At 40.9% G+C, this 144,179-nt stretch overlaps 8 protein-coding genes across 21 annotated transcripts in view; 3 read left to right on the top strand and 5 right to left on the bottom strand.

Annotated features, from left to right (window-relative positions):
- Positions 1-2,718: 2,718 nt before the first annotated feature.
- LOC117496914 (beta-microseminoprotein J1-like) lies at positions 2,719-3,853 on the bottom strand. Its single transcript, XM_034148767.1, has 4 exons — positions 3,757-3,853; positions 3,284-3,365; positions 3,086-3,191; positions 2,719-2,999 (listed from the first exon to the last, which is right to left on the bottom strand). The coding sequence occupies exons 1-4, from the start codon at positions 3,757-3,759 to the stop codon at positions 2,870-2,872; spliced, it is 321 nt and encodes a 106-aa protein (XP_034004658.1). The 5' UTR covers positions 3,760-3,853; the 3' UTR covers positions 2,719-2,869.
- Positions 3,854-7,224: 3,371 nt separating this feature from the next.
- Positions 7,225-32,340, top strand: antxr1a (ANTXR cell adhesion molecule 1a). The gene is made up of 18 exons (XM_034148724.1): positions 7,225-7,657; positions 10,533-10,604; positions 10,684-10,755; positions 11,278-11,359; positions 11,512-11,545; positions 12,168-12,247; positions 12,882-12,950; positions 13,547-13,627; positions 14,814-14,874; positions 16,073-16,171; positions 19,800-19,869; positions 19,986-20,064; positions 20,788-20,883; positions 23,754-23,795; positions 24,652-24,747; positions 25,829-25,996; positions 27,132-27,212; positions 30,680-32,340. The coding sequence occupies exons 1-18, from the start codon at positions 7,500-7,502 to the stop codon at positions 31,091-31,093; spliced, it is 1,854 nt and encodes a 617-aa protein (XP_034004615.1). The 5' UTR covers positions 7,225-7,499; the 3' UTR covers positions 31,094-32,340.
- A 2,530-nt stretch (positions 32,341-34,870) lies between these two features.
- LOC117496878 (glutamine--fructose-6-phosphate aminotransferase [isomerizing] 1) lies at positions 34,871-54,595 on the bottom strand. Its single transcript, XM_034148722.1, has 19 exons — positions 54,518-54,595; positions 52,298-52,405; positions 51,684-51,791; positions 51,461-51,586; positions 51,281-51,339; positions 51,070-51,204; positions 50,920-50,981; positions 50,757-50,836; positions 50,569-50,677; positions 50,242-50,405; positions 47,329-47,424; positions 46,832-46,929; positions 46,527-46,647; positions 45,990-46,147; positions 42,758-42,872; positions 41,072-41,199; positions 40,485-40,652; positions 39,434-39,595; positions 34,871-36,584 (listed from the first exon to the last, which is right to left on the bottom strand). The coding sequence occupies exons 1-19, from the start codon at positions 54,522-54,524 to the stop codon at positions 36,540-36,542; spliced, it is 2,049 nt and encodes a 682-aa protein (XP_034004613.1). The 5' UTR covers positions 54,525-54,595; the 3' UTR covers positions 34,871-36,539.
- A 418-nt stretch (positions 54,596-55,013) lies between these two features.
- Positions 55,014-58,818, bottom strand: nfu1 (NFU1 iron-sulfur cluster scaffold homolog (S. cerevisiae)). Its single transcript, XM_034148754.1, has 8 exons — positions 58,715-58,818; positions 57,546-57,646; positions 57,316-57,451; positions 56,666-56,732; positions 56,452-56,569; positions 56,287-56,350; positions 55,613-55,787; positions 55,014-55,381 (listed from the first exon to the last, which is right to left on the bottom strand). Exons 1-8 carry the CDS (start codon positions 58,771-58,773, stop codon positions 55,343-55,345), a joined length of 759 nt encoding a protein of 252 aa, XP_034004645.1. The 5' UTR covers positions 58,774-58,818; the 3' UTR covers positions 55,014-55,342.
- A 15-nt stretch (positions 58,819-58,833) lies between these two features.
- On the top strand, positions 58,834-63,398 carry cunh9orf78 (chromosome unknown C9orf78 homolog). Its single transcript, XM_034148751.1, has 9 exons — positions 58,834-59,005; positions 59,678-59,737; positions 59,833-59,884; positions 59,994-60,064; positions 60,206-60,283; positions 61,110-61,307; positions 61,415-61,551; positions 62,638-62,742; positions 62,877-63,398. The coding sequence occupies exons 1-9, from the start codon at positions 58,929-58,931 to the stop codon at positions 62,972-62,974; spliced, it is 876 nt and encodes a 291-aa protein (XP_034004642.1). The 5' UTR covers positions 58,834-58,928; the 3' UTR covers positions 62,975-63,398.
- A 207-nt stretch (positions 63,399-63,605) lies between these two features.
- Positions 63,606-66,864, bottom strand: med22 (mediator complex subunit 22). Of its 2 annotated transcripts, XM_034148756.1 has the most exons (5): positions 66,761-66,864; positions 66,425-66,581; positions 66,018-66,098; positions 65,178-65,386; positions 63,606-63,927 (listed from the first exon to the last, which is right to left on the bottom strand). In XM_034148756.1, the coding sequence occupies exons 2-5, from the start codon at positions 66,545-66,547 to the stop codon at positions 63,735-63,737; spliced, it is 606 nt and encodes a 201-aa protein (XP_034004647.1). In that variant the 5' UTR covers positions 66,548-66,581; positions 66,761-66,864; the 3' UTR covers positions 63,606-63,734. The 2 variants fall into 2 exon arrangements, with proteins under 2 accessions (XP_034004647.1, XP_034004648.1); XM_034148757.1 differs by lacking the exon at positions 63,606-63,927 and having other exon boundaries at positions 64,279-65,386.
- Positions 66,865-68,031: 1,167 nt separating this feature from the next.
- On the bottom strand, positions 68,032-99,039 carry LOC117496870 (AP2-associated protein kinase 1-like). 13 transcript variants are annotated; one of them, XM_034148704.1, is made up of 22 exons: positions 98,217-99,039; positions 93,136-93,254; positions 92,502-92,610; positions 91,859-92,001; positions 91,602-91,723; positions 91,434-91,515; positions 90,707-90,839; positions 90,477-90,580; positions 89,932-90,011; positions 89,144-89,307; positions 84,707-84,888; positions 82,516-82,725; positions 81,765-81,952; positions 81,276-81,469; positions 81,108-81,176; positions 80,763-80,852; positions 77,570-77,674; positions 76,819-76,914; positions 76,000-76,167; positions 75,569-75,658; positions 74,842-74,941; positions 70,402-70,546 (listed from the first exon to the last, which is right to left on the bottom strand). In XM_034148704.1, exons 1-21 carry the CDS (start codon positions 98,374-98,376, stop codon positions 74,847-74,849), a joined length of 2,703 nt encoding a protein of 900 aa, XP_034004595.1. In that variant the 5' UTR covers positions 98,377-99,039; the 3' UTR covers positions 70,402-70,546; positions 74,842-74,846. The 13 variants fall into 13 exon arrangements, with proteins under 13 accessions (XP_034004584.1, XP_034004585.1, XP_034004588.1 ...); XM_034148693.1 differs by lacking the exon at positions 74,842-74,941 and having other exon boundaries at positions 68,032-70,546; XM_034148694.1 differs by lacking the exon at positions 74,842-74,941 and having other exon boundaries at positions 68,032-70,546; positions 82,522-82,725.
- A 43,053-nt stretch (positions 99,040-142,092) lies between these two features.
- Positions 142,093-144,179, top strand: part of adrb3a (adrenoceptor beta 3a) — a 13,289-nt gene continuing 11,202 nt past the window's right edge. Inside the window, exon 1 of the mRNA XM_034148734.1 lies at positions 142,093-143,922. Within this exon, the coding sequence (XP_034004625.1) occupies positions 142,625-143,922 (1,298 nt within the window). The 5' untranslated portion in view covers positions 142,093-142,624. The remainder of the gene's footprint in view (positions 143,923-144,179) is intronic.

Here is a 144,179-nt window from a genome sequence, read left to right as displayed (position 1 = left end):
TGGTGTATATCTTGGCATATAATGTTGTGTGCTACTGTTGGTGTTTTCAGCTAGCTGGCTACATAATGTTGTAACTGTCAGCTAGGCTATACCTTTCTAATTTCTTTGCAACAGACGTTTTCCACTTCGGTAGGCATCATGGCGCAGTTTCCACAAGTGCACCTAAATAACAACAGTTGTAGATACAGTTCGGTTAGTTAGCGTATAACATATACGGCTGTACCGACGCCATTGTAAAACTGATGTTCCGCTCAGAGCCGAAAAAAGCACTGTGTTAGACATGGGGGGAGCCTATCTGGTGGTTGACTAATCAGAACAGAGTGGCCGAGCTGACCAATCGGAGCACACTGGGCTCACAGGGAGGGGGGGGCAGGAGCTCCAACAAGCCGTTTAGGACAGAGAGTGAATACACATAGGCCTACTATACAGAGATGCTGTATGAGAAACCAATGTGAGTTTGGAAAATTGCACAGTATAAATCTATTTTAGTATACCTCAACAATGGAATTATCATCAGTAGAAATGGCCATGACATGGGACCTTTAAAGGTGGGGTAGGTCATTTTGGAGAAACCAGCTCGAGTGCGCTAGAATTTGAAAATACTGAGTAGGGCGACAGGACGCTTGTCGACGGCAAAACATCTATCGACATTTATCGACATCTATCGACATCTATCGACGGCCGAAATCGGCTTAGTGTGTCAGGGGCTTTAAATGTAACCTAGCTGCTGCTGGCCACGCCCCTTTAGAGCTGCTGCTGGCCACGCCCCTTTCCGCATGCAAGCAGTAAGCTCTCTGAAGAGAAGAGTGTCTACTCTACTGACAGAGACTCAGCTAAATGCTGCCGTGGTGACACGCCATATTATGTTTCAAACCACATCAAGCATTATTTCTGAAACGTTGCCAGGAGTTCAATGTAAAGCCAGTCCACATTTCAGTAATAACGTCAAGACCGCAGCAATCAGCTCCGTTGTACCCCCGTTTTAGAGATGTGGGTAAGGAGGAAAAGAGAGAGGGTTGTATTTTCTGACACTTTGTGAGTCTCCTTACACACCGGGGACACATATTTATATATAAAATACATTAAAAAGTGCCTTTTGCATAATAGGTACCTTTTAAAATAAATGTGACTACAAATTGTGCCACTACACCGTGCTGTGATATTTTAAAACAACTGGAATGAAGTTCAGCACAAGTCCTATCAGGAAAAGTGTCTCGTACTCTCTCATTCACAATGTCTCCCTCACTCACTCGCCCTTTCATTCAATAAGCACATGTGTTTCTCTCCCTCAGCTAAACCAGTCAGACTTGCCTCATCTCCCACAAGCCAATCCCAGCGCATCCGGCAAACTTTTAAATCTGCTCTCTTCTCCCCTGTCTGCTGTCATTTCAGGTGAATTGATGCAGCCCTCCTCCACCCCGTTAACCTCCAGTTCATCAGATCCAGGGCCCAGGTCAAGCCCAGAAGCCCCCCCATCACTCAAGATCTTCAATGTTCCCTCCAGCTCCTCACCACCACCAGTGTCTATACCCAGGGGGGGTTCACCTTTCCTAGTCGGCTTCTCCTCCCATCTAAATCCATCACATTAAGATGGGGTCTAATCGCCAAAGATTATATATTTTACACTTCGTACACATAAATAAATAGGTTTACGAGCAAATGTTGGTGAGTTGAATATTTAAATTAAGCTTTAAACATCACGTTTCTTTGTATAAACACTCATTCACAAGCTGAGTTCATTTTCAGAAGTGTTTTTGTTTCAAATGTGTAACTTGTATTTTTCCTCAATTACATGTGTTGTCCTTTTCTGGCACTATAGTGAGTTTTTGATATTGCTGTATTGAAGAATGCCTGTGTTTTATTTTTTGGTGCGTGCGTTTACATATTCAACATATGTTGTTTCATGACTAAGAAACATCCTTCCACATTGAACATTTGACAGTAAAGGCAGAGCACAGATCAGCCCAGCTACAGCGTATTAGTTCTTCCTCGAGACAAAAAAAATCCCAAAGATTGTCCCAGTTTCTAAGGTCAGGTTAATATATTTCAATCTCTCAATCAAACAATACTCCTGCCAGAGAGGAATTACATATGCATGTCTCTCTGTGCTTTCCCCAATAAATAACAACATACTTTTGCCCCACTGCATCACTACAATACTGCGCCATAAATTGGACACAGTAGATCTTTGTTTAATAGATATGATACGTTCACTTGATATGATTCATTATATAAACTTTAGTCATTTTGACAACAATGACATGGCATTTATACCATAAAATGATTCATTAATATCTATTCATCACTTTTATTTACTCGTAAACATCACATTTTATAACAACTACCTTTACCTCCATGATTTAGGCTATATTTTAACCTTTAACCCACAAAAACAGCTACCAACAAACAGAATTGTACTCTGAAATCAACTCACCATAGTGGCAGTCAAACTTGTCCCGTTTGAATAGTGGTCAGGAGAGATGTTAGAAACTAAACTGTGTTTTGAATGCTGTTGACTTTTATAATGTGTGTCTGCAGGGACCTTTGAAACCGAATTAGAGGAGGATGGTCATCGTTCGAAGAAGCCACCGGTCTTAGTGTTTGTTTGAACCCAGCAAATAAATACTGGAACATACAGAGTAAAGGTTATAATTCAGATTAGATTTAGGATTTGCTTCTTTCTGAAACAAATGTGCAAAAACAGACAATAAGGAAATAATTTTTGTATTAACTTTTATTCGTTTTATTCTTGTTCGTCTTTACAACAAAAACAGGCAGTGAGTTCTGTTGAGAAGCCAGAGAGGGATTACATCTGCATGTCTCTCCCTCCTCCCCCTAAGAAATCACATCAGACTTTCACACCACTGCATCACTTCGCTACTCCGCCATAAATTGGACACAGTTGAGTCGGGTCGTTCCTCTTGTGCACTATGAATTCACAAGCCACAGAGTCGAAAACTGACACACAGTCTGAATCAAACAGTCTGGGGGTTGAAAACCTGCAAAGACACAGTCAACAGTGGAATATGTAACTACAAAAGTCAAATATAAATACTATCTGAAATAATTTGGCATGTGTACTTACGCAGTGCAACATCCAGTGCAGCTACAGTCGAAACATTCACTGTTTCTCCATGAAGATCCAATTGGATGCCAGGTATTATCACTGAGGTCCTGACAATGGGTCATGCCTATTTGTGGAAAGGAAACGTTTTACACATTTTAAAACAGTTTTGTATTTACTATATATATTCTGTGAGTGTGTGTTTTTCTCTTCTTTTACCTGGTTGTAAGGCCCTAGCGTAACATGAAGCATCTGATCGCGACGCCAAAGCACAAAACAGCAAAGCCAGAGCCAAATATTTCTTCACAGGGAAAAAAGGAACAACGATTTACCATTTGATATCAGCATACTGAATCCACATAATGTATCCTAGCAAGCATTTGGCAAAAATCAGCCAAAAACTTTGGGTAGGTATAGTGTGTTAATATATTCTTTGTTGAATATACAATTCATTTGATATGAGTCATTCTGTAAAATGCTCCCATTTTGATAACCCACAACTTGAGGTCCATGCCACAAAATGATACAAACCCAATGATATCACTTTTATTCAGTAGAAAATATATTTTTTTTTAACATAAAATGTCTTTACCTCCATTATTACCGCTTTACCTTGTTCCATCAGCACAGAAAAACAGCTACAAATAACATCTGTAACCAGAATTTCAGATTGAGTACTAAAATCCACTCACCATGGTGGCAGTTGAAGTTGTCCGGTCTGAATTGTGTTCAGGTAAGAGGAGAAAAGTTAAAATGTGTGTTTGCTTGTATTCTCTGTCTTTTAAACTGTGATCTGCAGAGACCTTTGGAATTAAATAAGAGAGGTTACTGGAGGTCACCACTGTCTGTAGTTAACCCAACAGAAAAAAACACATAGTGACCGTCATTTTCCTGAAAGCCTTGTTAATTTTAAGATTTGACAATCCTAGTTCTTTGTTAACAACTTATTTTACTTGAAGAGGGGAAATATCTAAATTGTTTGGTGGCATTGGGGAAGACGTGTACAACATATTTAAGGGGACAAATGTGATACAAATTCAAATACACAGTTTTTTTACTCATATTATTCATGATTTATGGTGGAGAAATATATATGTGGTTAATGACATAAGCAAAGACAGGTTAGTGGAATATTCAAGTTAAGCTTGAACATCATGTTGCTTTGTATAAACTTTAAAAAATGTTATATTTTCTACTGAATAAAAGTGATATCATTGGGTTTTGTATCATTTTGTGGCATGGACCTCAAGTTGTGGGTTAATGGGAGCAATTTACAGAATGACTCGTATCAGATGAATTGTATATTCAACAAAAAATATCTTAACACACTGTACCTACCCAAAGTTTTTGCCTGCTTTTTGCCAAATGCTTGCTAGGATACATATGTGGATTCAGTATGCTGATATCAAATGGTAAAACGTTGTTCCTTTTTCCCTGTGAAGAAATATTTGGCTCTGGCTTTGCTGTTTTGTGCTTTGGCGTCGCTATCAGATGCTTCATGTTACGCTAAAAGGCCGTCACACCAGGTAAAAGAACAGAAAAACACATACTCACAGAATATTTATAGTAAATACAAAACTGTTTTAAAATGTGTAAAACGTTTCCTTTCCACAAATAGGCATGACCCATTGTCAGGACGACCGTGATAATACCTGGCATCCATTTGGATCTTCATGGAGAAACAGTGAATGTTTCGACAATAACAATAATGTTTTTTATTCAGTTTTCATTTATCTCTGTACTTATATTCTTCCCTTAACGGTGTGTTTGCTGTGTAATTGCAGGTACACAACCCCCACAGAGGTCCCTGAAGACTGTGTGGCAGTTTTGGACACACATGCTTGTGAATACATAGTGCACACAAAGGGAAAATCAAATGGACTGTGCGAAGGAGTGGAGATATGGAAAATGTCTGCCGTCTAAAAACGACTAACCGCGACCCCTCGACTCCTCTGCTGGGCCATGATGTTCGTCCCTTGATTGGCTAGAGATTACTGGAAGTTATGCTTGTTAAAGGCAGCTTAAACAAAACAACATTAAATAAAAGATTATATTGGAGAGCTATAAAAGAACGAATAGTGTCATGTCACACAAACACAGAAACAGAAACACAAACATTTTTAGTTGACAATGGAATTTATATAGTTGTTAATAAATCCGATACAACTTCTGTATGCCATGCTGTCTTGCGTTTAGAATATCGTTTTGCATCTTATTCGACTGTGACAGAGTCTAAAATGTGCTATTTGTATTCTTGGAATAAGAAATGATTGATTTGTGCACATATTTAATATTTACCAGGACTTGTTTCCTGCGCAATTTCAAATGTATTGAGAAGAAACACCACTTCCAAGAAGAACTATCAGCTTGTAAATATGAGTATATAAAAAGCAGCATCATGTAGGTCAGGGGTGTCAAACTCAAGGCCCGGGGGCCAAATCCGGCCCGCGACTTCATTTAATGTGGCCCACAAGAGCTTGCAAAGAATATAATATGTTTATTATATGGTTACATGGCGATTTACAGAAGCACGTTGCCCATACATGGAGCAAAATGCTTCTCAAATTTGACTTTTTCTCAGTTTCCCTTTTTCTCTTCAAAATATGCCTTTTTTTTATTTTGACTTTTTTTCCAGAATGTGCTTTTCTTTTAAAATCATTTTGTGACATTCTCACTGAAGAGACTTGCAATTATTTGACCTAGACTTCTGCTTCCAGACCTAGTTAATTATGAAGTTATTACCCTATCCGATAACAATCCAATGCAGAGGAAATAAAGGTTTTTTAAGAGGCAATAATGTAATATAATACATTATTATATATATATTAAATATTTCTATAAGTATTTTTATATAGTCTTAATGTTACAAACGGCCCTTTTGAGTGCAACCATAATGCGAATGTGGCCCGCGATGAAATTGAGTTTGACACCCCTGATGTAGGTGTAACAGATCATCATGGAGATCATATTTATTTGTTGTTATCTTTTTAGTTCTTTTTTTAATGTACATATGTGCCAAATTTCAACATTTAAATCTTGTGTGTCCAGAAACAGTTTTTATTTGAACTGACTCAAACTTGTTCCTGCAGATAAATGTCATCAGCAGGGGCGGAGCAGAGCAGCAGCCCATAGGATCTCCCTCTGTCATTCTAAGGGACAAATCACAGTAATCACATCAATCACACAGGAGCAAACATTAAAGAAGAGTTAAAGGGTATCTAGTGTGTGTTTGTGTGTGTCCAAGACATTATAATCTTTACAAATATAAGATAAGATAGACCTTTACACAAGGATAATAAGGATACAAATAAGAGTAAAGTCACAGTGTGAATACAAATATCATAAAACAAAGGTAAAACATACAGATATGAGTTAAGATTGTATACATATATATACGTATATGTCTCAGTACTGTACGATACCAGTCACCTCTGTGGAAACATTGGTATAACTGCCTTTTTTAATTTATATTTGAGTGTTGTATGTCTTTTAAAATGGACCTAGAGTCTCTTCAAATAAAGCTGATGATGATGATGATAGAATAGAATTGGGGATGGTCACACATGCAGAGCACACGGCACACACAGTGACATGTGTTCTCTGCATTTAACCCATCCTAGTACCAGGAGTCTAGTACTAGGAGCAGTGGGCAGCTATTGTACAGCCCCCGGGGAGCAATGGGAGTGAGGGGGGAAGGGGGGTGTCCGGTGCCTTGCTCAAGGGCACCACGGCAGGGCAGGAGGTGAACTGGGACCTCTCCAAGTAGCAGTCCACACTCCATAGTCCTACAGCTCCCAGTCCAAGCCCCTACTTACTGAGCCACTGATGATGATACATGTATATGTGCAGGTGCAAGTGAAAGTCATATGTACACAATGCACATCTTGTTAAGATAGTATAAGTAAAGTAATACTACCTTATTAGTATAGTTTTACTATAAGATAGTAAAGGTAGTATTTAGTGCAGTGTACACAGTATTCAGGTTCACTGCGATTGTATTTTTAATGATGTGGTGGTTTAAAAGCAGCCCCCTCTCACCACCAGGCGGCAGGACCAGCCAGTATATTCTGGTGTATTGTCTTTATCAGTCTCTTCCCCTTCTGATAGAGGGAGTGTTAAATACAAAGAGAGGTTTGCAAAGACTCAGGACCTCTCTGTTGCACTGTCTTGTGATTAAGTGTGAGGTGGTGGAGCTCCTCTCATCTTTGTGCACGCTGTGTGATGAGAGGGTCCCAACAACAGCAGAGAGACCCACAACACTCATGATTTCTGTCTCCCCTCCACTTCAACTCATTGCTCAACTTTGGATTACTGCCTCTTTTCATACTGAAGACACCTGTGGAGGATTAAAAGAAGAATCTCAAAGGAGGATTCCCTTTGCAACTTCCTTACATTCACTTGTCTTGGTTTTAGGAGCTTTTCCTCAGCTGGAATAATGCCTTCATGGTGGAGTAGGACCTCCTGGTTGGCAGTGTTGTTTGGTGCTGCGCTGGTTGTTCTTACTGCTGCTAGTGCTGGACCGAACCAGGACCGGAGGCAGGACGGGCCGTCTTCATGCTATGGAAGCTTTGATCTCTACTTTGTTTTGGACAAGTGAGTTCACGGTCACGCTTTACCTGAGTTGCTTAAGAGGGGAAGGATGGATGGGATGGTTTCAGTGCCATTTATGTTAAGGTCTATGACAAACAGCAGTTAATATAGCAGGTTGAATAGGACATGTATTTAACCTCATTGAGTATAACTTGAATATTCCACTCACCTGTTTTTGCTTGTTGCTTAAAAAAGGCACTTAATGCATAAACACATTTGCATTATTCTTGTTGTAGTTCCGGTGCTTCTCCCATCATGGTGACAACAAAATATGACATAATGTCCTTCCTCTTACTGTTGGTTACGCCCCCTGGTGCCATGTCATGCGCGAATATGGATGAATGGACTGAGGATGCATTGCTTTACCTTGATATGCATTTCTGCTTGGCATGTGTCTCTTTGATTAGTGTCCCCCATTCCTCAGTATCCTGCAGGCTGCAGCTGTTTTGGTGTTCATTCTCATTAACAAACATTTTCCACGTGGGCTTTATTTATCCACAAATGCTCGCCATTAAATGCATCTTTTTATCTCCTCATCTTCTTTGAGTCCTCTGTGTATCCGTGAGGGACAGGATGTTTGCCTCCCATCCAAGTTGGATACATTTGTCTTTATTTAGAAACATCCATGTTTATCTTACCTGTTTTTTGGTAATCGCTGAGTTTACTTTCAGCTGTGCATCATGGCCACCTCATCAAAACTACCAGAGTGAACATAAACGGGATCATATTCATAACATGTTGATGATAAGTCTCACTTAATGTGGTCGTTTTTTGCAGTTATTGGGGGATAAATATAATGTATTCGGGTTTAAAACGGCTCGCTGCACCCGCACTGCGAGGGGGACCCAAGTTCCCATCAGCAAACACACGTCGGTTTGCTATCCTGGCTCCAAAATGGTGGAATGAGCTCCCCATTGACATCAGGACAGCAGAAAGCTTACACAGCTTCCGGCGCAGACTAAAAACTCATCTCTTTCGACTCCACTTCGAGCAATAAAATGACTAACAAAGCACTTATATACTAATAAAGGACTGGCTTATCTAAAGCTAGTTGAGTAGCACTTGAAATGTTTTGGCTCGATGAAACCTGATGTACTTATATGATTCTGTTTTCTTCAAGTTTGTATCTTCTTGGTCCAATGCACTTATTGTAAGTCGCTTTGGATAAAAGCGTCAGCTAAATGTAATGTAATGTAATGTAAAACGTCCATGCCCAAATTGAGCTTAACAGGAATGAAAGCCAGTCAAGTGAAAACTGTTTACGGTTCTCAAAAGGGGTCAACATGGTATATGAGCCATGTTTACATGAATTTCCCTGACTAGACATCCAAGATAAAGTACTTAATGCTGCAGATAAATATGCAAACAGCTCCTCTGTCACTGACTCACCCAGGCTGTTGCTTTTGGACTTTAACAGACTGCTCACCTTATGACATTTGTGGTTTGCAAACCTTGCTCAACACAACTTGTTTTCAATCCTTTTTTCCCACCACCAGCCAAAAAGGTTTGCCAACTAGATCAACAACAAATGTCTTATGCAACTCACCATTTTCTTAACTGGAAGATAGGAGTCTGACATTTCCCGCTCTCTTATAACACTCCCTCCAGATATGGTGATGGATTTTCCAGTTGTCCTACATTAAATGTCAGTGCCACCTCCAGGCACACTGCTGTTTTCTCATGGGGGAAATTAGGCAATTGTGTATAATACAGAGTCATTGTGAGCATGAGCCATGTTCTAGCGACACTCATGTATACTACATTTGTGTAGCTCATAGGTAGCTGTTCCTTTAGCTTTCATTTGACTGTCTTTTCTCTTAGTTCGCTCAGCTTCCTTTTAGCAGTGATGTCCTCCAAGTGCCCTCAATGCCCTCTTGCTGTATCCTCCTTATCCCTCTTCCCTCCTCCTTGTCTCTGCACTGCTCTTTCTCTATTACATCCAGATGTTTCAGATTTTCAGCCTGTTTGCTGTGCTGTTTGTGCTTGGACTTGTGTCATGGTGGTAACAATGGAAAAATAGGTGTTTTGTTGCAGGGGGTGTGGAGTTTTTAATTAAAATACATTTTGATAAGCATAAACAACGATTCATGCAAGCTTGCAAACTGTTGTTAATTAACCAGATTCAACTGTATAGTCATTATAAAGTTCTCTCCTCCAAAATGTTTTATCCCCACATCTGTATTTCCTAACAACAACTGAGCAGGATACACATGACTTTGTGTCTCTAAAAATCCAGTAGAAATGTCAAATAAAAGTGTGTGAGACACCACCGGGTCAAATTGGAGATAGCGAAGAGAGAATACAGTGTAAGATGATTTACATCAACACTGATACACCCAGAACCAATAACTACAATCTGGTTTCATTGTAGGTGTGTTATACAGATGTTAACAGTAATCTCAGGAGCAATGCACTACTGCTACTTCTCACATTAAACCAACTGTTTAATGTGAGAAGTAGCCTTAAGAAGTCCAAGAGAGGCAGACCTAGGGGCGCAAGCGTCAGGAGACGATGCAAAGAGATGCAAAATGACGAAAAATGAAAAGTTACGTCATAAAATGGCCACAAGAATACAAAAAACAATTACAAAGAGACGCAAAACATGCTTCATCTAAGGAGAAGCAGTATACCTACAAGGAAACACAGATGTACTAACTTCTAATAGACGTAATTTAATCATTTTAACATATTTTGTAGGCTAAGGGTCTTGCTCCTATGAGGCTTTTATGGCCCTTTAAATGTCTGTGCCCAGGGCCCTGTTGTTCGGTCTATTGACAACAGTCCAACAGCAGCACAGAGAAGAGGTCATGTCACATAAATGCACAGCAGTGGTTGAAACGACATCCTCACATTACTCATTTGGCTTTTCTCTGCCTAGATCTGGGAGTGTGCAGCATCACTGGACAGAAATCTACAACTTTGTTGAACATCTAGCTCATAGATTCATAAGGTAAAAATCCTAATGTTGCCATTGAAAAAGAAATGACCACTGATCTAACAGTATGTGGTTCTCTTCTCCTCGCCTTTAGTCCACAGTTGCGGATGTCCTTCATTGTGTTCTCCACTGAGGGACGGATCCTGATGCGCCTGACAGAAGACAGGTGGGTGCAGATCCTCTCAAAGTAATCCTTTGCTCATGCAGCTGAGAGGAATGAGTGCTATGCCAGATTTGGACACAGTTATAATCCCTCTGAATGTTTATCACCAGGAAGTTTCCAGACAGATACTTTCCCTCCCTGCGATCCCTCTTTAGTGTCGTCGGTCTGGACAACGACTTCATCATGTGGTTTTTGACACTTGGTGGGCAGTTTATGTGTAATCCTTTCTCATCAGAGTGTCACATAACATTTTCACTGGTTCACTGCTTCCCAAGTGTCTCATCCTACAAAGGGTTCATTTCCTGCCTATCTGCGTGACAGCTTCTCAAGCCAATTCAAACCAATACTGTTTCAATTTATTTTACATTGCTGTTTTTTTGTTGCCGCCCTTATGGAAGCTATTATGTTCACAGTTTCTGGATGTGCTCAAAAGTTGTTTCACAATTGAATCTGACAAAATAAACATGTTTAAATAGATAGTATCATCAACAATGTGATTTTCCTTGTCGTCTGTCATTTGATCAGGGATCTCATTCGTCGAGGTCTGGAGGAGCTGTATAACGTTCGTCCAGGAGGAGACACCTTCATGCATGAAGGCATCCTGAGGGTGAGAAGCCGCTGCATATTCTAATTTCTTCTGGCCTCCACTTTAAAACAAACAACACATGGCTAAATGGTTGTTGTGTTAGAGGATCGAGACACACTTGATGCTACGAGATATACAGTCTAATATTTAAAATCTGTTTTCTATTTTCACAGGCCAGTGAGCAGATATATTATGGAAACACTGAAGGTGTGTATTACATACAAAAAGCACAGCACAAAAACTCTCCCCCACACACACACACACACACACACACACACACACACACACACACACACACACACACACACACACACACACACACACACACACACACACACACACACACACACACACACACACACACACACACACACACTCGCCTGAACGCCTCCATTGTTTAATTCCGTAACATAATGACAGCTCTTTGTAACACTCACGCTTCTATTGGAATACAGCTTCAACACACTGTATGTGATAGGCTAAGGGGCGGGACATCTCTAAGCAGTTGACCAATCACAACAGAGCCGGCCAGCTAACCAATCAGAGCAGTCTGGGCTCTGGTTTCAGACAGAGGGTGAAAAGAGGTGCTGCAGCACAGGCAGTATGAGAAAAATATAGAGCTTAAGTGACGATTTTTTTTTCGACTCCTACCTTTATGAATGAATGTGTTTATTCTAAAACTGGAAGCCTTCAGGGATGTAACTCATAAAACAGAAGAGCAAGTAGATTAGGACATACTACAAAATAGCCGCAATCTTAATAAGGTTTTCTGCTAAATAAGATAAGATAACAGTTTGATATTTCAGCAGTGAATTATTTCTGTCTGCAGGTTATCGCACTGCCAGTGTGATCATAGCTCTGACAGATGGAGAGCTGCACGAGGATCTTTTCTACTACGCTGAGAGAGAGGTGAGATTAAGAGAGGCTGAATGGTTCACACAAATTATAACCAGGTGAGGCTGCGCGTGTGATGGACCAGATCAAACACTGACACCCTATACATCACCGCTTTGATCCTCTTACTTCAGTCTTTGAAAACTGGGGTCAGGGCGTCAGATTTATACATCCGAGCCCAGTCGTTCTCCTCACATCTGCACTGGGATCTAAAGATTTATTTCCTCCCCGGACCATTCAGGCTCTGAGGTGTGTGAGAGTCTGAGGCTTTAATCAGCTTTGAGAGCCCTCACACACATGTTGACGGCAGACATATAGTGGGGTGACGTTTCCAGAAGCTGGAAATGTCCACTTTACGGCCGTGGGAGGTCTTACTGAAGCCAGTGTCAGCACCATTAGTCACAGGCATTACAATTTATAAACCTATGATATAGATTGTGTTTTCCGTTTAGCCTTCAGGCATCCGTGTGACATTGGTGTTTTATATATATATATGACGTCTCAATAGTATTATTCACGAATGGTGATGCACAATTTCACTTGCATTTTCCGATTGTTTTGGATGATGTTATGCAATGCAAAAGTGTAATTAAAACCAGGTGCTGAGCTTTTTCCTGTTTTCGCTGTGAATCTGTGTAAAACTTAACAGGCGAACCGTTCTCGAAGCCTGGGTGCCTCGGTTTACTGCGTGGGGGTGAAGGACTTCAATGAGACACAGGTGTGCTTTTTTGTTTTGTTTGAGTCTGTACCTTAATTTATCATGATGTCGAAGCTGTAAGGGAGTTGAATGGTTGGACAAGTGGGAATTTAAAGCTTTGTAAATCAAACCTTTTGAAAAATATTGACCTTAGAAATGATTTTAAACAGTGTTTTAGTGGTGATAAAGTGCCCTACATTACTTAAAGGCCTATTTTTCCCCATTTAAAAAAGCGAATAGGCCACTTATATTAGTCATTACGCTTTATAAAACCATGAGACACTTCAAAGCCTTCAAAACTCAAACTCTCTTCCCAGTGAACGGAAGTCAATGTTTCCAAAAAGGACATTAGCTGCACATCAAATGCTTATATCCACTTTATACAGCATCCTTGTTTTTGGTAGAGTAATGATTACAGTGTGAATCAAGAAGAATTTTCTTTCCTCCATTATGTAGCGTGGGATTGTATTAACTTGTCTTATTACTCTAGGAAATGAGGTAATATCATATGAGCCACTCCTGTTATCAATTATGCTGTAAGCTTAACTAAATCTGTGTGTTGGATAAATAAGGGTGCAGTTGTCTCTTGTGATTGTGATAACTTGTTTCCTCTCCAGCTGGCAAATATTGCTGACAGCAAGGATCATGTCTTCCCCGTAAATGATGGATTTGAAGCCTTGCAAGGGGTGATCGACTCGGTGAGCACTTAGTTATTTTTCTCTAAAATGTTCAAACAGCGCTTGTTGTTGTTGTGTTGACAATATTACCAATAATACCATTGTGGAGTGCTACAAAAGTAATGTCTCTTAGAGGACCACAATAAATCATCTTGCTTTAATGTACTTCATGTAATCGCTCCCATCAGTTTCTCTTTATTATGTCGTCACGCTGATTAGGCAGCAAACAGAAAATAAGACAAAATTGATTTAAATCCAGATAAATGATTTCATCCATGGAGCCCGGCCAGGGACAGACTTTCAGGAAAACCTGCTGCGACTGTGACTATCCTGCTTTTGATCAACGCGGCAGACGTCTATCCAAATATGATCATAGCTTATCTGTATCTCTAAGACGCCAAAAACCTGCTTGTTGTGAGGGTCTGTTTTCACTGTTTGTTGAGCAGGGTCAAAGGTCAGACAGCTCATCTGGATCAGATTTACATCAAACTGAAAGCTGTTATTTCTCATGTATGTGAGTTGAGCAGTGGGTCATAAATCAGACTTCTTAGTACTCTAGGTTACAGTTGGTATGCTCCAGGAGAGCAGTGAGTACACATAAATCTGCAAAAGACAAATGAGAATAGACGGAAACTTCAAGACCAGAGACCCCAGTGTCAAAAGGTTAATTTATAGGCACATAAAGGTCAGAGGTGTGGCTAAAACCAGCCACTCAGCGACACAAATATCCTCCATAACAGTACCAGTATATTATACTCAAATTGAACTGAAGATGTGAGTAAGGACTATATATTTAAAAGTCTTCTTGTCCGTCTGTTATTTGACTGCTGGATGCTGAAATGTGTTGTTCCTGAAGAGTTTAGTACCATCTTGCATAATGGTTAGCCATCTTTCCTGCTTTCTTACATTTATACTGTGTTTTTAAGCATTATTGAGTACTTATTAGCTATGTAGAGGCACTGAAATATGAAGATGGCATCTTGCACTTTAAATAACATGTGTATTTTCTTAACTGTTAACAATTCCACAGAAACATAATTATTTATTTGTGATACATTCAGTGTAGAAGATTGCAAGACAAACACACTAAATAACAATACCAGAATATTATCCTCAAATTGCAATGAATTCACGAGTAAGGACTATATTTTCTTGTCCATCTGAGAATAGCTGGCTACTTACTCAAATGTGTTTTTCCTCTCCTCAGATCCTGAAGAAGTCGTGTATTGAGATCCTGGCTGCAGAGCCCTCTAGTATCTGTGCAGGAGGTAAGACAAAGATGATTGACCATACCCCATTTCATCCTCATTAGGCAACTTAATACATAAATCAAGACAGTAGCACATCATAGTTGACCTTGTATGTTAAATGTTAAAATCTTATGTATCTATGGTAATCTTTCCATTTGCTACAAATTATGCTTGCACATTTGAAACAGGTGATGCAAAACACATAACAAGGAATCATTTTGTGATTTATATGTTGTTATATGAGCAATATATGAAAAAACATTAGCTTTAAAGCCATGTTCAGGCCAATACATGTACAGTATGTAATCCTAAATACAGTAACTTTACTTAAAGTGGACCTATCATGCTATATTTGAATAATATAGTGTAGGACCATACCTATATAAGGCATATTTATACTTTTTTTTTTTCAAAATACCAAACAGATCATGCATTTTAGCCATGACTCATTTCGCTCAATTTGCACTGTTTTTGCAAGGGCTGATTATGTGAGAACAGCACCACCTACAGGCCTGGCATATGTACTACAGCGTCTCCAGCGCTTTCGAACGGCAATGGCCGTGGCTGTCTCCTCCTGATTGGTGGAGTTAGCCGTAGCGCCACCGTCCTGACGTCAGGACAGTGTTCAAATCTGGATCAGTTTTTATCAGATCCGTTGCAGCCCCTTTTTTAGAGATTTGGGTATGGAGGAAAATAGAGAGGGTTGTGTTTTCTGACACTTCATGTATGTATAAAAGACGTACAAAAGTGCATTTTGCATGATAGGTCCCCTTTAAGTTTGGGGTCAAAAAGATCTAGTGATGAAATTCATGTCAGATATCTTGTGAATAAACTCTAATAAAGAAATCACAATTCGTGAGACATAGTTCTGCAGAACAGAACATAACTGTAATATAATGATAATGGCATAATTCTAAACTATGCTGCAGCTTTAGTAGACACGATTAGACATTAATAGATCTGACAATAATAGGTCCCCAGTTTTCAGTTCATGAAGCCAATTGATTAAATCACAATATAATGTTACTGTCAGAGGGTCTTATTACGACATGTGTTGAGCATAATACTCACATGTGTTTGTTTCTCTCTGCCAAGACGACCAGATCTTGTTGAGAGTGTCACATATTGTTCTTACATGATGACATGTTTTCGTGTTAATTTAAACCAGATATCAAGCCAATCAGTAGATGTGTGTGTTTCTCCTGTCTTTCCTCAGAGTCTTTCCAAGTAGTGGTGAGAGGAAATGGGTTTCTACACGCCAGCAACGTCGATAAGGTCCGATGCAGCTTCCGCATCAACGACACCCTTACTAAGAGTGAGTTAGTGAACCATTTCTTAAAAAATATTCCTATTTCATGCACTTTCAATGTCCTACTTTTATATTTGTCAGCTGTAATGTTCATAGTGTACAGATAGTCTTCAAATATATATCTTTCACTATCAATATTATGAATATATTTTAGTCTTTAGTTGTGTTTTTTTCTTCTATTTTGAGATGTTTCTCTTTTCTATTTATGTCTGTTTATGTAATACTCTTGTTTAGATGCTGCTATCCCAAATTGGGATCAAAAGAGTTTATCTTATCTTATCTTAAACTCAATACACATCTACTCTAAGCTAATCACATCAAAAAAGCTGAGCACATGAGTGTGCATCTACATAACATAACCGTTCTTCCCGAAAGTCAAGTCAGCCGCACAGCTGGAATAATCTGGGATCAAACAAACAGGCCTACTCGTGTTACTGGTTGCGTGTTTATGTTATGAACAGCACACGTTTAATTTTACTGCCGGAAACACGAGATAAAGGAGAATAAGTACCACACACGAGGCAGAAGGAGGAAAAGGTTTTTTACTGGTGGCCTACTGTAATAGATGTTAAAACCACTTCCTACCAGGCATGCCACAAGAGCTTTATGAGGTGCTGGTCTAATTACAAAGCACAATATTCACCAGCAACATGTCTGCTGCTCAAAGGGAGAGGTGGCAAACTTGCTTTTATCTTTTCAATCTGACGGCATGTGGGTGCGTCCATGTCTTTATCAGTCTGACTGATATATTGAATTTTATTAGCCTTTTTTTATGCAGGACATTCCTGCTGTCAGCCTTTTTTGCTTCTATCCGAGTGGTCTGTTTGGAGTTTAGTACCATCTTGCATTAGGGTTAACCATATTTCTGCTTTGTCACGTTCATACGGTATTTTGTATGCATGATAGCGCACATGCCGTATGAATTGACTATGAGAAGGAGCTGAAAGTATGACGATTGCATCTTGCAATTGAAATGACATTTTCACAGTATTAATTGTATTATTATTATTACAATTACTCAGAATCAGAATTAGTTTCAAGTGTGATAAATCATCAAACTTCCTGGAGACAAACAGCAGACATGGAAGTAATTTGAGCAAAACTATTTCCTTATGTCAATCCCATTATACTTGTATATTCCAGATTCATTCACTTCTCTAAATTGCTTAAACACAATCCTCTGGAATTTGGTCAGAGAAACTTTAAATGAAAAAAATGTACGCTCGCCTTCAGATAAATTGGCTATAAGGAAACTATTTCTCTTCTCTCTAATACTGTTCATCTTTGCTCTCCCCCTCAAGCCCTCTGCGTATACTTCGCAAATATGGTGAAAAGGTAAAACAGAAGGCAGTAATATGTAAATGCATGTGTTCAGCAGATGAATCGATGTTTGAGTTTGTGTCTCCAGGAAAAAGTAGCAGCAGATACATTCAGGCGGGCTGGGATTTGGCAGGCCCTGTCGTTAGCTAGCCATTGTTTTGTTGACAGATGTTGCCATGGATAATATTTTAAGTTTAAAAATGGGACACAATACTTCAAAGATATAATGCAACATTGCTATTGTTGCTGAATAAAGATAGGAAGATTGGTACCTATCGCAGGCCTGTATGTTAGGTATGAAGCTACAGCCAGCAGCTAGCTAGCTTAGCTTAGCTTAGCTTAGCACAGAGACTAAAAACAAGGGGAAATGGCTAGTTTAGCTCTGTTTAAGCTAGCTGTAAAGACAGACATATATGCATCTTTTTAGCTTAGCAATACCTTGTTTGTTTAATATTCACAAAATTTGAAATGTAAAACATACATTTGGTATATTAACTGGTTTCTGTCTCGCCTTAATAGTTATCCATTCCAGGAAGTATCGCTCCCATCCAGGAAATAGTCAATCATGTGTAAAACCATGTTTAAATGTCTTTTTTTTAACTATAGGATGTTAGTCTGCATAATATGGTCCCTTTGGACAGAGTCAGACTAGCTGTTTGAGTTTTTATGTTTAGCTAACCATCGCAGGGCTGTAGCTTCTTTATTATTTATTTACCGACAGTGGATTAGATATTATCAGCTGGCAAGACAGTGAATAAGCCAAACATTTGTACTTCTCCTTGGGAGTCTGGAAAATGCAAACTCTTCACCAAAGGCAACTGTAAATTGACCTTTGACCCTCTCAATAAATATTCTCGGAGATTGAACATCTGCCATCATTTTAAGCAGTTACTTAAATCAACTAAATGGTTACATTTGTACTCTTGCTACTCGTCTTGTCTACTCCTCACAGTAAAACATGACCTCTCTTTGGGGTAAGAGAGCAAACAGTCCGATAAAACATCCTGACATGAACTCTAGATGGTTTGCCAGCATTTTACCCTCGAGGGGTTTAAACAGTGGAAATGTGCAGAATCAGCTCCCACCAGCGCATTACTGGACTCTGCTGTTGTTTGACTTTTAGAAGACTCTCAGGCCTTTTCGTCATGCTGTACGGCCAGTCTGAGTACAAGGTTGATTCAAAGATGAACTCAGAGTAGGATTATCTAGACAAGTTTTTGGCAGCGCTGATCGCCCAACCCACACCCGTCCACTCCATGCAGCGTTGTGTTTTTAAAGAAGAGCGGTCGAGGCCCATGCGGCTGCTCGTGTTGATTTCCTCAGTTCTGGGGTATGCTCCCCTCCTGCCAGGATAAACAGACAGGCTTGGCCGATGATGTTTGTTGGAGCTGCTTTACTAAAAGCCAGCTGGATAAGGAGACGACTAGATTTCCCTGAAGAATCAAAAGCTGTGGTGGTGTTTCTGAGTGTCATACAGATGTCTTTAGACAGTAGACAACAAAGAAGAAACAAAGAAGAAACAAAGCAGAAACGCCTCTCTGAGAGTGTGTTTATCGAGTTAGTTAGAAATGTGACATCATTTAACTGTAAACTGTTTACTTATTCAATTGCAAGAGAGCTGCAACAAGAGGAGATTGCGTCGTTCCATTAAGGAAGAGTTCATTCAGCCATTCTTCATTTTCTTTTAAAGCTGCACAACAGTGGAACTCAATCCCAGTAACGATTAGAGAACAAAACACCTGCCGTTTATTCAAATCTAATTTAAAAACATGGTTAGTGGAAAATCAGCTCTGTCAACACTGACACAATCTGCACTTTACAACGCTCTGTTTGTACACATGTGCCTTGACCTGTTGCTATCTGTCTGCTTTGTGAATATGTATTTTTGTTTTGTTTTTATGTTTTTATATATGCTTTTATCATTATATAAGCATCTATGTTGAATGTTGTTTTACTGATTGTATTTACCTGTCATTTGAAATGAATTTTTTTTAGGATGACTTTCAACATCTGTCCAGGGACTGCAGATGAAAAATAGCCTGTTGGCTAACTCTGGCACATTTACAGAAATGTTAATCAATGTGCACTGTTCCCTGTCAAATAAATAAATAAAATAATAAAATAAGTTACCAGGCATGTGGCATATGTGGCAATTCTCACTCTATAAACTTACGCTGTATTAGGCTAAACAATGACACACTCTGAGAGGTGATTCAGGTCATGGTTTGCGGTCAAAACGGTTTCAGGAGCTGTTATATGTCAAGGAAAACTACTGAATGTTTTTCTATTTCTTTTCACCCTTCTTTTTCTTTAGTGGTGAAGCCCTTGATTGTGGAAGATACATATCTTCTCTGCACTGCACCAGTACTTCAAGATGAAGGAATGTGAGTATTTTAATATGTGAAAATGTATGCGAGTTCTCATATGACACCAGCTACTCTGTTTTTTCTAAGACACCGCAAACATTACAGTTGAGACATTACTGCTTTTGTTTTTGCAGGGCAGCAAACCTTTATGTCAGTATGAACGAAGGTCTCAGTTTCATCTCCAGTTCGGTCACCATTACCACTGTGGGCTGTGTGAGTAGAATTTAATGTACCAGCTTATAGCTTTGAAGGCATATTATAGTGGGTAATGGTGCATTTAAACTGGTAAAAAAAGCATTAACAAGTAAGGATGCTGTTATCCAATAGTCCTATACTTTCGAAATGATTGGTTATCGGAGGAATACAAAAAAGATTCAACCTGAAACTTTCTGAAACAAATGTATTCTTTTTCTAAACTCTCAGGTTTAAACAGAAAGTTGAATTTTACATTTCATTGTGAATGTTTAAAAATTGTTGACCAATCAAAAAAGCTACAAAGGATTCTGTGTGTGAAAAAGTGTAACCAAAGAGATTTAGCAGTATTGCAAAGTGAGTCGGGTTGTAAGATTTGTACTTAGTCCTTTAGGGAAGTAGTATATTAGTTTCAGAGTTTAAAGATAAGGTTAATTAGATTGCCATACATTTGTTTGCATCCATACAAATGTATCATAAGCAGCTTAGGTTTTTAAGAAAAGAAAAAGGACATGAGACATCAGACTGGTATCTGTATTGGCAGATACTTAACGTTGCAGACGCAAATCAATTTAAGTGTTTCAGTAGAAGCTGAATCACAGTCATTAAGTACTGATTCCATGGAAGATTAAACCAAAACCAAAAGATTTCTTGCCAAAACAAGCATTACGCCTACTGAAGTGGTTGATGTTAATGCTCTGAATGTTGAGAGAGTCTGTGTTGACGTGTCTGTCTCTGTCACAGTCTGATGGGACCATCCTGGCCATAGCGCTGCTCATCCTGATGCTGCTCCTGATCCTGGCTCTCCTCTGGTGGTTCTGGCCTCTCTGCTGCACTGTGGTGAGTTCTCTTAAAGGTCTCCTATTATACTGTTTTTCATCAATATATTATAGGTCTCAGATATATACAAAACATATCTTTGAAGTCTGGCAGTGGCTCAGTCAGTAGGGGCTTGGACTGTGAGCTGTAGGGTCGCCGGTTCAAGTCCCCAAACAGACCTAAATATGGAGTGTGGACTGCTACTTGGAGAGGTCCCAGTTAACCTCCTGGGCCCTGCCGTGGTGCCCTTGAGCAAGGCACTGGACAACCCCCTCCCCCCCCACTCCCATTGCTCCCCGGGCGCTGTACAATAGCTGCCCACTGCTCCTAGTACTAGACTCCTGGTACTAGGATGGGTTAAAAGCAGAGGCCAAATGTCACTGTGTGCTCTGCATGTGTGACCATTAAAGAGGGGTTTCATCCCTCCAATTCTCTATTCTTCTAAGTTTTTGGCTGAAACACCAAACCGATCATTGCAGCATCCCATAATCCCCTCTGTTTCAGCCCTGTTTCAAAAGTGCTGATTCTCTGTCTGTTACTTTAGATGAAAAATAAGAAGCAACTCCCCACGCCCCTCTGAGAGATATTTGGTTAAAAAGAACACAATGGTGCTCTCGGAGGAGATTCAGGTGATAAGGTGGGCGGGGGGTTTCCTTGGTGGGTGATTGGCTAATGGTTACACAAGCCAAAGAATCGTTATGACATCATAAAGTGGCCAAAATCTGATCAGCTCATTTTCAGACAGGTTTTTATATAAATGGATCAGGACAAAAAGTGAGAGAATCTTTTTTCCCTGAAACTTTCAGTGTCTCTTTACACAGTCTTGTACACATGTTTATGTATACAAGATGTGAAAAAGTGGATTTTGCATAATAGGTGACCTTTAAACACCAGTGCACACATGCTGCTCTACAGATATCTTCTGGTCTTCCCTCTATAAAATGAACAGATGTAGATGTAGGTAGCTTCAAACACTTATGGAATGCTTTGTTGCTTGCAGACATTTGGACAGAGAAATGTATTTTCCAGGTTTGTTTTGTATGGCTGACGCCCTCTAAGGCATCTCATTAACCTGAACATCATGACCATGGTGAGAAAGTTACGGTCTGTGTGGGTGAATGGTCTTTTTTAATCCCTGCAGCTGAATTTAGTCCACAGCCAGACGAGGTCAAGGCCATTGTGTGTTTAAGTAATTATGCTGTTGTAGAAATAATTTGTGTTTCCGTAGGTCACAGCCGGTGACCTCCAAGTCTCACCTCTCGGTATTACTGTAGTTTATTCACTGGAGGACTATAACTGGTAAAAAGAAATACTCCATCAGTAATAGTTAGAATTGTCAGCTGGTGATGTGGAAACCAAAGCTTTAAATACCCGGTTTTGGTTGTTACTTTTTGGTCGCAAGATAACTCGTCATAAATAAAAAAGGTTTTATGATTGGTATATTTATGACAGCCATCTGCTCTAGGTAGAGTAAAAAGAGGAAATGCTCGAGGAAAATATATTTGCCAGTATTTAGACAGTGGTCCACCTGCCAGCATCGCAATATCTCACATCGACGCTCGCTGTCAGAATCTGCATTCTCCTTCAAATGAAAAGCTTGGAGTCTCTGCAAGATCCAGTCCAATGTTTCCAGCGCTGGATCGGGAAAGTTGAGAGCTGCCAAACAGAAATGTCCGCTTTTACAACAAGGCTGTTCCTCCCTTTTGCTTTCTTTTTTCATCTATGAAGTTGCAAATTCAAGTCTGTGCGGTGATTCTGTTTAGGAAAGCGATGCGAGGTTACCATGGGGAATAGTCTGGTGTGCCAGGGGTTGGAGAAGCGCAGAGGAAAATCCCAAATAAGAATCAGAATCGCTTAATTTGCCAAGGGCATTTAATGTAAAAGAAACTGTCTCTTTTTATATGATGAAAAACACACGGACAGCTCATGTGAAGAAGGGGAAAGACACAAGAGCATAATGCGGACTAAACTGTATGTTCAAATATAAAGGTTTATGTGATGTTAATCAGCTGCAGACATATGTATTAAGTATAAATAGTAGGCTACTATACAATTTCATGGATAATATTGCTTCTTATAGAACGGAAGAGCAAACAATACAGTATTTATGAGCATGTAACTCTTTCCTTCTCCGAATCAATAACCTCAGGCCAACTGTGCCTTTCTGTGTCAGTGCATCGCTTGTGAAGTAGAGACAGGGTTCATACACTTTTTCACCCATGATTTTCAATGACTTCTCCATGACCTTTACCTAATTTTCCATGATCTTTACCTAATTTTCCATGACCAAAAAAATTACTCTTTCTCAGCGGTACCACTGAAAATGGTTTATTTTAACATGGAACAGGAAAATAAGGTCTGCATATGAAACATGTTGTGCCTATCTAAAACAAATCCAATAGTTGGCTTACTAGCTCCTACAGGCTAAATCAACTAAAATCTCTCACCAGCAAAATACCTCGACAGTTAAATGCCATTTTACGTTTAATTACTATACCATACAGTATTTATTATCATTATAGTATTACTATTTCGGCGATTAGATAAAATATAAAGTATATTTGATGCAACTTTAGTTACATTTCCACGACTTTTCCAAAACTTTGGGGAAAATATTGTTTTCCATAACTTTTCCAGGGCCTGGAATTAGCATTTTGAATTTCCATGACTTTTCCAGGTTTTGAATGACCGTAAGAACCCTGTAGAGAGTAGGAACAAACAACTCCCCAGCCATGTGTTGTTGTGCAACCCTCTTGTTGCACACGTAGGATGTCATAGTTGTGACATGCAGATCCTACGAAAAAAACGTTTGATAGATGTGTGACTTTTCATTGTTTTCTGACGTATCACAATATTCCACCAATGCTATTTTCTTTTCCCCCCCTGCACAGATCATCCATGAACCCCCGCCTCCTGTGGAGGAGGAGAGTTCGGTAGGAGCGCCATCGTCATTGTTTCTTGTGATTCCAGAGAAAAGCTCATTATTAAAGAATTAGACAGCTGCCAATGTTTAGGTTGTGTAAGTCCTCAGTTTATCCGGACATTCGAAACCTCTATGACCATGTGGCGTAATTCCCTTCTTGGCAATAAACTCAGATTTTACTCATTTGGTCATTCATCCAATGTGAGTTAACGCCCTCTTAGAACAACAGTGAAATCCTGACCCTAAATGCTTTTTTCCTATTCATTATGTTGCATGTTTTCAATGCATGTTTTCCAAATCTCTTCCACTGGAGTTCTTTGGACTTTAAATTAAATTAAACTGACGAATAACATCAACACAATCATGTCATTAAAATACATTTTGACTGCTAACACTCACAATGCAATAAGAGTATAAGCTGACATGCAACTGTGGGATGCATCAGACGGCATTTATTTGCACCAAATATAATGAAAATAAGGTTTAACTGGTAAATCTATTCCAAAAGCAGACTGCATGAAAACCGAGGCCTCACAGAGAACTTTCACTATTCATTATGTCTGACATCCTGCTAGATTATGAGTCAGACTGGGTTTAATAAAGTACTAAAACATAACAAGTTGGCTTTGTGATTTCCTCTGATCCGGAAACCAGCACAAAAAGAAGAGATTTGAGTTAAGAGGGGAGAAAGAAGTATTTACTGTTGACCAATTAAAGGGCATTAATAGTAGCTCATATACCCATTCATGTAAAAACAACACATTTCCCTTTTATGGTGCTTTAATTTGAGCTAGCTAGCTAGCCTGTCAAATGGCTTATTTCTAATGATATCATAATAACATGTACTTCCTGTCACTTCTCCACAGGATGATGAAGACTTTGAAGGCCCTAAGAAGAAATGGCCGACGGTGGATGCATCCTACTACGGAGGAAGAGGAGTGGGGGGAATTAAAAGGATGGAGGTGAGATCAAGAAAATCTCATGTATTCAAAAAAGACATTCTGGTGTTATTTCAAAAGGATAGGAACCATAGAAGCGACATGCTGAGATGTTACATGTTTATCATTTGGGTTGCTGAAAGCATCTCTAGAGTTGATTGATTTAAGATCGAAACACTTTCAAAAAGTTTAACGCTTTAAATGAAATTCACTTCACTAATTGCCCTTCACTGAAATGAAGCGTTATCGATATATTTCAAACAGATTCATAATCATACCCATCTTGCTAGGTGTATTAACATTGCCTATAACCGTGATATTTAAGAAGTTAAAAAAAAGTATTGATATCATGTTGATATGCCTAATGTTGTAAAAGTCCTTTTTAAATCAGTTTTAACTTTGGTTAGGGTTACACATTTTCTTTACATACACGTATACATGCAAGCGTAATTAATTATCCAAAAAGAGAAATAGAGCGCACAATCAACAAATATAAAGATGAAGTTGACTAATAGCATTGCTAATTATTTTCAAACAAATGTGCTATAGATATCTCTATCAAATTGTTAGCATGAATAAATTGGCCACGTTAGTTGTTTAGTTAAATCTGATATTGTTACCGCCCTAATTATGAACCCTTTTCCCCCTAAATGTTCACTTACGTACAACATTAGATGTTTTGTATGATACCGTCTGTAGGAGCCACATTTGAAGTATTTTTTCTGTGTTTATTACGGTACATGTTTTTGAGTCACTATAGGTGGTGGGCGTGTCAAAGGATTTGTGTGGTGACGTTTGCGGTTATATCCAGTTGCTTTTACCTGCGCATTTTGTGATAGATGGAGGGGGAGTGAGCTGGAGAAGGACAATTGTTGTTGACCGCACGCACGCACGCACGCACGCATGCACGCATAAAACAATATACATATGGATATGGACTATTGAACTTTTGCTTTAAAAATAAAAGGTCAAACGCATACTGTTGGAAAGACTGAGTTTTTGCGCGTCCACAATGTTTTTCTCTTGTTTAGTCCCTCGCGGCACTTTGTTTGAAAGATGACTGCCGCAATACCGTCATTTGACCCTCCTTATGCTATATGATCAGGTCCGCTGGGGGGAGAAAGGGTCCACCGAAGAAGGAGCAAAGCTGGAAAAGGCCAAAAATGCCAAAGTGAAGATGCCTGATCAGGAGTATGTGGACGCACCGACGCGGGTCCTCAACAACGGCATGCAGAAACCCCCCGGGCCCAGGAAGTGGTACTCACCCATCCAGGTACGAAACCAACAGAAACAGCCAGGAGGAGGATGTGTTTGGTCACATGCTCTTTCAAACGTCCTCGTTGACAACATCTAAAAAGGGCACATACATACAGGATTCAAGATTCAAAGGCTGAATCGTACAGTGGATGAATGAAAAATGATCATATCTTAAGTCTCAGGCTCTTGCTTCAGTACAGCTTGCAATATATTCAAGACATAAAAGGAAGAACAGACAAAGATAGTGCAAGAGAGTAGTGCTAATGCCACAAAGGTGCAAGTGAAGATGCATGGAGAAGTAGATTATGTACACGTACAATTGAACATATAAAACAGAATGGAAAAGGAAATACCGTACACTAGAATTAAGTACGGCTTATTGCAATACTTTGTAAACTTGCGGACTGTAAACTGATATGTGTGCTATCAACAAATGATAAGGACTGATGAGTTTCAACTGCTCAACATTAAAAAAGAAATGGAGGAGGATTTGGGAGATAATTGTTTGAAGAAGTCAGGGAAAGCAGCTCAGCTTACATTTCATTAATCAAAGCATTCATGGTTGTTTAATAGCATTGCTGAGACAAATGGTTTTTTTTCTTCCAGTGTACTGCATGAAGTGAAACATCTGTAACAAATTACTCCATGATAATGTGGCTGAGGATAGAGTTATTAACATGCTGCAGTGGAATTAGCATGAGATGTGTTAAGGTATTAGTGCTAAGGTGACTATTGGCACACAGTCCCATCCTGCAGGACCAGCAGGGGTTAAAGGAGTCGCTGTGAAGCCAGCAGTCAGCGGGGGATTGATAATAGGAACCAGACTCCTGTTGGACTGACCTCCAGGGAGCAGAGCTGCACAGCCAGCAGTTCTGTGAGGGAAAACAGCTGCCCTTATCCTCAAAGTATTTACTGTTGAAAAACTATGAAGAGTCTGCTCACAATGAACTGAAACCCATTGAGTTTGTCACTGTGAAGTGGCTGTAGGAATTGGATAAAATGGGTCATTTCACTGCAGTTAGGTCAGGTTTAGAGCTGTGACCAGGAGAGAAAACAAATCGATTGATAGCAGAAACTGCATCTTAAGAATAAAAGGTCATTTACGATCATTGCATTGGTTTCAAAGTTCGATTTCTTCTCTTTTTCCTTAGAGCAAACTGGATGCATTGTGGGTGCTTTTAAGAAAAGGCTACGACCGTGTGTCTGTAATGAGACCTCACCCGGGTGACAAGGTAAGAACAACTCAAAGCTGCACAATCAAGCATGAAGCGTGCACACTGACGTCAGACCTGGGCTGTGTGTCAGCATTTGGCAACGGACAAGATTATTTTGTATCTGAAAATGTTGAGAAAATGAACCAGCTGTTAGCAATGAATTGTGCACAGCGTAGAGGCTCATGGGAAAACCTGCGGTGAGTTAGGATTTAGACTGAATACAGTGCACTGCAATGTAAAGACGTCTGGGGAAGTCATTATGAAAATGTAATTCTTCACGGGCCAGCTGTAGCGGGGGGGGATAACAACGTGATGACCTGTACAGTTGGCAGCTGACATGAAGTCTGAGACTCTGGGATCTACAAGTCTGAGGGAAGCCTGTATATAATAATCCCTTACCCACAAGCGTTTATGTACTGCTCCATCTTTCCCTGAGTGAGACAGCCATTACCCTCAAAGTCAAAAAAGATTAGCAGAAACTTTCACATGTTTTGCCAACTGTCCATTTCACATATTTCCTAGTTTTTTATACTAAATGTAGTCTGGTTCAATCAATTGTGAATGTACAAACAATCCTAAAAAGCAATGTCAGCTGTTAAACACAGGCCTTTAATAGTTTGGGGAAAAGCTGGTTTTCTATTATTTTCCCACAGCTGAATAGCACACAGCTGCTTTGACACTCAAGAAGTCAAGAAGAGTATATAGCTGAATTGGGAAGGATTAAACTCATGTGGTCATGGCTCAGAGAAGTCATTATCATCGTCAAGTGCTGCGGTTTTAACCCACAGGAACACAGGTAGAGGAGGAATAACACTGCCCCGTTTAACATTTGATTTATTTGAGATACTAACTATGATATTTGAGATACTAACTATGATATAGTGTAGTTTGGCAATGTGCTTTAAACTACGCAATAGATGTAATCACATATGTCTATCTGATGTGATGGTGCAGACAGTGCAAAAGTGACAAGTGATGTGTGATAAGTAAGGGATACACTGACTGTATGCCACAGAATCATACAGTGTTTTAAAGATGTCAGACTTTGTAAGTGTTCATTTTAACGTGTTTCATAAACTAGCAGACAACAACATCTTGTCTAACTAAAATTTGATATGGTACCACAACGTGTTGCGTTACAATAAATATATGTTTGGCTATGATTTAAACTTTGGCATCATTACATTCTCCAAAAGTGCAATGTACAACAGAAGTGGACAGCAGGAAACTACTTGAGACATAACATAAAAAGGACATACATTTGCGCAAGTGATAACATTTAGCAAGTAAAAATTCTAATTAAGTAGACTATGTAAAAAAAAAAAGAATGTTAAATAAAATATTGCTTATTGTAATAATGTATACATATGTGGACTGTAACAGATGTAAGGGCTACAAACAAATGATTTTGTTTGTCGCACGCACGCACGCACGCACGCACGCACGCACGCACGCACACACACACACCTGTTTCATTACAGATGTGATTGCACATGTGTCTCTTGCATTGTCTTCATCACAACATTCATCTACTGCATGTTAACAGTGTCCTAGTGTCCTTTCAGCGTATTAAAGGACATCTGTTTTGCGGACTCCTTTTAGGAATCCTGCCCATTATTGATTTGATACTCACATCTAATCCACTTTGAAGCAGTAATGTATGTTTGGCAATAATATCCTTGTTCTGATATGGTGACAAAAAGATGTTTGCATTACAGTAAATATGAGTTTGGCTAGGATATAAGCTTTGTCATCTTTTCAGATAGATTTAATTATCTCTTGTTTACTTGCCGAACAGTCAGCAAGGCCAGTGTGTCTTGGTTCCAGGTCACATGCAGTTAGTATTTGACATTAAATGCAGAAATGGAGTATCAAAATACTCAGTTTATGTAAGCAGGCTTGAAGGTGAAACTACTTAACTCTCATTGAAACAATGAAATGATATTCACAGTCACATCCCTTGCTTTTCTCCCCCAGTACACTCAGTCCATCTAACACACCACTCTGACACTGAAGTGCACCAGAGAGTCCTCCACTCCATTAAGCCCTTCATTAGTGCACTGGAAAAACAGCACGGCTAGTATCCTTGATGATTCGCAGTAAACAAGCTCGCTCTGCTTGCAATTAGGAGACTAACTTCCCCTAAATGAATGCAGTGGTGGGAGGGAGTCAGGTTCCCGTCATGTGTTGTAAATATCTGAGCCTCTCAAAACTAGTGTGTTCAGTAATTAGTGAAGGAATCAAACAGGGCACACAGCAGGAACAAAAATGCATTAGACATCTTTAAACAATTCTCGATAATTCTCTATTTTGATCAGGATTGACAGACCTTTTGGGTTTTCTATCAGAGGTCTTTTGGCCCCGCTGGTTAATGAGAGGCACAGAGCAGCGCTGTCATCTCTTATCAGTCCAAAGCTACTCCCTGATCCTGCAGCTGCTCCCAGGGCAGAGCGTGTTTCTGGAATATGATCGTCTCTTTAGCATGACCTCACATTGGTTTGGACAGGGGGAGAGCGATGGCAGGTTATTATGGTCAAGTTGAGTAGAGCACACTAGATAAACCTGAAAGCTTTAATCAAGAAATAGAGCATTCGTAGAGGTGTGTTTACATTAAAACAGTCATGTAGGTGTGTGTGGACAACTGGAAAGACTTCAAGTGCGAGTCACAGAACCATCTGCTGGATTCATCAGTCCATGCGAATTGTGACAATACGCAGCAAGGGACATTTTTAGATCTTCTATACAGCTGTGAAAGACGAAAAAGGTGTGTGTTATTTCAAGCAGCAATTACTTTTTCCAAGCTCCAAGACTATGAAGTTAATATTTTTGACAAAAGAGGTAAATGAGAAGCCTACAGAACAGTTAAAAGATATATGTATCCCCACATATGGTTGTCTGAATGTGAATGGTGACTAACATAGTAGGTCCTACAGATTATTAAAAACATATCTGATAATGTATACAACCCTATTTATGTTTGGCATTCGTGCCTATTGTTGTTTTGTTATCCGCTCCCATTTGTACTTGTATATGACACGATATGTACCTGCCGCCCATCATAAAACCTGGATTCCTTTGCAGGAGATATCCGGTTAAATATAGGATAGATAAAAAAATGTGAGAATTGAAAATGTTGTGTGGGGATAATTGACCATAGAATGACTGAAATCCAAATACAACCCTCTTTTGGATGCCATACTATGCTCATGTATCTTCAGGTTCATGTGTGTGCCTCTGATGTTACATGTTTAGATGCTTTCATGTTTAAAAAGTCTCCCAACAGAGAGAAGCTTCTTCTGGAGGGAACTTTGGTATCTTTGCAGACCATTAACATGCACTAAAACCAATAAGACACACTACAGGAAAGGGAAAAACCCAAAAAGCATAATAAGGCCCTTCAAAGGAAAAAATAATGACATCTTATTTTATATTATAACTTTATTATGTCACTAAATGTTCCTCTAAAATCTGCTTTCGAATTTCAGGGCAGATGCATGAACTTCACCCGCATGAAGTCTCCCTCTCCTGGCTACCGAGACTACAACCAGCACCCATCTCCCATCTACAACCCTCCCAAAAGCCCCCCTCCCCCGCAGGGCACCCTCCCTCCGAGCCCCAGCAGCCCCCCGTCATCTCCATCGTTCTCCTTCTCCAGCCTCCCACTGCTGCCTCCCACCCCTCCTCCCACCTGCTCCCCTCCCAACACGCCTCCCCCCTACACGCCACCTCCTACCCGGGCTCTTCCTCTGACCAACCTGCACATACCTGACCCTCCAGCCCTTCCTCCCACCCCCCCACCCTCCGCCTCCCCCACTGGTTCCCTGCCTCCTCTTCCTCAGGGACTTCCTCCGGGACGCGCCCCTCCACCTGCCCGTGCTCCACCTCGCCCCGGCCTGTAAAGCTCTGGGAGCAGAGGGTGGAGAATTTTAAAGGATTTTATAAATGACATTGAGTCCCCTCAACAATCAGCACATGACCACCCTTGATTGTACCTGCGAGGACCTGTGAGCGTGGGCTTTAGCCTTCCTGCCTTGTGAAGTTGAATCAGTGAGGACTTGTTTTCAGCTGTTTGTCTACAGTGTACACACTAAGACTAACAGTGCAATTGCTGATGCTTGAATTACACAAACATTCCCCAAAAATGAGGTCATGCAGGCCGGCTGAAAGACATTTGTTTCATGGTCCTCGGAGCTGCTGCAGGCCCTGTTGTCCCCTGCATGCGCACGCACGATTGGACGAATCCTGAACAAGCACAGGAACTTGAACTGAAGCCTCTGTACAAGGAGGAAATTATGTTCAAAATGATCATTACACTAAAGTATGTGTCTGTAACATTTCCTGATAAGAGACTCAAGTTGCAAATGTTCCAGATACAACACATTTAGGATGACTTAGAAGCATCAGAAAATCCACATTTTTGTACTCTTGAATGTTGAGCGATTGCATGCAATAATGTTTAAGTTGTTCTTTTTATAACATTTCTACCTTGTTTTATACAACATAAATGCATTTTTTATTTGTTTTTAATTGTCGAGTAGACACATTTTTGAGGTTAGAAAAAAAATGCTGATTGTTCAGCGTATTGAAACAGCAATGCAACCTATTTTAACTTTTTTTTATGCCATAGTAAACATTGTGGGTCACATCTGGGCCTTGTTTGTGCTCATCAGAGTAAAGAATGATTTAAATTAACCTTACCAAGATGATTGTGATCGCTGCATATGCTCCACCTATTGTGTGGATAAAGAGTCAGGGAAAAGCTGTGCATCATCTTCCACCCATGGCCTCTAGCAAAAGGGTTTTATCTAAACAATACTTTTGATATAACCATGTGTGTGCAGATAGATGCTTGCGTGTGTGTCAAATAGAAAGAGGCTAGTCTACTTTACGTATTGTGACATTTTAATCAACTTAAACAGAATCATCTGTTTTCTTGCACAAGGTGCTTTTAGTTCCTCCAAGCATGGAACATGATGAAAGCAATGCTGTCTCATGGGCCATAAAAAGTCAAGTTTAAATTAAATAAAAGTTAATATGAGTTTCTGCTAAATTCAGTGCAGATTGCTCCTGCTCCTCAGAGTCTTGAATGTCACGATACAGTCGAATACTTTGTCTCCTTCAAATGAAAGTAAACAATTGAAATGTACTGAAGTGGATTCTGTCTTTCTATATTTCTCTTTAAATACAATTACTCATCCGTAGACCATTGTGATATACTTGCTGACAATGTGAAAACATGGGGGGTGAAAACTCCACTTCAATATTTTAGCCTTTGCAGACCACATGCCCAAAAACCTATATAACACACTACAGGAAAGGGAAAACACCAGAACGAATAATAAGGTTGCTTTAAAGAATGTCTACAACATGCCATTCATTCTACAGTAATTGGAGATATAATGGTAAAACTCTAATTTAACTTTTCCTCCTATTTCCTTTATATAACAGTAAGAATGAAAACTGATATTGTCACTGGGATCACCGGGTTTACACAGTGGGCAGGGGCTGTTTGCAAAGAGCACAGAGCACCTCACTCCCTCTTTGTGATGGAAAAAAAGGGAGAACAGAATATGCAGAGCATGGCTAACTAATCCCAGATGTTCATATGTTGCATTATGTCACATGCACGAACGGAGTGAGCTATCTCGGAAAATATTAGACACCATTTAATCCTCAGGAATTGTGGACAGGCTGCAGGGAAAGTGTTTGCGACAAATTCTGGGGACAGTGGACAGGACAGAGAGAAATAACGATCTGCAGCTTCTGAATGTTTCAAAGAAAATGACTTTGATTATGATTTGATGTTGACAATCTGCAGGGACATTTTAGATCAAGTTGTGAATATTCAATGCCAGACAAACCCAATGCAAGATGTCTGGAGTCTGCTGCCAGCTTTGTTTCCAGGCTGTGTTAAGAATTACAGCACATATGTCCAGCATATACTTTATAAACATTACATCACATAACTATTACACAGACGTCTCCCTGATAAAAACCCAACAACAAAGGCACTAGTGTTATACTGACTGCTGCCTTTAAAAAAAAAAAATTCTTCAGGAAGACATTTGGGTGGAGTTCTTCATCGGTATGAAACATTCAGATGTGAGATGAACCACCACAGACCTTAATAAGTGACTGACAGTTCATTTAAGATTTTCTCCAGACTTTGTCAGCACTATTAAGTGAGGCCAGCTTTTCTGGTAAACCAACATTCACAAGTGTCTGGTCTAGTTTACGTAGTTGATGACATTATCAAAAATCATCTCATAGGCTATGTGTTCACTGAGATCACCCAGTAGTTAAACTCAACGAATATCCACAATATCATTAAAGTCACTTCTTATACAGTGATACCAGTATACCGTTACAGCCACACTTGCTATGAGATCACAACAGTCGTAGAGCCATACCGAGCCCAAACCTAGAGCAGCACCCATTCTTGAAACACACCTAACTTTGAACTCAGTGTTCATTTGGATTTGTCCAGATATAGACAAAATATAAACACCTTGCACTCTAACTGGGCAAAACCGCTTCTGTGGCCATGTCCTGCTACAGTGTAGTTAAAATAAATAAAAGATGTGCCAAAAGAAGAAACACAACAGATTTCTCATTCCCATTTTCCACTAAATAGTTTAGATTTTGGCTTATTGGAAGTAAAACACAGGTGTAGATAATCACGTAAACATGGCTTTGCCTTTGATCCATTTAGGTGTTCAGGCTCTTGGATATCATTGGTGGCTCAATTGGACACTATATTATGGACCCATCGTTAGCGTTATTGAACACCTGTGCTGTGTTTCCATCAGCATACTTCAGCCATGTCGCAGAAGATCTCGTTGGTTGAAACACCTGCTACCCGTTATCCAATCACTCTGACATCAAAAAGCAGCTGTGAGTGTTTGGTCTTCTTTAACACAGAGGATGATACCTGAAATGCTTCAGTCGCTGCTTTCTCTACATGCTAAACTACCCACAGCCACAATGCTCTTTGTGGTTGGAGAATAGAGGACGTTTTTCATCAGAGCAGTGGCCAGCTTCAGAAACTACTCTGCAGCTGCACTGGAAGACATTGTGGTTAGACAGCTACCGTTTCACCTCTCCACCCTGCTGAGCCTGAATGCATTCCTCAGGCTCACGCTGGCAGGTGTGCTGCTCTCACGAAGGAGGCAGGACCAACATGGACGCTCGAGCTGCTCCACCTGGGCTCCATCAGACCTTCAGAGACGCCAGCTGCTGTGTGTGCGGGGGAGGAGGGAGAGCTGTTCGGTGGTTAAAGTCAGCGCTGCGTGTCGGGCTTGATCTCTGCCAACATTCACGCTCTGTTTGCATGACCATCCTGACCCTGGCAACTCGCCGCTTAGACCCAGTGCCTCCACCATGACTTTATGTGGATGCATTCAATCCTTACTGTGAGTGACTGGTAACTCTGAATCATTCGGGATATGTCATCACTATGCACAGCTCCTGAATGCATCTGGTCTCTTTGTATATTTTAAAAGAACCCATTTATTTAACTTTTAATATCATACATAATGTAATATAAGTTGATTTCTACTGCCTGTTTTCATTCTAATAAAATGTTGACGTTTGCTGGCATCTTTGTCAGGATGTGTGGCACCTTCACAAGAATGCACATAATGAACTGCACCTTCTGAACAAATTAACTCAGACACTTTAAAAGGGAAGTACTTGACACTTTATTGCATCGGTTCCACTAATAAATAGTGCCCCACGCCCTCAGTAGCAGATGTTGCTAGGATTCAGTGCAGCATCTTTTGTCAACGCCGCCAGTCAAGTAATCTAAATCTGCTAACAGCATGTACATGTTTTTTTTGTTGTTGTACCTGTAACATTGTCCAGTTTTCAAAACCTTACACTGGTTCAGGAGGAACTCAATGAAGGGGGGGGAAGAAATTAAAGTTAAGGCTGGATTGCATAAGCAAGATAAATATCTTTTGAACCTAACATGTGATGACTGAAAAGGAAAGCAAACAAGCACTTTCTATTTCTTCACTATGTGTGTGTGTGTGTGTGCACAACATCTCCCTTTCCAATACAGACTATGGGTCACACACACACAGCTGACTTTTTTTTTTATCTAAATAAACATCTGCAGCATGACACTCTGCCATAAAACTATACATGTCCGCTTTAGGCCTCAAAGCATCCTTCCATGACACAATCTACCAACTTCAGTAGACGTTTGGCTACAATATACGATGAACATATACAATATATATGTTTTGGTTTACAACTGCCAAAGTGATTTTTGGTACGACAGGAGATTTCAAATGACGGTAACATTCACATTTTAAATCAGAGTAACTTCAATAATACAAAAAAAGAAATTAAATATAAGAAAAGAAAAAGGGTTAGCTACAAATGGTCCCAATTGCAGGAGTCGTGGTGGAGAGGCGTGGGCTGGAAACTGTGAGAACCTTCAACTCCATGTCAGTAACTTCATCTCATTTCCATCACTTCAGTTTAAATGTAAACCTTACCTCAGCAATAAGGTCAGTATAAGAATCATTATGCAGAAATGGTTTAAAGGAAAAGCAGAGCGAGTGTGAGGTAACACAATCTCACACTCTGAGTAAGAGGCTTCTTCTCCCAAACCAATCCCACCAAGACTAGGGTTTAATATTGAAATGCAAGGTTCATACAAAGGACAAACTTGTGTAACCTACCCAAGAATATTTCTTACACAGCAGCATCTTCTCAAGCTTTTTCTGTGATTTAAATGTGTGACGTTGCTTCTTTACTGAGATGAGAGTCCTCAGAAGAGAGAGTGTAACAAGGTAAACACAGGCAAACTGCGCTGCAATTATGAATTTGTGATGACCTGTGGCTTGGAATGAATTAAGGCAGTCGTTTACTAAAGATTAAAAGACACTTCAAATGATTAGCTGCCAAAGAAAAATATCCAAACAAATCATTGCAGGAAAGGAAGAGGAAAAACAAGAGCCATGAAGGTCTGTAAAACCCAACTCCTGTCAGCTATAACAGCAGCTCCTAGTGATGCTAATCAGCACAAATAAATATGTAACAAGTCAGTTGCTACAGATTCACAAACTGAGCGTTATGAAGACAACCAGCCCAGACCTCCCCACCACAGACAACTGCTTCTCTAACAGTAAAATAACAACGATGCCATTGGATTCTAGGAAAATATAGACAGTGAGACACAGATAATATGCAACAGTGGGTTACACAACTGTTGGGTAAAAGATTGCATTACAAATAGCACGTTGTTTTCTCTTGCTTTCTGCATACAGGCGCTCCCTCTCCGTCTGTATGAGTGAGCGTCCGCCTGGCTTCTGTTGTTGTGATGAATGTTGCGTCTCACTCCACGGTCACTGACTTGGCCAGGTTTCTTGGAAAATCCACCTGTAGTTAAACACAATACGTTATTTACTATATGATGAACAATAGCCCTTTAAATGAACAACAACAAGTCAGACAGGGTTTCTGCTGACTAAATGCTAAGTTGGATTTACCAAAAAGACACAGTGATATAATGCTCCTAGGATTCATTACTTTAAACAGACTTCAGATACTTGGACACTGTTATAAAAGAGAGGGAGGGCGGAGTGCCACAGAGCTGTATTTGCACATAAATCTTTGCTTCCCCGTCAGAACAGCAGCCCAATATGGCACAGTTATAAATAGCTATGGCTTAAAAGTAAGAGCTAACTGGGATGCAGTGTGAGGACATGTCTCTGAAGTGAAGTGTTCCACAAAGACAATATTTACATGGTGTACTTCAGTTAAGCTGTTTACTTTGTCCTTTGACATCGTGTTATAAAGCAGAGCCAGGGAAGTGTACACAAGGTTCAACAGCTAGCCCAATCCTGTTTAAAAAGTAAGCAACTTGTGAAAATGAAGAGACAATAATACGAGTAATGGTCACATACTGTTCTTTATCAAATCTGTTAAACTAACAAATGACATGCCTTAATTTCAGGGCTCGTATAGTCTGAGACACAGATACATGGGAACATTGGGAATAATTAAACTAGCAGGTTTTACAGAAGCTAACAAAGAACAATTAATAAAAAGTAGTGCTTAAATGTGTGCCGTGTTACAGTGATAGCAGATGTGGTCCTCTCCAACACAGCACAGCAAAACTGGTAAACATGTGATTTGATCCCCTCCTTAAATTCACATACCTTTAAGGACCAAAGGGAGACTGTATGTCAACACATTGGGATGTTTAATATATACTACATACAATTGAAATCCTTTTTTAAGGCAGCTAAACTTATTATCTCCAGTGTTCTGAGTTATGAACTTTACACGCTTTGACTTAAATAACAATAATGGTTTGAGTGAGTTAAGAGCACTGTGATCTGCACATATAAACACTGCATGTTGTTTATTTCTGACAGTGGATGTCGATGCCTTTGCCACCTGACGGGGTCACAGACAAATAATCCAGGAGACTGAAAGTACAAACACATCTCTGCTAAAATAAGGGGCTTTGAAGTCCACATCTTAAAAAGGGGACCCATCATGCAAAATGCACTTTTTGATGTCTTTTATACATAAATATGTGTCCCCGGTGTGTCAGGGAACTCACAAAGTGTCAGAAAACAAAACCCTCTCTTTTCCTCCATACCCACATCTTTAAAAAAAAAAAGGAAAACAAAGGGGGTGCTAACAAGCAGATCCAGAATTTTCGCTCCTATTACGTAATTGGCGCTACATCCGGCCGACGTGCCAGTCCCCAACTCCGGGGACTTCCGGCCGGGGACTTCGGGTGGCAGTAGGCTATACGCCGTGAAGTTGTTTGCGGCCTGCCAGTAAACCCAAAGCAGAAGAAGAAGAAGTGACGTCAGCGGCTTCATTTGCCTAATCCTCCCTCAGGGACTTATTCCGGTGTGAACGCGATCTGCTCTTTAGTTCATCAGAACTAAGTTCTGATGAACTAAGTACACCAAAGTGCTTGGTGTGAAAGCGCCTAAAGACTTCAGCCGACGGCCAAGTTGCACGTACGCACTGCGCATGCGTGAGTGGCAATAACTCTCCTTACCAGCAGGCGGCGGTAGTGTGTATTCGTCATTCAAAAGAGGCAACCCGGAAGACAGACCGCGTGATACACCGAGAGAAGAAGAACAGACTGCGTGATATAAACAAATAGTGTGCGTTCCATTTTTACTCTCGTCCATCACAGACTGTTTCACATAACGACTTCTAATCGAAAACATGTTTAGTGCGGTACTGGAAAATGAAAAATAATAGCCGTCTGTGTGTGCCTTCTTCACTTCTGTTTCGCTTCTCATGCACTGATTCGCTAAGCTGAACAGCCAATCAGAGTGATTTCTTTTGCCGACAGCCTCCCGATTCAACAAGGTGTTGGAACGGCCGAAAAGACACGACGGTGCTGGACACACCAATCTGAGGCTGGAGCCACACGAGGACGATAACGCAAACGGACCGAAATCGATATCAAAAAAGTCTTCCGTCCACACGCAATAGGCACCTCTTTTTCTCCCTCCCCGAGGCAAGCGTTTGCTCCTGCTGTAAATCTCTCCGGTTAGTCCACCAGCAGATGAAAAACACCCACCTCTCCGCCTCTTCCAAGGGACGAGGGGCCCGTGCCGCAGAGTTTCAGTTAGATTTTTTTTCACCGGTCAACATGTCCGTTAAAGTTTAAATCTTCCGGACAAAATTAGAAAAGTGCCGGTCAGATGTCTTCTTTGTTATTTATTGAGCTTTAAAACAAATTGATAACGACTCTATATGATAATATAAGAATAAAACACGGAGCCTCTCTTTTCCTCCCCCTCTTCTGACAGCCCAGCAGCTGATCTCTGAGCAGGAGACGTGGGGAGAGGCGGGGCTTCAACGTTATCAGGAAATGATCGTATAGGCGTAAACACGGAGCCGTTTGCCCCCCCAGAGCGTTTCGTTTGCAGATCTACCCACCTTGGGACCCGTTATCGTTATCGTTTTCTGCGTTTTCCGTGTCGGCCTCGTGTGGCCGAACCGTCTATCTGATAGTGAACTGTAGCAGATACGACCGTTATCGTCCTCGTGTGGCTGGGGCCTGAGTAGGGCGAAAGGACACTCATCGACGGCCAGACATCTATCGACGGCCGAAATCGGCCCGGTGTGTCCGGGCCTTAAGATTTTCATCGTCATAACTACACTGTAGCTATATACGCATGACCAATAAAAGCCTTGAACCTTGATCATCTGTTAAAACAGTCGGGACACTCAGGGCCGGTACTCACGTCGTATCCTCGGAGCACGGCCAGGTGGAAGGAGAGCAGCTGCAGCGGGATGACGCTCAGGACGCCCTGCAGGCAGTCCATGCAGTGCGGCACTTTGATGGTGCGGCTCGAGTTCTTGGCCGTCTCGTAATCGTCTTTGTCGCAGATCACGATGGGGCGGCCCTGGAAATCAAACAAAGCAAATGATCTGTCAATGTGGTCCTAAACTTGGATCTGTAAAAAACACCCTCCTCCTTCCACCGATCTCAGCTGATTTTAACACCTCTTAAAGCCACATCTGCTGCAGATTACTAACAGCGGTGATGTCACGCTGGACCCCTCCCTTGTGTTTATTGAGGTGAAGGATCGGGGGTGTGACGCAGGACAGGACTGTGGAAATTAACCTGACATGCAAAATGTGCTGCGGTCCTCAAGGGTTCAGAGAGTTAAGGTTTTAATACGGGACGCTTTAGATGTTCTCAATAACAATGACGGTATCACAGATTAGATTTCAATGTTTGAAAATGCGTTTCATCATTATTTTTGTGAGTTTTTAAACAATTTGCAAGGTCGGTCACTGGACATTGCAACAGTATATTTAAATCTGGATTGTTTTTGATTAAAGTTGTTCTTAATACATCAAGATTGAGTTAATATTCAATGTCAAGGTACATTTTATTATCCCAATAGGAGAAATGTGAGTGGTCAAGGTGTATGAATAGACATCAAAACAGAGATCATTAAGTGTTTTTAATACACAATTATATATTCTTCAAATTTTCTCAGTCACGATGATGGCACAAAAAAAACCATTCCTGTAAAATCGGAATAAAATGTAATGTATTGTTCATTTGTTAACCGTAATAGATTAGATGTTTGTTTCCAGAGCATTTCATTGAGTGAATAAATGATCTGCAGGATATTGGATAATTTTGTATAATTATTTAGTAAATAAATAAAAGGTGTACAATATGTATATAATCACAAACTGGGAAATTGTGCAGGCATCCACTCGTAACATTCATGAAACGGATCATTACATCTGATTTGTTGAGGTGTGTGTAGTTCTTACCTGGCGGGCAACAATCTGCTGCAGTGCGTTCTGACATTTGTTGTAGGTGTGGTCCCTCATGATGATCATGATAACCGGCATGAGTTTATCCACCAGAGCCAGGGGGCCGTGCTTCAGCTCTCCAGCCATGATGCCCTCTGAATGCATGTACGTGATCTCCTTGATTTTCTAAGCAGAATAATGTAAAAAAAAACACGGGTTAAGTCAATCTAAGCTTACGTAAAACCACAAAACTCAGTCCATCTCAAAGTCAAGTCAAAGTCAACTTTATTGTCAATGTTTCAGTTTGTGTGTGCAGACAGAGAGATCAAAATACCGTTTCCCACAATCCCGAATACAAAACAAATATATATATATATATACACAATCAAAAGACACATGTACACATTAAGACCTCAATATCGGTATGAACCCTAGTTTTCTAAGATTAAGATGCATATTCAAAACAATGATCTCCAATATTAGATATCTACATTCTTTGGTTTCTTAGTGTAAAGAAAAAGGCAAAATATTTCCTGCAGGTAAATATAACTTTTATGAAGCCCTTAAGGGACACCATTCAGAAAAAGAAGGATGCGTTTTCTCACCAGAGCTCCTTCCAGGCAGGTGGCATAATGGTAGCCTCGGCCCATGATCAGCACACTCTTCTGCTCGTACAGCTCCATCGCCAGCTTCTGGATCTCATCATCCAGAGCCAGCACCTCCTTTATCAGATCTGTAAAAGACATGACCAGAAAAAACGTGCAATTGTGGATCTAAATTTGAAATGTGGCCAAATCCTACCATGTGAAATCTTACCGTCAACATGCTGCTCCCATCAAATGCTGGATTATGAACTCATACTGTCACAATGAGGGAGATTCTATCATATGCTTTAGATCCAGATAAGCCACAGCCTACAGCGCTCTCTTCCCCTGATCCCGCTCATCGCATCACTTCCTCATCCAAGAGGATTGTATAAACAAACAACAAATATGAACCATGCTTTGGGTTCACTTGATCTCTGCTCGGAGGGCTGGCTTTCTAACCCTATACATTTTAATCTCACATGTGATCTGAGGCCTGTACTACGAAGCCGGATTTTCGCTTAGCGAGCTAACTTCAGGGAAAACTCTGGGTTTCCGGTCCTACGACGCTGGTTCACTTTTTACCGGGCTAGATCTCCATGGTAACTTATGCTGAACAGCTAACCTGGGGGGTATACTACGAATCAAGATTTTCGTTTAGCAAGCTAACTTCAGGGGTTTCCGGTCCTACGAAGCTGGTTCACTTTTTAGCGGACTAGATAACTTATTCTGAACGGCTATCCTCCGGAGCAGGATAGGTTCCAGGATAAAAGCACTGCCTGCTGACCAATCAGAGCTCAGTGTGCGGAGTTTAAAGCGATCAATTCATATGACAGGAGGAGAAAGGAAATACAGTTTAAACTGCCGTTGCAGGAAAGACGACCGGCCAAAATCACCGACCGTGTGAACGTGAAAATTAATAGAATATCCTCTCCCATCTTCAGAGCAATCTGACTATTATAACATTAGCGTTAAGAAAGCTTACTTAAATATCTGCCACAACACAAGTAACCGGATCAGAGTAACATTAAGTACAGTCCGCGGCACTGTGAGTGCAGACGTCGATGTGTCCCATTATCATTCATATCACATCATAATGTATCATATATTTCCTTATCTGAGTCAGCTTCTTGAGCCGTATCTGGCCGTGCAACACTACAGTGTCACATACTGTATGCAGAAGTATTATTTTAAGCAACACATTAAGTTGACGAAACACTCGAGTCAAATGTAATTAAAGTCAGATCCACTCGTGTCGGGGCAGCAGTGATATCATAAAACTGTTAATGAACGTATTCAAACACTTTTTCTTTTACCAGCTGTATTCACCTTGCAGGTGCAGCTATGTGGCTTTTATCCTGGATAAAGTGTTTAAGTCATGGATGTTTAAAGTTTAACGTCTTCATATTAGTCTAATATTATAGAAGTATGACGCTGCGCTGTCAGTACGCTTCTCCATGTTTGTGATTGGTCAAATGTTGCTAACCCCGCCCCTTTCATGTGAACGCGCACTCAGCCGGAGAGAGAAACCCTGGCTTGAGTTACCCAGTTGATAACCAGCGTCGTAGGACAGTTTAGCGAGAGCGCATTTGTTTTGGATTAGGTAAGCCGGGTAACTCAAACATATCCAGGGTCTGTTGAACTGGATTCGTGGTACAGGGCTCTGGATTTCTGTGTCTGAATCAGAAAAGTCTTGGCTTTATTTACCTGGGAGGACTCTCAGGCCCTGGATTATCTCTCGGCGTCGGGGCTGCATGGAAATCCTGTCGTCGCTCATCAACAGCGCAAACATGATGAGGGCCACGAACTGGCTGGTGTACGCCTGCAGAGCAAAGTCAGAAGAGCAGAGTGTGTGTTATTAATGTTAGATTTACATTGCAAATTCTGGATCAAATTTCAACTTTGCAGAATCTTTATTTAATTTATATATATTTTTTTTAATCCTGGGTTATGTTTGGTTTCATGAAAAGTGCTCAATTTTACAATAAAATAAACATAAAATAATGTAGAATAAACATTCATATAAACTAAGTTCAAGTTAAAAGTGCAATAGATACGTTGGAAAGAATTTGCACATTGTACTACAATATATAACAATAAACACTTGAATATTACAATGTATATAGTGGTGTAATATTAATAATTAAACCAGAGTATTCCTTGAAATGTACAGTATAATACAGCAATAATACTTAATGAGTATTATAGCATTATAATAAGTGATAGGAACAAGAAAACAGCCGTCTAATTACCCTTCTAACTAAATACAACTGTGCTAAGACACGTGCACAAATGGTTATGAAAAACCAGGTCCTATTGTAACCCAACTTATTAAATATAATAAATAGTACGTTTTCTGTTTTGCAGCTAAAGTAACAAAAAAGAGCAGCAACCAGATCCCAAATGGAGTCTCTCTCTCTCTCTCTCTCTCAGTATAGTTCTTCATGCATGTGCTTCATGTCTCTCTGTTTTATTATACTGAACTCTGTCTCAGTAATAATCTGCACCAGATGAGAATAGAAGGAGTTTGGATTTAGTACACGTCAAGCAGCATGCAGCTCACTAAAACCAATTGTTGCTCATCCTGGAAAACTGTGTGAACACACAACATCCCGTCAGAGCGCACACCCTCTGATCATTCTGCAAACGTCACCGCTCACACAACCGCGGCACATCTGAGACTCCATGCCTGCCTGCCGTCATCCCCGCACACTTTGTCTCCTTTCCTTCATCTGCAGGCACGTTTGGAGGCCTTCCATGCCCATTAGGGAGATTTAATCAGTGCTCCAGTGAAGCCAAGTCATTTCACGGGACCCTCTGGACTCAGACATGCCAGTGTCTATTGCCAAGAAAATGGCTGTAAAACCTTTACACTGTTTTTTCCCTCCTCCAGACAACACGCTAACCACAGCTCCTCAGAACTCTGACCGTCTGTGCTAGCGAGTCAGAGGTGGCAACATATTTATTCAACATAGTCAACTGTGGGGTTCTCCAAGTGTTTATGTCATCTACTTTGTAGCGTGTTTCATGCATAACATGCCAACTGTTCCCCAGCAGAGATGAACCCCCTTACATAAACACATTTATTTTCAAAGAGACGCAGTTGTTGACTAGAAAACGAATGATGTGACGCTGTAAATTACCAACGGATACTGCACTGTAATCCATAAAGTCTCCATTTAATTAGTTGACAGCTTCAAAATGTTCTCGTCTCCATTTATTCCATAAATCTTGAATATGAGCATGCGAATAGGGAAAAGGCTGTTTTCTCCTTTATATTTGTGCTTATCCAGTTGAAAATAGAAGCAATGTAGAGGATTTTTGTGTCACATGTAGGGCTGCACGATTTGGGGAAATAATCGAATTGCGATTTTTCTGACAGATATTGCGATTTGCGATATTTGTTTTTAAGCGACCCAACGGAAGTTTATTGTAAAATGCGGCCATATCTCCGGCTAGGAAGGTCGTATCAACGTGCTCCCGTCTCTAGCACCCCGAGCTACGAGTGAAAGAACTAAACTTACATGAAACTTCCGTTGGGTTGCTTTAAAGTCAAGCTTCAGTTTAAGATTCACCCTGTAATAGATGTAGAACATGCGATGGAGCATTACTAACCTGACTCAGATGGTTTGTTTCACCTAACCATCTAGGAAAGCTCCATTGGAAGCCATTTGGATTGGATCAATCTGTCTATCACCTTCTATCATGGGCCACTTCTGATTGGTTAACAATGGCTGGTACATGTGGAGCACAGCACTTCTGATTGGTGTGGATGACTGACACACAAGAAGACCAAAAAACAAAATCAAATCGCAGGCTTTGCGATTTGATAATTGCATCATTTCAAATCGCGATTTCGATTTAAAATCGATTAATCGTTCAGCCCTAGTCACATGTAGGGATTTGATGAGCTAGGTTGCAGCACTTGGTGGAGTTGGGTTTGGGTGTGTGGCCCAGGCAGCCAAGTAGTTAATGATGGCGTCTCCGAGGCGTGCTCCGGGACTTTGGCGCAGAGAGAGAGTCCCCGAGCCAAGCCTAAGGGCCGGGCCAGGGAGGGACCTGCTGCACTCTCCCTCTCTCTCTCTCTCTCCTCTCCAACTGGGGCGGGGGCTCCTCTACTTCTCTGTCCAAATGAGCAAAACCTTTTGGTTTAGTAGAAGGGGATTGGGGGATTGGGGGAGGGGGCGGAGAGGCAGAAAATGAAGGACCCTGTCTTGACATGCGTTGAGATGAGAATATCAGGCTCATTCAACTCCCGAGGGTTCAGAGAGGAGGAAAATGTCAGGAGGCGGGGGGAGACTCACGATGGAGTTTTCATCTGGGCTTCATTCAGTGTCAGTGGCCGTTGAGTTCATTCATGAGAAAATTCCACAACTTGGTGGACAGTTTTGTCAAAGTCAGTATAAAAAGGTCAGTTCATCAAAGATATCAAGTGTTTTATCCAAACCAGTTGCCATCTACGCATGCAATTATTTTCAAGGATTTGATGTGAGGTACACCTCCTCACTCAGGAGAAAATGGGACAGTTTTTCAGGGACACATCAGGGTTTTTTTTCTCAACTGAGCAATGGAAAAGATGTAGCTATATTTTGTATTAAATGTAATATTTGATAACAGTTCATGTCACATGTATATTTGTCTCCAACAGGTATGTACTGTCCAAAGGTATTGACAAACAGCCAGGTAAGACAATGTCAGAGTGTAATGAAAGAGAGAGAGGGGGGTGTGACATGCAAAGGTCCCAAGGCTGGAATTTAAACCAGGCCATTGCTGTTATATGGCAAGCAATGTAACTCAGCTACCAAGCACCTCCAGGAAAATAAGAGTTATTGCATTTTGTGCGACCTTACCCTTCTTGAAAATGCCTGTTTGCAGAGGAAGATACTGTACACAATTCCCAGACATTGCAGCTCTCTAGAATACACAAAGACAGGCTCACCTTGGTGCTGGCTACTCCAATCTCAGGCCCAGCGTTGATGTGGACTCCGCAGTCGGTCTCCCTGGAGATGGAGCTGCCCACGGTGTTGGTGATTCCCACGGTCAGAGCTCCTCTCTCCTTAGAGTAGCGCAGGGCCATGAGGGTGTCTGCAGTTTCCCCTGGAGGATGGGCAGGAGTAGAAAAACATTTAGACAACTGTTTATGCAATGGAACAGAAGTAACAGTTCTGACAATATAATAACGCTGATTTATTAGTTGGTTAGGAAATGGCCTTTTCACTAAAACAGGGCTGATTTGAAACAGCTTAACCGTCTCAAAAATATCAGACACGCATAAATAAATAAATAAATAAACCTCACACAAAAGAAACAGACACATTCAGAAGATTGCAGCAGAACCGAGAGAAAACTCGCTGTGCTGCAGACGTTTTACAAGGCTCAAGATGAGCACAAGAACAGATAAATCTTCCAGGAGCGGAAAGTGGACAAATGGGGAATGTGTATTTAGATGAAGTCCAGATGGCCCCGGCCTGCACACCTGACTGGCTGATGAAGAAGCAGACGTCGTCTCGGAAGACGGGGGTGTTTCTGTCCAGGAAGTCACTGGCCAGCTCCACCATGACCGGCAGCTCGGTCAGTTCCTCCAGGACCTGCCGGGTCTGGGGAGGAAAGAAAAGCACTGCTCAGCATCATCCAGCTCACAACAGAAAGTGTGCTCAAACCTCACCTGTGTCCACATTACAGACATGACCGACTAGTAAACGTGGAAATGCAAAACAGACATGTTCCCGTAAAGTGCGTTTACACCAAAGAAGAGTAAGCATTAGGCGAGTGGTTACTCACCGCTACCCCAGCATGGTAGCTGGTCCCGCAGGCGATGAGGATCAGCCGCCGACACCTCTGGATCTCTTTGATGTGGTCCTTCAGTCCACCCAGGGTGACTGAAAAGCAAAACAAACAGCTAATCCATCATGCTACTCTATTAGTTTCCACCTCATTACAAAGGTCCACACAGAGCCCATGAGAGAATCTTTTAAGAAAACAAGTGTGTAGCTCATTAAAATGTTCTTAACCACAGTGAGACAAAAGCACATGTATAGTTCATCTTGGATACATACTTAACTTCCCTTGTTTTCAAACTAAGATTTTTATAACAAAGTGACAGCAAGGCTAGTCATCCCAACAAACTAATAAATGTTTTCACATGTGCTTTGCTTATAATAAATCCTTAACAGGAGACATTTGAGCATGCGTTTCAGCATCATGCACGGTAGGACAGAGCACAAAATAGTGCATCCATTAGCCGTTTTATTACATGAATGCCCGACTGAAAAACGAACCTGTGTTGTTCTCAAAGTTGATTCTCCCCCTCATGGTATTGACCACAGACTCGGGCTGCTCAAAGATCTCCTTCTGCATGAAGGAGCTGTAGTTGCCTGTGGTGGGAGGATCAGAAATCAGTTAAACATTTCCACTCTTAAAGAGGGTTGATGCCTCTTAAGAACACATTGATGGACTTTTTAATAAAGTGTGAGCCCACATGTGACCGTCTGAAAGGGTCTTCTCTTCAGATTAAGTGCCTGAAAATGCAAACCACTAGCTCCTGGAGAAGCATGAACATCTTTACAATGTGTTACTGATAAATCAGGCTTTGTTTGGAACGCAGGGAGTTACTGTTTTTTGTTGCTTTGTTAAAATGTTCATAGCCAAAGGGTAAGGCATCCTTTAAATGTTGTAAAAGCAAACCTGAGACAAAGGGAGATAGTGTTTTTCCATCAATAATAATCAGTGACACTGAACTATGAGAGTGTTTTTGAGCCAGCCACTGACGGCAATTTGGGTCATGCGATTTTGGTTATTCAGCAGAAAGGCTCCAGAAAGTGAAACGGAGGAAAGGCTGAGTAATGACAGGACCACAAAGGAATGTAGAGAGCAGCCAACATCAGTTTACCTCTGCCCTCTGCTGGATTACTCAGGAAGAGTGAGTGGAGAAGATTTCTCTTTGTGTGGACGGCTCAGAGGTTTAAGTGTTCACAGCTATCTGGGATACACAGTGTGAGGCACGTCACCCATTTTATGCAACATTTCAGCCGGATAATGAACACATGTTTTTATTCAATCAATATGTCCTTCTTTAAAACAGCAACGATTAGCTATTTGTTTTTTTCCAGGTTCTCACATGAGGATGTTCTGCTCCGTTTGCAACCATGAGCTCTAAAGCTTGCTCTATGGGTCGGTGGACAAAAATGTCCCCACCCTTTGGCGGCCTCAGTTTATTGCCCAGAGAAACGGACATTTGGAATGAGATCAAGTGGATGTGAGGTTTTGTGTGAACGCATGAATGCTGGATAGCTGTTGCCAATTTGCACTGCTGTTTGGATAAAATACCAATGTAAAGACATCACTGGGTCCTGAGAAGTCGAGACAGCCGTTTCCCCCACTTTTGACTAAATACATTAATTAAAAAAAAATATTCTGCAGATTAACCAATAATTAAAAAAGTGATATCATAACAATGCAGCCATAGTTCAAATTAGGGCTGAACGATTAATCGATTTTAAATCGAAATTTGAAATTATGCAATTATCAAATCGCAAAGCCTGCAAGCCAGTTCTTCTTGTGTGTCAGTCATCCACACCAATCAGAAGTGCTGTGCTCCACATGTACCAACCAATCAGAAGTGGCCCATGACAGCAGGTGATAGACAGATTGATCCAATCACCTGCCAAGTATTTTTGAAATACTTTTCCAAATGGCTTCCAGTGGAGCTTTCCTAGATGCTTTGGGGAAACAAACCATCTGAGTCAGGTTAGTAATGCTCCATCACATGTTCACATGTTTACCTAATCACAACAGAAGTTTCATGTAAGTTTAGTTCTTTCACTCGTAGCTCGGGCTGCGAGAGACGGGAGCACGTTGATACGACCTTCCTAGCCGGAGATATGGCCGCATTTTACAATAAACTTCCGTTGGGTCGCTTAAAAACAAATATCGCAAATCGAATCGCAATCGCAATATCTGTCAGAAAAATCGCAATTAGATTATTTCCCCAAATCGTGCAGCCCTAGTCCAAATTAAAGGAGTATTTTCCCCTTTTGAGGAGAGTTATGTGATATAACTGATACCTCTCTTATGTCTGTAGAGTAAATATGAAGCTAAAGCTAACATGCACTTAACTTGGCTAAGACAAAGAGTGAAACAGCACGAAGAGGCAACCAGCTGAGACCCTGGGAGGTTATTGGTCCCAGCCAACAGTCTCATGTGAGATTTGAGCCATGAAAGTCCCACTTCTCATCCAACTCTCAACAATAAATAAACTAAAAGTCACTTCTCTTCAATTACAGCTCAAATATACACTTTAAAACTCATTACCCTTTGTTTAAAGTGGACCTATCATGCTATATTTGAATAATATAGTGTAGGACCATACCTATATAAGGCATATTTATACTTTTTTTTTTTTCAAAATACCAAACAGATCATGCATTTTAGCCATGCCTCATTTTGCTCAATTTGACAATTTATAGCTCTGTTTGTGCAAGGGCTGATTCTGTGAGAACAGCACCATCTACTGGCCTGGCATATGTACTACAGCGTCTCCAGCGCTTTCGAACGGCAATGGCCGTGGCGGTCTCCTCCTGATTGGTGGAGTTGGCCCAATAGCCGTAGCGCCACTGTCCTGACGTCAGGACAGTGTTCAAATCTGGATCAGTTTTTATCAGATCCGTTGCAGCCCCTTTTTTAGAGATTTGGGTATGGAGGAAAATAGAGAGGGTTGTGTTTTCTGACACTTGGTGAGTTCCCTGGAACACCGGGGACACATGTTCATGTATAAAAGACGTACAAAAGTGCATTTTGCTTGATAGGTCCCCTTTAATTAACAAAGCTATAAACATTAAAACATGCTCCGCTGTACTTCTATCTTTTGACTGCACTAAATGTCAGCTCAGGCTCAGATAGGGAAGTTGAGGGTGATAAATTCCTACAACAATCATTGTATTGACAGTGGCTGACCTGGGGGTGCAGCTGATACAGTGGGTTTGTAACGAGCTGGATGATAAGAAGGGTGGCCTCAGGGCAGGAAGTTAACAGCCAGCTCAGCTAAACAAGCAGTTGGTCTCCCATTAAGATTGACACAATAATAACAGGTTTCAGGACCAGATTACAAGGCAGTTCACCCGGTGATTACTGTGTAGGGAAAATGTATCCTTGGGGGATAAATGAACAGATCAAAGACTTGACCCTCCACTCACCCTTCATGATCTGCTGCAGCTCCATCTGCAGGGTCTGGATGGCGCGGGCTGGATAGTCTCCGGCCGTACGCTTTATCCTGTGAATGGACAGGCGGCCTTCCACCACGGCGGCCACATCGTCGTCCTCCAGGAAGATCACCCGGTTTGTGTGCTCGATCACTGCGCTGTGGTGACAAGAGAGGCGAGCGGAAGACAACGTCAATCGTTTGATTCACCCTCCAAAATAAAGTCTAAAAAAAGGTATGGAACTTCGGTGAGAATCTTTGAACAAAATCTAATATTGCTTTGGTATAAAAGGGTGATACAAAGATGTGGGTATGTGCTAACCTTGCATCGGAGGCAAAGTAATACTCGACAGATTTCTCATCCACAGGGAACAAGCAGGTGTCCCGGTCCGACCTGGGTAGGGCAGTGCAGCCTTTCTTGTCTTTAGTGGCTGAAGACAAAAAGAAATGAGCCTCAGTCACACTTCTGCAATCACACATGGATCGTTTAGAATACAAACTGAAACTTACTGGAGCGGTAGACCACAGGAATATGATCTGAGGACAGCTTGTGATCACACCTCACTCCCATCAGCAGGGGACTTCCCCTCCTACACAGAAACTATTTTATGAGCAAACAAAACTTCAATCTGAAGTAGTTGCCATACGTTTGACAGCATCAGTAGGACTGTACCTTGTGCCCACTGCCTCTCCGGGGTAGTGGACGCTCTTGAAGACCAGGGCAAAAGCTCCTTCCTGGTGAGGGGAAGAACAAATAAAATCAGACAGGCTTTTTATCAGCTGATCAATATAATAGCAGCAGTGTGCATGAGCAGGTCCTCACCAGCTGCTGGGTCACTCGTTCCACCAGTGTTGCGAAACTGATGTCGTTATTCTCCCTGTTGTCAAACATGTATTTCACCAGCTTGGCAATGCTCTCCGTGTCAGTCTCCGACTCAAACTCGTAACCTTTGCTCTCCTGTGGAGGTGGGAAAAAAATAGTTAGTCCTGTTTCATATCAGAGTGGTCAACAAATGAAAGAAATGTATGCTTACCAAGAATTTCCTCAGGTCTTTGTAATTGGTGATGATTCCATTGTGAACGACAATGAACTCTGTAGACCAGAAATATAAACAGAAACTTTAAGACACCTGAAACCAGATCAAAAAACCTGAGCTGCAAAAATATTTAGCTTTGTGCTGTGTGTTAGCTCTCAATCTTCAAACACAACTGACCATTGGTCTTGTCAGATCGGTGTGGATGGCTGTTAACTGGGCTTGGCGCACCGTGGGTGGCCCAGCGGGTGTGAGCAATGCCCAGATGGACGTCAAACTCCACATCCATGTCAATATCCTGCTGCTCTAAAGGTCAGACAAACACACCCACACAGGAGTATTTAGTATCCAAAATGCACCAAAGAATGAAAATCCAGTTGAATGTTTGATTCACAGTACTTACTGTTGATCTCCTCATCAAGCATCTTCACTTTTCCACGTTGCTTGATCAGTTGGATGGACTTGGCATTTGTCTCCCAGTCCTTTCCATTTCCAGCATCAATTCCCACACCTAACCAAATACAAATAAATTAGCATGAGTGAATTAGAGTGAATGAAGTATACAAAAATGTATATGATAACTTGTTCCCACTTGTTGTGGTCCAATGCCAGAACAGAACTCCAACATAAAATGCAGCTACATTTAACCAAAACATTAGAAAAAAAAACTTCTTCACATACAGTAGTCTTCACATACAGTACATAGTCTTCACATACAGTACATAGCGACATTAATGGTGCGGTAAGTGTAACCCATAAACACAATAATGGCTGTTCAATTATTTACAGTCAACATCAGTCTTGCTTAGTGGGAACAAAGAAAAACAAATGGTGATGAGGCGATTCTAACGCTGCATTATTGTCCAAATAAACACACTTCACCATCAGCAAATTGGGCATTATCAGAAAAAAGCTCTCCTGGAAGACAGTAAGGGGAACGTGAATAAAGAGGCCTGATTAAAAAAGTGTGTTGTTGATGATGATGATGATGATATGAGGTTTTTAAATGTCTCTCACCGGCTGAGTCATAGCCTCTGTACTCCAGTCTGTGCAGACCTTTGAGGAGGATCTCAAGGATGTCCCGACGAGTCCTCGGCACATGGTAGTTGAGATATGCAAAGATTCCTGGGCAGAGGAAGGAATAGAATATCAAGCCACTGAAGATTTAAGGAAGAAAAATGACTATCCCTGTGTGAAATGGCTTAGCATAATAATACAACACTATACGTTTCTTGAATAAATATATATATATATATATATATATATATATATATATATATATATATATATATATATTTTTATATTATCAGGGAAAAAGGAAATAAATCAGGGAAAGGAAATAATCTGTGTTCTACTGTCATTACATGATACTAAAATCTTCTTGGAATTGTTTATTTGTAAAACTTTGTTAGATATGCTATAAATCATACCGTCACTATAAAATTATTCAATATAAAGATGAAAATGCGGCTGATGACAGTGTAATGCGATTCTTACGAAGTAGGACAAGCTCTACTTTGAGATGACAGCCATCCTTTATTTGCAAGTCAATACATTGGAGGTGTATTGTGCATAATGCAAAAAACCAGTCTTACAGGAGCACAGACAAAACTAAATCCTTGGCAGTAAGGCCTGCTTAGAGACAATGGAGTATATCTATAGGCATGGGTGTTTCAACACATGACATCTCATTCCAAATATTCCTGTTACTCAACGGTGCAATAACCGACCCTCATCAATCCCTATTTTAGTATTTCAATGACACATTTCAGCAATAATCCGCAGTCTTTCCTGCAGGTACTTCGGACTCCTCTGCCAGTCCAGCAACTTACTCACACTGACATCAATGTCACCTTAATTAGCCCAAAGGGGGGAAGGAATGAAATACAGCCCAGTTACACAGCTAAGCATTAACAGATAAATGCAAATGTAGAGCCAGAGAGCTGCCTGGTCCAACAGAGCATTCATTCAGATCAGCAGGAGACGGGGGGAGGCAGTGAGGGGAATCTCCACAGGAAAGTGTTGCAGCAGCAGGCAGAAGGCACAAGACCAACCTTTGTTAAAGAAATATGTTGATCATAGAAAACTGAACCCGAGGAAAGTGGCTTCTTGCCGACATGTCAGTAGATAATGAAATAGAATCATGTGTCCAACTAGTTTATCTGGTCTGATGGTGTGATTGAGATTGTAGAGACAGTGATGGGAGACAGAGAGACATCAGCTATCAGGCGTGAAAGAAGAAGGCAATCAGGGACATGGACAGGTACTTGCAAAGTATCTCAAATACATTTGCCAAACTGATGATGACAAAGGAGTTGTTTCCGGATACTTTCTCGATAAAAGTTTAACGTAAAAGTAACTAAGTGGTGTAAAATAACTAATTTTGAGGTACTTTACTTGATTAATTTCATTTTATGTTACTTTGCATTTTTCCACTCCACTAAAATTCAGAGGTAAATATTGGACTTTTACTCTATTACTTTTATGTAGTACCTTTAGTTACTATGCAGATATAGATTAATGATAAACAATATGATCAACTCAAAAAAACTCAAGTTACAACATGCTCTTGCTACCCAGCAGTAAATAAAGTAATTAAAATGAGTTCCACCTTGACCAGCTTGATAAACACTTAATACATCAATGATTTTAATGACAACATATAATATAGGATTGTGAAATGGGCCATTCTGCATAGAGAGTACTTTTCTTTGGATAGTAGGTATATTTTGATGCCAATACTTTTGTACTTTTTCTCGAGTAACATTTTGAATACAGGACTATAACTTGTAACCGAGTTGTCCTGCTCTCTGCTAGTTCTACTTTTATTAAAGTACACAATCTGAGTACTTCTCTGAAGACAACAAACCAGAGTGACAGACGCGCAGTGGAAAGTACAGAGATGGACGTCATGTCACCGCAAACCACGTAAACTGCGTTGACAGGAAGAAACATCATATCCCTGGATATTGACTTGGCGTTAACGTCAAAAACACAGATATCATGTGACGTTGCAGCAAAATAACACAGTGGTTTCTTTATATTTGGATAGCTAACAGCATCTCATGTAAGCTAACTCGGGTTAGCCACCCTTTAGCTAAATTCAACTGACTAACATTTAACCTGAGCCAATGATGCTAGCAGTACTTACAATTACACCGTTGCTGTTCTTGGAATAAGGAAACAAACTATATGTTCCGCTGTATAGTATAAATGTAGAATTGATTCAGAACTCACCACACATGTCTTCAGTTCAGTTTGGCTGCCAAATACAGCTACTACGGTAGCCGGGAACGCCTGTCAGTTTAACTTCGCCCACTTATTGTTTTCACTGAGTCAGAGCCAACCGCCGTCCTCCATGGCAGCTTCTGATTGGTCGAAAGGCCTGTCAATCAAGGTATACCTACCGACGTCGACACTCCTGACGTGGCATCAGGATACATATCCGTAGGCAGAACAGCCACCACACACAGCACACACCTAAAGTCAACATTACTGCGCAATGCCTAGCCTGTGCCCTCTGCTACTGCAAAACCATGTAAAATAACTTGTCAATAACATTTTCAATTACACAAAGGGCATTATCCGGGTTTTAAGTAATGGCACACTTATATTACGTTAAACCTGCCCTGTAAGTAATATCTCTAAAATTGTAAGTAATACATCATTTACTGAAAACATATCTAGATGTAAGGAAGCATACTGTGACAATAAAAAGGCTAAACTGTCAAAACATATTTCAACAAACTTTATTTATATACATACAGTATAATTATGTAAAGGTAAGGTTAGTGACTGAAATGAAAAAGGTGTGACATTGTAAAATAATAATCACCGTTGATTTCAGCTCTAGAGCAATCAGTTCCTATGACCAGGCTCTTCTGTCCTATATATTTTAATTTTGTAATCACTGTACAGAAAATAGATATCAAAATCATTGGCATCTGGATGAATAATGAGGACAGCTATGCTGTGCTGTAATCCATTTTATTGTAACTATGGCTTGAATCAAAGGAGTTGGTGGGGGGAGCGAGGAATGTGTAAATGTGGTTTCAGTGTAGTTCACACTTGAGCAGCTTCCTCCTCATCCTCATCCGTCACCTGTGGAAAAAATAACAAGTTAAATTCACACCTTAAGTAGCACAGACTTTCCCAAACCACATATTGCCTTTTTATATTAATTAATGTGTGCTAATTGTAGATGGCAATTTGTGAGTCATGACACCAATGTGTCTATCTAATAATACAAGAGATTTAAAATTACAGTGCTTATACAACATAAAATAAAATGTATGCAGCTTATTACAACAACAATGAGTCAGGAGAACAAACCTGCTCCACTGATTCAACTTCGGGAACGTAAAACTGCAACATGTTTTGGATTCCACTCTTCAAAGTAACCATTGAACTGGGACAACTGGTGCAGGAGCCCTGCAGCTTCAGTTTAACAATGCCGCCCTCAAACCCCCGATACACTATATCACCTCCATCCTCCTGCACTGTTGGCCTGGGGGAGAAAAACACCAGTGAGTGTGGAGAAAGGACAGGAAGCCATGGTCACAGGGAAAAGATACTTATACAGTGGGTGTTTCTCAATCGCGAGTACGCTTGCTTGGTAGCACATGTCTGCCGAGCATCTTGCTTCAGAAGCGAGTCAAGAATACTTCCTGGCATTCGGAAAACGAAGTGTGGAACACGCTAGCAAGTGTGCAGGTGTGCGTCATATGAGAGGCCCCGCCTTACATCTTCCGCCACAGATTTGGGGAAATTGGTCCGTGCGCAAAGCATTGTGGGGATTTTAAGACCGCGGAGTCTACTCATGTGCAGCCTCGATATTTCTCCAAACGGAGTACGCCGGGCTCGGTAGATTTCCAAGTATGCTGGAGATTGGAACAGTACTTCGGCGGCACTCAATGACGTAGTATGCTTGAAATAGTGGCTCTGAAGCAGCTTTACTCGCGATTGAGAAACAACCCGAATCAGAGTGCCTCCTCACAAGCAGCTACCTTATTCGAGTGTCCAGAAGTTCTTTGATCATAGCGACTACTTCATCGTCATCCTCTGATGGTGCTGAGAAGACAAATGGAGATTCCTCAGCATTCACAAATAGTCTGCCAAACTCATTCTGTCTATTTCAGTGTTTTCCCTGCACAGCTGGTTAAAATGTATACCTGTATCTGCACTTGGTGTGCTGTCCTCATTCACCACAGGAAGTCCAGATGCAAAGAAGTCCATGATGGCAGCAAACACATCTGGCTTGATAACTCTCCATTCCATATTTTCATCAGACTAAATGGAGGCAGAGAGAAAAAACAAATGATCCTCAGCAATGACATTATAGTGTGCCACTATGTAAGGGTTATATCATATTTGACCTGGTTTTACCTTTGATATGGTGATAAAGTCAGAGCCTAGGAAGACACCCGTGACTCCCTCGATCCTAAACAGCTGCCTGAAGACAACACAGAACTTGACTGAGGTTTTGATACATTTGTGAAATATTACAGAGTTTGACACTTAAAACACTACAATCAAAAATATGTTATGCAAACCAATCCTTAGACAGATTTGTTTTACATAAACATACACAGCACCATGTGTAATATATACATGTCATACGTGTAATGTAATTTACAAGGGTTACAAGGGTACAAGGACATGAAAAAAAGCTCAACATGAACAAAATCTACTGATTGCATTGTTTGACACATTTCTTGGCATGGGATTGGCCAGTTTATGAAGACTCAAGGACAACCAGAGGAGAACACAGAAGTCTTATATCGTCATTTCTTGTTTTGTGAGTACAGATGCAATTGGTTGTCATGCAGTTGAATAACAAACCAAACCCAAGTGCCACTGATACATAGCGTAATGGCTGCATTCCTTTGACTATGAATAGTTGGAACACAGCCAACATCAATAAGCACCACTCAAGTGTCATTTGTGCATTTGTTCCTACTGGGTGTCTAAGTGCCGGCTGTGAACTTGATGCATTACTAGCTGTTCAGTAATTGTTTACTTAACATGTAATATACCTGGCTAAGGGTGAGCAATGAGCATCACGAGGACCCGCAAAATTCATAGTCCCAGATTCAAGAACTGTACGACCGGGAAGAAACTTTAGACTGTTTGGGTTTGGTGTGTCCTGCGTCTGCACAAACATGGTCCTTGCTGGAAAAAATAAAAATAAAAAATGTAATCAGTTAATCATTATTTAGTGTTGTCCCAAGTCAGAAGACCATAATGATCTTGAAGGCATACAAACCAGGAACAATCCAATGGGGGTTTTGTGGCCATCTGTTTTGGACTGCTGTGTTATGTGAAGGCAAGTGCAATCTGGCGCACTGATATGCACTGACTGCAAGACTGGGACAAAACAAAAGAAACATGTAAAGAGTTACAACAGCTTAACTCAACCCTCAATATATGTTGCTAAAAATCTGAATATTCAGTGACCTTGCAACCCTGTTTTATTTCCTCCCTCCCACTTCTGTATGTAACAGTTTCAAAGAGGAATCAGTTCACTAAGAATCAGGGTTCATACACTTTTTCACCAATGATTTTCAATGACTTCTCCATGACCGTTGCCTAATTTTTCATGACCAAAAAAATTACTCTTTCTCAGCGGTACTACTGAAAATTGTTTATTTTAACATGGAACAGGAAAATAAGGTCTGCATATGAAACATGTCTGATCTAAAACAAATCAAATAGTTGGCTTACTAGCTCCTACAGGCTAAATCAACTAAAATCTCTCACCAGCAAAATACCTCGACAGTTAAATGCCATTTTACGTTTAATTACTATACAGTATTTATTATCATTATAGTATTACTATTTCGGCGATTAGATAAAATATAAATTATATTTGATGCAACTTTAGTTACATTTCCATGACTTTTCCAAATCTTTGGGAAAAATATTGTTTTCCATAACTTTTCCAGGGCCTGGAATTAGCATTTTGAATTTCCATGACTTTTCCAGGTTTTTAATGACCGTAAGAACCCTGAAGAATGTTCTAGATTCAAAGATTTTCAAAGCTTTTATTGTCATATGAACAGTAGCTGCAGTGTAGATATGGCAATGAAAATCTAAATTATATACATGTCAGGAAAAGAAAGAAAGAAAGAAAGCTACATGTTGCAGTTTAATCCAATTGAAAGAAATAGTGCAAAAGGGACAATACAACACGTCATTTATTTTAAGGGCAATTCGTTAAGAATAATAAGTAATAGAAGACACACCAATGACATCATGCTTGTTATCATGCTGCTCTGATAGGCGCTATCTTTCTGCGTCACCATGGAACTTAGCTAACTAGCTAGCTGCTCTCAGTTAGCTTTGGTACGTTAGAGGTCGTTGCTCTTGATTTATAAGTATTACAGAAAAATGACAGACATTGCACTTTCACAACTGACAAACAGGGACACTTACGGACGGGAAAGCCTTGCTGAAATTCCCAATAACCTGCCGACCTGCTTGTAAGTCGCCATGTTTGTTATGGTTATTTAAAAGACGGAAGTGGTCTGTCCTACATGCGGAAGTGACGCAGTATTATTGTACGTGCTACATTTCTCCCCTGAAAATCTAACCATCTGCTATCGTCAACAAGCGTACTTTAGCAAAAAGCTTAGAGATAACATACAACATGCCGAGTGGTAGAAACTTTAGACAAAGAAGGAACTCTTCAGATGTAGAAGAAGATGAGACAACCAAAGAAGTCAGGTAAAGTATTATTGTGAGACTATTTCAGGTACAAACATACTAGCTAAATCAACCTAATGTTAGCTAACGGAGCCAACTGCTGCATCCGTTAAAATACATTTAAACAGATGAGGGAGAAGTACTCAGATCTTGTACTAAAGTAAAAATAGAAGTAGCAGATTGTAGGAATACTCTGTCACGAGTAAAAGTCCTGCATTCATAATGTAGTCAGGTAAAAGTACAACAAGTATTAGCATCAAAATATACGTAGTACCAAAAGTATTCAATATCAAATTGGTCAATTTCAGATTAATATGATATGTTTTGATTATAATTTTTTGATTATAATTATTGATGCATTAAAGTGTTTATCGAAGCTGGTAAAGGTGCAGCTAGTGTTAATTACTTTGTATACTGTAGGGTAGATTGTGAATGTAACTTAAGTTTTAAGGGTTGATTATATTGAATGAAGTACAAAGTAGCATAACATGTAAATACTCAAGCAAGTATCTGGAAATTATACTTAAGTACAGTACTTGAGTAAATGTACTTGGTTACTCCCAGCTCTGCCGTTAAAATACATTTAGAAACCCTAACTACGTTTTTCATTAATGGAATTGTTGTCTGTGGTGTGAATGTTATTGTCAAAACTAATATCATTAAAAAATATATGTGTATTTCTTGGTCGTTTAGATCAAAAGTAGAGGAGGCTAAGGAGCTTCAGAGTTTGCGGAAACGACAGACTGGAGTCAGGTAATGTGAATGAAGCACTTGTAACGCTGTTTATAATAAAGCATAATGGAACATATGGGATTTAACTTGATCTTGATATTCCCTTTTTGTTTCAGTGTGTCCGCCCTGCTGATCGGGGACTTACTGCCACCAGAGAACGATGCTGATGTAAGTAATCTGTTTGGATCTGTTCATTTATTTGGATTGAATCAAAATGGTTTTAACAGCCATTTGTATACATCGTTGTTAAAGTAACTTTTTATTTATTTGTTTACAGAATGACCCTTTTAAATTAAAGTCTGGAGGGGTTATAGACATGAAGAAAATCAAAGAAAGGAATATGGGCCTGTAAGTATATCTGTGGCTGTCCAATTAATTGCGTCAGTGTAAAACATTGTGTAGGCACTTGAATGTCATTACATGATAAACCATGCCTTTCATCGCATAGGACAATGATTTGACTCGAGCTACATTTTGTTCCAAATGCAGGACTGAGGAGGAGACGGACCTGAACCTGGGCACTTCCTTTTCTGCTGAAACAAACAGAAGAGACGAGGATGCAGACATGTATGTTTATTTTGTATTTCTTTAATTCAGAAATGTCCAGACTATGGACACTTATGGCGCATTTCCACTGGTTGCGTTTCCACTAGGCGTAGTTCCGGCTAGCGGGTACTTTTTCACAGTTTTCTGGCTCTCCAAAATCGAGGTTCTTTCCGGGCCAACAACCGGGCTGAGTATGCTAAACTAGAGAGAGAATCACTGGCAAGGGGGCTACAACTACAACAAAATGAACATATTTGACTGTGATTTAATTGTAATACACGTTTCAAAATGATGCCGAAGTAACAACATACTGATACCGGTTAGTAAAAACCATGAATTAATGCTTTGACAAGTCTGCAGACAGACGGCAGGCGAAAAACCTTTTAAAATGCGTGTTTTCTAAATGGAGATCGGCTAAGCTAACGCAGTATATGCTCCGACCGTCCACACTCACAACGGCCTATACAGACATAAATAAACCAGCGACTGTACTCGCCATGACACAGGCAGTCTGTGGTTTGTACTTGTTTAACTTTTGTCTAGTTTCTGAACAGATATGAGGAGCTGTGAGCTCTGAGGGCTAACAGCTAACGGCTGATGTTGGTTTTGTGTTTCGCATTGAAGATGACGTCACGGCTCCGCCTACACTGCATTACTATAGTTACTGCCCCAGTTCCTAAACTGTAATGGAAACGCAGCATAAAGTGAGCCTGGCCTACCAAGGCCTAACTATACCGTACTAAGCCGTGCGAGGCCTGCAGTGGAAATGCGCCATTACACACAGTTGTTTTTCAAAGTTTGTCATTGAAATATTTTGAAACCCAAATGTTTCTATCTACCCTCACAGGATGAAATATATCGAGACAGAGCTGAAAAAGAAGAAGGGTTTGGTGGAAGCAGTGGAACAGAAAGTGAAGGTGAAGAATGCAGAGGACCACCTGTATGAGCTGCCAGACAGCATCAACGTCAATTCTGCCAAGAAGACGGAGGAGATGTTGTCCAATCAGATGCTGAGCGGGATCCCTGAAGTCGACCTCGGCATTGAGTACGTACAGGACATTTTAAAGATACTCCTGTAGATGCATGGATGTGACCAACGGACAGAAGAAGGAAACCACTCTGTTACTGATGGTCTGTTTTTTCCTTTCATAGTGCGAAGATTAAAAACATTATCCAGACCGAGGATGCAAAAGCCAAACTTCTGCAAGAACAAAGGAACAAGAAAAAAGACAACGGGACCTCATTTGTTCCCACCAACATCGCTGTCAACTATGTCCAACATAACCGCTGTAAGTGCTGCAATCTGTAGACGTTAGATATCAAACAGTAAGAAAGTAATAGATATGACTTACTTGATGGATCCTATATTGGGAAATATTTTCGTCACAGCAGCAACATGTTAAAACAAGGCATTGCATATAATGTGAAAATAAACAAACATCAAATATAAACATGTTGATAGTGAAAGATACAAATCTGTAGACCAGGGGTCGGCAACCTTTTTGATATGAAGTGCCAAATTGGGATCAGTGTGCCGACGATCATGAACTGTCAACGGGGGGGGGGGGTAGAGCTCGACACTCGTGAACTGTCAACAGGAGGGCGGGGGGAGCCTTGCTGCGGGGAAGCAGTGTGTGGACCACTTTCACCTGTCAGCGCAACTTACATGATGCGGTTTAAACAAATTTAAATAATTGGTTTAAACGGCATAATAATAATGACGGTCGTCCGTTCTGTGATTCTCCAGAACACACAGATGGCCAGTCCGCCCCTGTGTAGCATATTATTTTCGATGAGAGATGAGCAGATCGCCACTGGGCTTTCAACTAAAGACACAGCCACGCAAAAACTGGGGCATTTGTACAGCTCCTTATGGGTACAATTTGTGAAGTGCCGGCGCGCTCCGGCAGCACTACACCCCTGATCGGTTCACCACGGAGGAAAGCAGCAGCAAGTCGACTGGAGTTAAAGAGAGCGGGGCTGCGTTGCGTGCATGGCTTCCTTCTGCAGGTAACGGGGAGACGCGCTCTGGTGGTGGTTTCATTCAGGATCCGAAAATACAATTTTAATATTTTGCACACTTATTCCTAGTGTGCTACTGGTTACGGTGCCGCGGAGGGGTTGCCGACCCCTGCTGTAGACTATCGGTCAAACACTATGAGGGGCCAAATTACAGCTAACAAAATGTAAAAGTAGGATATTGTTTACATTGAGCGAGCAAGGAATAGCATATTCAATTAAATATAAATGTACAATGTGAAGAAAAGTCCAGTTATCAAAACAGAAACGATGGATCAGTGAGTTCTCTGCCAGCCAGAGGTGAGTTGTTGTTAATGAGGTGAAAGGTTGGTTAAATATGTAATATGTCTTTTCAGTCTATCGTGAGGATGTGAACGCACCACAGAGGCATCAGAGACAAAGAGAGGAGCCCAAAGCGAGGCCGCTGCGTGTGGGAGACACTGAGAAACCAGGTCCAGAGGGTAAGAGACCGCCACACGCTGTTGTACTTGTTAGCACACCCTAACAGGATTATATACACTTGTACTTGCTTCTATAAACTCTATGGAATTAGACTTCATGTGTTGCTAACTACTCGTCTTGCTTTTCTCCACAGCTCCGTCTCCACCTAACTATCGCAAACGTCCAAACAACGAAAAGGCCACAGATGATTACCATTATGAGAAGTTCAAGAAGATGAATCGACGATATTGAGAAGCTCGATGTCTTTTTTTCTTTTTTATAACTCAACTTGATGTCAATCTTTTTGAAGATAACATTTGCAGACCAGTTTCTCAAACAGCTGTTTATTGGAGTGCTCCAAAGCCAATAGTACTTTGTAAAATGTTGGGGTTATTTGTCTACTCAACAGCATTGAGGGGATCAAGGAATCAGTCAAGGAATAGTTGTTAAAAATGAGGTGTATTACGTAAGCTTTGCTTGTCAGTGCATTGTTAAATGTTGACTTTTAGTTGCCATTAATAAAACGTAAAACCAAACGCTTTAAGTTGTTCTTTAATGTGCCCAGTGCTTAAAGTAAAAAACAAAACAGAAATAAAACATGACATAAGAACATTCAATACTCAAGCTAAGTCCAACATAATGTAAAAAATGTGTACGGGTTATTAAATGATGTACATTTACACAAGAAGTTGTCTGATTTGTTTGCCTACCTCAGTATTGTATAAATCAAATAAGCCAAAGTATGCAGAAACATACATTCAATTCAAAAACTAAATTAAACGGAGGGGAATGTTACTTCTGATACATTTTACATGTCATTATTTGGACTAATAATTATTCCCATGTATTTTTCTGGTTTATTACCCTCTTTATTTTACTGTAATACCTGTTTAAGCCAAACTTTAAGTCCATAACACATTACTCTGGCAGACGTTACTTCAAAATGTAAACTAAATAAGCTAAACTACTGAAGTACAAATTGACCACAAGAGTTCAGAGTCCGTTATTCTCCTCAAGGTTTCTCTATAGAAGACGTCCCGTGTCCGTTGAGGTGGTGCTGGGGGTGGGCCTCCTGTGAGAAGGGGGCCTCCACGTCCTCCCGCTCCCCCAGGGAGGAGCTGCCGCTGCTGCCCGGGGACGCCCAGCTGTCCCGCCGGCGGTACGCCTCACACAGCGGCAGGTCAGTGCTGTCCCACTCACTGTAGCTTTGCAGAGCGGAAACCAGTAGGAGGCAAAGAGTCAGCGCAGCACAGAAAGAGAGGAGCAGAGCGGCAGGTCAGAATAAGCACATTCATCCACATAGAGGAGCACATCAAAGGACACACATACGGTAGAAGCATGGAGGTTATGCAGAAGCGCTGGAAACGACCTTAAAACAGCTGTTTATTCAAGTAGTAGTTAGAGGTGTGACGGTTGATTTTAAGTTCAGCAAAAAGGTGCGATTAGTTGCCGATGGAGGGGAAAGCAGAGCGAGTGCAGTGAGGAAGGAAGGCCCACACCCAGCATGCTCCAAACAGCTCTGAGAGACACTCCTCACAGAAAACAAGACAAACTACTCCAGTGTTTTGTCTCTACTTTATTTCTTAATCATTAAAAGGTCTACAGGTACAACCACAGCACGTGTGATTGACACAGCTTGCATGGTAACAACTTGAGTCTTAAGAGTGATAAAAAAAAATAGGATCTGATTGCTTTTACAGAAAAAAGAAACTCTTAGTAGTTTCAGATTTGATCTTGAATAAATAACAGTAAACAGTCATGTCTAAACCAATCATTCATCCAAAGTCCATCCTTAAAATCTGCCTTATCGGCCATCACTATTCCATTTATGATTTAAAAATGACATACAAGTCAAACCCTTACTACTTTATCCACTAAACCATACATCTCTCCCATGAGTCTGAATTTATGTTACAATGTCTTTATTCTATTTAAGGCTGCAGACCAGAAAACCAAAAGGCTGATCGCCTCTTATCATTTAATTTAGCAGTTGATCAACACCAAGGATTAATTCGTTAAATTATAAAATTCATCCTTGTTACCAAGCAGCATCAATTAACTGCATTGAATGCTCAAAAAGACACAAAATGTGGTAGTTTTTACACCGGTCATATTCAGTTGCATACCCCGTTGATGCTGACGTCCTCTCTATTTGACCAATTATGACACGTGTCAGAAGAGAAAAAAAGTCAAGGCACTTACTGATCAATAACAAATCCCTCAGTGAGATGATCTCCATCACAACGACCCCTAAACAGTGATCTGAGTTGATGAATGGTACTGTTTGGATATGATGATGATGATGAGATACATTCAACCTGAAAGGTGTTTGATGTTGGCAGAATGAAACCCTCCCTGGGCTCAGCAGTGATGGTAAAGGTGAGACAGGACATGGTGTCGGACATGGGACAAGAGAGGGGCGTGGGATGGGGGGCAAGTATGAGCCTACTTGTACCTGGAGGAGTAATATTCTTCCTCTAGCTCATACAGGTCGATGGCGATCTCGTCCCGGAGCGAGGTGAGCTTCTTGTCGCACTCCTCCTGCAGAGAGCGCAGGTGCTGGTTCTGCAGGCTGATGGCGTCGTTCACCGAGGGGAAGTCGTTCAGGATCAGGAACTGCTTCAGATCGGACACCAGCTTCATCAGGGACTCCCCCGCTCGCACCTGATATAAAAACACAGAAGAGAGGAAATGGGAAATTAATAATTGTATTTTTCCCCAACTGGGTACATTAGCTAGTCACAGAAATCCATTTCACTTCATCTTAAACCATTGAACCAACCGTTCTCCAAAACTTGATTTGAAATTCTAGTGTACATCCCAAACTTTACAAAGATACCAATATCATCAGGCTGAGTATTTAAATAAGCCATCAATAATGTTTCCATTTTAAAAGAATGGTACGAATTCAAAACACATGGTCTGAATTTTTGAAAAATCACTCAAAATAAACAATATATATCAAATCTTGGAAAAAGTCAATACCGAAGTTAGACACGTTTGTTTACAACCAAACAGTAATTCAACATAATAACTGTTTTGTTTAACTGAGGATTGCATAATCTGTCTTTACTTATAACACCTTGATGAAATGCTTTCTATAAATGTGAGCGCATCTTTTGATTTCCAACAGGTCTACATTTTTTTAAATATTAATGTCCATGTAATTGTCGAATTTGATCATTGTCATTGCCGTCCGGACATGTTTCTGTTCCTGTTTTAACCATGTAAAGCACTTTGTTTTAAAAGGATGTGTGGCATTTTGTATCAAAATGTTGCTTTGCTCAATACTCACGATGTTGGCAGCTCTGACGTGCATCTCATAATGATCCTGCTCCGCTTGGGTTGCCCTGGAAACCTGAGTCTCATCCTCTATCTGCAGGAAGACACAATATCACATACATACATTAATCACAACCCATTTCAAGCATTCAATTAATTCAATAGGATGCAGAAATGTGACAAGATATCTTATAAACTAAACCATGATTGGGAAACTTAAAACAAAAATGTCGTTACACCAATTATTGTCAGATCCTGTTCCTTTGAGTTTCAGGCATGATAACATAATAAATAAAAGGATCCAGGTATATGTTGGAAGGTCAAACAGGAACAATAGTTAACACAGAAATAGGAGACATTCAGACAGATGCAGATCAGAAATAAGTTGTATGGTTCCTAAGAGAAACTTGATGTGTGTACCTTTGCTGTTTTGATGATCTCTGTGAAGTTGTCCAGGATGGACCTGATGTCGTCCTTCAGTCTCTTGTTGTAGTTCTGCAGCAGAGACTCTTTGCTCTGAGGGAGAACTCTCTGAGCAGCCATCGTGCTCAGGACAAAGCAACACAGCGAGCCTTACCTGTACACATTACATTAACACAGAGGACGAGATTTGTAATAAAAAACACTGTGGAAAGAGCCACTAGCGTGAAGAGGCGCGCTGTTTGATATGAGACGGGAGAGAAACGTGCACATTACGCAGTTTTTATAAATATTGTATTATATTTTATTGAAGGTTCTGTAAAAGTTATTACTTACTTCTTACTGCATACTTTGACAAAATGTTGTAATTGTTTTCAAAGAAACCCAGTACGTTTGCTCCTTCTTCTTTTACGTAATATTTAATGGTGGCTAACTTCCGGCGTGTCTGTGTGCTTCCGCCCTCTAGTGGACTGCAGTAACTGGTCCGTTATCTTAGTGTTTGTTTTTTAAAGACATGTTAGTATTTATATTCATTTATTTAATTTATTAAAGCAAAATTCAATGCAAAAAAATAAGAAAATGAACCCTTTGAGCTGGATTTTAATTGGCAAAAGACATACATTTCAAAGCAAAAGCACACTAATATTATTATAAACATTTACTTGAAGTATAACAACTTGTAGTTCTCATTATACAGTGCCTGTTATATGATGTTATATTATTGTTGTTGATTGCATGACTATAAATATAAAGGCAATTTAATCATGCAGTGCAGGGGTGTCAAACTCAAATACACAGTGGGCCAAAATAAAAAAATGGGTACTAGTCGAGGGCCGGACTGGTTCAATGTTTATTGCAAAACTTATTTAAATGAAATTATTGCACATATTAAACCTGGAACTAACAAAGCTTAAATTATTGTCTATAAAAACAACATTAAACATTAAATAATCAGTTGCATTCATTTCTTATGGCTCTATCTGCAGCTTTTCCGGAGTTATTTCTTATGATTACATTTTTCCACAGGCCAACAACAGCTTCAAAAAAACTATTTCCCTCAAAGAAAAAACCAAACATGCCCTGTTGTCGCAAGAAAAAAAGTGCAGAAGGAAACATCCATTGAAACTCAGTTTGCTGCTCTGTGATGCTAGTTCAAGCCAGATACTTGGCATCTCATCTTGGGTGCAAGTTCATCAATGTTTGGGGTCAGGCTCTGAGCTGAGGAAATCCTCAGGATTGAGTGAAGGTGTGCGTGCAATATACCGGCGGGCCAGATCTAATAGTAATTAGAAATTATCCTGCGGGCCGAAATTAAATCCACCAAGGGCCTGATTTGGCCCCCGGGCCTTGAGTTTGACACATGTGATGTAGTGGGTCGTGGTGAAGCTTTGTAAGTAAATACTATGATGTACAAAGCATAGCAAATGTAGTGGAGTAAAAGAGTACACAGTTTCTCAAAGAAATGTAAAAGAGGTAAGAAGCTATTCAAATTATCTAATTAAAATGCCTCATTCTGTAATAAAAAAAACACAATACCAGAGTATGTGTGCTTAGTAACACCCACAACCATGTTTCAAAGCTGCCAAATGACTCAAACTGTAAAGAAATTAGATTTACATTCATTTAATAGTTTTTTTATGACATACAACATAGTTTTCAAAGGCAGGCTGTGCAGCATAACAAGTATTTAGAGTGCTTTTGATGTCCAACAGTATTGTCAGTTGTTGAATCGTCCTATACTACACGGGTTGTAATACATTTTACAGCTGTGTTACAATCAAAACACATTCTTAGGGAACACTGACTCTTTGTCAGGTTCGATGTGCAACCTTCATGTATACAAGGTGGGTGAGAAAAGTGAGCAATTATAACAAAAAGATTGTACACTTCAAAAAGAAAAAGAATACAGGATTTTACATTGCAACAGAGGAATACATGAATTACACTTTGGGCTGAAACAGGTTGGATCCCCTTTCTAAAAAAAGTGCCATGGTGGAAACCCATGAAGTGTTCAATGATTTTACAGAGCACGAAGACAATAAAACATCCCTAAATGTCGACGGAAATAAGTTCAAATGGAATGTCATCAATCAGTCACCATTCAAGATCTCACTTACAAGATACTACTAATACAATCCCTGACTGGAAATGCAAATCATAAGTGCTGTAGATATTTGTGTGACTGCAGGAAAGCATTTCTCTGTAAACGTGTCTCTTCAGTTGTTGATAAATCCCCGTTAGTACACATTTGGAGTTTATAGGACCTTTGATAGAGATGCATTGCAGAAGTGAAGTGCAATATCATACTGCACACAGCAAAAGAAACATGTACATGACTGTATGCCAGGTATTTGGTAAATGATGTCAATGCAGCATTTTTTTTTTAAGGAGGGCACCAAAGGCAAAAGTGATGAATGCTGTTTGACGTGGTCGGAGGGACGTACTGTAAGAGTGTGAGGCTTTATCTTGTAGAATGAGTAGAAACCAAGAAAGTGAGTTTACATTGATCTAACATAGGAACTACTATTATGTATTCTCTATGCCTAACATTTAAACAAGGTTTGTACGATAACACACATGGAGAAACTCTGATATTCCACTTTCATAAGACAGGACGCAAACATAATACACATGACACCAAATTAAAATAACATTTCATATCAACAAATGTTATCCATGTATGTCTATGCATCATAATCCAGAACCTGCCTCATACACTGTCGGGCATAAAGCCCACAACTCATGGCTTGAGGGCATCATTTTCATGTTGTTTACACATTTCTTGTTTGATATAAATTCCATCTTTACATTGTCTTGTCTTCTTCCGAGCTTCTGTGAAGTTATGATGCTTTGATTCAAGCTAAATCCCACATTTCTGAGAGCTAGTATGATGGAGGAATGAGGCATAGTTTCACAGTGAAGCTCAAACGCACAGGAAATGAAACCGCCCAAGGTGCTGACAAACTACAAACCCCCTCTCTGTGTGGTGTTTCAACGCTGACACAAAAAGTAACTGAGGTAGGCAAGAAAACAATCAAATGCTTTACCACCATATGTGTAGATGTACGTACCAAAAGGAATAAGGACAACTCAAAAGAACATGTCAGGAGGAATAAAAAGTGAGTAGGAGTCATGTAATGATGTCAGTTTTCCGAGCATTCAAGTGTAAAGAAGCGCTATCACTAATCAGAGCCAGTTAAGAGTGAGACCCATGCATGCCTGCAGTCCAGCTGCAGCGCTGGTGACAGCATGCAGAGCGCCTGATACAGTTTGCATAATTCAGTGATGAGTGCCCTGAACTCTGAGTGTGCATTTAGGGCTTTTCTTGCGGGGCCTTGAAGTGAAAGGGGGCCGAGATGAAAGGGTCCACAGCGCCCACTTCTGAGGTCCATGAGTGAAGAGGTCCAGCAGGCACTGAGGCCGCGTTGGAAACGATGCGCTGAGCTGCTACTGGCTGCTGGGGCGCGGGTCCCTCAAAGTGTCGGGAATATTTGGCCAGAGCTTGTGGGCGGAAAGGCTGTTGGGCAACTTGTCCCAGCGCTCCTGGGTCGGGGGTCACAGCATGAGGGAACGAGGGCAGAGACCCTGCAGCCTCCTTTCTCTTCCCAAACGGAGCCTGGGCAAACACATCGAACGGCTGCGGAGCCGCAACGTAGGCGCATGGAAACGGAGCGTTGGCGAACACATCGGCCGATTCATCTTGCGTGATGGGAAAAGGGGCTTTTGAGAAAACATCGGCAGCAGCATCTGCCCCTTTCGCTGGCTCGTGTACATGATTCTGAACGAATGTGCTCGGGGGAGGTTGGTGGAAGGTAGGTGGTTGTGTTGGTGCAGCGCTGGGGTCCGGCGACGAGCTGAGGGCTAAACCGAGTTCTTCTTCGTCCTCCGAGTCCATCAGCAGAGGTCTGGAGCCGCTGCAGTCCAGAGCTGCTGTGTCATTCTCAACGGCTTCCTCATCCTGCTGCTCCTCTTCATGGGTTTCTTCTTCTTCTTCCTCCTCCTCCTCCTCTTCCTCTTCATCATCGCTGGAGTGCACACAGACCTGGTTTGCTTCAAAATCTCGAGGTTCAGTCTCCTGTCCCTCCCCAAGCACAGAGTAGCCATTACTCTCACCTGGAACATCTGTATTAGAGAGCAGAGATGGAGAAAATACATATCAGAGGTGAACTAAAAATGTCAGAAAAGTATGAATATTGTCAGCTTTACCACCTGAGGTCTAGCTGCTCACTGATCTAACAAACCTCGTTCACGTTATTCTATATGACCGAGGTACCCACTGAAGCATCAATAAGAATTACCCAACAGTGAGAAACCAGCACAAGAGCACAACAACATATTCTACTCTGAACGACTCACATAAGACAGACAGGACTAGCCAGCGACATCACATAACCTTGTTTCCACAAATAGGTTTCAGCACAGCTTCAGGCAGTGCCTCGTGTTAGGGGAGTTAGGGTTGCTTTTAGTGAGAATTGATTGTGTTAAGGCAGAGGGTCAGTATTTATGTGGAAACAAGGACAAAGAGCCTTCACAGAGGTATTGGGGACAGACAGGTTAGCACAGAGGAGCAGAGACAGATCAGTCTTACCTCAGCAGTGTCGGCAGAAGAGTTAGCTGGCAGCTCTTGGGAGGATGTTAGTGGCAGCCATTAAAAGGTAAACACCAGTTTTTGTTTTACTACTTAGGTAATTTCCTTCATCATTCTTCTATTTCCAACTGTCCACAGCCCTTTTCACAGTTGATGAAAAACTGAAAAATCACCTCAAGATCTTCTCACGGGTAAAAGCTAGCAAAAATGATAACAAACAGTGACGGCTTGTGTTGAATAACAGCCATAGATTCCCCACAATACAGCTCATGGGCTCTATGGTCTGTCCTTGGTACAATCTAACACAAAGTAACACAGTATAATGACCTAATGCCTCAAAAAGTCTGGTCTGGAATCACAAAAGCAGTCAAGAGTAGTGTGCTTTCTTCTTTTTTAAATGACTACCAACATCAAGGAAGCCTAGAACAACTAAGATTTAAGAGGACTGCAAGAAAGATGAGTAGGAAAACACCTAAAAAACTCTGAAATAGTACTTTAAATATTGGAGTAAAGCTCTAAAAGGAGCAGCAGAAATTGCCAGTGTCTGGTGATGCTTTCGTTAAGAGTTGCACCAATTTGACCCACACTAATTCATGTTTAAATACTGAAATCAAAGCAAAGAAGGCCTCAGTGGATACCATCAAGTTAGATTAGAGCAGGGGTTTTCAAAGTGTGGGAAGGAGAGCCTCCCCTCAGAGAACATAAGAACAGCCGCGCCCCCCCTCCCAATTATTATTGCTATTATTATTATTGTTGCTGCTGCTATAATGCAGGGGTATTCAATTGCATTTCAAGTGAACTGTCAACGGGGGGCTCGCTGCGGGGAAACGGTAGACCTCTGTCGCCTGTCAGCGCAACTTCGATGATGCCGTTTAAAAATATAACAAATTAAGGGTGGTGTCGGCCGTCAGCGAACCGAGCCGGCCGTCAGGGAACCGAGCCGGCCGTCAGCGACCCTTGACGACCGGCCGTTCTGTGATTCTCCAGATGGCCAGTCCGCCCCTGGGTGGAGGTGAAGGGAATCAGCACTTTTACAGCCTTTTTGGCGAGGTCGGGGAACTCGGTCTCCACAGACAGCCAAAAGTGTGCAAGTGACACACGTTTTCTGCCAGACGCTGTCTCCTCTCTCACTTTAGGTCATTTCACTAAAAATCGATCCATATTGCCGCTCGCATAAAGTTTGCTGAAGTTAACTAGCTAGATTTCACTGTTTCTCGTTATTTTCTTCTCACGCTGCGGGGAGGAGCGCCTCACACTTTGAAAACCGCTGGATTAGAGTATATGTAATCTAGTGTGGTTTCTAGAAGGAAAATAATCTGTCTGCTAATTAAAACCCATGCAAAGGAAGAATCAGTTTTCATTGTCAACAAAGACAGCTTGCTCCTACATGCTTTTCCGAGAAAAATCCTAATAATATGACATAAAGAGAACATTCACATTAACACGTTTTATTCAGAGTCTCTCTTCTTGAACCTTAATTCATAAAAATAGAAGTACACACTCCACAATGGTCCTGCTGACATATGTACACGAGCCAAATCATGTCAAACATTTTGGATCCAACCAAAGTCATTTCAACCCAACCAGCACAACAAGTACATTTTTGTTTCACACGGCAACACAAGTCAAAGTCTACGGCCAAGGCGAGAGCTCTACAGGAAACAGCGCTGCAGTGTCTGATAAAAACATGAAGCGTTTTTGTAGGATTGCATAGATTAGCCACAAAAATGCCAATGACTTAACTGAACAACATTTGATGGAAAGAAAAGATAAGCATAGTTTTATTTACCCATGCCGATTCTAACATTATTTGTATGACTAACCTCTACAATATGTACTGTGGGGAGGAGGAGAGAACTATTTATATGAAGCTTATGTGAGGGCATATCAGAGAAATCTACTTTTTTTGTTTGCATCCAAGGCAATATGGACCCTAAAACGTGCAATAGACCAACCTTGGCTAAATCTGAGTCTTAATATGAAGGTACTACTTGTGATTCATCTGTATGTCATCAGATGTGATGTAACTTGCATGTTTACAGCTGTTTTTTTTAAGTCACGCTAGCCTTCCTTATGATCATCTGCCACATGAAAGAGAAAAGAGGTGAAGGTATAATCCAGAGATATCAGGAAGTAAATTCCGTCATTAGCTCTGTTTTGGCGTCTGTTAAATAAAATCTCTAAAAGTTATATACAGTATCTTACAAGTACCAGAATTGTGAGTACTGCAGTTTCAAATACTACCCCGTCAGACAAGTCATGAGCACGTTTGAATCGATGATGTTATCTAAAACAAAAGCACTAGCTGAATGCTTGACATGAGAAAAGACAGAGGGGCTTTGGACAAAGAGGGTCTGTGCACTCTTAAATACAGCTTTATACACCATTTCTTTTTTTTTAATCTATATATCCTTATATATTTTAAATAATGGTACTCAGTTCATACATTCATTCTAGAGCGCCATCAATAAAAGTCACATTTATTCGTACCATGATAGATGAAATGCCGGTAATTATTACACACACACACACACACACAACAAAAATTCTACTTTGACCAGTGCTGACAATACATTTTAAAAGTGATTTTATGTACAGGAATGAACCTAATTTTTTTTCTTCTTCTGGCTGAAATGAACTCCCCCAAATGAACTCAACGTAGGTGCGTAAGTGAGATAGAGAGGATGACAATGGGAAAGGGAGATTTTCATGTAAAGCTCATAATATCTACACAAAAATGTAATCTTCCTCCCTCTCTGAAACAGTGGTATGCTGCTAAAAATCTGCTCGTCCTCACTGACCTGAGGGCAGTTTGACACATGGCATTGAATAGCATAATAATAAAGTGTTTCCTTTAGCTTTGGCATGGCTAATAAATAATTGGATTCCCTTCTTGTTTCCGCTGTGCTTATCTTGACAATCGGTCGAAGATATGATGGTGATTTACGACTTTCCCACCATAAAAGATGTCATTATAAAATCATTAATGGAAGCAAATTATGAAGTGTTCCGCACAACAATAAAGCGTCCTGCCATGGCAGTAGATCCCAGTACATCAGCCATGTAAACAATGATTTCACAAGTTGCAGACGGACATATTTACAGGTGTAATTTTAGGAGAATGAATACTCTGTTAGCAGCCAGGAAGAGGAGGCAATATACAGTAATGCTGAAGCTGCAGCGCTGCATATATTTGCACTTAGTTAGCTTTGAGAAGTAGCTGTCAGGATAACTGATCTATATTGGAATAAAAGCCCATCATTGGAAAGATTTGACTTCCTAAGAGGTTAAGGTAAGACTGTTTTTGTCTTCATTGGTTTAAGAACTGGTTAAGTGGTTCACTCTGGTTGCAACGTTGATTGACTAATAGTTGAGTTTTTACAGGAAGGTGCATCACATTCTCCTGTTGGTCTGCAGCCTTTTGCCTCCTCACTCTTTACTCAGACCCCCGACACGGTGCAGGTGGCTTATTTAAATAAAGCTTCGACCCTGGACAAAGTGAATACGATGAATATTGATCCCCATGGCAGTGCACTTAATGAGGGGATATTAATGCGAGTATGAGGAAAGCATGAGAAGACCATGGTGTCGTGGGGCAGAAGCAAACGATATGCTCAGGCATTAATGAAAAGATTTTAAAATCAGCGTGGGAATGTGAGCGGCCAGCAGAGTTACATGAAGCCAGCTTATCAGGCGAGGCCAAGGAGGTTTCACTGAACCAACTGGCTCCTCTGTTTCACTTGTTAAGGTGCTACACCCCATCTCTATCCCCCACCCTCCCCCTGTTCCTTCTGTTAGGATTGCACACTGCCCCTTCGACCTCTCCCACCCCCTCTAGAGGTCGATGAGCTGATCCACCAGCAGAAGGGATCGGGCCAAGTTGGGGATGCTGGACTCTGAACTGCCACTGTTGCTGCGTGAGTGGCCACCTGGAACGTGCCAGAGAGAGAGAGAGAGAGAGAGAGAGAGAGAGAGAGAGAGAGAGAGAGAGAGAGACAGAGATGGAAATGGAAGGAGAGCCAAAAGGGAGATTGTGAAAAAACGAGCAAAAGAATAAGTAATATTAACAGAGATGGTATGGAGAAAATTAAGAGTTGATGGAGATGAAGGGGGAAAATGATGAAGGGGGAAATGATGGCAGAGCAGAGAGATGCATGAACGGGGGGGGGGGGCAGAAAGAGAAAGAGAAACAGGCAGAGAGTGAGCCGGGGTAATCTTTACACAGCTGCATCATTACAGGGGGAGAGTAAGGGAATGCCATTGTAACATGAGGGGACTTTTAAGATAAGCTAGAAAAGTGCCAAACACCTGCAAGGCGGAGAATCTCTGGCAGGATAACATTAGAAATCAAAGAGATGGCTAATGTGAGAGCTCCATGGGGTAAAAAGCCTGAATGTGACAAAGCACACCCATACAAGACTTCACTTCAGCAGTCACAGGAAGGAGCTATTCAAACTGAATTAGGGGTAGGGGGGGGGGGGGGTTCATCTCTACGGCTCATAGGCTGGGCTTCAGCAGGTGTGAGTGCTCATCTCGGGACTTTCTGCTAACCTTACCTTGGTTTGAGTTTTTGGAGATGAGCACAGGAATAGGGTCAAACTCGTCGTCATTGCCCTTCTCCCCACACGACATGAGGAAAGTAGAGTCTGCGGTGAAGGAAGAGGAAGTGGAGGAATGGTGGAGGGGGGGAAAAGAAGTTAACTCAGCCAAAAGAAAGAGCAAAAAGAAAAGAAGGATGCAAGTAGGTTAAAAATAGATGAAGCCAGGGCACGCTCAGTATTTCAAAGCCATGCATTTTAGGTGGCTTTTGGCTCTTTTACATGAGTCAAGGGTCTGTGAAGCTGTCATTTAAATGTGCCTAATTCTGTTTTCCATATCACATTTGAACAAACCCTCCATTTTTGGAAGGATCTGTAGTCTGTGATTGTTTCATGGTACAATACGCCCGTTAGACTTGCAGAGGGGTGCTGCAAATAGCCGTTCTTACCAGAAGCTGTCTGACCAGCCGGCAGCTCCTCCAGACAGGATCCAGAAGGAGCAGAGGAGCAGGAGGAGGAGGAGGAGGGTGGGAGAGCAGAAACACACTGGTTTCCATGAAGAGTAGAATGAGATAACAGATCACAGCCCAGCAGAGAGTCCTCCCCAGTGAGAGAGTCTGAGATAGGATGAAGCCGAGCCAGACGGACAGTCAAAATAAGATTGTTAGCTTAAGAAGCGGAGGGAAAATGCATTGTGTTAGTAAGCCACTGTTTTATCTGTGAAAGCATATCATCATCACTATCAAAAGGGAAGACTTGGTGGGAATCCCATAATAAAAGATGCTGCCAGGTGCAGGAACTACACTTGGCAGTAGCTGTGGGTCCAGATATACAGTTTGCCACAGCTAATATCAACCATTACAGCAGAATGTGGACTGTGGATGGATTTTGGGCAAGATTAGCATTGATAATAAATCATGAGTTGCTCATTCATTAGATCGCTTCACACCCTAGAAAACGGTTCCATCCTCTAAAGTGCCGTGCTGACATTTTAAACACGCCGTAAATTGTTTGTTGTTGCAGTGTTTTTGTCAAAGCAGCGTGATCTGGCACAATGATGGGGATTCTCAATGATAAATGAGTTTGTGTGGAAAAAAACTAAGTGACTGCAGCCGTACAAAGTTAACAAGGTTACACAAAAAACCTTGGGGATTATATCAACAAGTGACAAGGACATAATGACCAAGGCTGGAAACTATTATGACTTTACGAGATTACTGCAAATAATTGATGCTAAGATGTTTTGCTATTGGGTCCAGGACGCTAACCTGTTATGCTGGCGGGGATGAGCTCAGGCTGGCCCGAGTGTCGCTGGGGGGCTTCCAACCCGGGAATCAGTGAATCCACACACATCTCTGAGTTCACTACAGGGAGACAGAAAGCGGAAAAGACAGCGGTACAGTTAGGAAAATATCACTCGTCAGCGGCTTGAGCTTCAATATCAGGATACATGTATTTATTATCCTTGCAAGAATGGAAGTAGTCATCACACACAGAGCTGCGTGGGATAAATAGTTCCCCGAATAGTGACCTTGACATGCTGATATACAAGAGAGTGTTACAGTCACAAGATGCAGAATACCGGTTCAAAGCCGTATTCTATGCTTAGTTCAGATTAGCTAAGGCTTGCGTAAACAATAAACATGACATTCATATGTCTATCTCCATAGAGACTAAATCAGCATGTTAATCACATAGCTATCATATGCCTAAAACAGTCCTGATGCTCTTCTAGGTAATCATACATCCGGTCACGTACACAGCTACGTAGGGCCTTTGTTATCATGTGCTATATGATACTGGAAGAGTACATTCAGTATTTTCCCAACAGGTACAAAGAAATTAGTAATGATAAAAGGTAAGATCGCCTCTGTAGGAAGACAATCAGATCTTTACTCCCGTGGGTATTTCTGACTTTATGACCAGGTGAGTGAAAGAGGAGAAGGAAGACAAGAAGGACACATGCAGAGCATACTGGGAATTGAATGGCAAGGCCTGGGAGAAAAACAGCGCTAGTACCATGGCTGGAGCTCTCTGAATAACTATTGAAGGGGTTGGCTGGAGTTAGGAGGTCGGCGAGCAGCAGAGAAGATTCAGGGGACTTCAGACCCTCAATCAGCTTCTCTGTGAGCAGCCGAGAGGAAAGGCAGAGAGACGTGATAGACAGGACAGAAGGCAAGAGAGAGAGAAAGGTGATGAGAAAAGATTTCATAAAAATAAGAATGCAGTGAAAAAACTAAAAGACATGAGACTCTAGTAATGTGGGAGAATATTACATAATGACAAGACATCAAGAAACCTACATGGCCTACATTGCTAGGGAATGAATATGGTTAGGAGGCACAAAGAAACAAAATATTATTATGGATGATGACTGCAAAGACCAACATGTGATCTAAATGTCATTTGAAGAGTTACATGACTAAACCCATAATGCAACAGTACAATTATTGTGTTATTTGTTAGTTGTTAAGATCTGCTGTCCACAGCCATACACTCCAAGACCTGTAAGTTCTGTGAGATTCAACTCAAATGAAAAACGAGTTTTTCCTAATAGAGGTATGGTGCAAAGAAAGTGTTCACGCTCCTGCAGTCAAAACTTCAAAACATGTAATTATACAAAACAAGCCACAGCATTCAGTGAGTTTCTTCACATCGGTCTTAGATTGCCACAACGCCACGTCACTGTCCACGCATGCAAACCCTCTCAACTAATGTTTTGGACGGTTGCTGTAAAATGACGCACTCATATTAATATATATGTGAATTAATCACCCGGAAATACAGTCCATGCATGACATGACAAACGACTGGCTTTTCACCGCAGGTCATACTTACAGGAAACTGCTATGGGAAAAATGTGGTGGTGGAGGGGGGGGGGGCAAGGAATGTGTTGGCTCAGATAATGGCACAGCAGATGTGACCCTTTGCCCCCTGCACTATTGGAAAGAGGCCAACACTTATCAAAATCTTTTAGAAATCCGTAATGCCAAAAAGCTAATTCCAATTAAAGTCAATATGAAACATATTTATATTAAAATGTCTGTAAAATATGCTTTATTATTTAATACCGAAGAGTAGTTATTAGGGATGTAACGATATATCGAATATCGCGATACCGTCGTGAGACTGACAAAATCTACCGCGATTTTAGTTTTTTAAACCTTTATTTAACCAGGTGGTCCTGGTGATCTCTTTTTCAAGGGAGACCTGTCCAACATGGCAGCAAGTAGGTTACAACATGAACATAAAACAACAGATAACACAAAAGGACATCGTAATGACAGGGCTACATTTACATACCTAGAGACATTGACAAGTACCAACAGTATATTCAGGGGCAGCGGGCAAAGCCTTCCCAAATATTTTTGTCACTGCATCCTGGTAAAATTAAAATATAATGTATAATGTTTGTGTCTTTGACATTAGCGCTGCTATGCAGCCACCAGTAACCTGTACTACGAAGCCAGTTCAACATACCCTGGATATGTTTGAGTTATCTTAACTAATCCTAACAAACGAGATCTCGCTAAGCGGTCCTACGACGCTGGTTATCAACTCAGTAAATCAACCCAGGGTTTCTCTGTCCGGCTGAGAGCGCGTTCAAGGGGCGGGGCTAGCAACATTTGACCAATCACAAACATGGACAAGCGTACCGACAGCGCAGCCTCAATGAAACTATAATATTAGACAAATATGAAGAAGTTAAACTTTAAACATCCATGACTTAAACCCTTTATCCAGGATAAAAGCAACATAGTTGCACCTGCAAGGTGAATACAGAACAGCTGGTTAAAAAATAAATAAACTACAGAGTGTTTGAATGCGTAGGCCTACATTAACAGGTTTATGATATCACTGCCTCATCTAAGACACAAGTGATCTGACTTTAATTACATTGGAGTTAAGTGTTTCGTCAACTTAATGTGTTGCTTAAAATAATACTTCTGCATACAGTAGGCTATGTGACACTGTAAGTGTTGCACGGCCAGATACGGCTCGAGAAGCTGACTCAGATAAGGAAATATATGATATATTATGATGTGATATGAATGATAAGTGCAACACGTCGGCGTCTTCCCTGCATACGGCAGTTGTTCTGTATTTCCTTTATCCTGTAATACTATTGTAAACGCCCAAACATCCCAGCTTCTACCTGGAAATGTGGACATGCTCATATTCCTAAAGAATAACCTGTCTGATGATGCTGAGTGAGTGAGTGAGTTTGAGTTGAGTTACTTGAAAAACTAAAGTGAAACTTGATTTATTTTATTGCAGGGTCTGATTATTATATTTTTGACACTTTCAAATACTACTATCCTACTAAAATGCTGTACAAATCAGATTTACTATTTAATAACGAAAAAAAAGTCAAGTAAAAAATAAAAAAAGTCAAAATAAATGTTTCCAAAAAAAGATTTCACATTTTTTTTCCCTTTATTTTTCAATATCGCAATAAATATCGTACCGTGGACTTGTTATCGCGATATTATCGTACCGTGAGTTTTAGGTATCGTTACATCCCTAGTAGTTATCGAAACCGCTGCTCATTAATCCCGCTCTGCTCCATTAGCAAGAGTCAGACTGTGTTTGCTTGTGTGCATCCAGCTTAGTCTGGGTGGAGAAGATTAACCGCACCCTCATTATGTAATAGCCTCAACATTTTGATCCTCTCAGTTGTGGCTTTAAACAGTAAATACAAAAAGGAGGTTGCACAGTGAAGAAGAATGCACTTCCAAAAGGACTAAAGGCTAAGCAGAGGACAACATAAAAAGCTTAGATCATCACTTTAACAAGGCAGCATGCTTAACTTTCTCTCGTTCTTTGTTGCACTGTTAAGCAGCTTCCTCCAGCAGTGAAGCAATCCAATTAACAAAGGTGAATTTGTCCTTTGCGTTACCAAGCAACAGCCAAAGCACAGATCTGCAAATGAGATGCGTTTGAGCTGCAGCCTCGGCCTCGGCCTGTATTCATGGTGCTGACAAGGAGCCACTGTGAGGCTGGATGCTATGTCAACAAGATAGGACTGGGTACAAATCCAAACCACACAACTAGCACTCATAAACTAACCTCCGGGAAGTGTGATATCCAGGAAACTACTTCAGTAAATAAGAAAAATGAATCATGAGCTCTAAGAATATATTTATTTAAGAGTGTAAGGTCTGAGAATATCAAAAAGGCACGGCTCGTTTGTGTGATGTAAGAGATTTACCTGCGGTGTCAGAGAGGGAGAGGGGATTAAAAGGGTCCGGGGCTGTCAACACCGCTGAACCTGCACTCATGATGTCTGACGGTCTTTCAGCTTAACATTGCACAGTGAGTAAAGATGAAGAACAAATGAGGGAACGTGAAAGCATGAACAACAGAAAAGAGAAAGCAGGTGGGGACTAGGGGGTAAGAAGCCATATGCTAATGTTTTTACTTTCATGACAAATGTAGACATCCGCAAGGACAGCAACACAAAGAAGTCATAATGAAGAAAGAAGGGTTGAATTCCTCCACTCTTAATGTCCGTTTGATGAGACGGCATCCTGCAAAGAATTAGGCAAAGACTTACCAGGAAAAGCATTGATCCCGGATATGAGATTTTCATTGGAGCCCGTGACCTTCTCTCCTGGCGCAGCAGCTGTGAACAAGCAGACAACAAAGAAGTGATTATTTTTAGACCACACAAATATTTACCGGTGCAGCAGGTGTGAAGTCGCACTGAGCGAGTTGCACTTACTCTCGGCTAGTTTTGCAAAGTCTTTGTTGAGCAGCTCCTCTGCTGTGAGCTTGGAGAAGTTATCGTCCCCAAAGGGGTTCCAGCTGGGCTGATTGTTGGCTGCAGTTGGGGTGGATTTGGTGTCAGAATCACCTGGATGATAGACGCTCTGCTGGGACGAGCAGGGGGAGCCGGAGGGAGTCGTGCTGGCTGATCTGCAGTGCACAGAGGAGTCAACGTAAACATGCTGCACAGAGAAATGTGATCATGGTTGTTAAGTCTGTGGACACTGGCTTACTGATGTATGCAAATACTAGAGAGTGAGCAGAGCTATTTAAAGACTCAATTGAGTGATTCTTCCTAAGCTGGATGCTGGAGGAAGTAAAAGGGTTGTTTATCCTCCGTCATGTCATATGAATGGACCGTCTATTCCCCCTTTCAGCTCACTCAGTCAGTGCAATGAAAGGACAGTTCATCCTCAGATCACTGAAGGGACTTCTTTCTGCTCACTTGGACTTGTTGAGGCTGGCCTCAGCTGCGGCCGCCTGCAGGAGCTGGGTGGACTTGCTGACTGGGACCCCGAACACGGCGCTGTGAGTGACATCGCTCAATATGCGTCGGTGGCCGCTCTTAGGGGCCATCTTTGGCGACGAGGGGGGTGTCAGGGAGCCGACTTTGTGAATCACCCGGCCAGCCGCCTATAAAGTAAACAAGAAACAGATGGGGGAAATATGAGATGAAATATCCTTGATGCCAACGGAGAGAATTTCTGTTTAGCACACAAGGACAGAACAAACAAATCAGACCCTGAAACGTACACAACCAGGCAAGCAAGATCCACTGGAAAATAAAATCTGCAAAAGAAGATTATAGATTCCATGAAAACCACCACCACAACAAAAAGAGGGGAAACTGTTTCCATACATAGATTGTATAAAAACAGATGCATCTTATCAAAGAGTACAGGCAACACACATTGAGAAGGACGACAAAGTAATACAAAATAACCACATTTAGAAGCAAGACGAGCACATACTGATTTGGTTAAGTGATTTGTGTATTTCCAACATAGCAATAATGAAAGCCTTTCTAGCCACACCACAAAAACATTGTCACATTCAATATTTTCCATATGAGATTATTCTGGCCTTCCCTGTGCCGAAGAAGAGGAAAAGTAATAGTAAGGGTGTGAAAGAAACGAGCTGGTAATCATCTCCCCGGCACAAAAGAGCAGCAGACGGCATCAGGAGAAGGATGTTACCCCAACCTCTGGGTCTGCTGAGGGACCAACCGCTGCAGACTCTGGGATCGGGGTCAGATGAGAAGCTGTGGGTTCATGGACAGGAGCTAAATGTTGCTGCTGCTGGTGTTGCAGGGCAATAACAGGAGGAACAGGCTGAGCTTTGGACTGCAGCAGGGTGAACGCCTGAGACGCTGCGTGTTGCTGCTGGACGCTCTGTGCCAAGTGATGCTACATAGGAATATCACACAGCCGAGCATGAGCAAGGCCCAGTTTGTCATGATGTATAGTTAGTTGACAAGTGCAGCCTCCTAAAGCATAGTATTTATTTTCTACCTGTTTGACTGTACAATGGAAATGAAGACATAACATGAGAAAGAGGGAGACAGACGGAGAGAGATAGACATGGGGAAGGGAGGGTGAGGAGAGATTCATTCACAACATTTAGGTGTTTGAGCCTTAAAAGCATAGATTCTATCCGAACAAACCAGAGATAATAGTATTGTAATTATGTTATATTTTAATATATCAACAATTTTTTAAAGAATACATTTCAAAATAGCTTACAGAGCGAGCTAAGGCCAACAAACAATAACAGAAGGTAAGAATTAGAGGGGGTCACGGTCCATTCCTGGACACTTAAATTACAAATAAATCATGGTAGCTGCATATTACAGTCTGAACCATGAGATAAAAAGATACTCTGGTCAAGCAACCGGGCAGGCCTTCTGCATGTGTTTGTATGTTTAAGATTAATTCAGGTCAATAGAGCAAACTGTGTGTTCTATCACATTGCTTTTCTTTTGCATGAATAGTGATATTTTGAATTAGAGCAGGAGTAGTTAAACAAGGTCTACACACAGGCTTTTTTTAAGCACAGATATCTCTCTAGGACAGGGGTGGGGAACCTGCGGCCTCCGGGCGGTATACGGTTCGCGAGACCATTTGATACGACCCTCGAGGTAATTTATAAACACAGGAACATTTAAGAAATCTAGCCCGCAAAAGAATTAAACAAGCGAGTACCTGTTTTTCCTGGCCAAGGTCAGGGTCCTTGAACACAACACGAGCCTAACGTGTCATCACGTGGTATATGTCTCGTCTGAAAGGGGTGTAGTTCTGCCGGAGAGCACCAGAACGTCGCTCCGGTACTTCATTTAAAATGGCAGTACCCATAAGGAGCCGTACACATGCCGCAGTTTTTGCGTGGCTGTGTCTTTAGTTGAAAGCCCAGTGGCGATCTGTTCATCTGACATACTGATCATACAGTCAATAACTTTGTTGTTATTAGCATCTGATTAGCTAGCTATGCTAACGAATATAAGAAGCTTTTTCTACAACCAGTGAGGTAAAGGCACATCTTTATATGATCATTATAGTTATACAAAAATAAGAGAATAAAGTAAACAGGTATAAAATACTATATGACAGTAAAAAAAAGTTGTTAATAAACAAGAATACAGTTTGAAAGGGGAGTGATTTGTAAAATATCCATAAAGAAAAAGTAAATCTGCTTACAGTTCTGTTTCATATGGGTGTTGAGAGATGTATCCATTGATCTCCTAATGTTGCTCTCAAAGTGCACCAGATTGATGCTTTTAACTTTAAAAAATCTTCCCGGTGGAGCATGTCCCCGGACCCCCCTAGAGGAGGTGAGGTCCACCCCCCACTAAAATCATGTCCACATAGATAGGAAACTAAATACATTTGCACACATCTTGTGTCCATATCTTTCTGTTTTGGTGGTCATGCCACAACCGTGCACGTGCATGCATGCTCGAGTCATTAATTATTAAGAGGTTGCTTTTTCTTTGCACAGCATGAAAGAAAGGCAAAATGAATGGGCTGTGATTTTAGTTTTTTTAAGCAGAGGTTGAGTTCAATAATTTGTACGGCCCTCGGAGGATGTTGTAAAAATTGAAATGGCCCTTGAGAGGAAAAAGGTTCCCCACCCCTGCTCTAGGAAGAGGAAGAATGAATGTGCTCTACCTGTAACAAATATACAAATACAAATATTTTTACCTGGAGCTATTTGCTTAAAATCCTCGGATGCTGTTTTTCTAGTTTGGAAATAAGCCTAATTTGCTCGAGAATGTGTCACCACATGTTGACAGCATCGCAACACACCATCCATCAGTGTCCCTGTGAGATGTTTTAGCACACTCAATGTGGCCAAAGCGTATTTACACTCCTGCTCTACCCGGACGCCTACCTGCTGGTTGCTCTGTGGACTCAGGAAGGCGGCGGCTTGCTGTTGCTTCATGAGGAGCTGTTGGTGCTGAGGGGTCGCCTGCGGCTGCATGTTGGCGGTCGGAGGGGTCTGAGGGGCAGCAGGAGTCTGTTGAGCTGCTTGGACAGCGGCTGCAGCTGGAGGAGGGACATTGATGCCAACACCTGGAAGGGATAAGACAAGAAGAATGAGAATAACGTAGTACTAAATGTATTATCTTTTCAATTTACACACGGCAGCTTTTGCACGTCTGTCCGTCCTGAGAGAGGGATCCTCCTTTGTTGCTCTCCCTGAGGTTTCTTCCATTAACTGTGGGGTTTCTTTGGAAGTTATTTCTTGTACAATGTGAGGGTCCGATTGATTGAACTATCTACTAAGATTTTCTTTTTAAGATGCAACCCTTTTATCTGGTGCCCTGGAGAATCGTGTTCTTGTTTTCATCCATGTGGCAAGTACACAAACACTTGAAATGATGTGAAAATAAAAAGGGATTTCAGTGTTTGACGAATCTTTAAATGTAAAAAACAAGACCTTCCAATTAGAAATTATTTTAATAAATGGTAATATTTTTGGTCCAATATCCACTTTCATCTAAAAACAAAACAAAATAATACTCAAAAACTTAACAAATGTATTAAGCATAAAACATTTAGCTCAATAGTTTTTTGATTTCTCTTTGATATAGTATTTCACGCATAAATTACACACATTATTTCCTTTGAGAAGAGTGCCCAGTGCTGCAGTAATTAATGTGACATTACTCCATGCTGTCTTTGTGACTGTGACACTAATGTAAAAGTGTAAATGTCAATCGCCTCATAAAAAGTTAATTAAAAGCCTTACAACAGGGGTGTCAAACTCAAGGCCCGGGGACCAAATCCGGCCTGTGATAACCTTGTTATAAGCAGGGGTGCACATAACTGGTACGCATGCGCGGCAACAATCTGAAATGCGTACCGTCACTTATGTCACAAAGCGCATTTGCGTACCGACGTACTTGTGAAGCTTTTCCAGACGACAGAGTCGGTCTCCGTGTGAACAGACAGGGCTGCTGTTAACGTCGTTAACATACAGGGTTAACGTCGGTCTGTCTTAGCGCAGGGCTGCTGGTAACGTCGGTCTGTACAGCAGCACTGCGCTAAAACAGCTGATCACAACGATCTGTGGTCACGAAGCTCTGTACTCCACTACCACCCCCCCCCGTTGACAATCGCGATACAGAGGGCTTAATGGGAACTTTGAGGGGAGCCAGAAGTTGGAGTACCAAACACTGACTCCAGGTACTCATCTGAGTACCTCACTGAGAAAGTTGTGTGCACCCCTGGTTATAAGGCAAGGCAAGTTTATTTATATAGCACCTTTCAACACAAGGCAATTCAAAGTGCTTTACAAAAATGGAAGACATTATGAAAATGGCATTTAAAATCAGTCATTAAAAAGCAAAGATAATAAAATAAACATTAAAAGAAAAAATACATGGATAAAAGTTAAAAGTTACAGTGCAGTTTAAGATGTGAATAGTTCAATTAAAAGCAGCGGCAAAAAGAAAAGTCTTCAGCCTGGATTTAAAAGTAGTAAGAGTTGCAGCGGACCTGCAGGTTTCTGGGAGTTTGTTCCAGATATTTGGAGCATAATAACTGAACGCTGCTTCTCCATGTTTAGTTCTGACTCTGGGGACAGAAAGCTGACCAGTCCCTGAAGACCTGAGAGATCTGGATGGTTCATAATGTAGCAGGAGGTCAGACATGTATTTTGGGCCTAAACCATTCAAAGCTTTATAAACCAGCAGCAGTATTTTGAAATCTATTCTTTGACACACAGGAAGCCAGTGTAAGGACTTCAGAACAGGAGTGATGTGATCCACTTTCTTAGTGTTAGTGAGGACTCGAGCAGCAGCTTTCTGAATTAGCTGCAGCTTTCTAATAGATTTTTTAGTGAGACCTGTGAAGACACCATTACAGTAGTCGTGTCTACTGAAGATAAAAGCATGGACAAGTTTTTCCAAATCCTGCTGTGACATTAGTCCTTTAATCCTAGATATGTTCTTTAGGTGATAGTAGGCTGATTTAGTAACGGTTTTAATGTGACTGTTGAAACTCAGGTCAGAGTCCATGACTACACCTAGATTTCTGGCTTTATCTGTTGTTTTGAACATTGCAGACTGAAGCTCAGCGCTAACTTTTATACGTTCTGCCTTGGCTCCAAAAACCATTACCTCAGTCTTATCTTTGTTTAATTGGAGAAAGTTCTGACACATCCAGTCAGTGATTTGTTCAATGCACTTACTCAGTGTTTGAATTGGAGCATAATCTCCTGGTGAAATTGTTACGTAAATTTGTGTGTCATCCGCATAGCTATGGTAACTTATTTTGTTGTTTTTCATTATCTGAGCCAGTGGTAGCATGTAGATGTTAAAGAGAAGAGGCCCCAAGATGGAGCCTTGAGGTACCCCACATGTCATATTTGTCAACTCAGATGTGTATTTACCTATAGAAACAAAGTTTTTTCTGTCCTTTAAGTAGGACTCAAACCAATTTAGAACTGTTTCCGAAAGTCCCACCCAGTTTTCTAGTCGGTCTAGTAATATGTTGTGGTCAACAGTATCAAACGCAGCACTGAGATCTAATAATACTAACACTGAAGTTCTGCCACTGTCTGTGTTTAAGTGGATGTCATTGAAGACCTTTACAAGAGCAGTCTCAGTGCTGTGGTTTGGACGAAATCCTGACTGGAACACATCCAAATAGTTATTTAAATGCAAGAAGTTACTCAACTGTTGAAATACAACTTTTTCAATGATTTTACCTAGAAATGGCAGGTTTGATATTGGCCTGTAATTGTTCATTACTGAAGCATCTAGATTATTCTTTTTTAAGAGCGGTTTAATGACTGCAGTTTTCAGGGCCTCTGGAAAAATACCTGAGTGAAGAGACTTGTTTACTATATGAAGTAGATCTGAGGCCATGCAAGGAAAAACATCTTTGAAAAATCCTGTTGGAATAATATCAAGGCAGCAGGAGGAGGATTTCAGAAGTTGAATAATGTCCTCTAAGTTTTTACCATTAATCTGATGGAATTGTGTCATGATGTCTGAATTGATATTAGGTGGACATAGGGACAACACATTTGCTGTACTTGATACAGAGGCACTGACTGCTTGTCTAATTTTCTGAATTTTGTCAGTGAAGAAGGAGGCAAAATCATTGCACGCCCTGGTGGATAGAAATTCAGAGGCTACTGACACTGGGGGGTTAGTTAGTCTGTCGACGGTAGCAAACAAGGCACGTGCGTTGTTTTTGTTTTTGGTAATGATGTCAGAGAAGAAAGACTGTCGTGCGTTTTTCAATTCCAAATTATAAAGGCCAAGTCTCTCTTTATAGATTTCAAAGTGAACCTGGAGATTTGTTTTTCGCCACCTACGTTCAGCTTTTCGACACTCTCTTTTTTCTGTTCTCACGGTCATGGCCTTTCTCCATGGAGATATTTTCTTGCCAATCACTTCCTTTACCTTAGTTGGAGCAATGGCATCTATAACATTTTTAATTTTTGAATTAAAATGATCTACTAGCTCATTTACTGAGATGTTAGCAGGGGAGAGTGTGGATGAAAAATTATGAGTAAACATTTCCCTAGTATTTTCAGTTAAATATCGCTTTGTGGTTACCTCTTTCTGAACATTTTTGTGAACAGAAATAGAGCTCTCAAAGAAAACACAGGAATGATCAGAGAGTGCAACATCAGTCACCACAACCTTTGAGATATTCAGACCCTTTGAGATAATTAAGGTTACATGGCGATCTACAGAAGCACGTTGCCCATAAACTACATGTCCTTTTTTCTCTGAATTTGGCAGTTTTTACTTCAAAATGTGCCTTTTTCTCAGAATTGTTATTTTTTTCCAAAATGTTACGTTTTTTTTCAAAATGTCACTTTTTGTTTTGATTTTGACTTTTTTTCCAGAATTTGGCTTTTAAAAAAAAATCATTTTGTGACATTCTCACTGAACAGACTTGCAATTATTTGCCCTAGACTTCTTCTTTCAGACGTAGTTAATTATGAAGTTATTACCCTATCTTATAATAATCCAATGCAGAGGCAATCATGTAAATGTAATACATTATTTTATATATATTAAATATTTATATATGTATATTTATAAAGTCTTAAAGTTACAACCGGCCCTTTGAGTGCAACCATAATGCTGATGTGGCCCTCGATGAAATTGAGTTTGACACCCCTGCCTTACAAGAACGAGCTAATTGAACCACTGGGAATACAAGCCCTTAATAGGAATGAGCATTTGACTGTGCTGAGTTCAATACAAGATGTCACTGAGTCAAGGATAACTGTCTCCATTAACACAGGGCCCCTTTATCTGGTATGAATGATGATAACACACAGAGGTATCACAGATCATACCTATGGCCTGGGGGGCTCCAGAGGCCACATTGGGTCTCTTGCGGGGGGTGAGAGCTGGCTGGATGGGGAGGATGCATGATATCGGCTGAGGTTGAGCCTGGCCAGCTTTGGGTCGTTGGCGAGGTGCGATTGAGGTTTCCAAGGTAGGAGTGGGGTCTGAGAGCCTGATGGAAGGGAAAGAGAAATGTGACGAGAAATGTTAACGTTTTTTCCCTAAAAAATAAATCTTAAAGGTCCCCTATTATACTGTTTTTCATCAATATATTATCGGTCTCAGATATATACAAAACATGTCTCTGAAGTGTTTGGCTCCAAACACCAAACAGATCATTGCAGCATCCCATAATCCCCTCTGTTTCAGCCCTGTTTCAAAAGTGCTGATTCTCTGTCTGTTACTTTAGATGAAAATAAGGAGCCCCTCCCCACGCCCCTCTGAGAGAGATTTGGTTAGAAAGAACACAATGGTGCTCTAGGAGGAGATTCAGGTGATAAGGTGGGGGGGGGGGGGGGGGGTTACCTTGGTTGGTGATTGGCTAATGGTTGCACAAGCCAAAATATCGTTATGACATCATGAAGTGGCCAAAATCTGATCAGCTCATTTTCTGACAGGTTTTTCTATAAATGGATCAGGACAAAAAGTGAGAGAATCTTTTTTCCTGAAACTTTCAGAACCTCTTTACACAGAGGGGACACGTGTTGATGTATAAAAGACATGGAAATGTGGATTTTGCATAATAGGTGACCTTTAAATTCTTCCCTCACCTTGTATTGTGTGTGTCTTATCTTACCTGGCTTTGATATGACTCTTTTTGGCCACTGCTTCACTGGCTCTGATGGGCTCGGGAAGTTTTGCGGGAATAGGGGAATTCTGCAAGAGTAAGAGGATTGAATTTTTTAATTAAATCAAGGGTAATCACATTTCTTAAATAGCTTGAAACACTGGGGTATTAGGAAATATTTTGAGTGTTAAAGATACAATCCAGTATTGATTTGAAACTTCCGCACCATTACTGCAAAGTGAATACAATTTAAAAAGGTGAATTCAGAATTTGGCTGACATGTTGCTGTGTTACTTTGAAATACTTGAAAAAAGGGTATGATGGATGGATGGCAGCCAACTGGCAAACGCTACAAAGCCTCCCTTCCCTTTAATATAATTACTTCCTTGATAACTTTTCTTAGAAAGCAGCAAGGACACGGAAACCACTTTATGTGAGATACATAAGAAGTCCTATATGGTTATTAAAATAATAGCTGTGTTAATATATAACACTAACCCTACAGAATATCATCATCTCAAATTCCTGGCATTGCTCTTGCCATGGTGACTTACATGTACATTTGGGACTGGACACTCTCGTCTAGCCAGTTTAAAGGCAAAGTAGGATATTTGGTAGATGTCTGGTCTCTTATCTGGGTCAGGTTCCAGCATGTATCCTGAGAAATCAATAACAAAGCATGTTTGTTTAAAAAAACATCCAAACCTACAGTTACTGCACATATACAGGACGCATAGGCTGAAAGCAGGGCAGTGTGTTTATTGTGACGATCAAGGTTACTCACTGATGAGACAGTGCATGTCCTGGGAATAGCGGGAGTTGTCTGGAATAGTGAAACTTCCATCACAGATAGCCACCTGGCTCTCCCCGAAGGGAACCGTGAAGTAGCACAGCTTGTAGAGTAGACAACCCATGGCCTGTATAGACAAGAAAATCAAGTCACTTTATGTAAATGTAAGGTTACATGTCCAGTGTTTCCCATACATTGATTTATTTGTGGCGGGCCGCAACAATTAAATATCGTCCGCCACAAATGGAAAAGAATAAATAAAAATAATAATCTTTTTATTTATTTTTTATTTAAAATGTTGGTGGTCTACTCTAATGGATAGTGAGGTGGGCTGATGATCGGAAGGTTGCGAGTTCAAATCCCGCCTGGAACACCACTACTAGTGTGCCCTTGAGTAAGGAGTTGTAAATCATATTTTTGGGAGAATAAACCCCACAGATCCTCAACTCCGGTGTGTCTCACTCATTAACAACGCAACACAGAGCAACAAGAACATTGTCTACAGTAGCCATGAACTTGCATGTATTTTCTTATTTGAGGGGGGGGGGTGGATGCGTGGGCCACCCGAATAGGTTAAGGGGCCTTTGGCTTTTCTTGCCGGGGGGGGGGGGTGCGGTGCCCCCACAAAGAGAATCAAATTATGTTGGAAACACTGATGTCACTGTCATGGTGAATTAATATTAGCTATGTGGCATAGTGATAATAAACACAGCTTTCTCACCCAAATGTCAGCCTTTGTAGTGATAATCATTCCAGCGTAGAGGTTGACCATCTCTGGAGCGCGGTACGACAGAGTAGTGTACCTGGTTTAAAGAACACACTAATGAGCTTTGTATTTTTTTAAGCAGAGAAAGGATCATAAGAGTAAAGAGCCCAGTAAAAAACCCACTTTTTGATTTCCTCCTCCACCACTGGCACCCCCTCTGTCTGAGGGTTTTGGAAGCGGTTGGTGGCACTCCCAAAATCACAGAGCACATAATGTCCCCGGTCGTGCAGAAGGATATTTTCCACCTGAATGAACAAGACAAAAAGAGACCTGTCAGAACTTAGTGCTTGAAAAGACCTCACATTACAGTTCTTCCAAATAATGACCAATTAACTATCCTTATGCCGTGAGAAGCATTCTATAAAGTGAATTAGACTTGCCTTAAGATCTCGATGGACGATTGGAGTATTGCACTGGTGGAGACGAGCGAGCGCCTCGCACGTGTCACAAAAGATCTGAAGCACCTCGGCCTCAGTGAAGCCCGTCTGCAGCCGCTGGTTCATTAGGTTAACCACCTGCCCACCTGCATAGAACAGATACAGTCAACTAAGGTATAATGAATAACTTTAATGTGTCATTTTATATTTGACTTACTACATTTTACAATTTATTTTTTTACTATTTGAATCAGTGAGAGATACAGTTTACACCGTTCTTTTTCAATCAATTCTTGAGACACTTTAAAACTGAAAAATATTGTAAAGAAGATGAAAGAATTGTTTAATTACTGTAAATTCAACACTGCATTAACATTGTGGGTTTTATGGAAAGTTTGTTTGAATGGAATATATCTTATGTTACAAGCACAAGATATATTAGATTGAGAAACTAGACAGTGATGTAAATATTTATACATTCTATAAATAACACCACTCAGCAGCGTATTGAATTAAACAGACGTTTTATTGACCATAGACAGCTGTTGTCTAAATATTTGCATCGAACTGAACAGGAATCTGTGTGAAGCTGAGGGTAATGGAGCTTTGAGTTCAATAAAGAAATGGGGGGGGTGGGTGTATTTACCTCGACAGAAGTCCATTAAGATTAGGACTTCCCAAACATCGCCAGCTCCAACTGCTGTAATGCTGGAGTCCAGGAAACCAACTATGTTTTTGTTGCCCACTAGGTCCCTCTGTGTACAGAGAAAGCAACAGTGACAGACAATTTGGATACAACATAATCATACATTCTACAGGCTTTGAAACATTTGGGTAAGTAAATAGCAAAGAAAACACCCATGTTTATAGATATTTAGTCTATTTTTAACAGAGTTGCTGATTCTCTGCCAAAGGTCCGGACGTTATGATGATAACCATCTAGCGATAGTCATGCCAACCAGGGTGTGGCTGCTGGAACTGAGTTAGTGTCACTTATAGTAAGGTCTGCAGTGAGTAGATTAACTTCCAAGGGAGCTTAGATTGCATTTATTACAATACAACCCTTGAGCTCGCTTCTGTTACTATCACTATTCCTGGGTCAATGAGTTGTCTCAGATAAAGTGCTTCTACTTAAAGTGCATAGGTCTTAAAGCATTTAGGGCTTGGTCACATTCAGACCACAGAAGTATTTCAATTGAAAACTCTTTCAACTGTTTGTGTTACATGACCATCTACAAGTAGTGTCAGAAAATAAAAATATACTGGACCGTGTTACTCACCATGATCTGAATCTCAAGTTGACAGACTTGCAGATCATTGTCATTGTTGACATACATCCGTTTGAGTGCACAACGTACGCCTTGATGAGTCCGCACCAGAAAGACTATGGCGAAACCTCCTGCAAATGAACGGAGAGATGGAGAAGGAGACATTAGAACAAAGAAATATATATTTTCTGAAGAAAAACTAAATACACTGTAGTCGAGAATAACTCATTAAAAATGTCCTATTGCACTGTGTTATTTTTATGTGTAGCTATAAGAGGAACAAGTACATACATGGTGACAGTTCTTGAAGTGAAACTGATTGTTTTAAATTATCACTACGGTCCCTGTCTGTTGCAGATATTCTGTTGTTCTCCAAAAGTATAACTTGTAAAAAAAACTATTGTGTGTCAAATACTGATTCTGACAGCTACTTTCTTTTTTGAGAGCGTCTCAAAACGTCCCCCAGCAGTATTCTGTCAAACCCTGACATATTTTGATCCTGGTAGCTAATGGGGCTGATTAATGGAATTAAGGAATAGGATTATCCTTAACTAAGATTAGGGTTGCAAAGGGGCGGAACATTTCCGGTACATTTCCATGGGAAGTTAAGCTGGGGAATTTTGGAAATATTCCATATTGGAAACTTTCCATGGGAATTTATGGGAACTAACTGGGAATTGAGAGTAATGTAATCAAATTGTATCATATCCAAGCATAAATATAAACATTTTGTTTTGTCATAAGAAAACATCCATGCAAAATGATACAATTAAAAAACATGACATTTCAACAGATTTATTTGTAAGTACAACAGAACAAGTTTTAATTATTTTATTGAACAATCATTTGTTTCATTGAAGAACAAAAACATGAATGTTGAGTTAAATATTACTTCTATAAATCATCTGTGCATGTGATGGAGGAATGCACAGTGCCTGTAGGGGGTGTGGTCTCAATAGCCATGCAGTAAGCAGTGTGCTATGTGCATGTGATTGAGGAACGGCATGGATATTCAAGTGTACTTGAATGGCATCTGTTTGTTTTAGTCAAGATTATGCTAAAATATACTTTCCCCAACTATATTTAAGCTCCCTATGAAGAGCCAACCTTCAATTTTGAAAATTCCCAGTTTATTCCCTTAAATTCCCATGGAAAGTTTCCATCTTTGAAAATTCCCGTTATTTTGTAACCCCAACTAAGACATGGATTTCATGTTATTATAGTGCTAAGGTTGGTAGGGAGTGATTAACGGGAAAAAAACTGTGAGAAATAGATGAATGGTTGGCGGGCAGGCGGGCTGGGAGATTGGTACGAGGTGTACAGCACTGTGTGAGTCAGCAGCAGTGCTGAAGAAAATGATGCAAGAAGACACAACTGACAGAGGATACAGGAAGTGAGAGAATGAATCATCCCACCTTTGCTCGCAGTGATGCTGACACATGGGGGAAACTACATGTCAGCTGTATGTATCCTCGAGCCACCAGCAACCACACAAATGAATAAAGGATACGTCTTTCAACAGATATGAATAACTATACCGGTCAAGTCACAAGGAGAAAGCATTTACCAATGAAGCTTACATTGCAGGTTTTTCTACAAACAGACTGCACCACACTGGAATGTGAACTGTGGGATAATCTATTGTCTTCACTGGATTGCAGATATGAACTGGCCTCCGCTTGCATTTTGTTATCTCTTCTTTTTATGTAGCAGGTTGTTGTGTTAGTGCAGCTCTTCTGTTCACAGCTTGTGTTAATGCCATGCACTGGGCTGACTCATCCAGCTTGCATTACTAAACCCAACGCAGCTCCATGTGAATGGTCTGGATGACTTTTGATAAGGACTGCCTTGGGACTATGAGCTGTATCATTAAATAAATGCACAGAGTACAAAAAGATGATAAGAGTCAACACATTCTCACTTAAACACCTTCTAACAGGCTTGCCTAAATGATTAATTTAATACAACAATCCTCAGACTACAATTAAATCATGTTTGTTCAGTGTTATATCTTGTTTGGAACAGGGTGGAGCTGGTTCAGCATTGATGACAACACACCTCACAATTTCACTTATGTCATCAGCTATAAACTCAATACTGGAAAATTCACAATGAAGTGCAAAAATGTGCAACACAGAGCTGCACCAACAGGCATGTTAGTGTCCGAGCACTTGGCTGAGTGATTAGTGTTAATAAGACACAGAGAACTAAACATTGTGCTCCAGAACATGGGTTTTAATGAGGACACTATCAAACTAACAGAGAGCCTATCGTGAATTAGAATAAAGAGACGTCATGAACAGCGTTTCCGCCAGGGGGGCATCTTGCCGTCATTTGACGGCCTTATTCAGCGCGGAACGCCCCGAACTCGAGCCGAGGGCATCCAAAAAAAAAAAAAATTCGAGAGAAGATCGAGTTTTTATCGCTTGAAATGACGAAAAGGAAAAAGGACAAGGACATCCCTCTGTTGGAGGGGCAAAGGAGTCTGGTGGGATTATTTTCGCCGCCAGCAAAGCGTGTTCCTGTGACGGAAAGTGTACTGCCGGCGAGCCTTGACGGGGGGTGCTAGTGGAGCACACGCGTGAACTGCGAGCGCCGGAGCCTCGCAGCGGCGAAACTGACGCTCCGTGGTAAACTGTGGTAACACGAAGAGCCGTTTAGGAGCCGAAAGAGCCGGCTCTTCTTAGTGACTAGTCACTAAGAAAAGAGCCGGCACTTCTTAGTGAGCCGAGCCAAATGAATTCCCATCACTAATACGTAAAGAGATAGTATCTATAACTTAAGGGACGGCTCAATTCAAAATTCAAGTCACGTGACACGACGTCACCCCCCGCTCTCGGGGTGGACGCCCTCTCAGCCCTGGTCTGGCGGAAACACTGGTCATGATGAACACATGAAACACGCATGTGAGTGTGTTTGTGTGTGGTACGTCAGAGTTCAGACAGTTGACTTTCAGAGCCTAATCTGAAATGCCGGTAGGAAATTAAAAGGATTAGCGGGCTTCTTAAGCAACATTTTTAGCAGTGGTCTTCAATCTCAGTAGACAGTGCGAGCAAATAGTTGTAAGTAGAACTACAAATAGCCACTGCCTCGTGACGTAACTGACTTTAAGGATTATACCCCTCTAGCTGTATCCACGCTCAAGCAAATGCACACAAACGTAAACCTTCAGGCACTGCTATGAAAAGCGCAGAGATTGGTAAAAGTGTCCTGTTACAAGTTCTCATCAGTGTAATGGAAGTTATATAACTACCATCACATTTCCTTACAACTACTATGTTGTTAACAAACATGCTTGCAGCAGGGTTACATGACCCCGCAGCGACAGCAATAAATACTAGCTGCAGTCTCATCTACTTGATACTAAGTAAGCATTGGTCTTATTAGTCTTTGTTAGAGGGGGGGGGGGGGGGGGGCACTGATTCAATGCAACATGTTACATTTCCAGAACAGGGCTAATGGTACGAGGAGTGAGTAACTCTATATGGACAGAAGAAAACACACCTTGTTGATAAAGACAGAAAGCTGTCTCTCGGAAAGTCCTGTGAGGACAAATTAGAGACAGCTGCCAGAAGCCCAAATGTCTAAAAAAAGGACTTCAATAATGAGATTCCGAACAAACCTTGAGGCCCAAAGCCACCAGTATGTCCTTCTGACTGCTTTTGTCTGCTTATTGTAAAACAGGCTTCATTTCAGTTAAAGGCAACAGAGTTTAACAATAACAACAAAGGGAGTAGACACAATTCCAAATCAAGCAGAAAGCCCACAGAAATTAATAGCCCAGACTACAGCCAAAACCATCTGAACAAATAGACTAAGTGACACTAGGGGGGAGTCACATTGCAAGCAGTTGGTCCACTCCCAAAGCAAGATTAAATATGATCTGCAGAAAAAACATTCCAACTAGGATTTTGTGAAAGGATCTATAATTTTAGGGAATTAGTATCTTTCACGGTCTAAATCGGGTTGATGAGGATGAGTGGTGCCTCTCTCGAGTCAATCTCTAGCAGTTCCAACTTTTCTTTTTTCAGAACTGATTAGAAAACTCAGATGCACTCTGCACAAATTCCACTATATGTTTCCACTGGCATGTCAATGCGGGGTATAACTGCGGTTGGATGTCTAACACATTCATAAAGGTAAGATGTGGCCAAACACATGGGGCCCATCTATAGTACTGATGAATTAATCAGTCTTCTTTCATCTATTATTCAGTAACAGCCACTCTTCGCTAACAGGGCATGGCAGACTCTCATTGCAAAGACAAATGACCATAGGAAACTTGTTCGCCCCATATCAATACGTTTGTTTAACCATGTTCTGGTTAAGACCAGTTTTCAGAAAAACATTTCTCGGCCTTCAGCTCAATGACTGGGATTAACCTACAGCTAATAAACATTGTTTTAAGATAGATAAGTGCAGGCCCCAGGTATGTTATGAAAGACCAGGTTTGTCACGAGGTCAGGTTTTATGTGTCTGCCCATCCCGATAACCTTTCCCTCTTTTTCAACATCAAAACTTCTAATATCTGCATTTGTAATTTGTTACTCCCTCTGTAAATATCAAGACAGATGAGTCAGCATGGCATTGGTCCTTAACAAAACAGTAGAAAATCCAGTTGTACAATTAGGGTTCCTCCAAGCCTAGAGCTAAAATGTGCTGTATTTCAAGGAGAATCAAATCTGATTAACTGACAATTATATTCACACCCACTCCTACATTTAAATCATTTTTCAATTGAGCAATTAAACAAAAGAAGAAAGGATAAGAAAGTAACCTAAGAGCACAAAAGTAAAGTCTGACTGGAAATTGAAAGAGCATTAAAAGAGTTTCCTTGGTGGTCACAATTAATACAACTGTCATGGCAATGTGCCAATACGAATGACCATTGCCTTTCTCATAATTCACATATGATAAATGTATAGTATATCATTTGGTTTGTAGTCTACTCAGGCCATAACCCCCCAAAAAACAGGCCCACACATAATGTTACTTGACTCAAAACAATGTGGTACAGGGCAGACTGTGGATCTAGATAAGCGTGTTTGTGTGACATGGGTGTAATCCACACAACAGTAAGCCACATAGTTCACCTTCTGCGACAATTTCCTCCACGGTCACCTGATACCGTCCAATGGTGAAGACCCGTCCGATGAAGCCGTCTCCGCCGCCGGATCCAGCGCCTCCTCCACCGGCTCCAGATCCAGGCCCGGAGCTCACCAACTCCCGACGAGAGTCAAAGAATTTCTTCATTTTCCCAACAGAGGTTATTCAAAGCAAGTCCAAAATGTATTAGTATCGTAACAACAGTTTGGATTGAAGCAGTCCCGGTGCGCTGTTGTGCTGGTGTTAACGCGTAAGCAGTTTTTCAAAAATTGAATGAAAGCTAGCTTCGAGGCTAAATGCTAGCTTACTTAGCTGGACCTTAAATATTCCAAACACTGCGGTCCGACGCACCTTAGCTAACTCATGGTTTGAACAGCAGGCGGAGTCAAATTCTGTTGAGAAAATAATACGATATAACGTCCATGCGGAAGTCAACTATTTTCCTCTCTGAAGCGAGAGTAGCACTGGCTGGCTAATTTAGCCCGAAAAAAACACTTGTTAGCCGTTAGCACAAAGCTAGCTCAGCAGCTAGGTACGGTGACAGCTGTCAGTTGATAGGCTGGAAGCCAGGTAGGTCCTAAGTGTCCAATGCAGTTTATTACACATCTCCGATTATATCTTCCACCTGAAATAAACCTTAGTTCATCTGCTGCCCTTTTAATCTTTGTCGCATAAAAAATGACAGACCTCCACTGCTTTTGTGCGTCCAGCAGCCTGTGTGGAGGCTGGTCCACTAACTTAATGACAGAGCTAACGTAGCTACAAACAGAGAGGATGCTATGGGGAGAGTCTCCAATGCGGACTGCGCTGCTGGACCTCTCTTCATGTGATTGGTCAGAGAAACAACAACTTCCTGTCAGTCCACGCTAGTCCCCTGCTAATACATGCTGGTCCCTCTGGCAGAGGTGTAAAGTAAGTACTTTACTCAAGTAATGTACTTAAGTACAATTATGAGATACTTTTCATTTTATGCCACTTTGTATTTCTACTCCACTACAATTCAGAGGTAATTCGTGTAATTTTACTCCACTACATTTATTTTATACCTTTAGTTACTTTGCAGATTTGGATTAATAATGTGAAATATAGACAACACCTAAAAAGGACTTTAGTTACACCTACAGTAACATTTGCAAGTTACCCTGCAGTAGGCCTATACAAAGTAATTCAAACTAGCTGCATAGCTTCGATAAACACATTAATGCATCAATACTTATAATCAAACATATTAAATATATTATTCTGAAATGGAATTAAATAGAGGAAAGTGAGATTGTTGTAATCGGCTTAAATTGAGCATGAATGCAATTTTGCACTCACAAAAACGAAGAACACTGAAAAGGCTAGGGATTGCAGCATATTTCTTTGTCATAGGCTGTTTAAAAACTATAATACACAATTCTCTTGCCGTACTAATTCACAGGGCTCTATGCCTTCCGGTATTTTAGTGTGAGATCAGAGTCTTGAAAACAAAATAAACAGACAACAGTCTTGTCATTAGTTGTCTGTACTGATATTTGCAGACATATTACAACAAATCAGTTTCAAGTTGTTTAATCTACACCAAGACGATTTGTATTTTAAATTGCATACAGTATGAGCTGCCTTGCATTCAATCTTTATTTATTTATTTATTCATCAGTCTGGCTCTTTCTTTTAATTTTCTTTCCTTTCCTTGCCTTTTCTATCTATTTATTTCCTTTGATAAATATATAGGGTAGGAAACAGTTAAATAAATCCTTTCCTTCTTGTCTATATGAACTAAAACCTACTCATATCACTATTTGAAATCTTGCAGCAGAGACAGTGAGGAATGTTCAACTTTAATTGCAACCCCACTGGAAATGAGCTACGACCTTGTTTTTCAGTTAAAGGAATCCCATTTGGTTTCGATGTCTTATCACACAATAAACACACGATTAAATACACAGTGACACATGAAACAAGAACTCTGCTCATGTGTCAACCCCCTTGAATATTTATAGTAAAACAGAGATAACAGAACTGATATGTCATCACTCTAGACCTCCTAGTTTCTAATATGAAAATGTGGGCCACAACATTCATATATGGTCTGTTGTGAATACACATCCCTCCTCACACTGCACGTCCATGTTTTTATAGTTTCATGCTTTTTTTTAATCACAGACTCTGTTGGTCTTCCAGTATCTTTTAATAGAAATGTAGCAGATATATTCAGAATATCAATTTGTTTTTAGAACTTCTTCATACTTGAGTGAAATCCAGTGAGCCAGCTCAAAGGTTACACATTTTCTGAGTTGGTTTTAAAATTGATAAAAGGCCTGGTTGGCTGCTTTTCTGAATGTGATAATGTCTCCTGCAGGGGGCCCTGTTTCATTACTTTATACATGTATGCAGGACCTGCTTTTTTAACTCACCAATTTACAGAGCTTCATTAAAGTTTGATACTACCATTATTCATTGCTTATCTCAAAAGTTGTACAATATTGAGTTGCATCCATCATCCATCTGTGTGTGTTTGTTTTGGGGGAGTCATGTTAAGCTTTCAACAGACTTCTTAAAAATACTTGTCAAGCTCTTTTATTGATGTTTGTATTAATTGACGGACAGTTTAAATTCCACAGCGACCACTCTCCTCATTCGTTCCCTTACTACCTGTGCAACTCAACGTGTTTGCAAACTATAATAATCAAGCACTACATGCATGTTTTACATTTCAACTGTTAGTGTTTTACTTAATGCACAACGAGCTGCTTAATAAACACTGCTGTTGATTCATAATAATCTCTCATGTATCTGTCTGTAACAATGTATGTATGCATGACTATTTGTTTAAAGAGTACAGGATGTTCATTTTAGCACAGCTAATGCCTTGGCATTCATGTAGCCACACTTTTTAAAACATGTGGTGACCATTTTCTAAAATAATAGAGCCATTAAGCTATTTGAGCCGGAGAGTCGTTAGTGCTCTGGTGATAAATGACAAAGCTGTGATGCATTCTTTCTTCTGCGTTCATACAATATGCTAGATCTCTGCTGACCAAAAAGCCAAAAGCAAACATACTGTGTACTTATTTTTTGGGGTTAGATAATGTGAAATGCTGGGTCAGAAAAGCAAGCATCATGTATGCATGCCAGCAGAACAGTGTCTAACAGGGCCTGTGAACTGAGTAGAGTGAGAGTTACATCCTTAGAGAAGACAAATCTGTCCCTTGAGTTTACAAATAACTCAACAACTTTGATATTAATCAATGTCCGTCTCTTAGTTGATTTGTGGTCACTTAAATAAGCCTCTTACACATGCAATATCCAATATTTCAAAAATATGGGAGTGATCCTCCAGCCAAAATCTATCTTTGAAGTGTAAAACCCTCTGTAGACTTGAAAGGAAATCAGAAAAATCTCAGGAAATGCTGGTGGACTTTAAGGCAAGATGTGTCAATGGAGACCAGTAGCCTACTTCGCTTCCAAGAATAGTATCAAAACACCCATGTGGAAACACTTGTGTTCAAATCTGTATGGCTTTTATACATCCATATACTCGATTTGTTCCATATATTCCCTGTTTTGCCAAAACACATCAGAATCACATGATGGCGCACGAGTTTGGGGTGCATGCGTACGGTGAAACTTTAATAACTTTTACGCTTTAACCTCAACTTCGACAACAAGAATGCCAGATTGAGATTGCAAGCCGGATAATGTTTTAACTCCTGAGCGCACTAATGAAGATTAAACCACTTCACATCAATTACGCAGCCTGACCTTTATCTTTTCTCATTTATCCCTCTTCAAATAAACGATTAAATGAAATAAATGAATGTTCCGCACAAAATGACCTTTCATTAAATGTCCATTGTTCTTAGGTTAATGTCAGTGCATTGTCTACTGTCTGTCCCAGCTAGGTGTCACAGCTAATTGTTAAGATGTATTAAGGTGACTCAATACCAGACAGTAGAAATAACTTTTCTACTGGCAAAATGGTTTTTAATGTTGTTCATGCATAATCACATTACAAAAAGAATACGTCTACTTATGCATACCATTAAAAACTCTTTAAACAACATCCAAGTTTTGATTAGATATTCCGTTAAGCTTGCTAAAAAACGGCACAAAGTAGTCACGAAAGAAGTCTGTGTATATTTAATCCAAATCAAAGCAGATGGATCCCAGTTCCTGATGGATAGTTTATTTTTGAAAAACAAATCAAACACGGTTCTTAGAAGAGGTTCGTCAGCTTCCTTCCTCTCTGCTGGTTTGTTTGGCATTGACTACTCTTTTAGAGTAGCTGATTATTCGACTTTTTGGAGTGTGTGAGACAGAACTGGAGTGCCCTCTTTCTCTCCAGTAGCAGACACACTACACATCTGGATCTCATCCCTCTGTAAGGAAAGCCAATCATTACATACCTGAGCATACACTCTTGACTTTCCACGGACACGCCAATAGAGGTTCAAGCCTTAATTAATGTGCCCATTTGTCAAAGTAAAGATTTTCATAAGCACAGTCCAAACTCTGACATCAAAAAGAGATTCTGGAGGCTGAGCAGGCACGTTTAGAAAGAAATCTGGCTCTCTAAAGACTGCTGACATTGTGCAGTTAAGTGCATAGAGAGAACAAAGTGAACAATTTGGATGAACAAGATGATGAATTCCTCTGGCCGTACCAGATTTAGGTCATGGTTCACATCATACTTACTGCAGGGTCTATTCTCCTTTATATTCCGGCATCATGGATCATGGATGTGTGTCTGAATGCGTTGACTCCTTTAATTGATTTTCCAACCATATTGCACCAAATTGGTTTTAGAAAAGAAAATACAGGGAGTAACAGTGCATAAAATTGAGAGCAAATTTCCTTTTTGCATTTCAAGTTTGGTGGCGATGCGTATAAGCTTCCTGTATCACCAGCCAACACAACTCCTTTTTAATTCCCCTTGAAGTGATATTTAACAGAAAATGTTTTTCAAAATCCAGGAGGATACAGACATCTTTTCATGTCCAAATATAAAAACTGCTTAAAATACAAAAGGGCCCGCTTCAGTTGCAGTTTATTTGTTTTTTATCGTATTTATACTCATAATATCATTAGGCCTAATCTTATATCTGCCCACTGTATCCGGACCTTATCTCCTATTGAGGACACATGGTCAACGTCTTGGTAATTTAATATATTGCGTTTAACTATTCTCATGGTCCAATAACAGACAACTCATTGATGGGATGTTATAATTTGATTTTGAAAAACTATAAGGGTGTTTTCTAAGCAACGGCATTGTCAAATGAGTTGCCTGAATGCATCCACAGAAGATCGACAAGTTACTTTTTTCCCAGGAATTGCAGTAATGTGTAAAAAAGTTACCAATTATGACCCCCTGCTGTTATCTCAGAGTGCTGTAAACTATTAACATCAAGTGATCTATTGGTCAGAGCCCAGGATTTTAACAAGATGGTGGATTGTCTTGCTGTGAACATTGCATTACTATTTCTGGCAACAGCCCTTCCTGATAAACAGGAGTCAGCAGGTCGGGAAACCCTGCGTTAACACTGATTCACTGATCTGATCTACATGCATGTATTTAGAGAGGGAAAGCAATGCAGACCCCATGTTGTGAGGCAGACAGAACTGAGCCGCACTGATGAAGGCTGCACTCTCGTGAATTAAATTCTGCGTGTGATTGTGTGTCAGCAGCAGCTCAGAGACACCTGCTTGGCCACAAAGTATCACATGCACGCATAGTGTTTGCAGCGCTGGGACGTGTTTCTTCTCACAAGTCTGCGCTGACTGGCAGCCATTCTGTCAGCCGCAGACAGTTAAGCAGCAGCTTCTGGATCAGCCTCTGGTGGCAAAGCAGCAGGTGTGGTGACAAGGATTGGATGGTGTTGACGGTGATGGAGACAAACAGCTAAACTGCCGGGAAAAATCAAGCTATCTGATCGACCTTGTGGCAGCTGCTAAAACAGTAGTGGAGAAAAAAATGTAATCTCTGACCCTTGAGTGAAAAGTGTTTTTGTGTTAGTTTGTGCCAAGCTCTTAAACAATCTGGCATTTCAACCTAGTATGTGCTGTGTTCACTGACTTGCGACTGTCAAAAGAACTCCAAAACAAAACATTTGATAGTCATTTCTATGTATATTCATTGGTGTAAAGCAACATTTACTCAAGTACTGTACTTAAGTACTTTTTTGACATATTTGTACTTCCATTTAATACTACTTTGTACTTCTACTCCACTGTATTTCAGAGGCAAAAATTATTATTTTTACTCCAGTACATTTATTTAGCACTCACAGATACTTTGTACATACAAAACACATATGTGATATGCTATAATGCAGTACTGTACTACTAATTTACATAGTATTTCAAGTATCTATATTGGTCCACATTGACCAACTACAATGCTAAAATGCTCTTACATGTATAAATGCAGGATAATACAATAACCATAATAATATAGTACTGTGAAAAGATCCATTGTACAACAAGTACTTTTACTTGAAGTACATTCAGCAGATTATACTTTCACCTTTGGTACTTTTAAGTATTGTTTGATGCTGATACATTTGTACCTTTACTTAAGAAATATTTTTGAAATCTGGATGTTTTACTTGTAATGGAGTACTTTAAGACCATTTTACTTAAGTTAGGGAACTGAGTACTTCTTCCAACACTGTGTATAATCTTGACATTGATAATTTAAAAAGCACAGTTTTTACCATTTCCTTCATGTCTGCGTGTGAAAAAGCTTCACACCATTAAAGTCTAAGGGTCTCCTCTCCTCATTAGCATCTCTTATCGGCTCACCCAGCCCTCAGTAATCAGGGACGATCACTGGAGGCAGGAAAGCGAAGGATGAAGGGAAGAGGCGAAGGGTAAACTTCCTGAGGAATGTGCCTCTCTCCTGCAGGGTGGAGTGCTTCTCACAGACAGAAGAGGGGAGCATTTTACCCGATTCCTTCTATTTTTTTTCTAAATCTTTTTTGGTCACAGTACACTAAACAAGAATACTTCCCTGTGTTAGTAAATACATGCGGTTGTTTCGTAAGATAAGGCTCCTTTTGCAGCAATGAGGAAATGCCCATGTGATGTAAGGGCCTTGAATGAATCAGCACATTTAACTTGTTTGTAACCAGTTGAATTTTTTGGAAGTTTTTCCTTGTACGATGTGAGGGTCTAAGGACAGAGGGTGTCGTATTGTCATACTGATATTCTGTACAAACTGTGAAGTGTAACATTTGTGATATTGGGCTATATAAATAAACATTGATTGATGATTGATTGATTGAGCTGGCAGTGACAGGGAAGCACAAGGCAAGAAGACCAACCATTGTATGTCAAGTCAGGTCAAATCAGTGTAGATATATGTAGCACATATAAACCCCAAAGTGCTTTACAATAGAGGCAGGTTAGGTTAGGAAATACCTCATTGCAGGCATACATAATAGAGACATATAAGGTGCACAAAAAACGAATGGAATATAATAGAAAAGATGAAAATGAAATAAGTCATTAGGGGAAACCAAGACCAAATTAATGTCAATGTGTATGAGAATGTATGTATTACAGGAAGCTAATACGACTTTGCCCTTCATTTTATTTTAAATGTTGCATTTGATCATGCATCTATCTAAAATGTGTTTTAGTCAGAGTTGGACCCCTACTGGAGCAACAGATCTTGGTCAATCAGGGATCACATTGTGAAGCCTTTTAAAAGCAAATCAAAGAAAAAGAGAAATCAAAATGAAAATTAGATCCATGTGTGGAATATTGTGTGTTGGGCATCACTTTACAATAAGACTACCTTTACAGTATAAAGGGTTTGCGAATAGTTTGTAATTCATTAATGAATTAGGTTGTGAACACTTTATAAATCATTAATAAGCTTTTATAAGACATGAGATAAACAGGGTGACTGTGACCGGTTGCTTGCCAAATAGTGAGCCAACATTTATCTGTACTGCTAAGCCTTATATTGGCTACCTAGCTAACTTCGTGTTCTTCATCAGCCAGCTTCCTTGGTATCTGTTGTTCACTGAGTTGATTCCCCCCCTTCCATCTTGATGTTTCTTGGCATCTCTTATGACCATTCATGAATGAGTTACTAACATTTATAATTGATAAAAGGGAGCCTTATTTAAAAGTGTAATACACATGTTCATTTATGAATGAGTTATAACATTCACGCTTACCTAATACACATTTTTCACATGAAATGCAAAGTAAGATGCAACAGAGCCAAGCAAAACATTTTATTCACACATTAGGACTCAAAGTAATGACTGTTTAGTATGACTGATACACATATTTAAACATAAAAGCTTTTCTCAGACATAAATGAAAGACTTGGTAAGACATAATGGTACTACTCAGACTGGAAAGGCTTTGTGTATATCCTTGAACAAGCGTCCAAGCAGTCCATCAGGGTGAGCAGAGCCAAGCCAAGATGACCATTCAAGAACCTTGAGGTGTTCCTCCAACTAACTCTCTGTACGGTTTCCTCTCAGTCTACGGACCTCAAAATGCCATACTTGTTTATTAGTATAACATAATTTAAGGATAATTATACAGTAATGGTCCATATTGATGATTTTTTTTAATTCTCTTGTACAAGAAAGCCCAGTCTATAACTGCCGAACATAGGAACTGGGTACAGTACCTTCTCCCAGACACAAATACTCAAATAAAATAGTTTACTTTATCAGCATTGGTGTTACCAATGCTTACTATTTATTTGATACCAATTTGGTAACACAATTAATAAAAAGAACAAGGTTTGGGTTCGTTCTTCAGATATCACTGTGACGTTAACGTGTAAGCTCAATAATGAACTCCAGCTCAACCAACCATATTGTAATATCTAAGTAATCATCTTGAAATATGACATTCATATTTGTAATATACACACATCTTATTGTGAGGTTGATTTCACATACACTAGGCCGCTCTTCAACACTACTTTGACGTTAGCTTGTCTACATAATCGAGCATAGCGAATTTAAATTAACCTTATCAATGCATAAAGTTACCTTCCTAATAAAATATCTCTCTGACTTACAAGGATGACCTTATTTTAACAAGCTCAAACAGAAGCCGTTTGTTCTACAGTATTATCCCACTTAAGGCTAAACACTTCTCTATTAAGTTTTAACTTGGAGGCTACGATTAGCATCGTTAGCACAGATGTAGCTACCACTTGCTTACTACATGCTAACCCAAGCCTTAACATTCATTAACGTTAGCTGACTAAAAACACAAGCAACACATAAGTAAAGTACTCGAATGTCACTTACCGCAAAACCGCATTCACGCACCGTCTGTTTTAAATGCGGAGCGAGTCACGATAGTCCGATATAAGCATTAAGAATAGTCCATAAGGTACCAGCACAACAAACACGGCCGAGTTCAAGTTATGTTCCCCGGATGAGCTGAGCAGGCAGAGCCCCTGTAGCATCACGGAGCTGCTAGCAGAGCAGAAAGCTAACAGCAGCAGTCACTGGACAGACCTGTCACTCAATGTATGTGACCACGCCCTAATTTATGCATAACTTGAAGGCTTAATATAACTTAAACTAATTATAAATGGTAGTAACTCATTGATAAATGGGAATGTGTTTTACACTTTACAAGGCTCCCTTTGGGCAGTTATAAATGTTAGTAACTCGTAAATAAATGGTCATAAAGAGATGCCAAGAAACATCAAGATGGAAGGGGGGGGGAATCAACTCAGTGAACAACAGACACCAAGGATGATGGCTGATGAAGAAGACGAAGTAAGCTAGGTAGCCAATATAAGGCTTAGTCATCTTGCCAAATAGTGAGCCTGTGTTGATGTATGAAAACTATGTTAGAACTGGTTTATAAATGGTTCTTAATGATTAATAAAGTGTTTACAACCTAAGTGATAACCTAATTATAAACCCTTTATGAATCCTTTATAAGGGTAGTCTTATTGTAAAGTGGTACCGTGTGTTTCCTAGAAGTCTAAGGAGGACACTTTTCTCACATTGATCACAGTGAAATCGAACTATGATTATTCTAATATGGTCTCTAATAACACACTTCAGTTCAGTAAAAATTAACATTTCTCGCTTTGCTGCAATTCCAACATCAAATTACAGATTGAGCCAACATTTTCAAGGAGAAACACAAACTCAAACCAATCTCTGTTTCCATCTCTGACTGTTTAATCTGTTTCAATGCTTTAAAAACAACTCAATAAATGATATTCCCCAGGGTGGAATCTGCCAATGTTTGTTTTGGTTTTCCGATGTCTGATCAGAGGGGATTACTGAACAAACACACTGCTATAAATATGTCGTTCTTCGAAATGTAATATTTAAATTTGGGCACTGGGGGATTTTGGCTCCTGGTGATTATATTGGAGACAGGTTTATATGGGATTAGCGCACCAGAATGTTTTTTTTACCAGGGGAAAGACACAAGGAAGGCCACAGGAAAGGAATATTGGAAAACGTTGTCATTGTACTGTTGTTGGATATTGGATAATCTAAATAAAGCTGCACATAACCACGTTCTTGCCTGGACTTTAGATATTTTTCCCTGCGTAAGATTCTCTAGCTGGTGCCCAGTTTTACTTTTGAGTTAACTTTCTGATTTATTTGTTTGCATGTGTGCTGAAAATGCAAAATAAAACATCCTATGGTTTATCACGTGTCTTTAGTAGTTGAGGAAACAAAATGAATACTTTAAAAATTCCTTTTTCCATAGTTTAATATCCTTTTTTGATCCTTATTAAATATATGAGGGTGAAGACAATCAGTTAAATGAACTCTGGTAATTTCTTACAGATGACACCGATGTCAGGAAAATAGGATCAGCAGTGGGCTGATAGCAGCAGATGCATAACGCTCAGTTGTGGTGCATGGTTGTTGGAAAGTTCACACTGCATTTAGACACCACTTCCTGTGGATGAAAAATAAAGCTGCTTGTTCCTCAGAGTGACCGGAATGGATATCCTTCCCCCTTTCATCCCAGAGTACCACTGGCACATCAGACTGCATTCATCAAATGCACAACAAACCCCCGGTGGATTGTAGTAACACGCTACTGAGAAGTAAGCGGATTTCTTGGAGCTAACCTCAAACTCCCAGGAGAATACTACAAAGCAAAATAGATACCATGGCACGGCCACAACTCATCATGGATGGTTTCATTATTTCCATGTTTGACACGGCTGGTTTGTAACATCAGCTGCTGTTTAGTCATCTCTCTGAATAAAGATGGTTCAGGTGGTCAATAGATATACGTTCATCAACAGAAATACCAATCCAATAGTACATTTTTAATTGAATAAAATTACAGAATGCTTCTATATGACATTTCATATGTTTTACAACAATGACAAAACAATTCAAATCAAACACATCCAGTTAATTAACTTTATTTTTTCATTCTTTAGATGTAGTTTTCACTTTCAATTTTTTGGGGGGGTAGAATTGTGTATTTAGCAGTAATAATTAAGAATTTGACGCAAATATTATTATTATTATTATTTGTTACTATTATTATTATTATTATTATTATTATTATTATTATTATTATTATTTAACTTTCTTTTTGTTGAATTTATTTATTTTATACATTTTCTGTAGGTTGCCATTATACTCTCAGCAACTGGCACAAAGACAAAGGTCTTCCGGCATAAAGCAAGAAGTAATTGGACAGTTTTATCCTGTATAAAAATGAAAGGGAAACAAATTTAGCAATAGAAATTATCAACAAAAATAAGTCAACTTATGGAACTGAAAATCCACTTCAACACTTTTTAATCACACACAGAGAGAGAGGCAATTTCTGAGCAAAAATCAGACATCTGCTTCACCTTCAGAGGAACAGTACAGAGAGATGAGATGGGACTGACAGGTTTGTTGTTTCCAAGCAACAAGCTACAGCGAGGCCTTTTGTTTGTGTCCCACTCTCCGATATATTAACTTTGTATTTATGTAGTTCTCGTGCCATAATTACTGTAATTCAATGTCCTTTTTCCAAAATAACCTTATTATTGAGTGCTTACGCAAATGAGTTGTATATGATGTGCAGCTTTGATTGACACATACAAAACAAAACAGCACAAAAGCACTCCACACATATGAAACCTGAACATTAGCATAATAGGGCCCCTTTAAATTGTAATCCCACACTTCTTGCCCAACACTAACTATCTATAAGACTGTTAAACACCTGAACTAGAACATACATAACATTCACATTTGCAACTTACAAATTATATATATCATATTCCAATTACTTGTATTTTGACTCTTATTGCACTATTTCTAACCTATTTTATCTGTATTTAATTGCAATATTTGATCAGTTTTATTGTGTTGCACTGTTGGAGGAGCCTGTGACCTAAGATGTCCGTTGTCATAACTACACTGTAGCTATGTACGAATGACAATAAAAGCCTTGAATCTTGAATCTAACAGCTTGCCAGCATGGCCTTTTAAGAACCCATACAAATAGAAAGCTACTTACTACTACCTTTCCCTTCCTCTTAACTCTAAAGTAATTTTCCTCTATATTAGCTGATCCGACCGTGACCCCAATGGTCAAATCATCAAGATATACACATAACCTTTTGACGCCGTCATAATATGAACAGTGCATGTACACTTCTGGGGTCCTAAAATAAATAGTACTCAAGAGATGTGAAGGTCTGACTTGAGAGCACAGATGCGAGTCCATCCCTGAACCTTCATTGCGTACGTGCAGATCGGAGCCTACTTCAGGCTTGGCTGAAGGAAAAAGGTTGACAAATACAAGACAAATGATCAGCCACTGTAAAATGAGACGGATGGTGTGAATTGAAGACGGGCATTACGGGGGTAGTCATACGCTTCAGCAATGAGTCTGATCTCATCTCTGCTCTCCAACATAACTTGCAGGTTTCTGGCAGGCAGAGCCCTATAGATTGAAATAACAAACTGAGCGGCATACAGTAGGATAATGCTTTCTCCTGCTTTGAGCCTCCTTTCAGGAACCTTATATATGACAATGTGGCAGATAACTGTTGAAAGTTAATGAGAAAAAAAAATATATATACTTTTTGTCCTTACTGTTTCACTACTGCTTTTAACCTGCCTTCAGTTAAACCTAGAACAACTTTTACTGACTTATTTTCAGTGTTGGAAAGAAACTAAGTACATTAACTTTAGTATTGGACTTAAGTAGACATTTGAAGTACTTGTACTTTACCTGAGTATTTTCATTTCATACTACTTTATACAATTTGAAAGCCAATTTTGTACTTTTGACTCCAGTATATTTAGTTTACAGATTAATTTAGGAGTTACTTTGTGAATTCAGATTTTGACACAAGGAAAAACTTGGGATTTTTGGGTATAGATTAATCCATTGAACATTATATTTAATTAACTGAAACCATGGGTGGGTTAACAGAAAAAGTATTGGAATTAAGACGTTTTTTGTTTAAAAATATTTCACATTTCCAGCTTCTTAAATGTGGAGATTTGCTGCTGGCTGTGAGTGTGTGTGTGTGCTCGGAGATCCACGGAGCCGCGGCTGAGAAAAGATAAGGCTGAGCCGCTGAGTGAGTGTGTGTGTGTGAGGAGCCGTTACGTCACTATGACCGTTACGCCACTATGACCAGGAAGAAAAAAATGGAAAAAGAGAAATCTCCAACGAGGCGTTCTGGGGCAGCATGGACAGGTCTTTTCTGTGTTAGAGTTTTACTCGCTACAGGGCGTACTGTGAGGGTTTGTGACTTTGCAGACCGTTTACATGCAGAAAAAGCTACATAACACACAAGGGGACGGGTAATAACCGGAAAAGCATGTCATGGGACCTTTAAGAACATTTTCCTAATTGTACTTCAAAACTTTAACTTAAGTACCATTCTCCATGCAGTACTTATACTTGAAATCGAGTGTTTTTACAGTGTGGTCTTATTATTTCATTCTAGTAAAGAATCTAAATACGTTTTCCACCACTGCTTACTTTATTGTGGTGATCTGGTATTGCATGCACTGCTTGTTTAGCTGCTTGACCTACGACCCTGATTCCCCAGATATCAACAATTACTAAGATGTGCAAAGTTAAATGTTTTCGTAACCCACAGGAATGAAAATAAGACCCAGACCTATTCAAATAGTTTAATGTGTTTGTTTTTGCTTTAACGGCTGTTCAAAATTCGGAAAATCATATTCATACCAAAAAAAATACTCTCTCTTTTGTTTGTAGCACTTAGAAATGTTTGACTTTTTTAAGCAAATGTACTTGCAGGATATTTGCTTTTTTGGGTTTGTTTTTTGAAGTTAGAGGCGGCACACAAAGGTGATGACTGTTCTCCAATGCTTGAAGCACTGAGTACATTTTCATAAAACAGAAGCAAGTGGCTTTGTTTGAATAACAAACCATAGTGTGTGTTGTGGAAAAGCTATTACTTGAAAGTTGGCTCCACTTTATGAGTCTGAGTCTCTGGACGCCAGAGTATGTCTCCATATTTTAAAGTCATTTTCATCAGCAACAGATAAGACTGATCCAAAGAAACACTTACCCTCTTTTACAAAAGTATGGTTGGCAATAACTGGAGGGATTTTGTTTCTGTTTCTGACCCAATTCAATAAATCTCTGTCTCAAACTATTAACTTCTGTTAGACAGAGGGATGTGTTTGTTTTTCCTTGGCCGTGGTGGGCCATAAATCACAGTACGAGATGAGTAGGTAAGTGGGTGACAATTGTGATAAATACTCTTCCGATAAATCATTAGTTGAAGGCATTGTCAGGCTGGGGAAGGATTACAGAAGTATGAGATTGGGCAGAGTGTCCAGAGTTACCGGAGTCACCACAGGAGCTAAAGTACACTTCTCCTCAAGAGACAAAACTCATTTCCCCCTGTTGTATCTGCTGCTTCTAACCTACGGGATCAACACAGCCTCACATCATTAATGTTATCGCAGGTCGAAACCCAACAGTGTCTGCTTCAGGTGCTGACAGCATAAAGAACATGGTCGGCTTCACTTCTTCCAAAGACAACATCACATGAACAGGGCAATTCAGTGCCCTCAAAAACACAATGTCCTGATACAATCAGTAATGTCTAATGCATCCTATCATGATGCCAATTATCATGGGAAAAGAGGCCGGGGTTTCAGCTGCACTGTGCTGGCAGTGGGCCAATATGTCACCGTCCGTAACAGCTCTGTGTTGAACTCAGATCCATTAATGTGATGAAATCCCAAGGGGCTCTCAGACTCTTTGGAGAGATTTAATCATACTTAAATAATCTACCATTACAGGCCCAAAGGCACACATGGATCTTTACTTTATCTTCTGTGAAAAATGGATGTCAGGGGGAAGAGTTGTTGAGTGTTAAACATAAGCAGCAGTCGTTTTGATGGTTTAATGTTCAAAATGTCAAAGCGAAGCAAAAATCCTCCGTGACGGCAGGGCAGCTTGCACAGCTACAGTATATTTATTTCACATTAGGTATGGGTATAATACAGTAATGCATTCCTTGTATGAACTAAAGTGAACTAAGTCAATGCAAAATGTATGCAACGAAGATCTGATTCAACCAGGAAGGATGCATTAGGAGCAAGTATGAGAATACTCAGATAGAACATTATCAGAAAGTGTTTCAATGAAATGGACCGATTGTGCTTTTTGGGGTTTTCCCTTTCTTGTAGTGTGTTATATAGTTGGTCTCCAAAATGCAAGACATCACTATGTAACACTTGCACTTCTATTGGCTAGCGCTCTGACCGACACATTGTACGTGATAGGCTAAGAGGCGGGACATCTTTAAGTGGTTGACCAATCACAACAGAGCCGGCCAGCTAACCAATCAAAGCAGACTGAGCTCTGGTTTCAGACGGAGGGTGAAAAGAGGTACTGCAGCACAGGCAGTATGAGAAAAATAAAGAGCTTTTCGAACATTTAAGCATGTGAACATGTCACAGTCGAGGAACACATTACAAATATCAACCTGAAAGTGAGGTTCAGCTTAAACAAATTGTTTACACATGCTTTCTATTCCCTGGTGTTGTTCAAGCTATGTAGAATTGTAATCAATTACTGTTCTCGCAACAACAATTAAAGTTAATAAAACCTAATGTGGACCTAACACAAGAACATTTTGACTTGTTTATCAACTGTCTCTCGGTCCTCAGGTTCTGATGTCAGAAAACTTTAACTGGATTTCATTGCGCACTGTGTCAGGGACTTGCCTGGAGAATGGTCATGGGGAGCGCAGCATGAGGGCCTGAGAACAAGACTGGAATGTAAATGTCCCAATTTACAAGACATGAGGCATTATGTCAACTGTATTGCTGAGCTTCAAATAGTCCCCAGGGGAACTTTAAATAAATATATAGATATAAGCAACTATCTCTTGTTTTTGTATTTACACCATATACCTAACGTCTGTAGGGGACTAGGCTTTGAACGCTATAATTGTGCCATTGATTTCCATTGGTCCAAGCAAAGTTCCCACAAACTCCCACTGGCAATGACTCTCCATGGGTATGTGTGTGTGTGTGTGTGTGTGTGTGTGTGTGTGTGTGTGTGTGTGTGTGTGTGTGTGTGTGTGTGTGTGTGTGTGTGTGTGTGTGTATATGTGAATTAGTCATGCTGGCATAAGGAAACCCAGACCTGTCCAAGTTCACAATGGTCTCATGTACCCCCCTCCCTTCACTCCCACCATCCCCTACCCAAGTCCTCATTTCCCGTTGCATCCTCCAGTAAAAACAGGCATGTTATCTCCTGGATTGCTGATAATACCAGCTGCATAAATGCAACACTGTTTGTTCAGCCATTATAGACTAAGTTCACCCGAAAAGCCTCTTTACTTTGACGCCACTATCAGAGTAAAGCGTATTACTAAAGTTTTAAAAACAGACCTGTCTCCCTAGAAATCTATCTGGGCTGCTTAATCACCAACATCCGAGTTACAGCATATTTGTGTTGATGCATAATTCATATACTGATAAGGAAACAATACTGTGGTATGTCATGATGTCCAATCAGCTCAGATTTATTCATGCTGATTCATCTTCTGCCTCCACTGCGATTGGAAAACAAACAGCTGCAGGTGGATGCGAGGTTAAAAGGTTGAATGTCGGTTTATCAGATCTGGATTTGAAAGCCTGAAGGAATCTGATCATCTGATGCAATGTGTCTGGAATTAAAAAACAGCAAGACTAAAGCAACATACCATCCTTCAGATTCAGGTCACTCCCTAAAGCCCGGGAGAGGCGATGCAGAGAGGATAGAAACAATACGATGTTTGAGTGGGGAGAGGCTTGTACTCAGACCACACACACAACTACAGCTGTTTCCTTTATTTATTTTTTACAGCCTGATCAAAGACTGGCTATTTCTGCTGACCCAGTCATTGTGGACAGAATGTCTGCTTTTACTGCAGCTTAAAGTGGACCTATTATGCTATATTTGAAAAATATATTGTAGGGCCATACCTATACAAAACATGCCTGTGAAGTTTTTTGCTTAAAATACCAAACAGATCACCCATTGTAGCATGCCTCATACTGCTCATACCCCTCTATTGCAGCCCTGTTCCAAAAAGGCTGATTCTGCTTTAAATGGAATGGCTGCTGCTAGCCACGCCCCTTTGTAGCGTCACGCAGCTTTCCCCTGCTAAGAGAGATTAAGGCTGGAGCCACACGAGGACGATAACGCAAACGGACCGCAATCGTTATCAAAAAAGTCTTCCGTCCACATGCAACAGGCACCAGAAACGTGTCCGTTCACACGAGACCGCTCGAAAGCGCTGTAGACGCTGTAGTACATATGCCAGGCCTGTAAGTGGCGCTGTAGAACTGCCACAAAAGCAGCGAAGAAGACTTCCCGCGCATGGTTGCCATGGTTGCCCTTCTGTTTATTCTCCGCTGTGGACGCTCTGGCTCTTTTTCTCCCTCCCCGAGGCAAGCGTTTGCTCCTACTCTCCGGTAGTCCACCAGCAGATGAAAAACACCCACCTCTCCGCCTCTTCCAAGGGACGAGGGGATCGTGCAGCAGAGTGTCAGTTAGATTTTTTTTTGTGTCCGTTAAAGTTTATATCTTCCGAAGTAAATTAGAAAAGTGCCGGTCAAAGGTCTTCTTTGTTTATTTATTTAAAACAAATGAATAACGACTCTATATAATAATATAAGAATAAAAAACGGAGCCTCTCTTTTCCTCCCCCTCTTCTGACAGCTGATCTCTGAGCAGGAGACGTGGGGAGAGGCGGGGCTATTGCTTCAACGTTATCAGGAAATGATCGTATAGGCGTAAACACGGAGCCATTTGCCCCCCCCAGAGCGTTTCATTTGCAGATCTACCCACCTTGGGACCCGTTATCGTTATCGTTTTCTGCGTTTCCGTGTCGGCCTCGTGTGGCCGAACCGTCTATCTGATAGTGAACTGTAGCAGATACGACCGTTAACGCCCTTGTGTGGCCGGGGCTTTATACCGGGAGTAACTCAGCTAAACGCTGCAGTGATTAAATGCCATAGTATGCTCCCAACCACTTCAAGCATTATTTCTGAAACAGTATGGAGCTCAAACCTTTCTCTCTCGCAGGGTTTACCACAAGGACATTATATTACACATATTCTCTCCAGTAGCCTACATCGTTAGCTCCATGGTTAGCTCTGAGTGTTAGCATGCTTGCTAATGTAAACACAGAGCATAATACTCCCAAAACACGCCGCACATTGTTTCTGATACAGCACATAGCTTGACATGTTCTTTCTTAAGTATTTACCGCTAGAACAGTGCCATTATATATATTATATATATAACAACTTTACTCTAAGTGCCTCCTACAGACATCCTGCTGAATACACAGACACACAGCTGCGACTGTATACAGAGACGATAGGTTGGGACGTGTCACGTGTGCCGTAGACGATAGATTGGGACGTGTCACGTGTGCCGGAGACGATAGGTTGGGACGTGTCATGTCGCCAATGACGTAATAGGAGCGAAAATTCTGGATCTGCTTGTTAGCACCCCCTTTTTTATTTATTTTTTAGAGATGTGGGTACGGAGGAAAAGAGAGAGGGTTTTGTTTTCTGACACTTTGTGAGTTCCCTGACACACCGGGGAGACATATTTATGTATAAAAGACATTAAAAAGTGCATTTTGCATAATAGGTCCCCTTTAAGTTAACATGAATATGTTGTTAGATGAGCTGACATCACGTTTGCACCATGAATACAAGTCTTTGAATTACTTTTCTGAAATAAATCCTAATAATGTAGGCATGTGACTCAGATTGAAGAGTGGTCATCCACATCCATCGCAGGGTGATGCCGGGCCACTGAAGTCAACATGCCAATGTGTCCTTGGGCAAGATACTTAACCCTGAACTGCTCCCAAACGCAGGGCCAATGATGTGTGTATGAATTGTATTACTCCTAACGACAGCAAATGCTTTCAGTCGTCGCAAAAAGGCTATTTAAAGGGGCCCTATAATGTTCATTTTCAGGTTCATATTAGTATGTAGTGTCTCTACTGTGACATGCCTCCATGCTTTAATGTTCAAAAAGGTCTTTATTTTTCTCATACTGCCTGTGCTGCAGCACCTCTTTTCACCCTCTGTCTGAAACCAGAGCCCAGTCTGCTCTGATTGGTTAGCTGGCCGGCTCTGTTGTGATTGAGCAACTGCTTAGAGATGTCCCGCCTCTTAGCCTATCACATACAATGCGTTGGAGCGCTAGCCAATAGAAGCGTGAGTTCTACATAGTGATGTCACTATGTTACGGAAATAAACAAAGGAGACCAATGGAGGCTTTTCATGCAGAGGGGGGAGAGTGGGAGAGAAACTAACTTTGGGATTTTAGCCTTTGCAGACCATTTACATGCGCAAAAACCATTATAACAAACCTAAGGAAAGGGAAACCCAAACAAGCACAATAGGGCCTCTTTAAATGCAGTCCATTTATAGTACATGTTATGATGATCTGTCAAAGCATTCAGAGGGAACAGAATGCCAGCTTCATCACTCTTCAACTCTCTTATCAGGATGGCACCGAAAGGCGAGACATAAGCTATGCAAAACATGTCAATCTCTCCTTTATGTGGCTTGCATGAACAGTGAAACACTTTTCTTCATAGCGGATGAAAAGCTGTTAATTGGAAAGCTTCAGGGTCAAAGCCTGGTCAGTTGCAATCTTGCCATCTGGGCTCTACCTGCACCACAGATGGAGGTAGAGTTTACACAGCACACACACGACAGCGTCATTCAACACACCCGCATGCGGCACTGGAAACTTCCCTTGTGCCACGATCGCATCGAGGGTTAAAAAAAGCTCAATAGGGAAACTTGATTCACCACGGCTCTTGAAATTGTCTATGACACAGTTTGAGAGTGTGCACCTGTTAAGAATAAACACTGAGTGGGTTCATTCAGAAGTGTGGTATCTGTTACATTTATTAAAAAACACACATTATATTCAAATGTATTTAGATACACATCAACAGAGCAACTCTGTTTGTGACGTGTGATAAGATTTGATGGAGACAGTGTGCAATCTAGAGTCAGATCTAATGTCAGGCTCTTCTTATTCTTCTTCTGCTTAAGGTCAGAGAACAGAGTGGTGCAGGAATGAGTCCTAAAACCGGAGAATGAGTTAACATTTGATCATATCAGCTTACCTCGTCTCAGAGGCATTGCTTTTTTTAAACATGTTATTTTGTAGATGTCCAAAGCTGTTATGTTTGTTAAAAACAGCGATTGCTAACACAGGACTAAATGAGACTACTAAACGTCATCATGCAGAACATTAGCTGCCTTTAGCAGTGGTGGTCATTCGCAGCCATGCGACCGTGATGTAGTTTGTTCAGTCTAACATTAGCTTTTTTACTTCTGCCGATTGCATTTACACACATTAAAATAATCAAAAGAGTGTGATTGTAGGAAGAATCCAAATGAACAAAATGTGTTAGTATCATAACTGTTTGCCACAGGAATAATGTAATGCTTACTTCTGGGTAGGCCAATTAAACTAAATGTTAACAATAAAGTGAACACCCAATCCTACCTCTAGTAAGTATCAAATTGTGTTTAGCCTTGGATAGCTCTCATCAGACATTACTCGTTGAGGGGGGGGGGGGGAATGTAAGAGACAATCAACCCAGGAAGCCTCTAACTCGAGAAGGAAGCATGATTTCACTCTTAGATAAATGAGGAATTCAATTAGAAGACTCTCTGTGAGAACTCTAGAGTAAGACGGCCAAAACAGCAGTGAAACAAGAAGTGGATTAAATTAACATATTTAATTGCTATGTACAATTAATACAAACGAAAACTGTCTGTAGATTTAGCAGGCTTTAGTAGACATATATACACTGAAGTAACTCCAATCCAATGCAATTCATAGACTCTGAAAGCTCTCTTGTGTTCCCATGGCTCACTGTATACGCCTGCATTAGCTTTCTCCACACAAATGAAAAGAGTGCGTTAAAAATATGCATAAGAAATCACTGAAGCGTGCTTAATCAACTTTTTATTAGTGTTGTTAACGCCAGCTGAACTCATCTCTTTCAGTGTGCTCCCACAAAAACATTAGCTCACAGGCTTTATTACCAACTCTATTAAGGCTAAGTGGGTCATGACCAGGGACGTGCACAGGTACGGGCCAATGTTGCCCGGGCAACCGCTTGCCCTTTTTGGCTGACCTGCCTCTCTGGAGAGAGTTTTTTTTTTTGTTCTATTGTGGCCGAATCAACATGATAAGCCCACAATTAGTATTGTAGCGTCTCGCTGCGGGAAACACACCTTGTCAGCGCTGTCATCTGCCCCAAGTCACGTGACTTTGTTTACAATCTGACAGCTGGAAGTAAAGGAAGACGCCAGAGACCACTTTGGATAAGTGGTTGCCTGTTATAAATACCTTGGTATCTGGCTTGATGATTGCCTCTCTTTTAAACCTCAGGTCAATAACCTGCTTAGAAAGCTGAGGTTGAGGCTAGGTTTCTTTTTCAGAAACAAGTCCTGTTTCTCGCTTGAGGCCAGGAAAAGGCTAGTCTCTGTGACCTTTTTACCTGTGCTGGACTATGGTGATCTGATTTATATGAATGCACCTGTCCATTACCTGCACAAGTTAGATGCCGCCTATCACAGTGCACTGAGATTTGTTACTAATTGTAAAGCACTTACTCATCACTGTACCCTATATGCCAGGGCAGGTTTGCCTTCACTTACTGTACGAAGGCTCAGTCATTGGTACATGTTCATCTATAAAGCCATGTTGGGTAAACTCCCATCTTACATCTGTTCTCTGATCACTCAGAGAGTTGCAGGTAGCTATTGCCTGAGAGATCACATGATGTGGTTTTGTTACATGTGCCAAGTGCTAGGACTGATTTAGGTAAGAAAGCTTTTATGTGCGCAGCTCCTCTTGCTTGGACAGTCTTCAGTCTGCCCTTTTTCCAGTTTAGAGCAATAGCCCCTCCAAATGTCTGTGCACGTCCCTGGTCATGACAATAGACAGGATAATCAGATAACTTTATTGGATTTAAAGGGCCCATGTCATGCTTTTCCGGTTATTACCCGTCCCCTTGTGTGTTATGAAGGTTTTCTGCATGTAAATGGTCTGCAGAGTCAAAAACCCTCAAAGTACACCCTGTAGCGAGTAAAACTCTAACACAGAAAAGACCTGTCTATGCTGTCCCAGAATGCCTTGTTGGAGATTTCTCTTTTTCCATTTGTTTCTTGGAACCAAACCAAACCAAAATGGACCAATCCGCAGAGCTCCTCACAGGCGTCACTATCAAACGCAGTGGGGGGGACCTTTAACGTACATTTTCAACTAACAGGGAGTCCCATTGACTTGCATAGAGCTCCCTGGTTGGTAATAGACGAGTTGGGATCGCGGAGAAATGCTCACAGCGTTTATAAACCTTTTTCTTACTCAATATCAAGCCACACTTATTGTTTTTACTTTGGCTGTGAGTGTTTGTGTGTGGTCAGGATGAGTTTCGCGCTGTCTCGCTGTCTCGCTGTATCGCTGTATCGCCGACCCGGAAACCACACCAGTACGCCAGCTCACTGAGCAGCGAGCCTCGCAACGTCCCGACCAATCAGAGCACACTGGGCTCACAGGGAGGGGGGGCAGGAGCTCCAACAAGCCGTTTAGGACAGAGAGTGAATATCGGTTAATACACATACTAGAAACTATGAGAAACCAATGTGAGTTTGGAAAATTGCACAATATAAATCTATTTTAGTATACCTCAACAATGGAATTATGATCAGTAGAAATGGCCATGACATGGAACCTTTAAAGTACAGACTCTTTGGAGTATTTGTCCTCCGGTGGGAAGTTCCTTTGCACAAAATCTCTCAATTTAAAGATGAGTTATTGAGCCTAACCCTGAAAAAAAGGACCATGAATAAATTGTTTACTTTAGATTCTTGACTTCACAGCTGTTGCAGACAAGTCTCACCTGGCACACTTGGAGAGAAACTATCATTACCAAATGGTTTGTGCAGTTGGATTTTTGCTTGTCAGACACATGCTGTACAAAACCATGTAAGGATTTGTGCAAACACACATATGCAGAATGCAGAAAATAATGGTCCTATGGATGGATGCGCACGGGTTCATCCAGCGCTTAGCTTAATCTTTCTAAAATATTGTAAGTTCATGAAAAGTATGGTCTCATTATTTATCCAGTATCATACCAAACTAAAGTGAGTAACGTGTGTAGCTGTGGAAAAGCAATGACATCAAACTCAAGATCTAAGTAGCAGTTTACTTAGATAGTTGTTCAAACACGCTACACATAACCAAAACAATTTTATCATGGCGTGCAACAAAAACAACAACACAAACAACAACAGTAAGACAAAGAAAAAAACAGGACGAGGCTCTAATCACAAGAATGGAGAATGTGCTGAAAGCGTAAACATGGAATAGCTGTAGCAAAAGAGCATGCAGATCATGTACAATATGATACTCTTGACATAGCGATAAGCATAAGTCACAATGAGAAAAAGGCAATTGCTTCCATATCTCAGCAAATATCTTCCCCATGGCTATTAAGTGCCCATTTGACCTGGCGCTGCCATTTAGTGCCATTAAAATAAGTTTATAAAGGGACAATTCTTCTGCTAACTCCAGGTCTAATCTGCCAACATCAGACTACAGCAGTAATGGGAAGTGGAGATTTGTGCAGCAGACAGAGTGAACGTCAGGGAAACACATCAAGAGGATTAATAGTTGTTTGTTGGGTGGAAACTCTGCACAGAAAATGCATTAAAGATGAATCTCTTAAAATCATTAACAAACAAACATCCTATTCAAGTGGTGGCAGGGCTGCTCTTGGCCGCAAATTAAGTATGAAGATACTAAGATAGCTAATAAGTTAAAAGTCTTCATAACAAGTCAGGAAATGTTTAAAGCAGTTTTTTCTGTATAATGTAAAAAATCAGTGGTGAACTGTCAGGGCAGTCAAGGTATTCAGAAACCCTGAAACACTCAGATAAAACAAACAAAACATTGATTTAATTATATAAATACCATTTTATAAAATGTATATAAAATGAATACATGAGAATCGTATCTGTGTTGTTGATCTGTAATATTACAGTGTTACGTTGATTTGTTTGTCCTTCTCGGTCCATGCACTACGCATTTCAGTGGTTTTGTATTAGAAAAAAAATGCAACCAATCAGATCTTGTTCTGGGTCTCTGGGTAGAATATCCTTCAACCAACGTATTCTATATCCTTGATAGAATGCCCTGGCCGTTGCACTGAATGAGAGTACGTTTGGATTGACAGTTTGATCAACCAATCATATATTGATTTGTAGCCAATGGGCGTATTCTTTCAGAGTTTCCCTCGGTTCCAGGGTACTCTAGAACAGTGGTTCTCAACTGGTCAGGCCTCGGGACCCACTTTTTACTTGGTCAATACATCGCGACCCAACATTTTGAAGCACTCAAATCTATTCAACAAAAAATCGTGCTGTAATATATACGCTTTTGAGCATACAATATTAATAAAAGTGAAGTACAGTGCATATATCCCTTATATCCCTTCACAGAACTAAAGTATGCTTTTAAAAAAGGTTTAATGAGATGATGGAATCAAAGCTGAACTATATAAAAAGGCATAACATAAACTACGCATTCTGGTACACTCTGAGAAGAAAATCGGGCCTTCAAAATAAAAGTTTGACTTTTTCCCCAAAAAAAAAAAAAAAAAAAAAGAATTCCAATTTTTTTTTTCAACTTTTTTTTCTTCACTCACACATCCGCGACCCACTCGAAACGGGTCCGCGACCCACTTTTGGGTCGCGACCCACCAGTTGAGAACCACTGCTCTAGAAGGCCCGGTAGTTCACTGGCTCGAGACAGAGGATCTAGATGAATGCGATGAAGCAATTCATTTGCCGTTTTATTGTTTTTAACATTGAATTGGCAACAGGCGAAGATGATGTTGTTGCGGAATTGTTGTCAGTACACTTTTCAAGACGTCAATTCAGTGGGGTGGGAGGCGGGGCGTATGCGGGGGGTGTGTGTGTCTACAGAAGGTCCAGTTGTGATAGACACGGTTCGCCACTGTAAAAAATGTATCAAAATGTATGTATGTCAAATAGGTCCGCATTATGAACAAACCCAAACAAACACGCTCGGCTCTGTAGTGTGTTTTAGCATCTTTTCTGTTTTGTTGCCCAAAATGCAGCACTGTACTGTAGCTTCCATGTCATGTGACCAATGTAGCATTTTATCTGAACACTGGAGGAGTTGGACAAACCTCTTTTAGTTCAACTTTGAGTGTCTCTATTCTTTTTCTATTTTATATGAATATTTTATTGACAATTCAGCATTTTTCTATCAAAGGGTCTTTTTTTTTTCAATAGCTCCCATGCTAAGTGACTCCTTGTCAATGCATCATTGAAATACTACGCTGGATGAGTAGCCAGAACTCTTTAAATTGGATTTGAGTGTTTATATAGTTGTCAATAGCCTCTATTTCATATGACCTCAATGCAGCATTGTGATGCTCAGCTGGACGAGTAGGCTCTTTAACTTAGTTTTTAGCCTTAATTTTGTTACGAACTCAGACACTTAGGATGTAGGACCCAATTGCACGACCCGGGAGACAGAGGTAAAGTATTAGTAAGATACTTTATTTTCCAAAATACAGCAAAGAACAACAAAAAAGGTAACTATCAAATCTCTAACCGAGATGACAAAAATAGAGGAACAAAATGAAAGCGCTCACGTAGTGAGGAATCAAACTTTACAAGAGTACAAAGAGCATAGACCTGACCATAGCAAGAGACAATACGAACTGACAAAGAACACTTGGGAGACAGGGGAATATAAGCACAGGGTAACTAGACACAGGTGGGACCAATCAGGGGCGGGGCTGACATTGATGAGCACAGGAGACACAGGTGAAAATAATCAGGAAGCCTGGAATGAGAGAAAGCAAACGTAAATAACATGCATCTCTCTAGCATTTCTGTCGGTGCACAACAGTACCCCCCCCCTCTAGGGCCAACTCCTGATGGCCCAGGCTGATTGTAAAAATCGTGGATAAGCGTCTTGTCTACGATAAATGACGCAGCTACCCAGCTTCTAGCCTCAGGACCGTAACCCTTCCAGTCTACCAGGAATTGCTTCCCCCTCCCCCTATTACGGACCTCCAGTAGCTTACGGACCTTGTAAACCTCACCCCCTTCAAAGAACTCGGGCGGTGGAGGGGGCTTGGAGGCGGGAACAAGTGTGCTCTCGTACACCGGCTTGATTTTACTGACGTGAAACGTCGGATGTACTCTCATAGTTCTGGGGAGTTGCAAGCGTACAGACACCGGGTTGATGACTCTGGACACCGGGAAAGGACCCACAAATCTCGGAGCCAGTTTCTTTGAGGCGACATGGAGTGGTAAGTCCTTAGTGGAAAGCCAAACATTTTGGCCTGGTCTGTAGGAGGGAGCGACCCTGCGATGGACGTCTGCAACAGCCTTCATCCGAGCTGAACTTCGGAGAAGAGCCTGGCGAGCACCAGCCCAAACTCGTCGACAACGTCTGATCATGGCATGAGCCGATGGAACCCTCACCTCTTCCTCGTTGTTAGGGAAAAATGGAGGCTGGAAACCATTGACACAATGGAATGGAGAGAGACCTGTGGCTGCCGTAGGAAGAGTATTGTGGGCAAACTCGACCCATGTGAGGTGGTCACTCCAGGTAGTCTGGTTCCGGGAGACGAGACAACGTAGCGTAGTCTCTAGTTCCTGGTTCAGACGCTCCGACTGTCCATTTGACTGAGGATGATATCCTGATGACAAGCTGACGGTGGCACCTATGAGTCGACAAAACTCCTTCCAGAAAACGGAAATGAATTGTGGACCCCTGTCGGAAACAATGTCATCAGGGAATCCATGGATCCTGAATATGTGATTCATCATGACCTCTGCGGTGACTTTGGCAGAGGGAAGCTTGGTCAATGGGATGAAGTGAGCCATCTTTGAAAATCGATCCACCACTGTTAGGACCGTAGTCTTGCCTCTGGATGAAGGAAATCCTGTCACAAAATCCATTGAAATGTGTGACCAAGGACGTTGGGGAATCGGCAGGGGCTGGAGCAAGCCCATCTTGACTTGTGATGAGGTCTTATTACACGCACACACCGGACAAGCCGCTACGTACTCTGCCACATCTTTCTTCATGGCTGGCCACCAGAAACGTTGTTGTATCCTGAACATTGTCCTTGTTACCCCCGGATGGCACGAAAGCACAGATGAGTGAGCCCAGTGGATGACCTTGGAGTGAAGAGCCTCAGGAACAAACAGCAGATTGTTGGGACACTCGCTAGGTGCTGGATTCTTGACATTCGCCTTTTTTACGTCCGACTCCACTTGCCAGGAAAAGGCTCCGATCACACGGTTAAGTGGAAGGATGGTCTTGGGCTCTACCGCAAGTGGTTCCGGATCATAAAGACGAGACAAAGCATCGGGTTTTTGATTCTGAGACCCGGGACGAAAAGAGAGGGTGAAATTGAACCTACTAAAGAATAGTGTCCACCTGGCCTGACGGGAGTTGAGACGCTTAGCCTTTCTTATATATTCCAGACTCTTGTGATCTGTCCAGACTAAAAACGGCTGCTCTGCACCCTCTAACCAGTGTCTCCATTCCTCGAGGGCAGCTTTTACAGCTAACAGTTCCTTGTTCCCCACGTCGTAATTCCGCTCTGCCGTTGTCAGTTTCCGCGACAGGTAAGCACATGGATGCATCTTGTTGTCTTCTGCAGAACGTTGAGACAGTACTCCTCCAATTCCCTCATTGGAAGCATCAACCTCGACCATAAACTGGCGCTGGGGATCTGGAATGGTGAGTATGGGGGCTGATGTGAATCTCTCTCTGAGACGTTGGAAAGCGAAGTCCGCCTGGGGAGTCCACTTGAAAGGAACCTTAGGAGAAGTCAGAACATGTAGAGGGGCAGCAACAGAACTGAAATTCCTAATAAACTTCCTATAGAAGTTAGCAAACCCTAGAAACTGTTGGACCTTCTTCCTGGAGTCTGGTGTAGGCCACTGGGATACTGCACTGATTTTAGCCGGATCCATTTGCATATGATTAGGTGAGATTATGTATCCTAAGAAGGATACCTCTTTTGTGTGGAACTCACACTTCTCTGCCTTGACATAACTGATTCTCTAGCAGTTTCTGCAAAACCTGACGGACATGGTTAACATGAGACTTAGTGTCTGGGGAGAAAATCAGAATATCATCCAGATACACAAACACTGAAATATTCAAAAATTCCCGTAAAACCTCATTCACAAGAGCTTGAAACACAGCCGGTGCATTGCATAGTCCAAAGGGCATTACTAGATACTCATAGTGACCACTCTGAGTGTTGAATCCTGTCTTCCACTCATCCCCTTTTCTTATTCTAACCAAGTGATATGCATTTCTTAAATCTAACTTGGTGAATATTTTGGCAGTTTGAAGTAGTTCAAAGGCAGATGTCATGAGTGGCAGAGGATAGCGGTTCTTCACCGTAATGTCATTTAGTGGACTGTAGTCTATGCAAGGTCTCAGAGACCCGTCTTTCTTTCCCACAAAGAAAAATCCCGCTCCGGCTGGAGAAGATGAAGGACGGATAATTCCTGATTTGAGTGAAGAGGAAATGTATTCGTCCATTGCTGCTCTCTCAGGTCTCGAAATCGAATAAAGTTTCCCCTTGGGAATGGGGGCTCCCGGTAAGAGATCAATGGGACAGTCAAAATCTCGGTGAGGAGGTAGCGACATGGCTTTGGATTTGTTAAAGGCTTCCTTTAAATCATGGTAACAGGAAGGTACCTTCTGTAGATCAGGATAGTCGGGGTGATCTATAATGATTTTACGAGAGTCTGTTGGTGCATTAACAGGTTGTGAAAGTTTACACCTGCCCATACAATCCTCTCCCCATTCCTTAATTTTCCCTGAACGCCAGTCAATGTGAGGATTGTGGATCTTTAGCCATGGAAACCCCAAAATAATCGGGTGCCGAGCCGACTCAAAAATATGGAATTGCATGCTCTCGGTATGGTCCTTATTCACAGTAATCTGAATGGGCTCAGTGCAATGGGTGACTGTGAACAACAAACGGCCGTCTAAGGCACTGGCATTAATAGGATGAGATAGCGGAACAGTCTTTATTTCTAGCTGATTTACTACGCCCCAGTCCATAAGACTTTCGTCAGCCCCTGAGTCTATTAACACACCCTGGTCAATGGTTTGATTGTTAATACAAATGTTTACCTGCGTAACAGGTCGAGGAGGAAAGTCTGCGGGAAACTTGCTCACCAGCGCCCTCCTTTTGACTGGTGAGCACGATCTTTTCCCGGGCATGAAGCGAGTTGATGATCCGACTGGCCGCAGTAGAAACAACAACCCTCCCGTAGACGGCGCTGCCTCTCCTCCAGAGAAAGCCTGGTTCTTCCCAGCTGCATGGATTCCCCGGAGTCATTCGGAAGTGTAATCCTCTGACGGTGTGGTAACATGGGCTGGACATCCTCGGCTGGCGGCGCGACCCACCAAGATGCATTCTGGGAGCTGGGAATAACGTCTCGGTTGCGTCGACGCTCCCTCTCTCTTTCCCGAAGACGGTTATCGATCCGGATGGCCACGGCGATGAGAGATTCCAGATCCCGGGGTGTCTCCAGTGGAGCCAGCTGGTCTTTTATCGGTTCCGAAAGTCCCGTCATGAAGGCGTCACGAAGAGCCGGAACATTCCATCCGCTGTCCGCTGCTGCTGTGCGAAACTCGATGGCGTAATCAACCACCTGGCGGTTGAGCTGGCGTATATGAAAAGGTTTTCTGCTGGCCTCTGTAGCAGGCGATGAGTGGTCAAAAATACGACTCATAGTCTCTATGAAATCGGTCAATGGGTAACATAGTTCAGTTTCTCTTGACCATTCTGCAGTAGCCCAGGCTGCAGCTCTTCCCGTTAAATGAGACACAATAAACGCCACTTTACCATGGTCCGATGAAAAGGCTCCTGGGTTGTGTTGAAAATGCAGATCGCACTGTACCAAAAAGGCTCTGCAATTAGAAGAATCTCCGGAAAATCTCTCCGGAAGAGCCAGCCGTAAAGGGGAAGAAACAGCCTGACTTGGGAAATCAGCTGGAGCATTGACAGGCAACCTCTCAGTTGTGGATGACGTCACCGGAGGAGCAGTCTGTTGGTGAGTGAAAAAATGATTCATTTGGACAGCCAGTTGTTGCATCTGTGTGGATAATGCTTCCTGAATCCCGGCCTGGCGTCCTCTTAGTTCTTGCATTTCCTGGTTGACTAGGCCCAGCTGTTCCTCGTGATGAAAGATCTTCACGCCCTGTGCTGACAGCGCTGCGTGAAGCGTTCTTGGGTCGGCTGGGTCCATAATGGTCAGTTCGTTCTGTTACGAACTCAGACACTTAGGATGTAGGACCCAATTGCACGACCCGGGAGACAGAGGTAAAGTATTAGTAAGATACTTTATTTTCCAAAATACAGCAAAGAACAACAAAAAAGGTAACTATCAAATCTCTAACCGAGATGACAAAAATAGAGGAACAAAATGAAAGCGCTCACGTAGTGAGGAATCAAACTTTACAAGAGTACAAAGAGCATAGACCTGACCATAGCAAGAGACAATACGAACTGACAAAGAACACTTGGGAGACAGGGGAATATAAGCACAGGGTAACTAGACACAGGTGGGACCAATCAGGGGCGGGGCTGACATTGATGAGCACAGGAGACACAGGTGAAAATAATCAGGAAGCCTGGAATGAGAGAAAGCAAACGTAAATAACATGCATCTCTCTAGCATTTCTGTCGGTGCACAACAAATTTCCTATTTTCTATGAATATTTAAAGTGGACCTATCATGCTATATTTGAATAATATATTGTAGGGCCATACCTATATAAGGTATATTTATACGTTTTCTTTTTCAAAATACCAAACAGATCATGCATTTTAGCCATGCCTCATTTCGCTCTATTTTGCTCTCCTCCACCCCTGCAAAGGAGGGGGCCGAGTTACGAGCGTCATGTTACCATGCTGTTACCATGCCACGGCAACCTCTCATTCCCCTGATAGGTGGAGAGTTGGCCATACAGTATAGGCGGAGCTTCTCGTCACTGACGTCACACTATTTTAAATTTGTATCAGTCTGTATCAGATCCGTTGCAGCCCCGTTTTTAGAGATTTTGGGTATGGAGGAAAAGAGAGAGGGTTGTGTTTTCTGACACTTGGTGAGTTCCCTGGAACACCGGGGACACATACAGTATTCATGTATAAAAGACGTACAAAAGTGCATTTTGCATGATAGGTCCCCTTTAATAAATAATGTACCTTTTTGTTAGTAGTTTCCATTTCATTTGACCGAGTGACTCCATATCAATTTCCATTCCAGATGCAGTTGATAGTGTTTTTGTTTCTTTAAACATAGCTGAGTATTGACGATAGGAATATTGTAAATGCACGATGCTGTTTTATTTATTTTTAAGCTTGAAATAAAAGTCTTAAAGGAGTCAAATCGAAACAAAGTTCTCATTTGTGCGACTTGGCATTCAAATCCAAGTGTTCAGAGGTCAGGGCGCATTAACAAATGGCTCCGGGTTGTCATTTCCGAAGACATTTTGAGATGTCAGATTTATATCAATCTTTACGAACTATCATACATTAATATCTTAACAGTCACAGAGAATCACACAATGGCAGTGTTGTCCACCTGATCACTGCCATTAGCCTGCTCCTGATAAACAATTACAGGAGCATTTTACGTCTCAATGACATGTAATCCTATTAGAAATCCTTCTACTCTCCTAAACTGTAATCAACACTGTGACACTGTGGGTTAATTTCCCACTTCTCTACCTTCTGGCTGACATTGTCGACACTGCTTGCGTCAAACCGGTTTCACTCACTCAAAATAAGGTGAAACACGAGCTGCACAAACACTTGGCTTGTAAATATATACAGGACATTTGAAATGAGGAATAAGGTGGATATTCACAAAGATGAAATACAAAGCCTGCCTGACAATGTGCTTCATCCTCTGGCTTTAGTGAGGTGGCATGGATGCTGTTCCAGTAAGTGCACAAAACATAGGTTGGGCATGTTGTGCCAATTAATCTATAAAAGGCAGCACTAACTGCATTGTGGCTCAGTGGGAAGGCTGTCTCTCTAATGGCTTTGGGGATAACAAGGCATGTTTCTCCAGCCATGTTGTTTATTTTCCCCGCAAACAATGAGGATTGGTTTCCCCTGAGCAATGAGATGTCCTGTTTTCCTTTTTGGGCTGGCACTGAAGGAAGAACCAAACGCAGAGACCGGCTGTTCTATTTTAAAAGTCAGAGGAACAGGTCTAAGCTCGTCCATGCCGACATATACCATTAGCAATGCGAGCAATGTTCCAAAGCAAAAAGGAAGCCGACTGAGGAGATGCTATCGCATGGCGCTCTGTTGTGTTTTCATGCCATTCGTGTTTGTTTGCTGTCTCGACATCAGAAAGCTTCTCCTACCTATCTCCTCCACCCACGCTCACTTCTATCCTTTTGCACGGTCGGGCTCCTCAATGCAACTCAACCATTAACTGGACGGTCAAGATTCTTGCAAACATACAGTGATGAGGTGTGTCCTTCTAATCTTAGTCTGACTAGCATTGAGGAGGTGAGCATGTCAAGGGACTTGCGTGCAGCACAGGAATTTAGAAACAAAGGAAGGCAGATGCCGCCTTCCCCCCATGGCCTCCTGTCCTTTTATCTCTAAAGCCTGTTGGGATCACCAATTAGAGATACTGTCATGAAGCTTTCCCAATAACACTGAACATGATTTATTTCAACAAGCAAAATCCCTACAAAAATAAAGTCAAAATACTACAGCATGTTGTTCTTTTCAATGAGGGATCATTCAGTAGTAGAGTACACAACCCAGTTCCCTTTCCTCTACATTTCCTTTTCTCAGCGTTATCTTCAATCAGCATGTTAAGTCTTATTACAATATGCTTTACATGGCGCCAGGGGCTGAGCCCTCTAACCGCGTCTTAAAGGTGCAGTCACCCTGGGTTTCAACCCAACTCCTTTTTCATGGAAAAGGACATGAATAGTAAGTAAAAATAACATTCAGCTGCCCAACTACTTCTAGTGCAGGTAGAGTTAATTTTAAATGAAGAATTCAATGTTGACATGAAAGACAAAGCTGCATTTAACATGACTTTATTTAACATGATTATCTTCTACTTATGATCTTGGTTTATTTTTACATTTCTGTATATGTTCATTACATGAGTGTAAATGTGTGGATGTTGGGGGGATGAGAATCGAATGAATGGAATATAATAGTAATTGGGTTAGCAAGAACTAAAGGGGCCCTATTGAGATAATTTTCATATTTATATTTTGTTCTTCTACTGTGACATGTCTCCATGCTTTAATGTTCAAAAAGCTCTTTATTTTTATATTCTCATACCTCTTTTCACCCTCTGTCTGAAACCAGAGCCCAGTCTGCTCTGATTGATTGGCTGGCCGGCTCTGTTGTGATTGGTCAACCGCTTAGAGATGTCAATGTACTGTACGATGTGTTGGAGCGCTAGCCAATGTGTGTGGGAGAGAAACTCACAAAAACTAGCAAAACTAGCCTTTGCAGACCATTGACATGCACAAAAACCACAACCACAAATCACACTACAGGAAAGACAAAACCCCCAAAAGAACAATAGGGCCACTTTAAGGGAAAGTAATGAGGGTCACACTTAGGTTAAAGATTAAGGGATGAATAAAAGTCACATTTTTCTTAGAAAACAAGGATGTGCACAAGGTCAAATGAGTGCAGCACGCTGGGTGTTGACTTGTATGTGTTTTATCAGGTGAATCACTTAAAATCAATTAAAAGGAAATAAGTCCTACACCGCAGCTGCATGGTTTTTCCAAAAATGACTCAGAGAGCTTTCCCTTCTGACGCTTAAAATACAATAAATGACTTGCTCTATAATGAGGCCACTTTATGTGGGTGGTGCGCTGCAAATCAAGATACAATACCCTGCCTTGATACACTGTGGCTACAGGTACTGTGCTTTCAAATGAACATGACAAGTCCTTGGAAACATTGGTTACAGGGGTTTGTGGGCCGAAATAAGAACTTCATGTCCTTAGTAGAAAAATAAGTATGTTAAGGCTGATTGACGGACTTCACCTGTCTTAATTATTATACAGTGGACTTTATGCAACAAGAGAAAATGGGTGGTACACCTTGTTTATTAAGCAAGGCCCAAATTGCTCACTTACTGCCCTGGGCTTTGACTTTCGTCTGGAAAATGTTAGACTACACACTGTGTATTGGAGCATGTCAGTATGTCACTGCAGGTAACGTCTGCACAGTGTTAGATTTTTCACTAATGTTAGAATATTGGAGCAGTACGAGGTTTGCTGTGTTTGCTGTGGATAGACAGAGCATTTGCTTGGAACAATTTGACCACTTCTGGTAATACAAATGTACATTTTCCCCATATTATAGGAATTTGATACAAAATTACAAGCAAAAACAGATAAATAAATAAATGTCGTATACACAAAACGTAGCATTACATGAGTGTTTGATTTTGATATGGGTTCTCAAGGCTTCAAAACAACACATTTTGTTTTGTAGCTTGTCGCATTATTAGTTGAGGTGCGGAGCTATTGCTTGTGAAAATAAAACAGGTTTGAACACATTATGAACATCATGTTCAAAATGGTAAGTAGTTCTAGGAATCAGTTCTAGGAATCGACTCCCTCCAAATGATCGCGACCTAAGATACAAAAGATTTTATTATGTGGCACCACGTGCAGTTAAGTGGCTTTTTTTTTCTGTCTATAAAAACTGGGGTACTAGCAGCCACCATAATGTTTCAATAACCAAAAAGATGTGTAGTATAGAATTCAAATTGAAATATAGAGGGCAAAACAGCTTTAAAAAACACAAAAATGTTTAAAAATATATTGAAACACATGAGGAGGTGCACTTAATCAAATAAAGCATTGTGGCATTAAAATGAAGAATCTCACTATGGTAAAAACAATGCAACTTTGCAAATGTTTAAAGAACTAAGGAATGATTTAAGCATGTCTATAACACACACAATATTACCCATATTTGCTCAGTGCCGTTTGTGTTCCCTTATTTTACTCTCCTACACTCAATTGACTTTTGTTTGGCCTCTTCTTCAGTGTTATAATCACAACTTGCCACGCAGCTAATCTTTATCTGGCATGTTTAGGATTTAATCTTCTTACCTACTCACCTGGACCACGATCAATAGTCAGTGAGATCACAGCTGTAAATTAGCCATTACGGTGATTTGCGTCAGTGAAACTCCCGCTGACTGCAGAGTGCCAACATGCTGCTGACTATAGCCATCGGTCCCCACAGGAGGAGAGTTGAACCAGAGCCCTTCTCTCTCTGTCTGTGTGTCTCGCTCTGTGGCGCCAGCTCCCTGAACTCCTGCCTTCCTCACTCTGTCACTGAGGCAGAGGATGATCAGGAGCAACTCACTTCTTTTATTAAGATATAAAGCCAGTGTCAACCTCTGGCTATAATTTATCATTTGCTTCTGAGTAATAATGGCAGACCTTGTGGCTGTATGGATTTTTAATATAATGTTGTAATGGCCATCGGTAACAGTCTCGCAGATTTACGACCTGGTATCAACCTGCTGCTACTGACCGAGCATTTGGGATTTTCATATTAACCAGTTAAGCCCTGAGCCTGTTTTTTAGGCCTCAGGCTCGAAAATGACATTCCCAGAACAAATGACTATAACTTCACTTCTAAAAGGGGTAAATTAATAATCTTTTTTCTCAAAGCAAAGATAAACCTGTGAGTTGGATGTAGAAAAGTCAGAATCAATATAGAATTGTTTTATTTTAAAATAAATTCAGATTGAACATATTAAAAAAATGTAAATGATAGTGTCCGTCCAAAAAGAAAACATTACTTATAGTGAAAACCACCCTTGAATGAATGAATGAATTAGGAATCCAAACTATAACATAAGTACCCTGTATCAAGATTGATGCAAAACAAGTGAAATTTGACCTTTTTAGAGAGATTTAGAAAAAAAACACTTCTGGGGGCATTTGGGTGCATTTTCCATATATCTGGAACCCATTGGTTGATTTTGATGATTGACACCTCTTTTGAACCGTTAGAGCCAATAGAGTGGCGAAGTCACGCCCATCTACTTCCGCCCCATGGGACCTTATTTCGGAAAAATAATGTATTGAAATCAATGGAGAGAGAAAACGTATCTTTCGATCCCGTTTGAATTGTGCCATGAATTACACATATGATGTTTGTCAATCTTAAAAAATAATTTCCATGTAAAAAAAGTCACAGTTTGTCGTAAAACTGTTGAAATATAAGACTATGAAAAATACGTAACTAGAAAGACTACAAATCCCAGAGTCGCGTAAGTGATGTCACAATTGTTTTCCTCCACTGAGATAAGAGATAGCGAAGATCAGCGCCATATAGATATAACCTATCTATATGGCGCTGGCTAAGATAAGATAACTTTAACAAGATGCCTGTGTGCTTAGTACCAGGTTGTTATTATACCAGCAATGGGTCTTGCTCGTTCTTTCGCTTCCCGTCTGATGAAAGGACCAGGAGTATCTGGATCAAGCTAGCTAGTAGCTAGCACGTTAGTTAGCATTACAGCCTTGTCATTTTTATTAGCCTTAACATGAAGTAACATTAAGTAACCCAAAATGTTAAACAGTAAGAGTAGTAGTCATATTTCGTGAACCCTCTGAAGAGTACTGTCACCGGTGTGGTCATTCTATAATACACAATTTAAGCCCGGGGGAGAAATGCTAACGCTAACGCTAGCGATCTTCTCTACTTCATGCTATCTGCACAAATGGTTGACATTAAACATTAAAACGACCAGGCAGTTCAGAGAGAATCAAAGGAAGGCAGCCAGGCAGCTTTGCATGACATTCTTCAGGACGTGTTTCATTGTGGTGATTTCTGCTAAGAGCGTTAGTATTTTTTCGCTCAGGGCTCATTTAGACGCTTCTTGTGAGACTTGTGTTTTGTTTCGATAAAAATGGTTCGTATCGTCAGTTAGCTGAGTTTCTTCCCGTTAAGTGGGTATGACACAATAATAGGTTTTTAAATGTTAAGAAGCCCTGAGACACAGTTTTGTGAGAAAAAAAACCTGCAGCCCCTGTCACCTATTATGCAAAATCTACTTGTTCATGTCTTTTCTACATCAACATGTGTCCCCTCTGTGGAAAGAGACTCTGAAAGTTTCAGGAACAAAGATTCTCTCTCTTTTTGTCCTGATCCATTTATATAAAAACCTGTCTGAAAATGAGCTGATCAGATTTTGGCCACTTTATGATGTCATAACGATTGTTTGGCTTGTGTCATTAGCCAATCACCAACCAAGGTAACCCCCCCCCCCCACCTTATCACCTGAATCTCCTCCTAGAGCACCATTGTGTTCTTTTTAACCAAATATCTCTGAGGGGCGTGGGGAGGGGCTCCTTATTTTCATCTAAAGTAACAGACAGAGAATCAGCACTTTTGAAACAGGGCTGAAACAGAGGGGATTATGGGATGCTGCAATGATCTGTTTGGTGTTTGGAGCCAAACACTTCAGAGACATGTTCTGTATATATCTGAGACCTATAATATATTGATGAAAAACAGTATAATAGGGGACCTTTAATATCACAAGCAGCAACACAAAGTGGGCCACGTTTACTTTTGTTGTAGTGTTTACCAATTCATTCATGCATTGATAGTGTCGTGAGAGCTTTCAAATCTACCGACTCTGCCTTTATGCACGTGTCCTGTTTCGCACGTAGGGTAACTCTTGGTCATGAGGTTGTGGTCTGTACTAATACTCCCAAAGAAAACACAAGCAGAGCGTCCTGTATGTTGAAGAATGGACATTTAATTAACAGGCAGCCCACAGGAGAGACGTTTCACTGAGTAGACATTACTTGAGTGACATCTCCGAAGGCGTAAAGGACAGCAACCTCCTCCACATGCGGGAGAGATTAGAAATTAAACCACACTTTAGAATGATCTCTTCTCTGGGATCCTCTACCTCCTTGAACAGGATTTCGAAAAATGAACAGCTGAATAAACTTCATGAAGTCATGGGAGTACAACCAGAATTGCAGATCTTTGCTTAATTACACTCGATAAGTAAACTTGTAGAAAAAAAAGAGGCTTATAACCAGGGCCGTCCCTCCCTACAGGCCGATCATGCAGGCTGCATGGGGCCTCGGCTTATGAGCTTGGCGTGTGCGCAGTTCTCAGCGCAGTTCTCAGCGCAGTTCTCAGTGCAGTTTACCTCACTGTATAAAAAAGTAACTGTGTTGATAATAATAATAAACAGGAATTATATTTGCAAAGTACTTTGTTTCCAAAAAAATTTGTTTCACTCCTGTCGGTTGGGGGGGGGGGCCTCATCTCACAATGTCGCTTGGGGCCCCAAGTTGGCCAGGGACGGCCCTGCTTATAACTATAGTTTTTTCCATTAGGTAATGTGTCTACTTGTCATATTATAATTCACAGTACATTTGTTGGAGAAATGCGTATGCCTTTTTTATATTTGTCTAAGAATAAGGCTACAGATTAGTTTAGTATTATTACTGGAAATTGAGACAGATAGCCTGACTGTGTCCAAAGGTAACACAATATGCCTACCATTACCTCTGGTTCGATTTGAAGAAATGACAACTTACTTTTTTAGCCAGATTATTTCTTGGCTTGAAAAAGTAACCTTCTGTGGTTTCCTTTGATTGTCCGATCTCTTTAAGCAGTTTCCATTTCACTTAATTTCCATTTTTACTTGACCGATATAAAAAGGGGGTGAGAATATTCTTATCATCACTTACCACCAAACATTTTAAAAACGCCTATTTCCTGTGATTGTCAAACCATGAGATCAACTGAGCATCAATGACGGTGTCAAATATGCATTTTGATGATGAGGTGGACGTAAATGTTGCAATTCAATATTATCACAAAGGCAAATACAAAGAGAAGCAGGAGACATTTGTGCTTTTAAAAAATGATTGGTGCCGCTGTCCCTACGGAGTAACGAAATGTCCAATTATGGTACGAACAGGAGTTAATCAAAAAGCTTCTGCATTCATTCATTCAGAAGGGGTTTCCAGCAAGAAACAAACAAGATGCCTCCAAAAATAGGCTCATCTTGGTATCAGATGTTTCCCCTGAGTGTTTGGACATTGTTGCCTCAGTTTTCCCCATACTGCCCCAGAAGAGACTCCATTCAATCCCAGCATGTGGTTCCACTCAGAGCTTAATGTGTGTGATTTACCCACGATATGATAGTGGACGAAGGCCTAACAGCTCGGCCTCTGCACCATTCACCTCTCTCACCTCAGCACATGATCTCATGCTATAGATCTGCTGGCGGGGGATTTGCTTCAGGGCTTTGAGCCCCACAGGATGCATTCATGAGGATAAAATGTTCTATAACCAAATCTAATTTCCGTGATGTACGCATTATTATATTACATGTATATCTTTCATATAAAGTAGATCCATTATTCCCATCGGGGGTCTCAAGTTATGTTTTGCATTTGCATCCACTTGATCCCTAAGGTCTTGATCATCTGTTCCACCTAATGTGTGGAGAAGACAAAAAAAACAACCTGAAAACTCACAAGAGGTAAAAGTGATGCTCAGGAAAGCCAGGCGAATCCAAACTGCAGTGAAGATTTGGTCTAGAAACCAAAATGGGATTTCATTTGGGTTTCCATCAACGTCCATAAACATGTAGGATCATGAACCTGAAACTGATTGTGTAGTCAGATATAAAGTGGAACCTTTTTGTAAATATAATAGCTTGACCCCGTTTGTATGGCGTGTTTGCACTCATACCGCTGACACTGTTACTCTAGTTTAGAGATGATGAGGAAATTAAACGTCTTCAAACGTCAGGACGAAGACATTTAAAGTCTCTCTTGTCTCCTTCTGAAAAAGCTATGGTCGGCAGATTTTAAAAACATCTTGAGGAGCCACTCAATTTCCAAATCCACAACAACTGACTGACAGCCTTACTGAATATGAGCAAACGGATGTTGGCATGATTTACACCCATGGGCTTTCTCCATTGGCAGTGAGTGGGAGAGTGACTGTGTGGACTTTTCCAAGCATGTGAGTGTTGGCACTGACCAGATGGATTGCGTTGTGAATTGAAATGCAAGCTTGTAAAACCCAGATGGCTGCCAGGGATCAGGCCTTCCCTATAAGCTGTAAGTCTTGACAGAGAAATACCAGGAGGTTTTTTGAATACTGGCTGATTGGAACATATCGCCTTTTAGGTTTCCATGGAGAGGAAGGAAACATTCCCAGGGTGCAGTATATGTGGGGAGTGAGTGTGTAATAAACAGGCTTTCTACAGCCTTTAGTCTGCCCTGATGATTTACAGCCTGCTATCATGAGTACTGAGCAAATCCTGGGCTGTTCTACACACTGGTTATCAGATTATTTTCTCAAGGAAGTATGCAGTTGCTGTCATATATATACCCAGAGATACAACTCATGTCACACAAAGCAAGAAACAGGTAACGGTGTTGCAAACATTTCAATTAATTTGTTAATCTGAAGTATTTTGAACATGATTAAACCGATTACACTTCACACATCGACCTACAATCTTATTTAAGAATAGTTATTAACTTAAATGTAGACAGTTATTCTTACAAATGACTTGCTATGAAATGGTTAATGACTGCATGCACTGTAGGGTAATGTAATCCTCACAGATCTCTCTCATTAAGGGTAAGGCTGGTTCCACTATCAACAACTCTTCTTATGTCAGCTGACATGCTTGACTATACCACAAACATGTCTAGGTCCACCAATGATATCTTCTCACGCAAAGACAAACACGCATCAATCAAGCTGTCAGCTCCACAGTATAGTGACCTTCATCTACAGAAATGCTCTCAGATGTGGACTGTTGGTCATCAGGTTTAAAAAGGCGCCAGTGCTTTGCTTTTGCCCGCTTTTCCCTTTTGTGAATGCACTTGTAATTACACAGCATCCTGTCCGATGAGTGACAAAGTGACCCAGACAAAAAAAAAAGAAAACATTTAAACCTACAGGGAATGGAACACACTGTAAAAAGGAAGCGCGTATGTATATGTTGGCAAAGAAAAGCATGCAACAATGCAATTTCATAACAAATCTATTAGGTTCTTTCTCAAGACCGTTTGTTTAAGGAGTGACTTTTATTGGCAACAAATAAGTACAGATGCGGACAGCTTTCTACCTCCTTCAGACATAAAACATCCAGTGCAATGATGTAAGTCTGTGGATAGTCTGTTAAATGTTCAGTGTGTCTCACAATACATTTATCAACCCCACTATGACGTTACATCTAAAGTACCAATCGCAAACAAATGTTCAAAAGGAAGCCAGCAGCACGTTAGCTCATTAGCTCAACATAAAGACTATAAACGACTAGCCTGGGGTTTCCTAAGGTAACAAATCAAGCTGTCTCTTAAATTCACAAATGAGCAATATCTTCTTTGTTTTATTAGCCTCAGACAGCCAGGCTAGCTGATACAGGCTAGCAAAACTAACCATCTCTTAGCTGTAATTTAATATTAAACGGACAGATAATGCTATACTGTAAATAGCCTCTTCTACCTCTCAGAAAGAAAGTGTTATTGACAAAATGTTGCCTATAAAATGTGGCAGATGCTATACTTAAGGGTCAACAGGTGTTTTTAACTTAGCCAGCTAAAATCATGATTCAAATTCCTCTCAGAGACACTTTTGTGATTAACTAAGAATACCATGCTGGTAAATTTGGTGAACCATTGGGATTCAGTTTGATATGCTGTTAACAAGTTACACATGCATGTTACCAGTTAGTTACTATCTATGTCTGTCTGCCTTTTAGTATTGAGCATGTAGTGTACTGTTCTTTTTTAAAGGTTTTTCACTTTTTAAGTCTAAAGAAAAAGATTCCTAACGTCAAAATGGAACAGAAAACTGTAAACCTGTGGACTGGATAGCTAAATTATGAGTAGAAACACAAAAAATACAATAATTAAAGCTCCATAAGACCACGTTGAGCTGAACATTTGTGATCTGTAGGTTCATCACCACTAATAAAGAATTCTATATATATATGACTTGATGATTCCTTATTCAGCGTGCACATCCTGAAAGGTATGTAGAAATGTATGAAAGGTATTCCCTTGTTTATCTTCTCATTGAGTAGAAGTAATGTGAGAGTTGGGAACAAACGCAGAGCAATCACAGCTGCCGTTGTACAGATGATCGGACCAAAGAAGGAACTGCTGGGTGACAAGAGAGCTCAGCATTGCAGCAGAGCGCTGGGTATCTGAGCTGAATCGCATGAAAGGCATTTGCCTGATTGTTCTTCTCCAGTGCACTGGCTCGAGTAACACCGTGATAGCCATCTATTATTTTCTTTTATTACTTGAGTCAAATGGAGGGCATTTAATTCCTGTTCTTTGGAGTTGGGTGCCTCGTGCTCTGTGGTCTGCAACAACAAACTCTTTTACAAATAAACCTTTTGAGACTTTTAGATATGAAGTGAAGATGAAGAAGAAAGTGACGAAAAAGAAAGATAAACGTAATAAAACAGTCTCATAATCTAATTTTTACTGCAAAGCTTGTGCCCAAATGTCTGACGACACATGTTGTTGAGCCTTGGAAGTGTGTGTTTGACATAATCCAGCGTCATTCGACAATCAGAATAGAAGCCAGCAGTGGAAAGCCTTTCAGTGTTGACACATTCAAGTGACAGATACAGTTAATGAGTTAACAAGCTTAGTGGAGCTGCTACATTCAACACAACCTCAGTGACATTAAAGAATAAGGACTGGATGGTCATCACATACTTTTACTCTTTCCAGTTAACACTGTGAATGCCAAAACATCTTGTTGGGGTTTTAACACTCTCTGATGCAGGAGTAGTTATTTTTCACGTGTTTATATGGGTATATAGGTTACAAAGTATGTGTGTGATTGTTTGCATATGTGTGTGTGACTCTATTAGGGTAGTGATCCCTTTATGGGGCTTTAGCGCACAGACACACTTTTCGACTCCTCCCCTCTCCCTTCAGTCAGGGTGTGATTAGAGCCAATACAATCTTGGCCAACCTGCAGTGAGAGAGAGAGTGTGTGTGTGTGTGTGTGTGTGTGTGTGTGTGTGTGTGTGTGTGTGTGTGTGTGTGTGTGTGTGTGTGTGTGTGTGTGTGTGTGTGTGTGTGTGTGCAAGAGAGAGCTAGAGAGAGCGAGAGAGAGAGAGAGAGAGAGAGAGAGAGAGAGAGAGAGAGAGAGAGAGAGAGAGAGAGAGAGAGAGAGAGAGAGAGAGATAGCAAAATAAAGAGTGGGTAGCCACTCTGGTGCACTCTGGTGGTTCTTCCAACGGCGTCACTGTTGCTTGGTCTCCAACAGTCCAACTGTGGCATTGTAGCTCCTGCAAGCTTCAGCGAAAACACAGCAAACTCCTCAAGTCCCAGTGGATTTATCTAAATGGACACGTCCGGATACTTTACTTCTGAAAGTCTTTTTTTGCTTTATGTTAACGCTTCCCGGATTCGTGAAAGTGCTGTCACTTCTTGAACTAATATTGTTTCAGCTTTGTGGACACTTGTGGAAACATCTTTTTTAGAGAACATGCTTTGGTTGCCCGCACCAGAAGAACTTGCACTAAAAAACCAATCTTGGTCATCACATCGGGAAACATGGAAAGCCACTACTGCCTTTTGAACACAGCCAAACAGCAGCTGTGAAATGTAAGCAGCAACTGCAAAGTCAAGAATAACTATTATCTAGTGAGCAGATTTATGATGCTTGTAAGGAAAGCAGATTTTTCAGTTTTGTTAACGTGAGAAAAACAACCTGTAGCTTATTATAATGGATGGCAACTTGAGCACTCTTGCCTCCTATGTGCTCAACAGAACTGATACGTACCACGATGCGGCGGGCCCCTGGAGCCTCATTGTTCTGGTCATCATCATACTGACCATAGTGGTAGGAAACCTGCTGGTGATCATCGCTGTTGCTCGTACTTCACAGCTACAGACGACCACAAACATTTTCATTATGTCCCTGGCGTGTGCTGACCTCATCATGGGGGTCCTCGTAGTGCCTCTGGGGGGCACTATAGTGGTGACGGGAAACTGGCAGCTCAGTGACACGTTCTGTGAGTTCTGGACCTCTGTGGACGTCCTGTGTGTGACGGCGAGCATCGAGACGCTCTGCATCATAGCAGTGGATCGATATATAGCCATCACGAGGCCTCTCAGGCACAAAGTTCTCCTCAATAAGTGGCGTGCCAGGGTAATTGTTTGCCTAGTGTGGCTAGTGTCCGCTTTAATTTCCTTTGTACCGATTATGAACGGGTTTTGGAAAGATGATGACGAGGAGGCAGTAAAGTGCTACAAGACAACTACATGCTGTGACTTTGTGACCAATAGGGCCTTTGCTATTATATCTTCTATCGTGTCTTTTTATATTCCACTGCTCATAATGATATTTGTTTATGCAAAAGTTTTTCTAATAGCCACACGGCAGGTTCAGCTCATAGATAAGAATCGCCTGCGTTTCCAGAATGATTGTCTAACAGTGCAGGTTAGCCCCTACATCAACAATATCCTGCCAAACGCGTGTCCAGCCCCGAGCACCTTGCAAAGAAAGAGCGCCAAGCGGCGGCCTTCACGGATGATGCTCGCCAAAGAGCACAAGGCCCTGAAGACCTTAGGGATCATCATGGGGACCTTCACTGTGTGCTGGCTGCCGTTCTTTGTGGCCAACATCATCAACGCATTTAAAAGAGATATTCCCTCAGAGAAGATCTTCAGACTGTTAAACTGGCTGGGTTACATCAACTCTGGCCTCAATCCTATCATCTACTGCAGGAGTCCGGAGTTTCGCACCGCGTTCAAGAACCTGCTGGGATGTCCGTGGCTGCTGTCCACCCTGCGGCCAAATAGTTTTTATAAAGAGCTGAGGACTCGCTGCTCCTGCTTCCTATGGCAGGCTGAGGCGGGCACAGCCAGCTATTTCCAGAAGTCTCCGAAGAGTAAGAGCGATGGCTGTGAGAGTCTGGGCAGCAGTATTGGAAGCAGCAAAAGTGACAAGGCTTCCCCTGGTCCTCTGCGCTCCAATGGCAGCACACAGTTCAGCGAATTATCAGAACCAGAAACCACATTGTAAGTACCCTTTTTCTTGTCTTATTTTACCTGCAGTCACCTATTTTTAAGTATGAGGAATGTTTCAAAAATGTCAATTTTCAACAAACTACATACTTGCTCGGGTAAAATCTCCATAATCATATTTTAGAGAGAATTAAGTGAATCATTTTGACAGCTTATGCACAGACGGACATCATAGACAATGACAAATGCAAAATCATGATAAATGCAACATTGGCATGCAAATTCAAACTCAGTTTTTTAACATTTTAGAT

This window comes from Trematomus bernacchii, unplaced genomic scaffold, assembly GCF_902827165.1.
Source record: "Trematomus bernacchii unplaced genomic scaffold, fTreBer1.1, whole genome shotgun sequence".
NCBI lineage: Eukaryota > Metazoa > Chordata > Actinopteri > Perciformes > Nototheniidae > Trematomus > Trematomus bernacchii.
The sequence above is the reverse complement of the archived record's forward strand: the minus strand, read 5'-3'. Positions and strand labels throughout refer to the sequence as shown.

Excerpts from the sequence above, each read along its gene's own strand:
- LOC117496914 (XM_034148767.1), bottom strand. Across the intron at positions 3,192-3,283 it reads CGCTAGGGCCTTACAACCAG|GCATGACCCATTGTCAGGAC; the intron begins GTAAAAGAAGAG and ends TTCCACAAATAG. Across the intron at positions 3,000-3,085 it reads TGCACTGGATGTTGCACTGC|GTTTTCAACCCCCAGACTGT; the intron begins GTAAGTACACAT and ends GTGTCTTTGCAG.
- antxr1a (XM_034148724.1), top strand. The coding sequence starts at position 7,500 with ATGCCTTCATGGTGGAGTAGGACCTCCTGGTTGGCAGTGTTGTTTGGT. Across the intron at positions 19,870-19,985 it reads GTACTTCAAGATGAAGGAAT|GGCAGCAAACCTTTATGTCA; the intron begins GTGAGTATTTTA and ends TTGTTTTTGCAG. Across the intron at positions 23,796-24,651 it reads CTGTGGAGGAGGAGAGTTCG|GATGATGAAGACTTTGAAGG; the intron begins GTAGGAGCGCCA and ends ACTTCTCCACAG.
- LOC117496878 (XM_034148722.1), bottom strand. Across the intron at positions 51,340-51,460 it reads CCGATCTGACAAGACCAATG|AGTTCATTGTCGTTCACAAT; the intron begins GTCAGTTGTGTT and ends TCTGGTCTACAG. Across the intron at positions 40,653-41,071 it reads CCTGCCTGGAAGGAGCTCTG|AAAATCAAGGAGATCACGTA; the intron begins GTGAGAAAACGC and ends TATTCTGCTTAG.
- nfu1 (XM_034148754.1), bottom strand. The coding sequence starts at position 58,773 with ATGGCGACTTACAAGCAGGTCGGCAGGTTATTGGGAATTTCAGCAAGG. Across the intron at positions 56,570-56,665 it reads ACTTTATCACCATATCAAAG|TCTGATGAAAATATGGAATG; the intron begins GTAAAACCAGGT and ends GCCTCCATTTAG. Across the intron at positions 55,788-56,286 it reads CTTCTGGACACTCGAATAAG|GCCAACAGTGCAGGAGGATG; the intron begins GTAGCTGCTTGT and ends TTTCTCCCCCAG.
- cunh9orf78 (XM_034148751.1), top strand. The coding sequence starts at position 58,929 with ATGCCGAGTGGTAGAAACTTTAGACAAAGAAGGAACTCTTCAGATGTA. Across the intron at positions 59,738-59,832 it reads AAACGACAGACTGGAGTCAG|TGTGTCCGCCCTGCTGATCG; the intron begins GTAATGTGAATG and ends TTTTTGTTTCAG. Across the intron at positions 61,308-61,414 it reads GAAGTCGACCTCGGCATTGA|TGCGAAGATTAAAAACATTA; the intron begins GTACGTACAGGA and ends TTCCTTTCATAG.
- med22 (XM_034148756.1), bottom strand. The coding sequence starts at position 66,547 with ATGGCTGCTCAGAGAGTTCTCCCTCAGAGCAAAGAGTCTCTGCTGCAG. Across the intron at positions 66,099-66,424 it reads AGATCATCAAAACAGCAAAG|ATAGAGGATGAGACTCAGGT; the intron begins GTACACACATCA and ends GTCTTCCTGCAG. Across the intron at positions 65,387-66,017 it reads ACGTCAGAGCTGCCAACATC|GTGCGAGCGGGGGAGTCCCT; the intron begins GTGAGTATTGAG and ends TTTTTATATCAG.
- LOC117496870 (XM_034148693.1), bottom strand. The coding sequence starts at position 98,376 with ATGAAGAAATTCTTTGACTCTCGTCGGGAGTTGGTGAGCTCCGGGCCT. Across the intron at positions 90,581-90,706 it reads GGACATGCACTGTCTCATCA|GATACATGCTGGAACCTGAC; the intron begins GTGAGTAACCTT and ends TTGATTTCTCAG. Across the intron at positions 81,177-81,275 it reads CTTTGCAAAACTAGCCGAGA|CTGCTGCGCCAGGAGAGAAG; the intron begins GTAAGTGCAACT and ends GCTTGTTCACAG.